The sequence below is a fragment of the Oncorhynchus masou genome, chromosome 32 (assembly GCF_036934945.1).
Source record: "Oncorhynchus masou masou isolate Uvic2021 chromosome 32, UVic_Omas_1.1, whole genome shotgun sequence".
Lineage (NCBI taxonomy): Eukaryota > Metazoa > Chordata > Actinopteri > Salmoniformes > Salmonidae > Oncorhynchus > Oncorhynchus masou.
Window position 1 is genome coordinate 33,136,565 of NC_088243.1, and position 121,423 is coordinate 33,257,987.

General features: G+C 44.5%; 1 protein-coding gene across 3 annotated transcripts; it reads left to right on the plus strand.

Annotated features, from left to right (window-relative positions):
- Window positions 1–7,943: 7,943 nt before the first annotated feature.
- LOC135525970 (runt-related transcription factor 3-like) lies at window positions 7,944–85,436 on the plus strand. Of its 3 annotated transcripts, none has more exons than XM_064953955.1 (8): window positions 7,948–8,599; window positions 9,221–9,342; window positions 45,098–45,339; window positions 46,351–46,507; window positions 47,649–47,768; window positions 64,247–64,411; window positions 74,401–74,472; window positions 81,499–85,436. In XM_064953955.1, the coding sequence occupies exons 2-8, from the start codon at window positions 9,285–9,287 to the stop codon at window positions 82,005–82,007; spliced, it is 1,323 nt and encodes a 440-aa protein (XP_064810027.1). In that variant the 5' UTR covers window positions 7,948–8,599; window positions 9,221–9,284; the 3' UTR covers window positions 82,008–85,436. The 3 variants fall into 3 exon arrangements, with proteins under 3 accessions (XP_064810029.1, XP_064810027.1, XP_064810028.1); XM_064953956.1 differs by having other exon boundaries at window positions 7,950–8,599; window positions 47,649–47,753; XM_064953957.1 differs by lacking the exon at window positions 74,401–74,472 and having other exon boundaries at window positions 7,944–8,599.
- Window positions 85,437–121,423: the final 35,987 nt, after the last annotated feature.

Sequence of the window (121,423 nt, forward strand, 5' to 3'; positions counted from 1 at the left end):
CTCACTGGAGCTGAGTACCGGCACCTCAAATGTTCTACTGCTTGAGCTCCTGTTCCTCTTATAGAATATTAGAGCAAAAGTATTGTGGAGCTCCTGCACCTACATATAAACAGTATAAATAATATAATATAAACAGAACCTATTTCAGTCCAAGTCAAGTACTGTATACATGTGAAAGAGTACAGGCAGTACGTGCACACACGCACGTACACACGTACACACACACACACACACACACACACACGTACACACACACACGCGCACGCACACAGACACAGACACAGAAAGTAAGTCACCGTGCAGCTGTCTGTGCACTAATTGAGTAGCTAGCGTGGAGCAGCATCCTGCCTCCACAGACAGACGACCGTGTGAGCAGACCAGTCTATCACATCCAAACCTCTGTCTGAACCACAGGAAACACTCACGCACGCACACACACACACACACACACACACACACACACACACACACACACACACACACACACACACACACACACACACACACACACACACACACAGGTAATAAAACACGGTCGGCCTAAATGACTTAGTAACTGTGTAAAACAAAGGCTCTGCCAAAACCTCCCTGCAAACAGACATAGTGTGCAATTGACATGAGTTACAAGCAGCTGGAAAGACAGAAACAACAATCATGTAGAAGAAGTGTTTTGATGCAAATGCACAACGTTGCAGCAATGTTTCCTCTGCGTTTCCTGGCAGCATTGTGAGGTTGGTGGAGAGCACCTGGGTTGATGGTAGACCGTATTCTGGTCTGGGTTAGGTCTGATCTGGTCTGGTCTGGGCTGGGCCCGGCCTGGTTTGGTTTAAGGGAATGTGTGCTTGGTGTTTTGGGTGTTTGAGGTCTCGGGGTTGCTGGGGATTTTTGAGAGGCTCCGGCGCTTATCGACTGTAAGAGATGGAAACCCCACAGAAGGCAGCTCCACCCACTCAGCGCCCATCAATCACTGTTGCCGCCAGTGAAGAGAAACCGATGCTGACACACACACAGCCATTTTCTGTCCCAAGTACAGCTGCAGTATCGCCGTGGCAGCCCATAGTATGGTACCCCACGGTGTCGTTACCATCGCACTGATGGTTAAACCAAAACAAATCAAAACCCTTTCCAAATACACGTGAGATAGCACAACTTTTATATTGTTAAGACACAATCCAAAGTACATGCAAACCGTGAATGCTTTGGCGGCTCGTGAGAACCAGAGAGTTTAGTGTCTCGGTTGGCACATTGTGTCTGAAAAACAGGAAGAGCTAGGGTAAAGCAAGCGAAGGGGGGGGGGGGGATGCACCACAGAACCAGAGAATAGTAAAGAGATTGTAACACAACTAATCTTCAAAACTGTTTTATAATTCCACCGTCAGTATTGTACTTTTTTATACCTATTTTCAACATGAACTATATCAGAGTGTATTAGTCTGGATCCTCCAAAGTTCCCCTCCACTAAGTCCTACTGCTCCACCACAACATAAAACCTGGCTTGTCTTTAAAGAGTTTCTCCTTCTATCCCTACAGTATGTTCCCCTGACAGTGGTCTCCCAGAGTTCCGGCCCTGCCTGCAGGGTCTGTTGTGCAGGCCTAGCTGCCACAGGGCAGAGCTCCCCTACGGTGTGTGATAGAGCGACACAACGGCCTGCTCTGCTCTCTGTGGGCTCACCACAGTCTCTATGTCTGCTCGAGCCAATAAATAAATAATGGGCAGAGTGATCACTTCCAACCACGATACTGAATTCTCAACCACTGCACTGCATCTGGGAGTACCTTGCTTTAGCAAAAACACACAAGGCCTAGCGGCGTGGGCTTCTGCTCAGTTTGTGATGGTATAACTGCAGTAACAATGCTTCACAAGGCTCTCAATGAGTTCAGGAAATGACTGACAGTTTGGCTGTGTTTTTAACCGTATGTTATTTTCAAATTTTCACACGTTATCATTCTTCTACACATGGTGGCACACCAACTTCCTCCTGGTGAGGGTTCTGGAGGTGCCACTACTGGGAAAAAGAAAAGAAAGAAAGAAAGAGAGAGAGCGAGAGAGAGAGAGAGAGAGAGAGAGAGAGAGAGAGAGAGAGAGAGAGAGAGAAAAAAAATAAAGTTTAGAATTTCCAAGAAAATGTCTGCTTTACAAAAAGTCAGAATAACTGATTCCAAGTGGTATTTTGGATTGTACATCATATGCAGTGTTAAAATGTGTCCCAGATCAATCCTTAATAACAACCTGTGTACAAAACTTTATATGCACAGAAACATATAAAAGTAACATGCACTCACATCTATTTTCTACAATTACGAAGGGGCAGTATTGGTATAGCAAGAGAAGACAAGGTGGTTGTGAACAGTAAGGATACTAAGCCTGACTACTGTCTAAATCCAATCCAAGCCCAGGACCAGTGGACAAAAGGGCGGCCCATATCCCCGCCGGCGATGGATGCAATGACAGCCACTTCATTAGAAAAGCCTCCTCAAGTCCCACGCTGCATTCCACGTTTATGGGGAACATATGGGGAAGCCTGCAATTTTTAGACCACAAAATAAGACCCTTTGCAGCTGGACGCACGACCGCACTCGGTCCTTTTTTGCCTCCCGAGCCACACCCGAAAGGCGTAGGACCACTGACAGTGATTAAACCACCACAGTTTTCTCTGCAAAACAGGAGTTATATTGAGCTTAAATACAGGGACTTGATAAACAAGGCATGGGCAGCAGAAAAAATGATCCAAAAGACCACAATGATCTTCTGACCATTTCTCTCACGGTCATGGGCAGAGCAACTGGGATGCATTTCAAAACACGGAGCAGATGTTTACCTAGGCAAAGAGCAAATACAGAGAGAAGAGAGGACAAAGACAAAGCCTTGAATCCACTCAGTTGAATTTGTGATTTAGCTAGGGCAACTCGATGGACAGAGCCAATGATATTTATTGCTCAGCAACAATAACGGTCACATGTAGTATAACTACAGTAAGAGAAAGGCTGGGGTTGTTTCCTTTTTCTATGTTCCCCATGGAAAATCTAGATGCAATTTCTTCACACACAGCAACAGCAAAGAAGGAAACTGTTGATTGTCTGAAGTGCTTTTCTTCTTGTAAACTTCCAAAATACCAATATAATTGAAAAGGAATCAATTAAATGTGAATACATAATATGTCATTGACATGCCACGAACAACAATATTTAAATTACGCATACAATCCACATACACTGTTGTTCCGATGTAAAGCTTAAACATTGTACACCACTTCTGCTACACCCAAAAGCATTGCCACAGACCTAGCCGGCAAAGCCCCTACTGTGAGACCAATGATCCTATTACGGTTCTCCACTACTGATCTCTGGTCTCCCCCTCCATAAACACATACAGATGAAACAGGCCAGGAAGCCACAGAGGCCCTCCATTCCAACAGCTCAGGAACAGAGGAGAGTAGTAAAGGAGAGTAGTAGAGGAGAGTAGTAGAGGAGAGTAGTGGAGAGTATTACAGGAGAGTAGTAAAGGAGAGTAGTAGAGGAGAGTCGTAGAGGAGAGTAGTAGAGGAGAGTAGTAAAGGAGAGTAGTAAAGGAGAGTAGTAAAGTAGAGTAGTACAGGAGAGTAGTACAGGAGAGTATTAGAGGAGAGTAGTAGAGGAGAGTATTAGAGGAGAGTAGTAGAGTAGTAGAGGAGAGTAGTAGAGGAGAGTAGAGGAGAGTAATAGAGGAGAGTAGTGGAGAGCAGTATTGGAGAGTTGTGGAGGAGAGTAGTAGTGGAGAGTAATAGAGGAGAATAGTAGAGGAAAGTAGTGGAGGAGAGTAGTAGTGGAGAGTAGTAGTGGAGGGTAATAGAGGAGAGTAGTGGAGAGTAGTAGAGGAGAGTAGTGGAGGAGATTAGTGGAGGAGAGTAGTAGAGGAGAGTAGTAGAGGAGAGTAGTGGAGGAGAGTGGTGGTTGAGAGTAGTAGAGGAGAGTAGTAGAGGAGAGTAGTGGAGGGGAGTAATAGAGGAGAGTAGTAGAAGAGAGTAATAGAGGAGAGTAGTAGAGGAGAGTAGAGGAGAGCAGTAGAGGAGAGTAGTGGAGAGTAATAGAGGAGAGTAGTGGAGAGTAGTAGAGGAGATTAATAAACGAGAGTAATAGAGGAGAGTAGAGGAGAGTAGTAGAGGAGATTAATAAACAAGAGTAATAGAGGAGAGTAGAGGAGAGTATTAGAGGAGAGTATTAGAGGAGAGTAGTGGAGAGTAATAGAGGAGAGTGGTGGAGAGTAGTAGAGGAGAGTAGTGGAGGAGAGTAGTGGAGAGTAATAGAGGAGAGTAGTGGAGAGTAGTAGAGGAGATTAGTAGAGGAGAGTAGTGGAGAGTAGTAGAGGAGAGTAGTAGAGGAGAGTAATAGGGGAAAGTAGTAGAGGAGAGTAGTAGAGGAGAGTAGTAGAGGAGATTAATAGAGGAGAGTAATAGAGGAGAGTAGTAGTGGAGAGTAGTGTAGGAGAGTAGTGGAGAGTAATATAGGAGAGTAGTGGAGAGCAGTATTGGAGAGTTGTGGAGGAGAGTAGTAGTGGAGAGTAGTAGTGTAGAGTAGTGGATGAGAGGAGAGTAATAGTGGAGAGTAATAGAGGAGAGTAGTAGAGGAGAGTAGTAGAGGAAAGTAGTGGAGGAGAGTAGTAGTGGAGAGTAGTATAGAGTAGTGGAGGAGAGTAGTAGTGGAGAGTAGTAGAGATTAGTGGAGGAGAGTAGTAGTGGAGAGTAGTAGAGAGTAGTGGAGGAGAGTAGTAGTGGAGAGTAGTAGTGGAGAGTAATAGAGGAGATTAGTGCTCTAGGGAAGACCCTTTCTGTGTTGTACACACAGCCCTCAACACAGAGTTGCTCAGTCAGGCCAGTCAGGCCTGATCGACTCTGAGGTGAGACCGACTGCATCATCATTCTTCTTCTTTTTAGAAAAAACATTAATCTATTGGAAATCCCAAATTGTTTGCATAGTCAGTTTACACACAGCTGTGACACACACACTTATCCCACCAGACATGCCACCAGGGGTCTTTTCACAGAACTTAAAACTACTTTACTACCCTCTCCACTACTGTCCCATCGATATGGATAGGGGGGTTGCTCCCTCTAATTGGTATTTTATTAGGATCCCCATTAGCTGTTGCAAAAGCAGCAGCTACTCTTCCTGGGGTCCACACAAAACATGAAACATAATACAGAATGACATAATACAGAACATCAATAGACAAGAACAGCTCAAAGACAGAACTACATACATTTTTTTTAAAGGCACATGTAGCCTTCATATCAATGCATTCACACAAACTATCTAGGTCAAATAGGGGAGGGGCGTTGTGCCGCGAGGTGTTGCTTTATCTGTTTTTTGAAACCAGGTTTGCTGTTTATTTGAGCAATATGAGATGGAAGGAAGTTCCATGCAATAAGGGCTCTATATAATACTGTAAGCTTTCTTGAATTTGTTCTGGATTTGGGGACTGTGAAAAGACCCCTGGAGGCATGTCTGGTGGGATAAGTGTGTGTGTGTAAATTGACTATGCAAACAATTTGGGATTTCCAATACATTCATGTTCCTTCTAAAAAGAAGAAGAAGTGATGCAGTCAGTCTCTCCTCAGAGTCGATCAGGCCTGACTGGCCAGACTGAACAACTCTGTGTTGAGGGCTGTGTGAACAACGCAGAAAGGGTCTTCCCTAGAGCTGGAATTCATATAGCATACAACCTCTTCACATAACATGTCAAATATGTCAAACTTCTGCCCAGGATGTCTTATCCAGGCTCTCTGGTACAGTACATAACAGTTCCACAGAGCTGTAATCCCCTGGTGGCCAGGCACAGCATGGGCTGCAGAGGTGTGAGAAGGGGAGGCTGTGCTGTGGGTGTGAGGTTGTGTCGGAGGCCTGTAGTGGCCGAGGAGAAGTACTGAATAAAGCCCTGGGACCGTGCTGTGACCTCAGCCTTCGGCCACACTCCCCAACGCCATGTCATTTTCCCATCCCCGCGTTGCCGCCTAACCAACGGCAACTGCTCATTTACAGGGCAGTGTGGGCTCTGAGGCGCACAGATACACACTAACACACAGACCAGAGCATGGAGCATACAGCCCTGTCCAGCAATTAGCACATGAGCACGTGCGGGTCACGAGTCATTCACTACACATAGACAAACATGGCTATGAGTCATAGACACGCAAAATGCTGCAAATCCTAAAATGATTTACAACAATACTCACGTATGCATACAAACTCACAAGTAGCATAAAAAGATACATGTGCAGACACACACAAACAAACACTGGTTGCCCAGGGTAACCGTGGGTCACATGACTGTCCAGACAGTGGTTGTGGGTCCTGTTGTCCAGACATGGTTAGCGTGACTGGGAGGGAGGGAGAGAGAGAGAGAGAGAGAGAGAGAGAGAGAGAGAGAGAGAGAGAGAGAGAGAGAGAGAGAGAGAGAGAACGTTTGGGCAGCTTGGCTAGCTAAGGCACACCCAATTACATGACTCGCACTTGCATTGTCTAGTACTTTAGAGGACAATGTCTGTCTGCAACTCTGTCTGTGTGTCTGTCTGGTTTGCATCTTGTATCATCTTGTAACATACACTGAGTGTACAAAACATTAAGAACACCTTCCTAATATTGAGTTGCACCCCCTTTTGCCCTCAGAACAGCCTCAATTTGTCAGGGCATGGACTCACGTTCCACAGGGATGCTGGCCCATGTTGACTCCAATGCTTCCCACAGTTGTGGCAAGACGGCTGGATGTCCTTTGGGTGGTAGACCATTCATATTACATATACACTGTTGAGAGAGAAAAACCCAGTAGCGTTGCAGTTCTTGTCACAAACTGGTGCGCCTGGCACCTACTACCATACCCCATTCAAAGACACTTCAATGTTTTGTCTTGCCCATTCACCCTCTGAATGGCACACATACACGATCCACGTCTCAATTGGCTCAAAGCTTAAAAATCCCTCTTTAACCTGTCTCCTCCCCTTCATCTGGACTGATTGAAGTGGATTTAACAAGTGACATCAATGACGGATGGTCAGTCTATGTCATGGAAAGAGCAGGTGTTCTTAATGTTTTTTATTTAAATGTTTTTTATTGAACAATTTATTTAACTAGGCAAGTCAGTTAAGAACACATTCTTATTTTCAATGACGGCCTACCAAAAGGCAAAAGGCCTCCTGTGGGGACGGGGGCTGGGATTAAAAATAAAATAAATATATAAAATATAAATATAGGACAAAACACACATCACAACAAGACAGACAGCACAACACTACATAAAGAGAGGCCTAAGACAACAAGATAACAAGGCAGCAACACATGTTTCGTACACTTGTGTAGTTATGCAATATATCAAATGTAGGGCTCTATAGGCTTCTCATTTTAGAGCCCTGACCAGATTGTGTTTTCTGAAAGTGTCAAAACCACAATCAGGTTAAATCCGGTTTAGATATTTGAGGGGGGGAAACTCTGACATACCCACAACACACTGGAAATATGCTATTCACTCTCAGGCTGTGCTTAAAGCCAAAATGCTTTTTAGTAAGTTATGTAGTAGTGGATCTATGTTTATATACTGTATTTTCTACATATTTCATCAACCTTTGTGTATTGCTCCTTTGTCCTGTATTACAGGTGTGAAATAAATATTCCCAAAAAATTGTATTGTGTGGTAGGTAAGAATAGACTTGGTGAGAAGCAGAGTGAAAGGGACAGTGTGTGAGAGAGAGGTAGTGAGAATAGAGGGGACAGCAGAGCAGAGCAGAGCAGCACTGCAGCTAAGATTACGATACTATCAAGCGGTAAGTGAGGGTGGAGGGTTGGTTTTCCAGGCCCAAAACCACCAGCTCTTACAAACACAGATGCGCAGTGAGTCAGACATACACACACAAACACATACATACACACAGTCTCTCTCTGAAAGCGCTCAGAGACAGAACCCTCTCTACTCTGCTCTGCTCCTTTCCTCTCTCTGTGCAGCGGCAAGCCCCAGTCTCCACAGTCAATGCTCTCTCTCGGTCTCTCTCTCTCCCTCACTCTCACTCTTTCTTCTCTCTTATTTCTATTTCTCTTAATGCGTGTTCAATGCTTTTCTGGTTGTTCACATTGGGTTTCGGCGCCCTCTGAAAGCCTCACAGACTTTGAATGGCGTAGGCCACTGCCTGGTTTGAACTTAAAGAAAACAGAACATTTCCAAAACTTGGCCGACCAATCAAAAGAGAGAGAGAAAAGAGAGAGGGAAGCAGAGAGCTGAAAAAGTAAAAGCAAAGAGGAAAAAATAAGCTACACCGAGTAAGAGCGAAAAGAGAGAGGGGAGGGAGGAGAGGCCCTGTGACCTCATGTGACATGTGACGTGGGCTCCTCCACTCACGGAGGGGAGTTGGAGGATGGCGAGGACGCAAAGAGAGCTGTGGCTTTAGCCGGCGCTAGCTAACACTGACGCTCCAGTCAGGTCACCACCGTGGGACACCACGTCTCCTGACAGAGAGAGAGATTACCTGGCTAACCTCAGAGCCCCTGCCCACTGACGGACCGGACCAGCACAGCACCACACCTCCCTGCCACCCCACCGTGGCCTGCTAACAAGACGTCCAGACCCGTTACAACAACGGTGAGTGCATTGGAAGGCCAGAGTCCTGGAGAGGGATGGATACCACTGCAGCTCAGTGTAGCCACACTCTCCCTCTCCCTCCCAGCCTGCCATTCTCTCTCTCTCACTCACCCTCCCAGCCTGCCATTCTCTCTCCCTCTCCCTCACCCTCCCAGCCTGCCATTCTCTCTCCCTCTCCCTCACCCTCCCAGCCTGCCAATTCTCTCTCCCTCTCCCTCACCCTCCCAGTCTACCATTCTCTCTCCCTCACCCTCCCATTCTCTCTCACTCTCCCTCTCCCTCCCATTCTCTCTCACTCTCCCTCTCCCTCACCCTCCTAGCCTGCCATTCTCTCTCCCTCTCCCTCATCCCCCCAGGCTACCATTCTCTCTCCCTCTCCCTCTCTTTCACTCCCTATCCCCCTATCATTCCCTCTTCCTCTCTTTCTGAATGTCTCATACCCCTGGTGCTGCATACTTATACTGCTCTCTTTGCAGGCTTGTGGCGAGGGATTCCTGCGGTAGTTACAAACCCCAAATTCTTGGTTGCAAATGGGCTCTGAGTTCCAGGATCTATCCTTCTCCCTCGCTCTCCTCTCTCTCACTCTTTCGTTCTCTATTTCAACCACCGTTTCTCTCCAAGGTTGGTCGTTATCGACTGTAGAGAGGGCTGACGACGGCTCTGGCACCACTTCAGCCACGAGGACATGGCTTCCAACAGCATCTTTGACTGCTTCGGGAACTACGGCCCCACTCTACTGAGAGGTAAGCACTCTCTCCTCCCCTCAATACTCTCTCTCTCTCCTCTCTCTCTCCTCTGTCATGTCTGTGGCTCGAGGCGTCAGAGAGAGAATGATATTGGCGGCTCTGGCGGTCCACCCGCTCCCAGTTGTTTAAAATGTGTGGCCTCGTCTGTTTGGCAACACGAAGGAGTGTGGGGGTGTGTGCGTTTTCCAAAACAGCAGGGACAGCAGCACTTCTAAAAGAGAGACTTTGTTTTGGTGTTTGAGTCGACCCTCTCTGAAAGGATCGTACCACACACGCTGAATGCCCTAACGTCCCTATTAAATGGGTGTAAAAGGAGGCATGGGTCCATACAGTAGCCGAGGCCGTTAGTGACAGGGCCCTTACAGCTGTGGGCCTCAGGGCTGCGTCTGATATAGTCTTGATGGAGCACACCAATAATGAGCTTCTCACCACAGCCATCAAGAGGGTTTTTTTCTAGCTCTCTGGGAGGATAGAAGGAAGGAAGGCTGCATCAGACCGGCCTTTACTGGAACACAGCGATACGATAAAACAGAAAGAGAAAAAACATTGGTCTGTCTCCTTCACTACTTACAGGAGGTACTCTTGGCCTGTGTGGTGAGGTGAGTGCATTACACTCAGGCTAAAGACTGCTGTTAATGAAGGAGCCATTTTTTCCCATGGTTACCTCAGTCCTGCAGTACTTGGATTAAAGCCTAGATTGAAGTCAAGTTTAGAGAGAATTTTCCCGCTGATATAATAAAACAATAAATCATAAGATTATTAATAACATTGTACTAAATTAGATTACATATAGTAATGGAATATTCAATTGTGTTCAAATGAGATTAATAGCAAAATGATACAAACAAATTTTCAAGCAGCTAGAAAGTGAAGAAACCATGTAAAACGTCTGTTCTGTTTGTCACAGGAGAATATCTGACTTCCACTCTAAATCTAACTGTTGAAAACTCTGAATTAACTGTATAAACTGTTGGCTAAGTTTGGAGAGAATTTTCCCGCTGATATAATGAAACAATAAATTATAAGATTATTAAATAACAATGTAATAAATTAGATTACATATAGTGATAGAAGATTCAATTGTGTTCAATTGCAAAAGGCCTCAGCCAACAGTTTATACAGTTAATTCAGAGTTTTCAACAGTTAGATTTAGAGTGGAAGTCAGATATTCTCCTGTGACAAACAGAACAGACGTTTTACATGGTTTCTTCACTTTCTCGCTGCTTGAAAATGTGTTTGCATCATTTTGCTATTAATTTAAAAAGTCCCCAACATGTCATTTTATCAAGGGCATGTTGCTGTGAGAGTATTAATCTGAGGAGGTCTGAGAGATTGGTTCCCTACTACATAAGAAAAAACAGCAACAGAAAATCTACCCTCGATTACGTCCTGGTTGCTGTGGTAATTAGAGAACCACTGGATAAGCACTACCAGCTCCTAATTGTTTGCAGAATAAATCTTAAAATCTCTGGAGCCCAGTTTCCCCCTCTATAAACATGCGCACACGCACGCGCACATGCACACACATCTGCCGCTCATATGAGAACAAGCCTCTGATATCCCTACTGGAGCAGTGAGCAGAGTGACAGAGGATGGTGTTTCAGTGTTCTCACAGCTCAGACAGATACTCAGTCATTTATAGTTTCCTCTTGACAAAGCCGCATCTCTGCACCATGTCTTTCTCTCACTCTCATTCTTCCGCATCACTAAATGTTTCTTTCCCACTATAATTCAGACTGGAGCATGAGGTCTGGCTGTTGGTTGATTATTCTCCTTTAAATCATTACGGCCTTACTTAGTGTGCAACCCTCTAATGTCTGAATAAGGACCGAGTAGGGATCAGATCTTACACTTAGCGGGCCTCTTATGTAAAGCGCTTCGGATGCTTGAATTTGTATTTTGACTGTAGCGACAGGGGAAAACCAACGTGCATGCAAAAGATAGGATGGAAAAATAGAGAGTGTTTAAAGCTGTAATCACCATTGGAAATCATTAATGAATATGCAATATCCTTTTACAATTTATTCAGTGGAGAAAATGAAAGCAAACTGTAATAGAACAAAAGCCAAAAGTCATTAAATCCTCCAGTTCAATTTGAAAGCAATTCAAATAGACTGCCTCATGTGAGAGAAATACTCTGGCGGTTAGTTTAACAACTTGCATTACACAGCCAAAGCAGTTTGGAAAGACTTTTAAAAAATTGACTGAAATTAAAGAGGATATTGTTTGTGGATATTGTATGTTTCCAAATCCTGAATTTAATACCATGGAAATGTGGATGTATACATGTTTTCAGAAGTCATAGTGTTACAGTTAAACTCTGCCGATAGATTGTGCTTCTAAAGTACTTTCTTTTAAATTTAGCTGGTAAAAAAAAAGTCAAATCCCAAACATCTCATGTTCTTCATCATTTTTGCAAGATCTATATCTAATGATTAGCAACTCAAGAGAGATAGGCTACCCATAGATGAATATGCATTCAGACACGATCATCTGAATACATAAATACAAGTAGACAGGAGCCCTGTCCATAAGCAAGTATAGAATGATATTCTTAGCTCCATCACATTAAGCAGCAGTATATCTCATGCTGAGAAGTATACACGTGAGCATGTGATGTGCAACATCTGACACGCTTTGTGTGAGAAAAGAATGTGCTTCACCTCAAAAACCTCACTCCTGTAGCACAGAGAAGAAGAGAGAGAAAAGAGAGAGAAGAGAGAAGAGAAGTGAGAGAGGGACGCTGAAGCTCTCACGCTATTTGTAATGAGAAAGAGAGCACCTCCAAAAACAGTTGCGAGGCCCTGACAGTTAGCACACTAGGGCAGGCTGTATGTGAGATGGAGGTGCTCTCTAAACGCGCTAATCTGATGCAGTCTAAGAGAGCTCCTGCCGTTCCCCGATAACCACAATGAGGTTACACCTGCTCCTCTCTCACAACAGACCAATTATCCAGACACACACATATGAGGTATGCTAAATACTCACAGAACTAACATTAGCAGCTTGGTATCCCAAATTCGTGATACGAGTGAAATACCAGGTGATACGAGTGAAAATAGCAACTATTTCACTCTGTAGAGAAAAATGTATAAACTTTTATTGGGTTACAAACCTGCCACTTTTGCTGTCTTCAGCATTTGAGTCAGGTGAGGTTCCTGGTTTACAGTGACTCTGATTGGGCGTGGGTACTGGGTCATATCCTTGGCTTGGTTCCCTGACCGCTTTTCCTCCTAGCTGGAAAGGAAGCTTTTTACCCAATAGGCCCTGTAGACAGGGGGGGGGGCATTTTAGAGTGTAACGCTCATGGGAGCCAGTTCCCTTTGTGGCAGACAAAAGGCCCCAGTTTATTAGGGTGGGAATGGTTTTATATGTTTGGCTTGTTGCACTGTATGAATGAAAGTTAGGGTTTCTGTGTGAGAAAAACGCCATGCTTCGCCACAGTAGTAGTGAGTTTATTTTTGGTGGATTCTGGGAGGTGGTCTGGTTAGTTCTACAACTCGGAAATAAAAGGCTAAATGACTCACAACTGTTAGAATTGTATGAGAAAAATCAACTTTGGGTAAAACCCTCAAATGAATTCTCTCACATTACAGATAAGCCTCAAGATGAATTTAACAAAATGATGAGATCTGTCAACACCTGTTGATGGATAACACCTTCAGGGGTCGCCAACAAGATGGCTTCCAGGTAGAGGAAGGGAGGCGGCGTCTGCTGATTATGTGGTCAACCAATTTACAAACCCCGTCTCCCTAAATTGTTTGGCTGAGCACGCTAAACTCTATATAACGTTGGTCAAGGTTAAAGTTGTGCTAAGTGTTGTAGTAAATCAAATGTTCTGGTGGTCGACCGGCAACCACAAGGGCCAGAATCTCTGGAGCTGGTCTCCAATCTGATAATGTGGATATTTCCTGTATTGGTCTCTTGGTAACAATTTAGTTTGAACAAGTAATTGTTTCGGAAGGGCGGACAACTTTCTATCAACAAACAGCACTGGACGGGTGATCAACATATGTTTCTGAAATTCATCTTGAAAACAAACTCAAGGTAGACTTTGCGTAGTATGGCATGATTGGTGTGTATAGTGAGTCAGTAGGCATTGTGCCAGACTGAAGCATTAAGAAAGCTCTGTGTGGCGTCTCAACCCCTTTAGCACAGTTCATCCAGAGTTAGACTTCACATTAAGAGCAGCTCTCTGATTGGCTATGGCAGTTCTGAGGAGACTGACCTCTGTGAATGTCTATGGCAGTTCTGAGGGGACTGAACTCTCTGATTGTCTATGGCAGTTCTGAGGGGACTGACCTCTGTGAATGTCTATGGCAGTTCTGAGGGGACTGACCTCTGTGAATGTCTATGGCAGTTCTGAGGGGACTGACCTCTGTGAATGTCTATGGCAGTTCTGAGGGGACTGACCTCTGTGAATGGCTATGGCAGTTCTGAGGGGACTGACCTCTGTGAATGTCTATGGCAGTTCTGAGGGGACTGACCTCTGTGAATGTCTATGGCAGTTCTGAGGGGACTGACCTCTGTGAATGTATGGTAAATACATTACCACACCTCCCTCAGACAAGCAAAAAGGAGAAAATACATATCATGCCCTTACTTAATAACTACGGCGTAATTGGTATGGTGAGAGACACAAATGTCCAAGTTTGTCATGATACAATGCACTGGGATGTCAGCGGAATTCATAACGTCTAGACAAGCTATTTTAACTGGGACCCTCCGATGTGGAAAATAAATATCAGAACAGGAACACTAGCATGCAGGCAGGAAAGTATTCAGACGACGAAAGTATTTGGATAACTGGACAAGGAGATGGAAATGATCACAATATCATTTTCTGGTTGTTTTTTTAAAAGTCTTATATCTACTGTTTATAGTTACAATATTCCGATGAGTCATTTCTTTACGCTTAATTACGTTCTCTTATGAGATGATCATATTTCATTAGGCCCTTACTGTGGTATTGATTAAATCCCTGCTATCATGCTTTTAATAACCTCATCCCTTTTGTCTGAGAGAATTGAATTATGAACAAACCCAGGCTTATAATGTTTTCGATCACTTATCATGCAGTTGTATAACAGCTGCCCTGAACCACAGCTAGTTTCATACACTGAGGCAGCTGACAATTAGGGACAAGCTACAGTCTAATACCACCAGTGATTATACATGGTGACCTACGTTTGGAAATAATTAAGTTACCGGAAGTGGGACAGTCTTGACTTGTAACCTTGTGTATTAGTGCTATTAAGTAATTTTGTCATGCCATTAAGTGTTAATTACCATGTGATTAATTAACTAAATGAGACTCTAGTTGTACTAATGAAGGAGATAATAGATCAGATTACAACCAACAGTGAATTTACAGGAAATTAAAGAATGAAAATGAAGATCCTTCTTGAAAATAAATGAATTATATATTATTTTTTGAACTGTCTTGTCTATCAAAAGAAGCCAACACTAGACAAACAGAGTCCATTTGAAGTGAATTTGAAGCTTCTACAGAATGTTGTTGTTTTTCATAAGGCATGACCCCTCCCTGCTGAGTAATACCGTTAAACAGATGTTTCCAACAACATCCGATCTGTAGACACAACATAAAGAAGAATCCTCCCATTTAGTATAGCGTATGAAAACTATTTCAGCATAGTTTTATATTCACATGCAGCTAATTTCAGTTGCCTATATACAGTATGGTACATCTGGTTTTCAACATGGAGACATCGAACAATTCAACAGCAAAACAGCTCAACAAGCCAGAATGTAAAACTGAACTGAAGACTGAAGCCTCTTCTTCCTTCATTACGATAAATCTCATGCTCAAAATGTCCATAGCCCATCCCTCTTCCCAAAAGCAATAAAGAAAAAAGTTAATTACGGTGGAGCAAAGATGCAGATAATGATAGGATATATAAGCTGCAGGCTATTAAATTGTTTTTGATACAATATTTTCTCAGTTTTTCCAGAAAAATCTCAAGTTGTTTGCATTCATTAATTATCTTTGGTGCAATACAACACGTTTTAGGGACGTGTCAACCTTCCCAAAAAGTAGAAAAAGTTATTTCAAGAAATCATCTTTTCAGAAATGGGAAATGACTACTTGACTTTTTTTGCAACTTTACTTTTTAGACAGGGGCAATTTTATGTGATCGTGTATTCTAAAAACATTTTTCAAATCTGCTCCAAATTATGATTCAAAGATGTCTGCAGGAAGAATAAGGTGTCAGCTATGACATGACAATCTGGGTTTACCCTGGGTTTATTATTTTGGTTATTGAACTGCAGTAAATGAAGTGGATTAATGCCTGGATTACAGTAAAGGAATTTCATCATGGGTCCCTTATCTGTGCTACTCAGAAATGCATAGTTATGAACATGAATGCCATTCTCTTCATGGTCTTTTTGTTGTATGTGTGATGTAAGTGCCTTAATGTGTTTGGAACCCAGGAAGAGTAGTTTCTGCCTTGGCAGGAACTAATGGGGATCCATAATAGATACAAATACAAATGGGGATGTATCCTAAATTGGTACACAAATGTAGAAATGTGCAATATCCTCCTCTGCATATCTGGGTATTATTCTACACACTGGCTATTATTTTAATGAGCTCTTCCCCCAAACAAGACCAAATTTGGTTGGTCCAGACCATATCTGAATGAATCATAGACATCTATGTTTCACAAATTTGGACTTAAAAGAACAGAACAGCACAGCACAGTAGAGTACATTACAGTAAAGTAGATTATAGTTCAGTACAGTACAATACAGTATATTACAGTAAAGTAGATTATAATTCAGTACACTATAATACAGTACATTACAGTAAAGTAGATTATGGTTCAGTACAGTACAATACAATACAGTATATTACAGTAAAGTAAATGCTTTTTTTCAATCTTTACTAACGACATTACACTGGCTTTGAGTAAGGCCAGTGTGTCTATGTATGCAGATGACTCAACACTATACACGTCAGCTACTACAGCGACTGAAATGACTGCAACACTTAACAAAGAGTTGCAGTTAGTTTCGGAATGGGTAAAAAGGAATAAGTTAGTCCTAAATATTTCCAAAACTAAAAGCATTGTATTTGGGACAAATCATTCACTAAACCCTAAACCTCAACTACATCTCGTAAGGAATGGTGTGTAAATTTAGCAAGTTGAGGTGACTAAACTGCTTGGAGTAACCCTGGATTGTAAACTGTCATGGTCAAAACATATTGATACAACAGTAGCTAAGATGGGGAGAAGTATGTCCATGATAATTCACTAATCTGCCTTCTTAACAACACTATCAACAAGGCAAGTCCTACAGGCCCTGGTTTTGTCGCACCTGGACTACTGTTCAGTAGTGTGGTCAGGTGCCACAAAGAGAGACTTGGGAAAATTGCAGTTGGCTCAGAACAGGGCAGCACAGCTGGCCCTTAAAAGTACCCGGAGAGCTAACATTAATGACATGCATGTCAATCTCTCATGGCTCAAAGTGGAAGAGAGATTGACTTCATCATTACTTGTTTATGTAAGAGGTGTTGACAAGCTGTATGTACCGAGCTGTCTGTTTAAAATACTACACGCAGCTCGGACACCCATGCATACCCCACAAGACATGCCACCAGAGGTCTCACCACAGTCCCCAAGTCCAGAACGGACGATGGGAGGCGCTCAGTACTACATAGAGCTATGACTAAATGGAACTCTACTCCACACCAGGTAACTAATGTAAGCAGTAGAATCAGATTTAAATAGCAGGTAAAAGTACACCTTATGGAACAACTGGGACTGTGAACAGACGCACACAAAGGTACAGACACATGCATATACACACATTGTGATATTGTTGTATGGTGGTATTGAACATTTGTGTTGTGGATATGTGGTGGTGTAGGGATGTTACAGTTGAAGTCGGAAGTTTACATACACTTAGGTTGGAGTCATTAAAACTCATTTTTCAACCACTCCACAAATGTCTTGTTAACAAACTATAGTTTTGGTAAGTCGGTTAGGACATCTACGTTGTGCATGACACAAGTCATTCTTCCAACAATTGTTTACAGACAGAATATTTCACTTATAATTCACTGTATCACAAGTCCAGTGGGTCAGAAGTTTACATACACTAAGTTGACTGTATGGCATATGGCTTATGGCTTTAGAATGGTATGGCTTTAGAAGCATCTGCTAATTGACATCATTTGAGTCAATTGGAGGTGTACCTGTGGATTTATATCAAGGCATACCTTCAAACTCAGTGCCTCTTTGCTTGACATCATAGGAAAATCAAAAGAAATCAGTCAAGACCTCAGAAAAACATTTGTAGACCTCCACAAGTCTGGTTCACCTTGGGAGCAATTTCCAAACACCTGAAGGTACCACGTTCATCTGTACAAACAATAGTACGCAAGTATAAACATCATCGGACCATACAGCCGTCATACCGCTCAGGAAGGAGACGCGTTCTGTCTCCTAGAGATGAATGTAGTTTGGTGCGGAAAGTGCAAATCAATCCCAGAACAACAGCAAAGGACCTTGTGAAGATGCTGGAGGAAACGAATGCAAAAGTATCTATATCCACAGTAAAACGAGTCATATATCGACATAACCTGAAAGGCCGCTCAGCAAGGAAGAAGCAACTGTTCAAAAACCACCATAAAAAAGCCAGACTACGGTTCGCAACGACACATGGGGACAAAGGTCAAACTTTTTGGAGAAATGTCCTCTGGTCTGATGAAACAAAAATAGAACTGTTTGGCCATAATTGTTATGTTTGGAGGAAAAAGGGGGAGGCTTGCAAGCCGAAGAACACCATCCCAACCGTGAAGCACGGGGGTGGCAGCATCATGTTGTGGGGGTGCTTTGTTGCAGGAGGGACTGGTGCATTTCACAAAATAGACAGCATCATGAGAAAGGAAAGTGATGTGGATAAATTGTGGATAAATTGAAGCAACATCTCAAGACATCAAGTTGGCAAGTTAAAGCTTGGTCACAACTGGGTCTTCCAAATGGACAATGACCCCAAGCATACTTCCAAAGTTGTGGCAAAATGGCTTAAGGACAACAAAGTCAAGGTATTGGAGTGGCCATCACAAACCCCTGACCTCAATCATATGGAAAATCTGTGGGTAGAACTGAAAAAGTGTGTGCGAGCAAGGTGGCCTACAAACCTGACTCAGTTACACCAGCTCTGTCAGGAGGAATGGGACAAAATTCACCAAAATTATTGTGGGAAGCTTGTGGAAGGCCACCCGAAACGTTTTATCCAAGTTAAACAATTTAAAGGCAATGCTACCAAATACTAATTGAGTGTATGTAAACTTCTGAAAGAAAAGAAAATAAATCATTTTCTCTACTATTATTCTGAAATGTCACATTCTTAAAATAAAGTGGTGATCCTAACTGACCAAAGACAGGGAATGTTTCCTCGGATTAAATGTCAGGAATTGTGAAAATCTAGGATAAATGTATTTGTATACTTCCGACTTCAACTGTATATGATGTACTGTTTTATCTTTAGCTCATTCAGTACAAACATAGTTCACTGTTTTATCTTTTCTTTTATATGTAATGTGGGTGCTTTGGTGTTTGGACCCCAGGAAGAGTAATGGGGATCCCTAATAAATACAAATACAAATGTCAGTCAGTTTTGGTGGTCATAATGTATTTTACAGGTGATTCAGCTCTACCAGCCACAGGATTTGAGACATTTTTACATGCATAGTATGTATACTGAACAAAAATATAAATGCAACATGTAAAGTGTTGGTCCCATGTTTAATGAGCTGAAATAAAAGATCCCAGAAATGTTCCATGCTTGAAAAGCTTACGTCCCTGTTAGTGAGAATTTATCCTTAACCAAGATAATTAATTCACCTGACAGATGTGGCATATCAAGAAGCTGATTAAACAGCATGATCATTACACAGGTGCACCTTGTGCTAGGGACATTAAAAGGCCACTCTAAAAAGTGTAGATTTGTCATACAACACAATGCCACAGATGTCTCAAGTTTTGAGGGAGCGTGCAGTTGGCATGCTGACTTCATGAATGTCAACCAGAGCTGTTGCCAGATAATTTAATGTTAATTTCTCTACCATAAGCCGCCTCCAATACGTCCAACCAGCCTCACAACCGCAAACCATGTGTAACCCGCCAGCCCAGGACCTCCACATCCGGCTTCTTCACCTGCGGGATCATCTAGGACCAGCGACAGGGACAGCTGATGAAACTGTGGGGTTGCACAACCAAAGGATTTCTGCACAAACTGTCAGAAACTGTCTCAGGGAAGCTCATCTGTGTGCTGTCGTCCTCACCAGGGTCTTGACCTGACTGCAGTTCAGCTTCGTAACTGACTTCAGTAGGCAAATGCTCACCTTCGATGGCCACTGGCATGCTAGAGAAGATTCACGGGTGAATCAGCGTGTATGGCATCGTGTGGGGGCGAGCGTGTATCAGCGTGTATGGCGTTGTGTGAGGGCAAGCGGTTTGCTGATGTCAACATTGTGAACAGATTGCCCCATGGTTGCCGTGGGGTTATGGTATGGGCAGGCATAAGCTATGGACAATGAACACAATTGCATTTTATCTATGGCAATTTGAAAACACAGAGATGTCGTGACGAAATTCTGATGCCCATTGTCATGCCATTCATCCACCGCCATCACCTCATGTTTCAGCATGTCGCAAAGATCTGTACACAATTCCTGGAAGCTGAAAATGTCCCAGTTCTTCCATGGCCTACATACTCACCAGACATGTCACTCATTGAACATGTTTGAGATGTTCTGGATTGACGTGCACAACAGCGTGTTCCAGTTCCCGCCAATATCCAGCAACTTCGCACAGCCATTGAAGAGGAGTGGGACAACATTGAACATTCCACAGGCCACAATTAATAGCCTAATCAACTCCATGCGAAGGAGATGTGTCACACTGCTTGAAGAAAATGGTCACACCAGATACTGACGGGGTTTCTGATCCACGCCCCTACTTTTAAATTATTTTTACTTTTACCTCCTTTTTTCCCCAACTTTGTGATATCCAATTGTTAGTTACGATCTTGTCTCATCGCTACAACTACCCTACAGACTCGGGAGAGGCGAAGGTGGAGAGTCATCCAAAACACGACCCTGCCAAGCCGCACAGCTTCTTGACACACTGCTTGCTTAACCCGGAAGCCAGCCGCACCAATGTGTCGGAGGAAACAGTGGCCATCTGACGACCTCAAGTCATTTGTATTGGTATTTGTAACCAACAGATGCATATCTGTGTTGCCGTTCATGTGGTATCCATAGATAAAGGCCTTATGAATTTATTTCATGTCTGATTCCCTTATATGAACTGTAACTCACTAAAATCTTTGAAATGATTTCATGTTGTGTTATATTTTTGTTCAGTGTAGTTACCATGGCAAGGCACAGTTTTTGTTAAAAGGGTAGTTAAAAATGAACAACAATGCTTGCATACTGAAACTTAATACTGAAATGCCCATTGACAGTAAACATGACAAGATTACTAAGAATGACAAGAATTCTAAAAAACAACGTAATATGAGTTGTGCAGAATGAAATATATGAATACACCCCCCCCCCCTAAAAGGCTGACCTAAGGTAACCTTAGTGTGGATCTGTTGCTGTACTTTCTCTCCAGCTGCTCAGTTCTGTAAAAACTCAGCAGAAAGCCCTACACGAGGGAATCCCCTCTCGGCTATGGAGCAGAAGTGGTCTCTCTATCCCTTCCCATTCTCTCTCCCTTCTCTGTCTGGTGCTAGGTCACTCAGTCTGGCTCCAAAACTCTTCTCACGGACACATACACACACATTTACACACAACACACATACAGACTTTGAGTCAGAGAGGAGTGATGTACAGTGTGTCAACATGATGACCATATCATTCATTCATTCTCTCTCTCTCTCTCTCTCTCTCTCTCTCTCTCTCTCTCTCTCTCTCTCTCTCTCTCTCTCTCTCTCTCTCTCTCTCTCTCTCTCTCTCTCTCTCTCTCTCTCTCTCTCTCTCTCTCTCTCTCTCTCTCTCTCTCTCTCTCTCTCTCTCTCTCTCTCTCTCTCTCTCTCTCTCTCTCTCTCTCTCTCTCGTCTGACCTCAGTGTAATAATCTGTAAGAGCTCACAGATGGCCTCCTGCTGCTTTTATCACAGTCAAAGGACAACCCACAGTTGGAGTAAATGCAGATTTGAAATGACTAATACTGGTGTAGTAAATTTACAAACAGAATTTTTGAAAACCTAAATTATAAGAGATTTATTTTGTTTTGTTTGCATTGGAAAAATACAGGTTGTATTAATGTGATGGAAGCCGTCCTACCTGAGAAATCAGGTACTATCACCTCTTACATGCTGTCATACACAAACCAGACCATCACCAGAGAGTTAAACCACTGAGATTTAAAGCCTCACAAACCAGACCATCACTAGAGAGTTAAACCACTGAGATTTAAAGCCTCACAAACCAGACTCCTCTTTTTGCGGCCACACAACCTACACTGAACCTTAATTTCACCATCAACACAAAACCTCTTATCTTCACACCATCTCATCCACCATCCCCTTGGCTTTCACGCACGATAAAGACTACTGCAGGGCTACCTCTGCTAACTTAACCAACCCAGCAGAAAGATGTGTGTTACATGTAGCTAGGGACCAACCAAGGCTCCTTTAATCAGCATAATGACACAGTGAACAGTCAGCCAGTCAGTCAGTCAGCGAGCGTTTGATCAAGCTAATCACCACACGACAAGCCAGACTCTAGCCTCCTAATTTGGTTTATAAACGCTCACTGTCGTCGTCGTTAGCCTGTCGTTAGCCTGGCCCGCCCTGGCGCTGAGGAGCCCGAGGGGCCAAACACAGCAATCAGAGGATTAGCGAGCAGTTAGGGCTCCTCAGAGGCTCTGAGTCACAGAGAGGGTGAGTACGCTACATTGCACTGCATGGGGCAGGGTGCTAACCACTCATGGGCAACATCACTAGTGATTAGTCACAAAGATTATGAGAGGAAACATTCAGCCACATGGACACATGGAACTCATAGAGAGACAGAGAGAGCTGCATGCAATGGAGAGAGATAGTGTCCGTCTGTCCGGACACAGTAAAAGTTCAGAGAAGAGACGAGAGTTCAAGTAAAATCACAGTGATGACAGCTGGTCTCTTCTCTTTTCGTGATTTCATTCAAACTCAATTGGGTTCAATTTGATGATTGACAGTAATGATTTTGTGTTCAAAGGAGTGGTTTTATTGCAGGTGATGAAAATAATGTATGTCTGTGAGACTCTTTAAACTCTCTGACTGAGAGGAGCCACACCCTTCCTGCATCGGAATGAAAGCCTTCAGGCCCAGTGCATTCGCTCGCTGCTTTCAGAGTTGTCTCAAGTCTGCAGTGGAAAGTACCATGGACAGTTGTCAGGAAACAGGCGCTGGGTCACTGTTTTATTCTAGTCTCGCTCTCCAGTGAGCGAGACAGGGCCGAGGAGATTGAACTCCAGTGAAGAGAAATACATGCGATTTCAATATCTAGAAATTCTTTGAGGCGTCTTTACACTTGAATGTGTGACAGAACCTGGGATGACCTCCGTTAAATACCCAAACAAGGATGAAGGAGTTTAACAGGGCAGGGTAGCTGCTTAGACAGCAAATGAGATAGTGAGTGAGTGAGTGAGTGAGTGAGTGAGTGAGTGATGGTGAGTGAGTGAGTGAGTGAGTGAGTGAGTGAGTGAGTGAGTGAGTGAGTGAGTGAGTGAGTGAGTGAGTGAGTGAGTGAGTGAGTGAGTGAGTGAGTGAGTGAGTGAGTAGACAGTACAGACAGTGGTGGAAAAAGTACCCAATTGTCATACTTGAGTAAAAGGAAAGATACTTGACTCAATTGAAATAGTGCAATTGTAAGTCACCCAGTAAAATACTACTTGAGTCTAAAAGTATTTGATTTTGAATATATTTAAGTATTAAAAATAAATATAATTTCTTCAAATATTTTTAAAAAATCGTTATATTAGGCAAACAAGAATGCATTTTTATTTGTTTATTTGCAGATAGCCAAGGGCACACTCCAACACTCAGACATCATTTACATTACTTAAGTTATACTTTTAAGTATTTTTACTTAAATATATTGTATTTTACAGTAGGCACCAATGTGTTAGAGTGTCCTGAAGGCAAAGGGGGTGGTGGCCAGTTTATGGTCCAAAATATGTATTTGTATATATATATATATATAATGTATTTAACAACATGAACCAAAGATTATCATATTGGCACAGTCAGGATTGTTTGGTGAATTCCTTACCAGACAGCCTTTTTCTTTTTAGCAGCCATACCACTCATACGTGACATACCTTGTCTTGTTCCTTCATATTTCCATGGGGACAGCCTATACTCTACAAAAAAATAAAAACATGTGGCTTTTGTTGCAGGAAGGAATGAACAACAGCATTCCATGAGTAACCACATGAAAGGTTCCTCTGGCCATGAAGGCAGGCTCCCCTGCCTCCTGCTGACACGACTGTGACTAATTAACTAGAGAACAGAACTGACACTCCAGTCTATACATCCTCTTTCCTCTCCACCTCTCCTCCCCTTTCTTCTGCTCTCCTCTCCCCAATCTCCATCTTTCTTCTCTTCTCCTCTCCTCTGCTCCCCTCTCCTCATCCACACTGTTTAATTGTACAGGGCTCCTCTCTGGGTTCCGGCAGAGGGGACAGCCACACACGAGGACAAAGGGCCATTGTCTGCTGGTGAAAATGTGGTTAACAGGCCCGGCTATAATGGCTTGGCGGCTGTTGGCAGCCATGCACACTTCCTAATATTCGGTTCACATGCGATTTCATTTGGGGAAAAAACTGAGTTATGGGGCTTTGCCTTTGTGCGAGAGGGACGCCTCAACTTATTTTCAGAGCCGGCGGGCTAGGGTTCACCCCTCGCTGGGTCTCTCATTGCGCTTCTATATTTGTGTGCGATGTCGAGCTACAGGATCACAGACATACTCCCATTTTGGCAGGGGGAAGGGAAAAAATGTCTCTGTTTGCCAGTCAAACGTGCTTGGCTGTCAGACTGAAAGGCTTCCAGAGCTCCGAGCTGTCTCCTCTTCTCGTCAGGGTGACATGTTTGATCTCTCAGAGACCATTTAATACACAGAGGGAAGTTCAACTGCTGGGTGGTTTGATAGGCAGTGCTGTGCAGCAGGGCACCAGGCAGCAGCTCAGAGAGGAAAGGGTTGCTCACCTCACTGTGGACAGTCTGGATGTAATCACAGTGTCTGTACACTGAATCTATAAATGTCTCATGGCATTACTTTTGTCCCTGCCCACCATAGGTGTGTGGTTACCCAGTGTGGAGTGAGGAAGTGCAGCATCAGTGAGCTAACATGTCTTGGGGCTGTGTTGAGTACAGGGGTGGTGATGCAGTGCGTAATGACTTCACAAACGTGGGCCACGTCTAGCCGCAGTTACACATCGAGAAGCTGTTTGTTGGATTGATGAAATGGTGGGCGAGGACTTCATCGACTCATGCCACAGTCTCACAGTACAGTGTGTGAGACGTGGGGCGGAGGTGGGGGGGCTTGATATGGTGACCTCATAAACATGTGCCACAATCACACATAGCAAACCAGCGTGGTGGAGTGTTAGTGGTGGAGTGTTATAGTGGTGGAGTGTTTGTAGTAGAATGTTAGTGGTGGAGTGTTAGTGTTGGAGTGTCAGAGTGGTGGAGTGTTAGAGTGGTGGAGTGTTAGTGTGGTGGAGTGTTAGTATGGTGGAGTTTTAGAGTGGTGGAGTGTTAGTGTGGTGGAGTGTTAGTGTGGTGGAGTGGTGGAGGGTTGGAGTGGTGGAGTGTTGGAGTTGTGGAGTGTTAGTGTGGTGGAGTGGTGGAGGGTTGGAGTGGTGGAGTGTTGGAGTTGTGGAGTGTTAGAGTGGTGGAGTGTTAGTGGTGGAGTGTTCAGAGTGGTGGAGTGTTAGAGTGGTGGAGTTTTAGAGTGGTGGAGTGTTAGTGTGGTGGAGTGTTAGAGTGGTGGAGTTTTAGAGTGGTGGAGTGTTAGTAGTAGAATGTTAGTGGTGGTGTGTTGGAGTGTTAGAGTGATGGAATGTCAGAGTGGTGGAGTGTCCGAGTGGTGGAGTGTCAGAGTGGTGGAGTGTTAGTGGTGGAGTGTCAGAGTGGTGGAGTGTTAGTAGTATAATGTTAGTGGTGGAGTGTTAGAGTGGTGGAGTGTTAGAGTGATGGAATGCCAGAGTGGTGGAGTGTCCGAGTTGTGGAGTGTCAGAGTGGTGGAGTGTTAGTGGTGGACTGTCAGAGTGGTGGAGTGTCAGAGTGGTGGAGTGTCAGAGTGGTGGAGTGTTAGTGGTGGAGTGTCAGAGTGGTGGAGTGTCAGAGTGGTGGAGTGTTTGTAGTAGAATGTTAGTGGTAGAATGTTAGAGTGGTGGAGTGTTAGAGTGGTGGAGTGTTAGAGTGGTGGAGTGTTAGAGTGGCGGAGTGTTAGAGTGGTGGAGTGTTAGAGTGGTGGAGTGTTAGTGTGGTGGAGTGTTAGTGTGGTGGAGTGGTGGAGGGTTGGAGTGGTGGAGTGTTGGAGTTGTGGAGTGTTAGAGTGGTGGAGTGGTGGAGGGTTGGAGTGGTGGAGTGTTGGAGTTGTGGAGTGTTAGAGTGGTGGCGTTTTAGAGTTGTGGAGTGTTAGTGGTGGAGTGTCAGCGTGGTGGAGTGTTAGTGGTGGAGTGTTCAGAGTGGTGGAGTGTTAGAGTGGTGGAGTTTTAGAGTGGTGGAGTGGTAGTGTGGTGGAGTGTTAGTGTGGTGGAGTGTTAGTGTGGTGGAGTGGAGGAGGGTTGGAGTGGTGGAGTGATGGAGTTGTGGAGTTTTAGAGTGGTGAATTGGTGGGGTGTTGGAGTTTTGGAGTGGTGGAGTGGTGGAGTTTTGTAGAAGGAGTGGTGGAGTTTAAGAGTAGTGGAGTGTTAGGATTGGAGTGTTGGTGGTGGAGTGTTAGTGGTGGAGTGTTAGAGTGGTGGAGTTTTAGAGTGGTGGAGTGTTAATAGTAGAATGTTAGTGGTGGAGTGGTGGAATGTTAGAGTGGTGAAGTGTTTGTAGTAGAATGTTAGTGGTGGAGTGTTAGAGTGATGGAATGTCAGAGTGGTGGAGTGTCAGAGTGGTGGAGTGTCAGAGTGGTGGAGTGTTATAGTGGTGGAGTGTTAGAGTGATGGAATGTTAGAGTGGTGGAGTGTTTGTAGTAGAATGTTAGTGGTGGAGTGTTAGAGTGGCGGAGTGTTAGAGTGATGGAATGTCAGTGTGGTGGAGTGTCAGAGTGGTGGAGAGTCAGAGTGGTGGAGTGTTAGAGTGGTGGAGTGTTAGTGTTAGTGGAGTGTTAGTGTTGGAGTGTCAGAGTGGTGGAGAGTGGTTAGAGTGGGGGAGTGTTAGTGTGGTGGAGTGTTAGAGTGGTAGAGTTTTAGAGTGGTGGAGTGTTAGTGTGGTGGAGTGTTAGTGTGGTGGAGTGTTGGAGTTGTGGAGTGTTAGAGTGGTGGAGTGGTGGAGTGTTGGAGTTGTGGAGTGTTGGAGTTGTGGAGTGTTAGAGTGGTGGAGTATTAGTGGTGGAGTGTCAGCGTGGTGGAGTGTTAGTGGTGGAGTGTTCAGAGTGGTGGAGTGTTAGAGTGGTGGAGTTTTAGAGTGGTGGAGTGGTAGTGTGGTGGAGTGTTAGTGTGGTGGAGTGTTAGTGTGGTGGAGTGGTGGAGGGTTGGAGTGGTGGAGTGGTGGAGTTTTGTAGAAGGAGTGGTGGAGTTTAAGAGTAGTGGAGTGTTAGGATTGGAGTGTTGGTGGTGGAGTGTTAGTGGTGGAGTGTTAGAGTGGTGGAGTTTTAGAGTGGTGGAGTGTTAATAGTAGAATGTTAGTGGTGGAGTGGTGGAGAGTTAGAGTGGTGAAGTGTTTGTAGTAGAATGTTAGTGGTGGATTGTTAGAGTGATGGAATGTCAGAGTGGTGGAGTGTCAGAGTGGTGGAGTTTTAGAGTGGTGGAGTGTTAGTGTGTTGGAGTGTTAGTGTGGTGGAGTGGTGGAGGGTTGGAGTGGTGGAGTGTTGGAGTTGTGGAGTGTTAGAGTGGTGGAGTGGTGGAGGGTTGGAGTGGTGGAGTGTTGGAGTTGTGGCGTTTTAGAGTGGTGGAGTGTTAGTGGTGGAGTGTCAGCGTGGTGGAGTGTTAGTGGTGGAGTGTTCAGAGTGGTGGAGTGTTAATAGTAGAATGTTAGTGGTGGAGTGTTAGAGTGGTGAAGTGTTTGTAGTAGAATGTTAGTGGTGGAGTGTTAGAGTGATGGAATGTCAGAGTGGTGGAGTGTCAGAGTGGTGGAGTGTTATAGTGGTGGAGTGTTAGAGTGATGGAATGTTAGAGTGGTGGAGTGTTTGTAGTAGAATGTTAGTGGAGTGTTAGAGTGGCGGAGTGTTAGAGTGATGGAATGTCAGTGTGGTGGAGTGTCAGAGTGGTGGAGAGTCAGAGTGGTGGAGTGTTAGAGTGGTGGAGTTTTAGAGTGGTGGAGTGTTAGTGTGGTGGAGTGGTGGAGGGTTGGAGTGGTGGAGTGTTATAGTGGTGGAGTGGTGGAGGGTTGGAGTGGTGGAGTATTAGTGGTGGAGTGTCAGCATGGTGGAGTGTCAGAGTGGTGGAGTGTTATAGTGGTGGAGTGTTAGAGTGATGGAATGTTAGAGTGGTGGAGTGTTTGTAGTAGAATGTTAGTGGTGGAGTGTTAGAGTGGCAGAGTGTTAGAGTGATGGAATGTCAGTGTGGTGGAGTGTCAGAGTGGTGGAGAGTCAGAGTGGTGGAGTGTTAGAGTGGGGGAGTGTTAGTTGTGTAGTGGGAGTTGTGGAGTGTTAGAGTGTTAGTGTCAGGGTGGAGTGTTAGTGGTGGAGTGGAGTGGTGGAGTGTTAGTGTGGTGGAGTTGTTAGAGTCAGAGTGGTGGAGTGTTAGAGTGAGTGGAGAGTGTTAGTGTGGTGGAGTGTTAGTGGTTAGTGGAGTGTTGAGTGGTGGAGTGTTGTGTTAGTGGTGGAGTGTTGGAGTGGTGGAGTGTTGGAGTTGTGGAGTGTTAGAGTGGTGGAGTGGTGGAGGGTTGGAGTGGTGTAGTGTTGGAGTTGTGGAGTGTTAGAGTGATGGAGTATTAGTGGTGGAGTGTCAGCGTGGTGGAGTGTTAGTGGTGGAGTGTTCAGAGTGGTGGAGTGTTAGAGTGGTGGAGTTTTAGAGTGGTGGAGTGTTAGTGTGGTGGAGTGTTAGTGTGGTGGAGTGGTGGAGGGTTGGAGTGGTGGAGTGATGGAGTTGTGGAGTTTTAGAGTGGTGAAGTGGTGGGGTGTTAGAGTGGTGGAGTTTTAGAGTGGTGGAGTGTTAGTGTGGTGGAGTGTTAGAGTGGTGGAGTTTTAGAGTGGTGGAGTGTTAGTAGTAGAATGTTAGTGGTGGTGTGTTGGAGTGTTAGAGTGATGGAATGTCAGAGTGGTGGAGTGTCCGAGTGGTGGAGTGTCAGAGTGGTGGAGTGTTAGTGGTGGAGTGTCAGAGTGGTGGAGTGTCAGAGTGGTGGAGTGTTAGTAGTATAATGTTAGTGGTGGAGTGTTAGAGTGTTGGAGTGTTAGAGTGATGGAATGTCAGAGTGGTGGAGTGTCCGAGTTGTGGAGTGTCAGAGTGGTGGAGTGTTAGTGGTGGAGTGTCAGAGTGGTGGAGTGTCCGAGTGGTGGAGTGTCAGAGTGGTGGAGTGTTAGTGGTGGAGTGTCAGGTGGTGGAGTGTTAGAGTGGCAGAGTGGTGGAGTGTTTTAGTGTGGTGGAGTGGTGGAGAATGTTAGTGGTGGAGTGTTAGAGTGGTGGAGTGTTAGAGTGGTGGAGTGTTAGAGTGGTGGAGTGTTAGTGTTAGTGGTGGAGTGTTAGAGTGGTGGAGTGTTAGAGTGGTGGAGTGGAGTGTGGAGTTTTAGAGTGGTGGAGTGTCAGAGTGGTGGAGTGTTAGAGTGGCGGAGTGGTGGAGTTTAGAGTGGTGGAGTGTGGTGGAGTGTTAGAGTGGTGGAGTGTTAGAGTGGTGGAGTTTTAGAGTGGTGGAGTGTTAGTGTGGTGGAGTGGTGGAGGGTTGGAGTGGTGGAGTGTTGGAGTTGTGGAGTGTTAGAGTGGTGGAGTGGTGGAGGGTTGGAGTTGTGGAGTGTTAGAGTGGTGGCGTTTTAGAGTGGTGGAGTGTTAGTGGTGGAGTGTTCAGAGTGGTGGAGTGTTAGAGTGGTGGAGTTTTAGAGTGGTGGAGTTGTAGTGTGGTGGAGTGTTAGTGTGGTGGAGTGTTAGTGTGGTGGAGTGGTGGAGGGTTGGAGTGGTGGAGTGATGGAGTTGTGGAGTTTTAGAGTGGTGAATTGGTGGGGTGTTGGAGTGGTGGAGTTTTGTAGAAGGAGTGGTGGAGTTTAAGAGTAGTGGAGTGTTAGGATTGGAGTGTTGGTGGTGGAGTGTTAGTGGTGGAGTGTTAGAGTGGTGGAGTTTTAGAGTGGTGGAGTGTTAATAGTAGAATGTTAGTGGTGGAGTGGTGGAGTGTTAGAGTGGTGAAGTGTTTGTAGTAGAATGTTAGTGGTGGATTGTTAGAGTGATGGAATGTCAGAGTGGTGGAGTGTCAGAGTGGTGGAGTTTTAGAGTGGTGGAGTGTTAGTGTGGTGGAGTTTAGAGTGGTGGAGTGGTAGAGGGTTGGAGTGGTGGAGTGTTGGAGTTGTGGCGTTTTAGAGTGGTGGAGTGTTAGTGGTGGAGTGTTCAGAGTGGTGGAGTGTTAAAAGTAGAATGTTAGTGGTGGAGTGGTGGAGTGTTTGTAGTAGAATGATAGTGGTGGAGTGTTAGAGTGATGGAATGTCAGAGTGGTGGCGTGTCAGAGTGGTGGAGTGTCAGAGTGGTGGAGTGTTATAGTGGTGGAGTGTTATAGTGGTGGAGTGTTTGTAGTAGAATGTTAGTGGTGGAGTGTTAGAGTGGCAGAGTGTTAGAGTGATGGAATGTCAGTGTGGTGGAGTGTCAGAGTGGTGGAGAGTCAGAGTGGTGGAGTGTTAGAGTGGTGGAGTGTTAGAGTGGTGGAGTGTTAGTGTTGGAGTGTCAGAGTGGTGGAGTGTTAGAGTGGGGGAGTGTTAGTGTGGTGGAGTGTTAGAGTGGTAGAGTTTTAGAGTGGTGGAGTTTTAGAGTGGTGGAGTGTTAGTGTGGTGGAGTGTTAGAGTGGTGGAGTTTTAGAGTGGTGGAGTGTTAGTGTGGTGGAGTGGTGGAGGGTTGGAGTGGTGGAGTGGTGGAGGGTGGAGTGTTAGAGTGGTGGAGTGGGTGGAGTGTTAGAGTGGTGGAGTGTTAGTGGTGGAGTGTTAGAGTGGTGGAGTGTTAGTGTGTGGTGGAGTGTTTAGAGTGGTGGAGTGTTAGTGTGGTGGAGTGTTAGTGGTGGAGTGTTAGAGTGGTGGAGGGTGGAGTTGGAGTGGTGGAGTGTGGAGTGGTGGAGTTTTAGTGGTGGAGTGGTGGTGAGTGTTAGAGTGGTGGAGTGTTAGTGGTGGAGTGGTGGAGTTTTGTAGAGGGTGGAGTTTAAGAGTAGTGGAGTGTTAGGAGTGGTGGAGTGTTGGTGGTGGAGTGTTTGTGGTGGAGTGTTAGAGTGTTGGAGTGTTAGAGTGGTGGAGTGTTAAGTAGTAGAATGTTAATGGTGGAGTGGAGTGTTAGAGTGGGAGTGTGAAGTGTTTGTAGTAGAATGTTAGTGGTGGAGTGGTGGAGGTGAGTGTTGAAGTGTCAGAGTGGTGGAGAGTCAGAGTGGTGGAGTGTCAGCGTGGTGGAGTGTTAGTGGTGGAGTGTTCAGAGTGGTGGAGTGTTAGAGTGGTGGAGTTTTAGAGTGGTGGAGTTGTTAGTGTGGTGGAGTGTTAGTGTGGTGGAGTGTTAGTGTGGTGGAGGGTTGGAGTGGTGGAGTGATGGAGTTGTGGAGTTTTAGAGTGGTGAATTGGTGGGGTGTTGGAGTGGTGGAGTTTTGTAGAAGGAGTGGTGGAGTTTAAGAGTAGTGGAGTGTTAGGATTGGAGTGTTGGTGGTGGAGTGTTAGTGGTGGAGTGTTAGAGTGGTGGAGTTTTAGAGTGGTGGAGTGTTAATAGTAGAATGTTAGTGGTGGAGTGTTAGAGTGGTGAAGTGTTTGTAGTAGAATGTTAGTGGTGGATTGTTAGAGTGATGGAATGTCAGAGTGGTGGAGTGTCAGAGTGGTGGAGTGTTAGAGTGGTGGAGTGTTAAAAGTAGAATGTTAGTGGTGGAGTGGTGAAGTGTTTGTAGTAGAATGTTAGTGGTGGAGTGTTAGAGTGATGGAATGTCAGAGTGGTGGAGTGTTAGAGTGGTGGAGTGTCAGAGTGGTGGTGGTGGAGTGTTGGAGTTGTGGAGTGTTAGAGTGGTGGAGTGTTAGTGGTGGAGTTCAGAGTGGTGGAGGTGGAGTGTTAGTGGTGGAGTGGTGAGTGTTTGTGGAATGTTAGTGTGGTGGAGTGTTAGAGTGGTGGAGTGTTAGAGTGGTGGAGTGTTAGAGTGGTGGAGTGTTAGAGTGGTGGAGTGTTAGAGTGGTGGAGTGTTAGAGTGGTGGAGTGTTAGAGTGGTGGAGTGTTAGAGTGGTGGAGTGTTAGTGTGGTGGAGTGGTGGAGGGTTGGTGGTGGAGTGTTAGAGTGGTGGAGTGTTAGAGTGGTGGAGTGGTGGAGAGTGGTGGAGTGTTGGAGTGGTGGAGTGTTAGAGTGGTGGAGTGTTAGAGTGGTGGAGTGTTAGTGGTGGAGTGTTAGTGTGGTGGAGTGTTAGTGGTGGAGTGTTAGAGTGGTGGAGTGTTCAGAGTGGTGGAGTGTTAGAGTGGTGGAGTTTTAGAGTGGTGGAGTGGTGGAGTGGTGGAGTTTTAGTGTTAGAGTGGTGGTGGTGGAGTGGTTTTTGTAGAGGGGTGGTGGAGTGTTAGATTGGAGTGTTGGTGGTTGGTGGTGGAGTGTTTGTGGTGGAGTGTTAGAGTGTTGGAGTTTTAGAGTGGTGGAGTGTTAATAGTAGAATGTTAGTGGTGGAGTGGTGGAGTGTTAGAGTGGTGAAGTGTTGTAGTAGAATGTTAGTGGTGGAGTGTTAGAGTGATGGAATGTCAGAGTGGTGGAGTGTCAGAGTGGTGGAGTGTCAGAGTGGTGGAGTGTTGGTGGAGTGTTCAGAGTGGGAGTGTTAGAGTGGTGGAGTTTTAGAAGTTGTAGTGGTGGAGTGTTAGTGTGGTGGAGTGTTAGTGTGGTGGGTGGAGGGTTGGAGTGGTGGAGTGTGGAGTTGTGGAGTTTTAGAGTGGTGAATTGGTGGGGTTAGAGTGGTGGAGTTTTGGAGGAGTGGTGGAGTTTAAGAGTGGTGGAGTGTTAGGATTGGAGTGTTGGTGGTGGAGTGTTAGTGGTGGAGTGTTAGAGTGGTGGAGTGTTCATAGTAGAATGTTAGTGGTGGAGTGGGGGAGTGTTAGAGTGGTGATGTGTTAGAGTGGTGGAGTGTCAGAGTGGTGGAGTGTTAGTGTGGTGGAGTTTTAGAGTGGTGGAGTTTAGTGTGGTGGAGTGTTAGAGTGGTGGAGTGTAGAGGTTAGTTGGAGTGGTGGAGTGTTGGAGTTGTGGCGTTTTAGAGTGGTGGAGTGTTAGTGGTGGAGTGTTCAGAGTGGTGGAGTGTTAAAAGTAGAATGTTAGTGGTGGAGTGGTGAAGTGTTTGTAGTAGAATGTTAGTGGTGGAGTGTTAGAGTGATGGAATGTCAGAGTGGTGGAGTGTCAGAGTGGTGGAGTGTCAGAGTGGTGGAGTGTTAGAGTGGTGGAGTGTTAGAGTGGTGGAGTTTTAGAGTGGTGGAGTGTTAGAGTGGTGGAGTGTTAGAGTGGTGGAGTGTTAGAGTGGTGGAGTGTTAGAGTGGCGGAGTGTTAGAGTGGTGGAGTGTCAGATGGTGGAGTGTTAGTGGTAGGTTAGTGGTGGAGTGTTAGAGTGGTGGAGGGTTGGAGTGGTGGAGTGTTGGAGTTGTGGAGTGTTAGAGTGGTGGAGTGGTGGAGGGTTGGAGTGGTGGAGTGTTAGTGGTGGAGTGTTAGAGTGGTGGAGTGTTAGTGGTGGAGTGTTAGAGTGGTGGAGTGTTAGTGGTGGAGTGTTAGAGTGTTAGAGTGGGGGAGTGTTAATGGTAGAATGTTAGTGGTGGAGTGTTGGAGTGGTGGAGTTTTAGAGTGGTGGAGTTTTAGAGTGGTGAAGTGTTAGAGTGGTTGAGTGTTATTAGTAGAATGTTAGTGGCTGAGTGGTGGAGTGTTAGAGTGTTAGAGTGGTGGAGTGTTATTAGTAGAATGTTAGTGGTGGAGTGTTAGAGTTGTTGAGTGTTAGTGGTAGAATGTTAGAGTGGTGGAGTGTTAGTGGTAGAATGTTAGTGGTGGAGTGTTAGAGTGGTGGAGTGTTAGTGGTAGAATGTTAGAGTGGTTGAGTGTTAGTGGTAGAATGTTAGTGGTGGAGTGTTAGAGTGGTGGAGTGTTAGTGGTAGAATGTTAGTGGTTGAGTGTTAGAGTGGTGGAGTGTTAGTGGTGAAGTTTGTTAGTTGTGGAGTGTTAGTGGTGGAGTGTTGGAGTTTTAGAGTGGTAGGGTGGTGGAGTGGTGGACGATGGCTTGATAAACATGCATCAACAGCCCAGGCATAGCCTGAAGCAGCAGAGATATCTACCTTTATCTGACCTTAGCTTGATTCACAGAATTCCTCACCAGTGGCTCAATTTCGCCTATTAACAATGATTAAGCAAAAAAAAATTTAAGGAAAGTAACTAAAGGGAATTTGGTCGCAAGAATAACTGTCATTGAAACAGAATATCGGTATGTTCATAATATCCTTTTAGCCTGTTTGTGCGATGCGCGCATTCTGAAAGCTCTACCACACAGACATAGAATTGGAGCTGCCTCCCTGTCCCAAGCGGTTCCCTGGCCCTGGCCTCAGCCTGCGTGTGGTAGCTGAGGCAAGCTGGAGCTGTGATCTGGCTCCGGCACGGCTCTGGCATTGGTGTGGAATGGCAGTTAAACTGTCACTGGGAGGAACTATAAATCTGCTGCTGAAGGTGAATGTAGCGTGATGCTGCTGCTGCCACAGGTGTGCTGCCTGCCAGTTAGTTCCTCTGTATTCTACAGCCGTCTGTCTACCGTATCTCCCCCATCCAGAGGAGGCTTGGATCACGGCTCCTGTAGCCGGACACAGTTGGCTGAGGCTAGCCAGAGTGAGTCAGCCAGTCGGGGGTGTGTGTGTGTATGTGTGTCTGTGTGTTGGGGGTGGGGGTGGGGCTGCTGTCACTTTGGCAATGCCGAGGCACATATTGCAGCGATTACCACAGCGGAAAAATGTTTTTCTGCAACATGCAATTACTACAGATTACAGATTGCCTTCCTTGCATCAGAAGAACTCACCAGAGAGGAAGAAACACTGGGATGGGTGCCTGCACAGACAGACAAACTTATAGACAGACAAAGAGACAAAGAAAGAAGAGAAATGATTACAAGTCATACTAAAAAACCTCAAACGATGGATGAGTTGGTGCATTCATGAGACACATTTAGAGACTAAGGTCATGGACAGTTAGGGCCAAGTAAGGATCACTCTAAATACAATCAGCTACTTCACCATGGAGCTAAATATTCCTATTGGAGGATAAACAAGTCTCTTCAAGTTTGCAGAGTGCAGAAGTTGAAGTGTATGATTTACCAATTACAAAATGACGTCAATGTATACAAAACATGGTTCAAAGCCTAATCAGACGTGGCAGTATAACGGAGTTGATGAGGCAACCTTCAGGTCAGGTCATCAGTCTACTGCCCTCAACAATACATCATCCTGGATCCGCTAGCTCGGCAAGAAAGGGCCCACAACTCACACGCAACCAACTGGATCAAAACTCAACCAAACGTGCTCCTATAATAACACAGCTCTTTTCGTGACTTTATCATCCAATGGTACTCTTAGTGGCTTTCCAATGAATAAACACCATGCATAACCACATCACAGCCTTCTAACTGTCATCGTGGAGCGAGTGTACCCGACAGATGATGTGTGAGGGCGGACCAATGGTGACATGAGAGTTCACAGAGAGAGTCCTCAGGGCAGGCCTGGAGGTGTCCCCTTGAACTGCTACTAAAGGACAGGGGTGACAGGGGTGGGGTCTTACCACAGAGTAAACCCTACACCCTGATCTAAACCTTCAAATCAAACACGCACCGCTTGAAACTATTTCTTACACAAGATCTTTGATCTGGTATTGATAAAGCATGTCAATGTGAGGTCACACTACCGACAAGTCAATTGATCTTTGTATACCGATAATTTTCATGTTACCAAATTGAATTATTATGCAATCGTTATGGTGTAGTACTTTTTTGTCTGGTTTAGTGCAGCCTTTAGAAGAATTGGATACATGCTAGGGTGTATCAGAGGGAGAGTATATGAGTACTACTACAACAGAACATACAGTACAGTCACCTCGCCCCTAGTCACGTCTGCAGCAGCCCCCTCTAGAGGAGAGTCTCTCTCTCTCTCTCTCTCTCTCTCTCTCTCTCTCTCTCTCTCTCTCTCTCTCTCTCTCTCTCTCTCTCTCTCTCTCTCTCTCTCTCTCTCTCTCTCTCTCTCTCTCTCTCTCTCTCTCTCTCTCTCTCTCTCTCTCTCTCTCTCTCTCTCTCTCTCTCTCTCTCTCTCTCTCTCTCTCTCTCTCTCTCTCTCTCTCTCTCTCTCTCTCTCTCTCTCTCTCTCTCTCTCTCTCTCTCTCTCTCTCTCTCAAACCTAGGCAGGCAACAGGGTAAATATATACACACAGAAATTAAAGCAAAGGAAACCAGGTGTGAAACAGAACCAAAGACAAGACAAACAGAAAAGGAAAAAGTGATCGGTGATGACTAGTAGACCACCGAGCGCTGCCCGAACAGGGAGAGGAGCTACCTTCGGTAGAAGTCGTGACAGTCATACATTTGGCAGGAGGTTGGGAAGTGCAACTCAAATTCCACCTCATTTTGTGGGCAGAGTGCACATAGCCTGTCTTCTCTTGAGAGCCATGTCTGCCTATGGTGGCCTTTCTCAATAGCAAGGCTATGCTCACTGAGTCTGTACATAGTCAAAACTTTCCTTAAGTTTGGGTCAGTCACAGTGGTCAGGTATTCTGCCACTGTGTACTCTCTGATTAGGGCCAAAAAGCATTATAGTTTGCTCTGTTTTTTGTTAATTCTTTCCAATGTGTCAAGTAATTATCTTTTTGTTGTGTTGAGCCTAATTGTGTTGCTGTCCTGGGGCTCTGTGGGGTCTTATTGTGTTTGTGAACAGAGCCCCTGGAACAGCTTGCTTAGGGGACTCTTCTCCAGGTTAATCTCTCTGTAGGTGATGGCTTTGTTATGAAAGGTTTGGGAATCGCTACCTTTTAGGTGGTTGCAGAATTTAATTCTGGATTTTGATAATTAGCGGGCATGGGCCTAATTCTGCTCTGCGTGCATTATTTGGTGTTTTACATTGTACACCGCGGATATTTTTGCAGAATTCTGCATGCAGTCTCAATTTGGTGTTTGTCCTATTTCTCTCTCAAGTGCTGAGAGTTAAATGTCAAATGTCTCGGAGTGTGTTGATAACAGTGATCTGACTGGCCTCTTCATCGCGACCAATGTCTTCACTCAGTTACTGTAGCTAGCTGTAAGGCCCAGAGACAAGACAGAGACAACCCCAGCCACCATTATTTTACTTTAATAAGCCCTTGGCTACACTCCGCACCTTTTAAAACATGTAGGCTGTGGATTAAAGATGAATGAGCTGAATGTGCTGGTTGTCTATCTCTGCGACTGCACTATTTCAGCTCGTCATGCTTACATAGTAATTAGCTGCTGGTTTTGGAAATGTTACAGGCTCATTCATCAGTTTATGGGATATATATTCTGACTGCCTAAACGGATCCCCAATGAGACCATGACTTTCTCATGAATCACATGCATATACTCAAGTGAAGACCTACAGTATTCAATTTGTGATTTACCCCAAATTAGTTTAAAGTCATTAGAAAAGAAAGATTGTGTAATCTCAATAAAGGAGTAGTGGTGCTCGTATCTGAGGCAGCTAAATGGAACATCGTATGATGAAGGAGTAATTGGCTAACACTTTAGATTTGAGAAGAAGGTATGATAAAAACTAGCAATGTGGTTCCTATTTGCTGGTCTACATCATAATGGACAACAATGACCACCAACTGCAATGTGCTGACACATTATATAATCATCATTTGAGAAAACATCAGCAAACGGAGATCAGAATCCCCATACAAAATGAAACAATCTTTACCCAGTTTCTCTGTGAAGGATTACTTCTAAAAGTCTCTCTATAGTCTGTGTATAAACATCCAAATGCTAGAATATGATTTGGCTTTGGGACGAGGGACAGAATGCTTTGATGACTTACGTCATGCTTGGAAAACTAATCACTGACACTCTTGTCATATCAAGCTGCAGAAGTCCATTTCATAGCAAACTGCATTTCAAAAACGACAGCGGGTAAACAGCTCTGGCATTTCAACTATACCACAGAATCCATCATTGGTACAAAAAAATACCCTGATCCCAAATGTAGAGCTCATTTAATCCGAGAGGAATAATACTCCATTTCATAGGAGTCGTCCATTCAGAACACTCATATTTCCACTGAGCAGAAAACCCCCGGCTGACATTCGAGCAGACACTTTTCGGAAGGAATGCGTTCGGTGGGTTGAGGGCCAGACTCGCCCTGTAATTTGTGAATGTACAGAAATGTGCGACCGCCACAGCCGCTAAAGATAGAAATCTTTGTCTTATGTCATCATTTAACCTCAAACTATTTCTAATTGCCCCATAGCCCACTTTTTCAAAAGAAAAGATCCCCTCCAATGGCACATGTGCACACGCCTGAAAATAGCTTGTGTATTTATGTGGTTATTCATATACATATTGAGAATGAACATTTCACTTTTGTATCTCCTCACATATCTGAAAGTTTCTCCCCATCAAAGCCTTTTTAAAGTGACATCAGCCATGGGAGATATGGCTGGGTGGTGGGCATGATAGCGTTGGGTATAGGTTTACACCTCAAAGGCTTGTGTGGGTTTCTCAGCTAATGGGGATGATATTCAAACTATTAGCTTTACATTCAGTCTCATTATTAGCCAAACCATATGAAAATGGAAAGGAAGAAAACTTTGCCACTCCCCTTGATCTTCCATGGTTTGGGGTGTTGGTTGGCGACTGCAGGGCAAGGCAGGCCTGAGTACGCTAATTTGAAAACATGCCTCAAGTGGGAATGAAAGGGCTGAAAGTGTGTGATGCTTTCTCCTGTGATTTCTCTTCTGAAAACCTTGATGGTAATCTGGTCCTAAGTTCTTGAAAACAGAGGGGACAGAAGGGCTGGAGGTTTATATGCCAGTGCACAGTTCACAGTAAGAGTTCATATGATTTAAAGGAGGAAACTTAAATGGGAATCTATTCATTTTGGTTGGAGCTCTCCCTAACCATTCTTACTTTAACCCCCCAAACTATTTCCAAACTGGAGGCATGTAGTGTTTTGACTGGGCCTATAGAGGCTAGTGCTGAAAACTCTGGGTTTTAAAAGTAGAGGGTAAAAACTAGTCTAGCGTCTGCGTGAGGTGGGTCTGGGGTTAGACATCCTCCTGGAGTTCTGCGTTCGGTTGAGCTGAACCCACTTGGATCATTAAAAATCGTTCAGGGGCACGACAGGCTACGGCCTCAGTGTCTGTGTGGCTGAAACTATAGAAACTGCGTGTTGCAATGTAGGAGTATAAATATGACAGGAACCCGAAGCGCGTGTTACCGCTGCGCAGGGTAGCTGGTCGTGTGGTCATATATTAATAATAAACGGAGGCAGGAGGATGACTGAAATGTCGCCAATGTCTTTGTTCCACTTTAGTTCTTTCATTGCCTCAAAATAGCGAACTATGATAGGCGATACTTTTGAAGACATGAGGTCCTGAAATATGCACCCTGCAGCTTCAGCTAATTTAGCATACATTTTAAGATCATATAGCATTTACATGTTAAGATGTTATTATTATATTCAACAGTTGGTTGAATAGTTACTTTCTAACTACTCAGATATAAACTCAGATGATATTAGGCATATGAGTTTATAATTAGAAGAATGACCTGTTTTAGACAAATGTCCCTTGTTCTCCAAAAGCCACAGGTCTTGATCTTTGAGGTCATTTGGCAATTAAGAATTTTCTCTCTTCGTAAAGAAACAGGTTTGCTGACAGCTCACCCCGTTGAGGGCTCACATCACTATGCAGTCTGCACTCTAGACAACCGCCTAGCAGAAGTGCCTTCAGAAAGTATTCAAACCCCATTTTGTTGTGTGGCATTAAAATGGATTAAATTGTCATTCTAACATTTGTAAAAAATATATATATGAAAAATAAAACACTAATATATTTTGATTAGACAAGTAGTCAACCCACTGAGTCAATACATGTTAGAATCAGTCTTGCTGGGCAAGTCTCGAAGAGATTTGAACACCTGGATAGTACAAGCTTTGCACATTATTCTTGAAAGAATTATTCAAGCTCTGTCAAGTTGATTGTTGATCATAGCTAGACAGCCATTTTCACGTCTTGCCATAGATTTTCAAGCCGATAAAAAAAAGAACTAGTCAACTCAGGAACATTCATCTTGGTAATCAATTATATTATATATTTGGTCTTGTGTTTTAGGTTATTGTCCTGCTGAAATGTGCATTTGTCTTCCAGTATCTGCTAGAAAGGAGACTGAACCAGGTTTTCCTCTAGGATTTTCCCTGTGATTAGTTCTATTCCGTACATTTTTATCCTAAAAAACTTCATAGTCCTTGCAAATAAATGACAAGCAGACCTATAACATGATGCATACACCACCATATTTGAAAACATGAACAGTGGTACTCAGTTATGTGTTGTATTTGCCACAAACATAATGCTTTGTATTCAGGACATAAAGTAAATCTATTTGACACATTTTTTTGCAGTTTTACTTTAGTGCATGTTTTTGAATATTTTTATTCTGTACGCAGCGTTTCCCAAACTCTCTCCTGGGGACTCCAAAGGGTGCACGTTTTGGTTTTTGCCCTAGTGTTACACAGCAGATTCAAATAATCAAAGCTTGATAATGAGTTCATTATTTGAATCAGCTGTGTAGTGATAGGGCAAAAAACTAAACGTGCACCCCTTGGGGTTTAGGAAAAACTGCTGTACAGGCTTCCTTCTTTTCACTGTCATGTAGGTTAGTATTGTGGAGTAACTACAATGTTGTTGATCCATCCTCAGTTTTCTCCTTTCACAGCCATTAAACTGTAACTGTTTTAAAGTCACCATTGGCCTCATGGTGAAATCCCTGAGCTATGTCCTTCCTCTCTGGCAACTGAGTTAGAAAGGACACCTGTATCTTTGTAGTGACTGGGTGTATTGATACAACAGCCAACGTGTAATTAATAACTTCACCATGCTCAAAGGGATATTCAATGTCTGCTTTATTTTTTACCCATCTATACCAATAGGTGACCTTCTTTACAAGGCATTGGAAAACCACCCTGGAATTTGTGGTTGAGTCTGTGTTTGAAATTCACTGCTTGACTGAGGGACCTTACAGATAATTGTATGTGTGGGGTACAGAGTAGCAGAGATGAGGTAGTCATTTAAAAAATCATGTTAAACACTATTATTGCACATTGAGTGAGTCCAAACAACTTACTATGTGACTTGTTAAGCACATTTTTACTCCTGAACTTATTCAGGCTTGCCATAACAAAGGGGTTGAATACTTATTGACTCAAGACATTTCAGCTTTTTTTAAATTTGTATTAATTTGTACAATTTTCGAAAAACATAATTACATTTTGACATTATGCGGTATTGTGTGTAGGCCAGTGATTTAAAAAATCTTCAGGCCGTATGTAAACACAACGAAATGTGGAAAAAGTCTAGGGGTGTGAATACTTTCTGAAGGCACTGTATAGGCAGACAATGGCTGTGTGATAATTGTTATCAATGTGTTTGGCGCCAATTCGTGTTGTTAAAATATGATTTAAAATGGCTTCCCTCCTAACGGTCTCGGCCTTGGCAGGCGTGAAGCGTGTATAATTTTCTCATCCCATCTCCTCGCCACTCTCCCCGCAAGACTTTGGCTTCGTATCTGTCTGACTGACATCAGTATAATAAAGAAAATGAAGGGTACATCTAAACCCACTCCCATCTCTTCCTTACCACAATTTCCTTACTATCTAAAATAAAAAACAACAGAAGAAACGTACACGCGCTACACGCGCGCGCATGCACGCACACAAACAAACACACACACACTTAGTATATTCAACATAAGTGGGAAAAATACATTTAAATGTACATTTAAATAGTCTAATTATGAGTAGTCTAATTATTGTCATGGATAATTATATATCAAACACTATTAACCTACATTAGTAATCGCATTGGGAATTAACTTCAGTAACGCAATAATATACAGCCTACTACCTGCAACTAAACAGTATTTTGGAAAATTGAAGGCGAATAAATTGACCTTAGATCCACACTTTGGGAGGTAAATTGACCTTAGATCCGCACGTTGGGAGATAAATTGACCTTAGATCCACACTTTGGGAGGTAAATTGTAACAGCTTGCATCAATGAATCGTTGCAAGGTATTTATTCCATCCTTGGATGTGTTTTGTGTTATTCATTTCTGACATAATTCTGATGGGAGCGGTTTTTAATATCTTTGTGGTTTGTGTGCATCTATGGATAATTTAACACCACAAAATAGCCCCAACAATCAAATGCCTCTTGATTTAAAAAACAAGTTATCCACAAATATTTGACATTTCATTTTAATTTTGGATTTGTATTAATATGTACTCTAGGCCTAAATCGAATGCGATTGTAGGTCATCTCCATCATGTTTTTTGCTTACTTTTGTATGCCTACTAAATAACTGCTATTTGATATGTGGGCTATACAGTAATATATTTGTTTATTCCATAATTTATTGTGCGTTGGACGAAATGGTAAATATCCCTCCATACACCTGCGGTGGAAAAAAGTCAAAATTCTAAAACAAAATCCACGTCCTTAATCGAAATGATCGGCTATGGGAGTAAAACAACACATTTATTCATAACTTCATTAGAAAGTAAAAGGTGACATTAAACGAATAAAGCTTGAGTGATTTTTACTTCCCCCTAGAAGCCTATACATCAATTCAGAAAATAATGTAAATGTCATTATTTGGGATCCCGAGTACAATTTCTGATGATTTTTCAACAACAAAAAAACGTTAAGTTCGACACAGGTGATAATAGGTCGTCTATGACTCACATTTTCTCGTCTTGGTGCAGATATATAGTATATATGTTGTTATTTCTAATTTCTCTGATGGTATAAATGCCGTTTCTCTATCCAGACCCCCTCTGTACTGAAGGCAGGTCCATTTGACGAAGACAAATTGCGCCAACTAGCGCCTGCGAGCCATCATTGCCTGGGAAGGAGTGAACAGGGTGTGTCGTTTCTTGTGCAGTACATAGTAACCTATTAATGGATGGAATTCCAATTAATAATTGCCTGTGGCTACTGTACTTGGCACAATTGTAGTTGTTATGTAAGCCTATTAGTTTTAATTTGGCGTGATCGAATGAAAGTGATAAGACAATTATATGTAATTATATAGGCTATATTTACAAAGATGCACCTACTATGCATATTGTGTCAAATGGAGGCCAATATTATTTATTTATAGTACTCATCATTAGCCTAATTCAGCCCATTTCCCTGGATATGGTAGTAACAAATAATATGTTAAAAGGAAAAGAAAGTGAACAAAACGTATATTGCTAATTCCACATATTATGTCAATAGGTCTCTAACCCTAGCAGCACTACGGTTCATTTAATCTAGCCCAAGCCTATTACTCTATATTACATAATACTAAACCAAACACATTCATCCATAGATGCCTTTGATGTTCTCTGAAAAAAGCAGGAGTAAATTGCAGTGACAAGAATGGGAAAATCATATCAAATTCACAACTCATATTGATTAACCATATGTCATTTGAAAGGTGCATGGACTCCAGACATGATAAATAGCACATTGCAGTTGATTGACAATTATGCATTCAGATGTAGCAGCCTATTCATTTTAGTAAAACTACATTTTGCTAATAGTGAGTATAAGCCCATAACAATATCATAAGTAGACCTACGCTACATTATATGACTGGCCTACTTATCATCAAAATTTGAATGATATATGTTTCCCTAAATGTTTCTTCTACAGTCACCAAATAAATGCGCCAGCTTGAATTATTGTTATCTTTTCACACTGTATGTAAACACACTGCGGTGATGTACTAATATAAGCAGAACGCATTATGTGATTCTATTTCTTCGAAGGTAGTAGCCTATATAATTTTGCCGGTGTCATATATAGGCATAAAGAATGAAGACTGATCAATCAAAACACGACGTTTTTTTAAATCTTCAATAAACAAATAGGCCGAACTTTTATTTAGCATTATAACTTCACTATTCAGCCGCGATGCCGGATGTCATTTCAACACTATAATGAATGCATGAGAACAGTTGCTGTAATTTTACGTATAAATGTAGCCTAACTGTGCAAAACATTAAAACAACTAAGCACATAGTGTAGAAAAGCACAAGATACGTAGTCTGTCAATAATATATCCTGTGAGTATAACAGAGTAAGCAGAGAGCGCTTCACTTAGTTTATATTCCGGAGACGTTGATTGGTCTAATGAAAGAAAGCCCAACCCAGGCGACTCATTGGTCGAAGTCATCCGCACACTCCAACCACTAAACAGTAAAATGACTTGAGTAAATAATATCACGGCAGTCTTCACTCTCGCACCACCACTCAGTCTACCGCCTATTTCAACCTAGAGAGAGAATAGTTCACAAGAAAATAGTTTTGGGATCTCGACTTTTAGTTTCGACTTTTTAGTTTCATTAAGGATAATATGTGGCAAGTGGCAGGACATTTGATACCGAGGAACAAAAATCATTGAATAAAAAGAAACTTCTTCACTTGACGTCCGCGTGTAACCATCGGAATTCTTCGTATCAAACTCTGCGTCGAGAACTGTGAATTACTGAGTACACTGTAGCCTACTTTGGCGAGACTCGATGAGCATAATTCAATTGAAGGAGCTCATTCAGTCACCGAGGGTGAAACAAGATTGAGAACATTCTGCTGTGAAGTTGAAGCACAAACAAGCAGCACTCGAATCGTCAGCTTCCGTGAATATTGCAAAAACGACTGGATTTTATAGTTTGCCTTAGACCTTTATTTTCTAATATGCGGCCAAAATTGTAGTGTGGAGGGGCGTCGTATCAAGTGCTGAATAGTGCAGAATAGAAAGTGAGCCATAGCATAGGCAACCAGAACAGAGCACAGTGAGAAAGAGGTCAGATCGGAGTTTGCGGTTTCTTGGTTTTGTTGTAGTCAGTGAGAAACAGAAACCAACTTGATGTTTGTCAGGTAGCTACATCCTGGGCAGATGATATAACACGCAACCATTAAATTGTATCGTCTCTGCAAGGTACGACATCTACTACACACACTGGACAGTCCAGGACTCATCGTGATAGATTAACCGGGGGCTGCGTGCGCTCAGCTCCATCATAGCGTAAACCACTGGACTTCGCCGAGACCAAAGGAGCAAGTGTCAGAGAACGAGAAAATATACATATTTTTTTAAAGAGCCCCGAACACTCGTCAAAACCCCTAGAGAAGTGGCCGTGACCCAAGCTGTTGTGATGCATATTCCCGTAGACCCTACCACCACCAGACGGTTCACACCGCCCTCCACGTCGTTCCCCTGCAGCAAGATTGGAGACGGCAGCGGGACCATGGGCACCCCTGGACCGCTGAGGACACGACCCGAGGCCAGGAATGTGGTGGACGTCCTGTCAGACCACGCTGGCGAACTGGTCCGGACGGACAGCCCAAACTTCCTCTGCTCCGTGCTGCCCTCACACTGGAGGTGCAACAAGACACTCCCTGTGGCTTTCAAGGTAAGGCAAATTACTAATTACAAATGGGCACTTGTAAAATAATGAACGACCTAATGACGTATTACTGCTACCGCAGAATAATTTGAACTCAAGTGTCAAATGCCATTTTTTATGTTTTCTTGAGCTTCATATAGCCAACAGGGCATAAACTGGCATTAGTATTACAAAGTTTACGCAGATCCATGTTATGTAATATAAATAATTTAATTAAATCAAGTTGTGAAAATCTTAGTGGCCTACCAAAGTGATAACTTGGCAGTAGCTTTTTTTTGTAACTTTTTTGTTGTTGCATTTGACCCAATTGAATATGACAATTACACAGCCTAGTGTTTGGATTTGCACGAACTGCAAATAGGCCTACATACAATGAAGGAACAATTAGCATACAACATAATACAAATAATTATAATTTAGTAATAATAATGATAAAAATACAATTAATTAATTATAGTTGATAAACTAGTTATTATTAAATTGCTATTTTGAAAGGCCTTTCAGTGCAGAATAAAATCTGCATATTTCGAAGCAATGAAACGATGCTTCACTGCACGTTATCAATTATATTTATACACCAGGAAGTGATAGAATTCGTGGGCTAAAAGTGTAATGTTTTGTAAAATAGCCTAAATATATTTTATTGTATCACATCCAAATGTAAAAATGCTTGTTGAGGTCGTATTCTTATTTATTAAAATGTGCTAACATTCTTTTTAAAAGCGATTTGGTTATTGGTCGATCAAATGTAAAAGTCATTTCCATAGCTTAAAATATTGTTTCAATTGCAAGCTTGCTTCAAGGAAGCACCTTACCATGTAATTTAACCCACCTATAGCACAATAGGCCTTTATATTTGGACCCAAATATTTTCTAATTAAATATAAAATGATTTTTTTAATGGATTGGAAATCAGGTGTAATATTTTAGTTTTATGGTGCGTTTTCTTTTCTTCCACCGGATGTGGTTTGGTGTAGTCTGTGTTTGTTTAGCATTGACCGCGTTGTGTTCTCACAGGTTGTCGCACTCGGTGATGTGCCCGACGGGACTTTGGTCACAGTGATGGCGGGGAACGACGAGAACTACTCAGCGGAGCTTAGGAACGCGTCTGCGGTGATGAAGAACCAGGTCGCCCGCTTCAACGACCTGCGGTTCGTGGGCAGGAGCGGACGAGGTGAGCGGAAGGAGTCACGTACTAATAATGAAGAGTTTACTTCACATACAAAACACCTTCCTGCATGCGTCATTGCACTGACTTGCAAAACTATAGCCCGAGTATACCTCATTTTGGTAATCGATTTTAAACAAAGAAAGTGATCAAATAAATTAATGGATAAAATAAAAAGGTAAGGGACGTGAGAATCAGATGAAAACCACGTCGAAATTCATCTACTGGTGTAATAGCTTTAAAGAGCGTACAACCATTACCAGTGTTCATTGGAAGACGGGAAATCCAGAGCACAATATAATTATTCCAAATTTTAAGATTTCGTTTGAAAATGCTTAATAGACATAGAGCGAAACCCAATTTCAAACTACAGCCTAATGCTGAGTGAGGCATCACCACAGTTATTTCTATAATTGACCATCACGCACGCCCCTCTCAAAAGATGATCGGGTTAGTAGCCGCAGCCTGTATATTATATGAACATTATACCATTGTCTTTACATGTCCAAATCACCAAAATGCCTGGACCAGAATATTCAGTTCAAGGCTTGGGACTTGCTTGTTTCCACACCTTTAAAAACTAGCGCTCACATAGCTCTAGTAGATCCTTTCATTTTTGTAGTCAATTATCCCACCCCAGGATTCCCTTTTCCCCAACAGTCTCTTTAACAAGATAGGCTATGCCTTGTTTTTATTAAAGCGCCGCTTCATAGCCTGAGATGAAAAACGGAGGTTTGCATGATCCAGCGCTCTCCCCACGCCTTTCATGCAGATGGAGAGCTCAAGGATGAGAGCTCAAGTTTATTGTTCATCAATCAGCCTTATTGAACAATAAACTGTTGCTGTAAGCCTTTCAGAGAATCTGGAATATATTCTCTCAATAATTCAAATCATGTCCACAGTTCAGCTCATCAAAGAGGTGGTCCCTTTAATTCACAAACTTAAAAGGGAGGCATATCAGAAGGCACTTTTAATTCAGCAAGTTGATTGTGGTGGTCATTACCAAAGTGCTTGTTCCACAGAAATCTGTTTATTTCCACAATTAATTACCCACGCCTATAAACCTTCACACATGATGTTCCTCCTGAATCTATGTCTTACTGATGCATTTCACTTACCAAGGCCCTCTCTATTCTGTCTAACCCAGGAAAGAGCTTCACTCTAACCATCACAGTCTTCACCGGTCCTCCTCAGGTGGCCACCTACCACCGTGCCATTAAAGTGACTGTGGATGGGCCCAGGGAACCCAGACGTGAGTACTTACAGGGTACATGAGAATATTTGTCTTGTCAGAAGTCTAATGTGCTGCTATATCAGGAGCTGTGTGTAGAGGGATTCACAGAGAAAGAGAGAGGCTATTCTTGGTGTAGGGGATGAGAGAACAGGGTGCCATCATTGGAGACTAAAAGAGATACATGAGTCATATGCAGATGATACAACAAAATGTAGCCGTGTGAGTGCGTGTCCATGTGTGTGTGTGTGTGTGTGTGTGTGTGTGTGGGTGGGTGGGTACGGTCAGTGTGTGGGAGTATCAACAACAGTTGACCAGCAATTGCAGTTAATGGGAGACAATGCTGTGTATTGGATGGTGCAGCAGTGTTCGTGTCCGTGTGGTATTAGGGTGTGGGGAGTGGCACTGTCAGAGGAAACGGTAAAGTGTCTTAATGCATAATCAGAGACCGCGAAGAGGAGCTGTGTGTCTCCAAGCAGCTAATACCAAACGCTTATGGCCTCACCCTGCTGCCTCTGGTCAAATGGTCACACCTGGGTGACCACATAAGTGGCTCCTTGACTTAATACTCTTAAAGAGATGGTTTATGCTAACAGATTTAGCCCAATATGCTAAAGCCGTTAGAGCCATCATTTGGGTAGTGATGCATATCAAAGTGGTTTAATGTGTGATCATGTGAAAGACTGCAGGATTGTGTTACAAGGATGAGTCAACCTCTAAAGGCTGCTGGTGTGTGTGTGACCATGCATGGCTGACACCAGTCAGATCAGATGGGTATAGGGTTTAATGATCCTTCCTGTTGAGAAATCATGTTTATTATGGTTCTACTGTACAGGTTTTTAGTGGCTGCCCCGGATGGGTGAATTGCTACGCTTACTTGGGATAGGGTGGATTCAGCCCAGTCAAAACCGACCAACTGGCCAGGCGGTTCTGTATGCCACATGGAGGGGACATGGGGATCCTAGCAAGGGGCGAGGGGGTGAAGGGCGAGGGGTGGCGCATCGCCTGCCAGGCTGGAGGCTATTTGAGGAGGCGTTGAAAATGGAGGAGAACAGTGTGGAGAAAGGGAAGGGGGAGGAATAGATAATAATATCCTTTGTGTTTGTGTGAAATGTGATAGAGTTGCTGGCTATGTCTGTATGTAGTAAATTATATGTACTGCATTTTGTTTGTGTCTGCGTGCATGCACTGCTGAAGAAAAACAGGCAGTGTGTTGGCTTCCTGTAGTTAGAAACAAGCATGCACATACGCTAAAGCAGTCTCCTCTCTGTCTACATGTCATGTCTGCACTCAAGGCATCAGAGTGGCCTTTTATTCACTATACACCCTGGTGGCCAGGCCCCATCCTGCTATACAGCGACAAGGTTTAATCTAGGGAAGGGCAATTTTGTGTTAAAACGGTTTAAAAGGATGATATGAGTGGACTCAAATAGAGAATGGCACCACCCCGTTTGTACTTTATAATGACAATCCTTACATTATTCCTTCCTAAATATTTCAGTGTAAAAAAAAAAAATACATCAAAAATTAAAAACACACAACACAGACTTTATGATATCCTCAGTTAACCAGCTGTCTGCATATACGTTTAAGTATAACATCAAAGCAGATGACCATCCCTCTATCCCATTGTGAGATGAATGAGAGCCTGTTCCCTGGTTGGCCTGCATACGTTCACCTGTCGGTTGACTGGCTGGCAGAGTAGAGCGGGTCAGGCTGCTCAGGGCTTTACTGTGTGTTTGTGTAGGGCCTGCATTTCCATGGCTGCCAGCAAAGAGGCTGGTACAGGGGGAGGGAGGCGTTTTATTAACGTTTACAAATCCAGCTAGGAAACCTGACGGACAGGAAGGAAGCTCCCCTGCGGCAATGATCTGCCAAACACACAACGCTCACCTCACACAGCATGATCCAAAAACCAATACACAGAAACACACACGAATACACACACAAATGCTTTGCAGACACACATTATTTTTTTCAACTAATGTTGAAAGTATTAGACATTTTCCTCTTCCCCTCAAATACACTATGTTGCTTTTGTGTCACTTCGTCCCAAAACACTCCACTTGCTGTCCAGTAGGCCTATGAGCAACATTTTACAAAGTGAACCCTACAGCACAGTCTCTTTGATTAGAGCCACCCCGTGCTTTCTGAGAAGCAGCTTTGTGTACGTCAATGTTCTGCTGACGATCAGAGAGAGAGAAGGAAGACGTGCGATAGGAAGCAAGATATGACTGAAGTGTTGAGACCCTCCCTGTCGCTGCTCGCATGCAGTTGCCCCCACCCCACCTTTCCCTCCCCCTTTCCTCTCTCTCTCCCCTCTCCTCCCTACCGAGTTCAGCTGAATTAATCCCCTAACCGTATTTAGCCTCCGTCTTCTCTCTCTGAGTGATGACATCACCCGTCACATATCCTCCGAGGGGAAGGGCTGTTAGTACTTTATGTATCTCACCCAGAGTTAATCAGTTCCTGAGAAAGAGGAACTCACCAGAGACGAAGGACACAGGGCTGGGCCGAGAACATACATGTCTATGAGAAAAACAGAGGAAGAGGACCACTTGTTTCGTAGCTCAGCCCTAGGTGAGAGGCAGCAGAGGCAGCCATGGTGCATGACACTGTGTGTACAGTTCATCAGCTTGCATACATGCAAACAGAGACATGTGTATGCACATGCATGCATTCAGTCATGGCAGGCCCTTTACTGCTGTCTATCCTGTTTCTATGATACTACCACACTCTTTCCCACACACATTATTGTACTCCTACAGAATTCATTTGATCATTGCAGTGTTTTGTTGCCAATATTTATTCTGTTGGGTGTGTTCACACAGCTTCAGAAGATTGGGGGGGGGGGGTATGGGGAGGGGGGGCAGGTAGATTCTATTTGCATTTGGCACGCAGACTGTACAAAGAATGCAAATAGACAATGACATTTGCGTTGCTATTTTTCTTGACAGTGCAGTCTCTCTTCATAGTAAACAAAGAGAGGCGAGTGTTAATGTGTTTATGTGCACACAGCTGTGTGTGTGTGTGTGTGTGTGTGTGTGTGTGTGTGTGTGTGTGTGTGTGTGTGTGTGTGTGTGTGTGTGTGTGTGTGTGTGTGTGTGTGTGTGGGTGCACCTGCCAGGTGTGTCCATACCCTAAGTCAGCAGCTCGGCCACGCCTATGCTCCACAAATCACATGAAAGGTTCGCCCTCGGTGCCAATTGCTATCTCAAAGGCCACTTTGATGTTGAAATGGAGATGGGTGTTTTGAAAAAGCCTACAGGTGTACCAGTGCCAGGAGATAAAAAAGTGTCACGTCTGTCTGACGTTGGGTGCTTTCCTGCCTAACCACATAGCCAGCCCAGCCATCCTCACAAAAACTCCCAGATGCACAACCTGCAGACATGGTGACATAGCAGCAGCACTTATGTCAAAGAAGAAAAACACCTCCTTTAAGAGACCCGTGATGTCATCTGATGTGGAATTGGACAGGGGCTGTTAAAGACATAAAGGACACACATTTCTAAGGCCAGTCAAGCCGGAGGTATGGAGAGAGTGTTGTTTGGAATGACGTGAGGCAATGGCGAGCGCTCTCTCTGGACTCAGTCTCTCCATCACACTTGGCCTCTGCGATTAGAAACAGAGCAAATATTGACTGACTGACTGGTAAATCCGCTGGAATGCAGAGTCTGTAAATTGAATATGTTCGATTGGTTTCAGAAGAAACCTATGTTCTGGGACAAACATTCACATCATTCACTCTGACTAGGTACAGGAGTGGGGCAAGAGGGAGCTGGCATATGCCATGTATACAGTGACTCTGCTATAATACTTCCATCTGCTAGTGTCCTCGGCCATCCAGTTAGAGGCCCGAGGTGAGGCCTGTAGAGCCATGGCATGATTAAATTCCTTCACTAGTGGAGAGGTACGGCTGAGAGGGTGGAGGTGATGCTTCTTTGACCCTGGCTGATGCGACCTATAAACCCATCCATCAGCATCGAGTACAACCCCCTAAAGGGAAACACTCGGCCTCAGCTACCCCCAAACCTCTCAGCTACCCCCAAACCCTCCATACACACAAACACACACTAAGAGAGAAAAACAGGCAGACAGAAACAGACACAACACACCACTGTAGATAATCCCACTAAAGCTCCCTTGTGAAAGCACTGCAAATGAGCCTAAATACCTCAGCCTGGTCCAGACGAAGAGAAAGAGCCCATCACAGGCTCATTTTTCCTCAGTTCTCCCCATCTGTGTCTCTCTGTTTGCTTTTCTGAAAGTCGTTGTGACATGACTGCAGACGTTTCTATCAAGGAGGAGAAAAGGACGAGCATAGCATTGTCTGCTGCTTTGTTATGCCCCCTTTCTACTCCTCAGGTTAGTTATATAGGCTCAAGTCTGCTCCTGTCTGGGTGGACACACACACCTCGCTATGTGCACACACATGCCCCGGGGGAGTTTCCTCCAACAACCTTTTCACTTTGTATTCGCTGACGTCATACGCAGCAAGTGGACACGCAAAGAATTACAGAATTATTTACAGAGGCCTCTGCCCATACTTTTAATTCTGCCTGATGGTGCAAGTGAGGCAACCTAGACGCTTTTTCTCCGAAACAGAGAGAAGTACGGCAAATTGCATACCCAAACTCAGCCCCCTTTCATTCCCAAATGTCTTTCCTGTTTACCTACCAATGGAGGGAAGTATAAGCCCACTCTGTTTACTGCTTCTTCCTTATTTACACTCACCCATACAGGAGGGAGTCATTACGACCTTTTAGACCTAATTTAATAAAAGTTCAGATCTCGATTTAGACAAATAAATAGCCCATGATTTGGAATGTTTTCTCTCTTACTGCATTATGACAAACAGTTTTTCTATGGAGAGGGGAGGGGGTGAATAGTGTGAAGGAGTAACCTGTGGCTTACTGGAAAACGCTGTGGATGACTGCGGTTGACATATTTATTTTTCTGGGACTTAATGGTAAGGAACAGTCAGCAAATAATAGGTGTTTGGAGATGTTGGTTCCAGAGCTGGAGGAGTCAGTAATCCCTTGGGTAAACATGGGGGAGAGAAGCCTTGGCTCTTCAGCCTCTGGTTCAAACATCACTTTAACAAAGGCAGCAAATACTAACCACTGGCCAGCCTGTTATAGCATATTAATGTCTGGTCTGGACTATGGGCCCAATTCAGACTTAGGAAATCTATTCCTTTTTTACCCGTTTTGATTTAAACTCTTCTCAGTAGTTGGTATTCAGACTTAACATATACAGGTGCATAATGGGCTTTGCAGGTGGGTCCCTTACGTACACTGAATAAATGTAATTCAACTGCTGAAAACCATCCAACTTGCTGGCCAAAATATTTTCTTGTGGAGTTTTCATTCAATAGTGTTTTCAGTAAGGACATTTATCTAAAGCCATCCCCTTTAAATATGGTGTACCTTTAAATATAATTTCTCGACAGACCGGTTCAGAATAGGGATCAATGACAGAAAGCCATCTAAGTACACACATATTCATCTCCTTTCAGCGCCAATCGGTAGATTAAAAAAATACTCTGATCTTGTACATTATTTAGGGTTAGGAAAATATTTATTAATCATGCATAAACAGGGTTGGAGAGCCTTTATGAACAAAATACATTGTTGAATAAAAAATACAGGGGTTTGATTCATCCTGAAATTTGCCATATTCAATTGTTCAATCCATGAAATATTGGAAGAATAGAAAAGTGTACAACAGGGGTTGAACAACAGTCTACCCTAATCCTCATTAACCACAGAAGTGTGAGACTCCAGGTGTAAACTGCTAGGTATGGTCTGTGTTCCATAATTATTCAAATAGGCTACATGCCCTTAATTATTGACAATCATGTAATACGCCATAAGGCACACGGACGTGACGGAGGAAAGAAAGGCCAATGGAATGGAATGATGCAAAAAGTAGGCTACAAATGGAAGAAAACTAACAGTCATTGCACTGTATGTGTGTATTACTGACGGTGGCTGCCGATAGTGTTTCATATTTAATATGATAGAAATGGTCATTAAAAAAAGAGGAAAGGTCTGGGCATATAATGAAAAACATTCTACAGTGCATAAATCAACTCTGTAGGTTCAACGCTACTGTCAGTGTGAACATGTTTCCATAGGCTACAGCCTGGGCTTGGGCCTCCAAATGTCACCCACCCCCCCAAAATTATGAAGCTATAGGCCTATAATTCAAATTCTGAATAAATACAGCTATTTATACTTTACTGTGGAAAAGAGGCAGAAATTCACTTTTCAGTGATCATAGGGTAAAATAGATCAAAAATCATTGTAATTTATATTTCCAATCCCCTTATCCAAATGGATTACTCATATACCCAGGTCTTATCAATAAAGTAGTTCTAATCAATGTATAAATTACAGTGCATGGAGATTGGTGTTATTTCTATCGTACATTTTTTTTTAAGTAAACGTTTTTCCGCAACCTACAGGTCGCTCGTCCTTATTCGTGGTGTCCTCGCATGTAAAGGGGGTGGAATTATGAGGGCATTAAGTCAAGGTCAGAATAAGGCATATCTGTAGACACACCTCCGCCAAACCTTCAATTCTTAGATCTTCAACCCAAACGAATAGCGGGTGAATAGCATGCTATTCTCATGCTTAAGTTCGAGGTCAGAATATGTGGAGAGAGAAAAGGGCATACAAAAAGAAATTGGAATTTCCCCTTATGAGAATGTGGACAGGGCTTTTTCCTGTGGCACTCTGCTGACCTTGATCGGAGTCAAGATTAAAGTGTAGAACAACATGATATTGCAACAATAAAACAAACTCGTGCTTGTAAACATTCACATGCACTTACACACACGCAAATACACAAGAAAATTCACACCTCCCATTTGACACATCTGGAGTCTACCTTCCTGTCATTTGTCACTTAGCAGTGTGTGCGACCCATGAGCGCATGTGTGCAGACGGACCTTGTGTGTGTGCAGACATGCCTTGTGTGTGTGCAGACGGGTCTTGCGTGTGCTCGTAGCTAAGTTCATGCGCACCGAGGTGTGAATAAGAAACCGTTTGACACATCTGCTAGCATTGTGTTGACGCATGTGAGGACGATGGTTGCTTTCCTTTCACACAGATCTGAGAGGACACCTCCCCTCCCTCCTACCAACACCTCATTGCTTAGCAAGCCCTGGCTACCCCTGCACACACATCCCTGCAACCCCTACAGCCTCGCACCTCCAGAGCTAAAACAACACTCTCAGTGCAGCTTATTTCTTTAATAGGATCTGTCACCGGGGCAAAAAAAGGGCCCTCTCTGTTCTGCAGCAGAAGTGCTGAAAAACAACCCCCCTCCTCACCCACCTTTACTGCCTCCGCCCTACTGACACACATCACCCCTCCCCAGAGGAGAGACACACACGTACAGTAGTGTAGTGGGACAAAAGAGGGCTGATTGCTCAGTGCTACAGGCCTCTCTTTATTGTTAGTGGATCCGGCTGTATGGGGCCTAGCCTACACCCCTCCACTCACACTGCCTGCCCTGACCTGCACCACTGCAGGGCTGCCCCTGTGTGGCATAGCCCCTATTCCTCACTAATCACACACACACACACACACACACACACACACACACACACACACACACACACACACACACACACACACACACACACACACACTTCTAACTACATTACCAACACACACACAGCCTTATCCCTTCATCAAGATGGGAAGACTGGATCACGGTCTCACATTCTCTCTCAGCCCTGCTGTAGACAGGAGGATTTCAGGCTGAGGATGGTCCCCAGGGGAAGCATAGCTAGCATCTGCTCAGAGATAGACAGACAGACAGCAGTAACAGGCTGGGAAGAGAGCCAGGCTTAGCTAAGCTTCCCCTGATAGATTGGTGTAGGCTGTGGAAATCCCACCAGTACACAGACCTCAGTGTGCAACATGGGCAGAGTGACAGTCGACTAGTCACAGCCATGTAAGTATCATGGAATCCCATGGTGGACTTTACTACTTGCTAAAGGCCCTCCGTCTCATGGTGATAGTTTATAGTCTGAAATAATGCATCCATTCAGTTCATGACGTGGACACCGGACGTCAATATATATAACAAGAGACATTAAAAGAGTTCATTGTGTGTGTGTGTGTGTGTGTGTTTACGTGTCTCTGTGTGTGTCTGTAAAACTCATTTAGCCAGACTAGACAGCAACAAACACCACTAAGAAATAAACCTCACATCCTTCTGGGTCAGCCTTAAACTGATCTATGATTGGACAGCCTCTAAAACCCAACTCTGTCATTGATTTGAGTTGTAGGGGCAGTGTGATCGCTAAAGCCTCAGGCGTCTCGATGGCACCAGTAGTAGAGTGAAAGGGGAAGTCAAAGGGGGTAGGGAAAGGCAGGAGGCAAAATAGTCAAGAGAGGAGGAAAAGGAAGACAGGTGCGCAATGCTTCGCTCAACAGATGTTGAAACGTCTTCGAGCGCCAACACAAAGCGGAAGTTCACTAGCGACCCGACCGACGCCACTCCAACACCCTCTCAACTGTCATTCTGAGGCAGGTTGACGTTTCTGACTGACGAAGAAACCGTTTGAGAGAGTTTATAGTTCAGGATAGAAAGTACAAGGCCTATTGCCTTGAAAGGTTCCTCCCTTAATACACGCATATTCAGACACATCACTGAACAGAGTCAACAGCAGCATGTTAGTTGTATGTGTTGTTTTTGTGACTCTATGAATCATCTCAGCAGCTGTGTCCACACACAACAGACAGGGAGAGGCTGACAACATGTCATGACAATAGAGTGACAAACACAGATCTCTGCTCTACAGCTATTGGTACAGTGCCAACATATAAGGTAGCTAACTTACTATGTACACCTATATTGTATAAAGGCAGAGCTCTGGTCCGTCTGTGGAGGCTAATATCAAGGCCAGGGTGGACTGAACAAATGTCAACGTCCATGAACGTCCGGCATCGGTCGGTGCCCAGTGGCTGAGGAAGCTGTTAATAGTAAATGGAAAGAGAGGGGGCTCATGGGTAGGTGTCAGTAAGAAAGAAAGAAAGAAAGAAAGAAAGAAAGAAAGAAAGAGAGAGAGCGAGCCAGAGAGAGAGAGAGCCAGAGAGAAAGAGCCAGAGAGAGAGATAGAGAGGTTGTCCAGACTCAGACTTTTAACACACTTGGTTTGACAGAAAGAGAAATAAAACAGTTATGAACTGAACATAACAGTATGCCAGTGGAAGGGCGGATAGTAGCAGGTGACCTAACTGTGCTTTGTGATGATTTCCCATTGTAGCCAATTCAGTTGCAGTAATTCCATTACAGAATTTTTGGTAATTCTGTTACCAATTTGGAGTTTTTTACGAGTTTTAATCACTTAATAATTCATAAACAAAATGTATATCAGTAAAACACTATAACCAATTGATAGGCCTACCTTTACTTGTTACTTCTGTGAACTTTTATTTTCCTCCCTCATGAGGGAGAGAAATTAGAAAATATGTTCGTTTTTGGTAAGACCCCTTTTAAATCTGTTTATCCAGAAATCAAAGCCTTTATCAAAGCCTTGGTTTTTTTCTAAATGTAACTATGCCTTAATTTCCCCAAAATATAGACTCTTAGCTTTCATTTGACACCCAATTTGATATGCTCCTATGAACTTGGGTCCATTTACATGGACATGCCCATAGTCCTTATAGAGGTGCGCTAGACGTTTTCAGTCTGATATAGGCACTCAACCAATTCTAGTCTGTTATCAAGTGCCTTTCAAGTCCATTTATACGACGAATACAAATATTTACACTTCAAATATATTCAGCACAGCCCTGGGTCCTGGCCAAGGCACGTATTGCCCTTTGCAGTCCAGATAGAGTTTCACTTTGCCCCTGAAAACTCGCCCAGCCCTTTACTAAAAAAAGCTTGTGTTCAATGTGTCTCTCTTTGGAAGGGAACATATGTTTCTTTCTTTCAATGTTAGAAAAAAAGCTGTATCGTGTGATCATTCAGCTGGACCCGGGCCGTGTTTATGAGCTGTCATTAACACTCTCTGAGCAAACACTGTCTATGTGTTCCACTGATATGGGTTTTAGAGGGTTAGGGCGGGACTTGCTGAGATTGGCTCGTCTGAAGGGGTTGTGAGCTCTGAGTAAGAGTTGCCCATAGGCACAGCTCTAGAATTCCCAAATACTAACCTTCATCATCCCGCTCCTTGTGGCTCAATGCAATTTGTAGGCGATCATGGTTGATCATTTTGCTCATCAGTGTTTCAATTCAAAGGGACCAGTCACAGGGTCAGTTTCCCACACTGATGTATCTTATCTGTTATACTTGAACCTATCTACATGTTCTGAAGAGCACAAAAAACATTGCGGACATCAAGGCCCTATGTCTTTAGTTAATCTGCTGATAAAATGGTATTGTATTGGGCAACAAAACAAGAAAACACAAACGCTGGGTGGGAAGGGCACAGCCATTATTTCTAAAGCGATTTTCAGTGAAATGGATTTTCAGTACATCATTAATACCAGACATTTTGTATCAACCTTTTTATGTGTTCGTCACAGTCCTCATAATGCTGTAAGATGATGCAACAGCCATCTAGAGAGGAAGCTAGTAAATCTATAGCTTCTGGCATCCATTTTACCTCTTCCATGTATTGAGGGCTGGTATTTGAACCGCATCATCCCTGCCTCCCCGTTGGCCTCCATCTCCCAGCTCTATCTTGTGGTTATGATATCATAGAGAAAAAACGGTGCATTCTCTCCTAAGTGCACCCTGACACATAAAATATTCATCCACCACACAATCCCCTCCGAAATGGGTCTGTGTTACGCAGAAACCCATGGTCAAGACCCTGCAAAGTGGGAGTCAACCTCTGGCAATCTACCAGACACACTCATGGAAAAGCTGGGGTCAGACCCGAAAGGAGGTTTTAACACTGCGTTGAACAGCAAGCAGGCCATGGGCTCTGTCAGTCTCTTAACCAAGGCCAAGACAGGGACTAGAAAAGCCAATCATCCATTCTCCCTCCATCGCACCAATCCATTTCCTCTCTCTGAGGCTTAGAGTGGTGATGATATCTAACAGAAGAAAACAGGAGGAAGGTTGTGTATACTGTATAAACTGTGTTAGCTTCCAGATGGGAAACTGCTGAAGTTTTCTCTTCTATAAAAAAAAGTAAATGAGAGGGAGGGAGGGCAAGAGAGAGAAAAGGAGAAAGAGGGGACAGACAGAGAGGAAGTCGGGAATGAAGAGGGGAAAGAGAGGAGAGCTAGAGTCGACCATGTGAGTTGATTAGTGGTGTTAACAGTAACTGTAGGGTTTGGGGTAATGAGCACCAGGCATGGTCCTAATGAAGCCTCAGCTCTGCTCCTATAGTTCTCTCTCATGGCTGGCCAAACCCTCTACTGGAAGTACAGTACAGTGTGTCGCCACACACCCCCTGCCAGCTGGACCTGAGCCACTAGATCCACTGCTGTGTGTGTGTGTGTGTGTGTGTGTGTGTGTGTGTGTGTGTGTGTGTGTGTGTGTGTGTGTGTGTGTGTGTGTGTGTGTGTGTGTGTGTGTGTGTGTGTGTGTGTGTGTGTGTGAGATCGTGCGGTACAATCACTTTCATCCCCAAAGCGCCAACCAATTCATCCCAGACCACCACAGGCCACAGAAAAAGTGACCAATTCTACATTTTTCCCCCTGGTTGTTTTTTCTTCTTCCACAGAGCTGGATGTATCATATCCCTGACCTCAGCCGTTTGAGGTGGTGTAAATCTCTTAATAACTGCACTAACTATTGGTCTATATTTGGAGGGCCGTTTCTCCTGGCCTCCCCTGCTCTGGGGTGGAGCAGACAGTAGCCACAGTGTCTGTGTGGGAGATGGAGCCAGCTAAGCTCTGTAGCTGCCTGTGTGTGTCCCACTTTCCCTCTCGATGGTGTGGGGACTGGGAGGGGGACTGGGTTCAGAAATGTGTGAATAACAAGATACTAGTTGTAAAAGTGTGTGAGTATAAGTGTGCTTAAGCGGGTGTGTCTGGAGTAGACTGTGTCCCTGTGTCATAGTGAGATGGTGGGTGTATAGGTGGGGTCACTCACTTTTACTGCATCCTACTACAAGTCTGACTTCCAACACAGGGAACACAAACAGCTGGAGATGTCCAACAGCCCTGGTCTCCGTATTCAGACACATTTCTCATCCATATGCACACAGACACACAGTTGGATAGATTACTTTTTTAATTTAATCCGTTACAGTTACCTGTCCAAAATTGTAATCAGTAATGTAACTTTTGGATTACCCAAACTCAGTAATGTAATCTGGTTACATTCCGTTACTTTTAGATTACTTTCCCCAAAATAGGCATTAGAAGACAAACATTTATATTACCAATTGAAAGACATCTATTGCAGGATAAATCAATGTTAGAGTTTACATAGCTGGCCATAAATGGGTGTTGCATTTTACTTTATGGGTTGGTTATGCAAGCTTCTTCTAACCCTTTGCTTTCTACTACATATAACAATAATAATGCAATTGTATATTTACATTAAATTCCAAAGTCTGTCAGATTTCCAGTCATTCCAATTAATGTAATACCCTTTCCAAAATAGGACTTGGAAATATCAAAATATAGATTAGCCAAATTGTTTTACATGAGCATAAGCCCAAAACTAAGGACATATTAGAAAGCCCTACTCTGTTGTTTATGATTTTTATTGTCATGGAGGACTGATTGGATTCATTGCCTCGAGTTGAAAAATAAATGCTGCTCTCATGGAATGGCTTGCTTTGACCACTACCTAAAAGTGCTATTTGAATGTGAAAAATGAATGCCATATACTGCATTTGCTATAGACCTATTGTTTACATTTTTGTTGGTTACACTTTGATTTCTTGATAATATATGCAGATATGTTAGTCTATCAAAAGTGTGCAAGTTTGAACATTAGTCCATTAGGCCTATGTTTTTTTATCAGCACACATTAGATTTAACAATAAATGCCCACTAGTCTTCTTAAATGAAACTAGTGGTTGACGGTATGGAACACAATACCTCAGAGGACTTTAGATGGAGGGACCCCATCAAACCTTTATTTCATAGGCTTGTATCCGCACTAGTTGCAAAAACAATGATTGATAGGCAGTTTAAACGTAATCAATTCAACCATTACTGGGTTAAAATACACATACACATTTGTGAACAGCCATCCACAACAACCGCAATCCGTAAGGAGCAAATACCTAAATGAGAGAGCAGCAGTGTGATTCACATCAATGTGCTATGTGGATATCAATTATAAGTGATATCCATATCGCCCATAGGCTACACCACTACTGTCATCCTTACCTCTTACCTTTATTCAAGTTGGATAATCATTGGTCGCATCATTGGAAGCCTACGAAAGCCGATTCCTGCTATTTTCCTGTGATCCATCAAACACATGTGGTGTGTCATCATAGTGGTCTCTGACTTGTGGTCAGACTCACTCAGGCGGAAACAAACTTGCGTCTTTTTCAATGCTCATTTGAATGTCACTGAGAAAACAGAAAGATGTCAAATAAACACCCTTTCTGAATTTAAAAGTAATCCTCGAAGTTTCAAAAGTATCTGTAATCGGATTACAATATTTTAGCTGGTAACGGAATGGATTACAGTTTTTTTTTTTCATCCTTTACATGTAATGGATTGCACACACACACACGCGCACACGCACACACGCGCGCACGCACGCGCACGCACACGCACACACACACGGGGGAGGGTGTTGATCCCAGTGTGAGTATGTGAGTGAACATGTGTGGGTGTTTTTTTTACTGGCAAGAGAAAATGTGTTGGTGTGTGTGATGGGGGAGGTGATTGTGCGGGTTATGGGTATTTATCTATGTTTTATTATGTGCATGCATGTGTGTGTTGATTTGAATGTGTCTGCATCTAGCCATTGGAAGCATTGTATACTGTTCAATTCTACTTGGGAGCCAAGCTCAGTCCACATCATCGGTGTGTGTACGTCTGTGTGTGTGGGAAGGGGGGCAGGGGCGAGATAGAGAATTCTATATTGTATGAAAAGAGAAGAGGGAGTGATCTCTACCAAATGGACAGGGTGGTAAACGGGAGGATACATTACCCATGGGTCAAGTCACAGGGTGGGAGGATATATTACCCTTGGGTCAAGTCGCAGGCAGGGAGGATATATTACCCATGGGTGGGGCAGGGAGGATATATTACCCATGGGTCAAGTCGCAGGGTGGGAGGATATATTACCCATGGGTCAAGTCGCAGGCAGGGAGGATATATTACCCATGGGTCAAGTCGCAGGCAGGGAGGATATATTGGGTTAAGTCCATGGGTTATTACCCATGGGTCAAGGCAGGGGGAGGATATATTACCCATGGGTTAAGTCCCAGGGTCAGGGAGGATATATTACCCATGGGTTAAGTCGCAGGCAGGGAGGATATATTACCCATGGGTCAAGTCGCAGGCAGGGAGGATATATTACCCATGGGTTAAGTCGCAGGCAGGGAGGATATATTACCCATGGGTCAAGTCGCAGGCAGGGAGGATATATTACCCTTGGGTCAAGTCGCAGGCAGGGAGGATATATTACCCATGGGTCAAGTCGCAGGCAGGGAGGATATATTACCCATGGGTCAAGTCGCAGGGTGGGAGGATATATTACCCATGGGTCAAGTCGCAGGCAGGGAGGATATATTACCCTTGGGTCAAGTCGCAGGGTGGGAGGATATATTACCCATGGGTCAAGTCTGGAGGGAGGATATATTATATATTACCCATGGGTCATATTCTGGAGAGAGGGTGGGATATATTACCCTTGGGTCAAGTCCCATGGGTCAAGTCGCAGGCAGGGAGGATATATTACCCATGGGTCAAGTCAGGGTGGGAGGATATATTACCCATGGGTCAAGTCGCAGGCAGGGAGGATATATTACCCATGGGTTAAGTCGCAGGCAGGGAGGATATATTACCCATGGGTCAAGTCGCAGGCAGGGAGGATATATTACCCATGGGTTAAGTCTGGAGAGAGGATATATTACCCTTGGGTTAAGTCTGGCAGGAGGATATATTACCCTTGGGTCAAGTCTGGGTTAGAGGCAGGGATATATTACCCATGGGTTAAGTCGCAGGCAGGGAGGATATATTACCCATGGGTTAAGTCGCAGGCAGGGAGGATATATTACCCATGGGTTAAGTCTGGAGAGAGGATGGGCAAAATCCATATCAGTCTGTCTGCTGGCCCCCTTTATATAGTGATAAAATATTCAAATCCAGCCATTACTTCACATTAGAGATGCCAGGGAGAAAACCACAATGTTTACATGCTCTTTCAGACATGTGTCTGTTGCATTGATAGTTACATATAAAGCCCTTCCTCCATTAGAGGAGTCCCTCATCCAGACTCACGTATGGCATTTAGGTGTGTGTAGAATGTACACTGGCAATATTTATGTAAACTATTTAATTTTCTATTGTGACACCACATGTTAAATACATGTCTTTTTTTATTTCACCTTTATTTAACCAGGCCAGTTTAGAACAAGTTCTCATTTACAACTGCGACCTGGCCAAGATAAAGCAAAGCTGGAGAGAGATTGCACTGGAATTAGCCTTTCAAGTATAACTTTTAAGAAAAACTATTCAAAGTGATTTGGGTTTGAGTGTAGTGATTTGTCTTTCCAAGTCTTGTTCAGATCAAATGTATTCGAGGTGCCAAATATGCTTTTTCTCGTACATTCCCACCTCTCTCGTCACACACACACATGCACATACGCGCAACCGTCCACACAGTGTGATGAGTAATATAGTCTAGGAGCAATTCCTGGGTGTTTCCCTCACTGAGTAACTGCTTGGTCAGACCTGAGTCGCTGTATGACGTATAGTCATCATTTCGACAAGCAGATCCAGTCTGGGGTTGTACTTCTGAGTGCAGAATTTTCTTATGCCGTAAAGTTAAACAATTTCATACTATTATTATCATACTATAATTATATTATTGTGCGAGTACTATTGATATACACCAGAGTATTAGTGCTATTCCTATATGAATGTTTATCTGATTTTAATGCAAAGGCAATAGCAAGTTTAGCTCAACCACAAGTCCAGTGCCTGTCAACATTCTATGAGTATTGTTATATTTCTGACTGAATCAGATTAGTTGGTGGAGGACAGTGGCCTTTATTCATGTATATAATTCTGTCACTGTACTATTTGTTTTCACACTAATTATGTCTTAGAATAGAATGGGATGCCATTGCCAATATAACCATTCCACTTCTAAACAAACCCTCACAAAACCTAATAAGCTGTAAACTCCTGGTGCCCATGGACAGACCTGAGGAAATAAAACTCAAATATTACAGCAGACCTAACATTTGGATGTGTTATTGCTTTTACTATTTTTGACCATTTGGTACTGCTGGGAAAAAATAATAAAGAGCCATGATTTCCCGGCTGTGTAGGTGGTAACTTGGCTCTCCTCTCTCTCTCTTTTTCTCTCCCTCTCTCGCTCTCTTTCAGGACACAGGGTGAAGATGGAGGACCCCCAGAAGATGCAGTTCTCTGATAGGCTGACAGAGATTGAGCGCTACCAGCGGGCCAGCCTGAGGATGGGGCCTGGTAACCCCCAGCCCCGGCCCATGCACCAGAGCCACCTGGGGCCCTCTACCCAGTCCCAGATACAAGGTAGGGCCGCTGACCAGACAGGAACAACTATCACACTGACTCACTCACACCGTCTGTCCCAAGTCAGTGTTGCTCACTCATCACAAAACACTCCACCTTCTGCTACAGCACTGTATATAGGGGTTAGCGGTACAAATGCTTCTCCCTGCCGACAGTGAGAGCTGACTTTGCTTTCAGTTTCAAGTTGTATTAGTCGTATGTGCAGGATACACATGGTATACACCAAGTAAATGGTTACTTGCAGCTTCCTTCTGGACAATGAAACAACATTAAGAAATAATAAAAGATAAGAATAGGAACATAAAGTAAATGGCTCAGTAGAATAGAATAAACCTTTTGGAATAAGTATAATACAGGAGTTTATGTGTGTGTGAATGCTTGCTAAGGTGTAGAGAGTCAGGGGTCAGTCCAGGTGGTCCAGTTGGTCAGTCCAGTTCAAGCGTTCAGCAGTCTGATGGCTTGTAGATAGAAACTGTCTCTGAGCCTGTATCAGACCTCATGCTCCAATATCATCTGCCCTGACGGTAAGGGAGTGAACAGCTCATGGCTGTGGTGTTATGAGCCAAGTTAGCCTGTATGGTCTGACTGTGACACATAATGAACTGACGGTGTTGTTCTCACTTTATGGGCTGAGTTAGCCTGTATGTGGCAGGCTGAAGCCCCGGGTTGAGTACAACCCTCCCTACTGATATGAGAGCCCAGACCCGGGGGAGGGTCCAGTACATTTACTGGCAGGGGCCGCTCACTCATGCCAGCTCTGTCCCCGGATGCCCTGCATCGGTCACAGGGTCCAGTCTGGGGCCAGGTGGCAACCTGATCACTGCCAAACAGCCTGGCCAAGGCACTGGGGCTGGAGCTGGTTCACCACACCACTCTACAGCCTCAGGAATCTCACAGCCGCCCGCTTCCTCCGCAATCACGTCAGTCTCAGACTGACTGGCACAACAGGGCAGATCTGCAATGGAGACAGGGGGAAGGAGGTGTGTGTGTCTTAGGGGAGAGGGGTTACGTGGGTGGAAGTTTGCTCTCAGACATACAGTACCAGTCAAAAGTTTGGACACACCTGCTCATTTAAGGGTTTCTTTATTTGTACTATTTTCTACATTGTAGAATAATAGTGAAGACATCAAAACTTTGAATTAACACATATGGAATCAGGTAGTAACCAAAAAATGGTAAACAAATTAAAATATATTTGATATTTTAGATTCTTCTTCTTTTAGATTCTTTTCCATTTGCCTTGATGATGGCTTTGCACACTCTTGGAATGCTTTAAACCAGCTTCACCTGGAATGCTTTTCCAACAATCTTGAAGGAGTTCCCACATATAGTGAGCACTTGTTGGCTGTTTTTCCTTCAGTCTATGGTCCAACTCATCCCAAACCATCTTAATCGGGTTGAGGTCAGGTGATTGTGGAGGCCAGGTAATCTGATGCAGCACTCCATCACTCTCCTTGGTCAAATAGCCCTTACATAGCCAGGAGGTGTGTTTTGGGTCATTGTCTTGTTGAAAAACAAATGATAGTCCCACTAAGCGCAAACCAGATGGGATGGCGTATCGCTGCAGAATGCTGTGGTAGCCATGCTGGTTGTGTGCATTGAATTCTAAATAAATCACTGACAGTGTCACCAGCAAAGCACCCCCACACTATCACACCTCCTCCTCCATGCTTCATGGTGGGAACCACACATGCGGAGATCATCCGTTCACCTACTTTGCGTCTCACCAAGACATGGCGGTTGGAACCAGAAATCTCACATTTTGACTCATCAGACCAAAGGACAGATTTCCACCAGCCTAATCTCCATTGCTTGTGTTTCTAGGCCCAAGAAAGTACCTTCTTATTGGTGTCCTTTAGTAGTGGTTTCTTTGCGGCAATTTGACCATTAAGGCCTGATTCACACAGTCTCCTCTGAACAGTTGATGTTGAGATGTGTCTGATACTTGAACTCTGTGAAGCATTTATTTGGGCTGCAATCTGAGGTGCAGTTAACTCTAATGAATTTATTATCCTCTGCAGCAGAGGTAACTCTGGGTCTTCCTTTCCTGTGGTGGTCCTCATGAGAGACAGTTTCATGATAGTGCTCAATGGTTTTTGCGACTGCACTTGAGGAAACTTTCAACGTTCTTGAAATGTTCCATATTGAATGACCTTCATGTCTTAAAGTAATGATGGACTGTCATTTCTCTTTGCTTTTTTGAGCTGTTCTTGCCATAAATAGGGCTATCTTCTGTATACCACCCCTACATTGTCACAACACAACTGATTGGCCCAAACACATTGAGGAAAGATTTCCTCAATTAATTAATTAATTGAAATGGATTCCAGGTGACTACCTCATGAAGCTGGTTGAGAGAATGCCAAGAGTGTGCAAAGCTGTCATCAAGGCAAAGTGTGGCTACTTTTATGAATCTCAAATATAAAATATATTTTGATTTGTTTATCACTTTTTGGTTACTACATGATTCCATATGTGTTATTTAATAGTTTTGATGTCTTCACTGTTATTCTACAATGTAGAAAATAGTAAAAATAAAGAACCCCTGGAATGAGTAGGTGTGTACAAACTTTTGACTGGTACTGTGTGTCAGAGCTTCTTAACGTGATAGCATGTCTGGATGTGTGCAGACAAAACACGAACAGACACACAGACACAAACACACATGAGGCACACACACATACACGCTGTCCTCTCCCACCCACTCCCTAGTTCTCATGCAGGGGGTTAAGGCTGACAGACAGAGTAAGGCTACTTCCCAGTTAATGAGTCTCTATCAGTGTGTTTAGGAGTGTTTTGCTATCTGTGGGTGGAAGTGTATCTCTCATGGGGTTTAGCCTTGTGCTCCTGACTCACCACTGTGGACCTACCTATCGTACAGCTCAGCTTACACAACTGTGGTTATCAGCACCAGCTTGGACTTAGTTTAACTGATGTTGTTGTTCCTCTATAAGTGCCATGTAATGTACTGAACATGGCCAAGGAAAATCATCTGCCAGTGTTGTGGACCAGTAGGACCAGGATTAGTTGGCATTTAGACAGAGATACAATATATATTTCATGATATTAAGTTTGGGTTCTGTACTTTACTGCGTGTTGTCTGCCAATGGAAGGGCCATGGCAGGTAAGCTTATCCAGAGGGACTTATCCATAAGGGATTTCTTAATATCTCCAAACTGTCTAGCAGGAGAGGTGTACAGACAATGCTGGGATGGCATGTGAAGAAAGGCTCTGTACTTGTCTGCATAGCTGCAGGAGGATTAGGGCAGGAATTACCTCTTCATAGGCCTGTCAGATCTCAAAGACCTGCACCAGTAGAACACACACACACACAGGGCACGCTCACAAACACGTGGGGCGTATATATATGCACAACCCCCCACACACACACACACACACACACACACACACACACACACACACACACACAAACACACATGCACACACAGCTCCAACATAGACACAACACATTAATGTGGCTCAGAGCCGCCAGGGATGAGAGGTATAGAGCTCCAAACTGATTCCACACAACACCTGCAGGTGCTAGGGGCTCTCTCTGAAGAGTGTGTGTCTGTCTGTCTCTGTGTCTCTGTGTGTGCGTGCGTGGAGGACTTAAAACCACACACCTTAATCTCTGATATTACTATCACGACTTTGTAGCTCAGGGCTAGTGCTAAAATAATTCAATAACTATGAAGATACATTCGCCCTCCTCTCAGCTACCCAGTGACATATAAACCTGGGCATCTCCATGCATAATAATTCAATAACTATGAAGATACATTCGCCCTCCTCTCAGCTACCCAGTGACATATAAACCTGGGCATCTCCATGCATAATAATTCAATAACTATGAAGATACATTCGCCCTCCTCTCAGCTACCCAGTGACATATATCACTGGGCATCTCCATGCATAATAATTCAATAACTATGAAGATACATTCGCCCTCCTCTCAGCTACCCAGTGACATATAAACCTGGGCATCTCCATGCCAGCTTAGACAACACACAACTACAAACCCAGCTCAAAGTAAAATAGTACCTTTTGTAATAAATCCATTTGGAAACAGGGATGTATTTACATATAAACCCGACACGCCTCTGCCTTTGGCAGCCGTCACAAGCAGAGTTGTATTTTGCGGAGGATCACAGGGTAATAGATGAGTGAGCCGTCAACACTTTAGAATTAAATTCATTCCCACCTTGCTGTTGCAAAAAAAAATGTTTTCCATTATCCACACATAAACCTGGACTTTCCAGCTGACGACAACGTGAGAAAATACAATATCATCTCCTAATGAAGCCCTTTGCTTCATATTGTTGTCTGAGCCATGAAACAGAGACAGAGTTTTGTTGTCAACACAACGCTTTTGAGACGTCTGCTAAACGCTGCGCGGGATTCTCAGACACACACACACACACACAGTATGTGGTAACAAACACGTACACACACAGTATGTTCTAACAAACACACACCACACACACAGTTACGTGCCAATGTTGCAAGCTCTGCTAGCGCTCTAGACAGCCAGGATAATTAAGAGCTCATTACAGCACATGCAGTGACAGGATTCAAGCCCTGGCAGACACTGCGCTTGCTCGGCTAGCCGCTTGTTTTTGTTCAGCCGTGACCACAGGTGAGGCTGCCGTGAGGAATGATCCTACGGGAGGGCGTGTGGGGAGCTGTGTGTGTGGCTCTGCCAGGGCAGTCAAGCAAATCTCACACTCAGACAATCGACTACAAAATTGTTATTCTGGTTTACTAAATGTCAGGTGTGTGGTGTGTGTATGTGTGTTTTAATGATTTTTAGAGAATGCCATCTCCTTTACACACCCTGGGTATAAAGTCTACAGCTCATTACCAGTCTTACCATCCAGACAAAGATGTTAAGATTAAATGGAAAAAATATTTGATCTCAACGGGACGCTACAGACATAATCCTGATTTCAGTTTTCCTCTTTCCCTTTTCAAAAGGAGACTAAACTAAACAAGATCGCCAGAACAAAGTTGCTCTTTTAACTTAAATGTGTTTTAAGAAAAAAAGACAGCAGCAATTGAATCATCCAAAAGAAAGTATTTTGCCTTTTGAGGTAGTATCATTTAACATGCTATTTGTTCCAACACCTGTGTTTTTCTGACTGGAGATGAATATCAGATACTAGCATACCTTTCGGCCATCTAGTCAAGTGCTCCACTGCTTTGATGAGGGCCCAATAAACTTGTGGTGTGTGTGTGTGTGTGTGTGTGTGTGTGTGTGTGTGTGTGTGTGTGTGTGTGTGTGTGTGTGTGTGTGTGTGTGTGTGTGTGTGTGTGTGTGTGTTGGCTGTGAGTGATAAAACACTCTAGTTGTATTAATTATATAATACTGTTCACAAGGTCGAATGCTAAGCCGTGGCACCTGTATGGTATAGGTTACAAAATAGCAGGGGTCAAAATAAAACAATTTACTGGTGGTTACCGTAGATACTCCACCAATAAACCAAAACTCTTCCAATGGCATACATCTGCAGCAATTCTGCTGTGGTGAAAGGTCAAACAGGTGAATCTATCCCGGATTCTCTCTGGTTGTGAAAGTCTTGCTAGCTAGAGGGAGGTCCTACCCCTCCTCTCCTGTCCACAGTGACCACACTGTTTACTCCACATAAACAAGCCGGCTGGCCCCCCAAGCGAATGCCTGCTCCAGTCTACCACTAACAGCCCTGATCAGACCCAGAGCCCCTAACCACTAGTCCAGGGTCAGATATTATTTAATCCTCCTAATGGTAAATGTTAGGATGTGGAGTTGGGTAATCTGATCCTGGATCTGTGTCTACCTCAAACCTCAAAACCACTCTAACACCCAGCAGGACATTATCAACCAATTATAACCAACAAAGAATCACTGTAAGACACAAGTATGCCAGTCCCTGGAACATGCAGCCGGGCACATAGAAGATGCTTATAGAGGGAAAGGTCAACGCATCGTGCCTCCATGTCTCTGTTTAGTACCAGATGTGCTTACTAGGTTATTGTGTTGGTTTGTGGGTCATTGACTGTCTGTCAGGACATGACCAGAGAGAGGTGGCCTTGCTGTGAGCCTGGTGGAGATGCTGTTGGCTCCAAGCTCCATTTGGGCAGCAATGCATGCTGGTCTGTGCCAAACCCATACAGGAAAGGAGCTCTCAGGCCAAATGCAACCAAAACTAGCGGGAATCCAGACCAGCGACGAGAGATTCTGTTTTACTTCTCTAGCGCTGTATTTACATAATATATCAATGGTCGCCATGGGGTTTATTTGTTATGGTGCCTAAGAGCTGCACTTGTGGTTACTATGTTTTTGTGACCTTAGTTAGATCTGAATTATTCAAACTGAAAATGTTTTTGTTCTCCAATTTAAAAAAAACTCTTTTGAAGCCATCTCTAAACAGTAAGCTGGAAAAAGAGAAAAGAGAGCTTTTTTTCCCAGACTCAACTGTTTGTGTTAGTTATAATTTAACATCAGAGCCGGGTCGAGCTTTACATTTCAGCAATTACAGAAACTACATGTGCGCAATGAACAGTCTCTATTGAGTCTGAGGAGAGGGGAAAGGGAGGCAGGGCAGGGGGCTCTCAAATAGAACATAGGATTTTTCAGTCGATGTGTTTGTTTTTACTCATGTTTAAGTGAGGGCTCAAAAGACATATCAAATGTCCCACATAGCTGAGCCAAGGCCATGTTCCTCCCCTCTCAGTCGCTCTCTAACACGCTCTCTCCCTCTCCCTTCCTCGCTGGCGTCTCTTTCTCGCTCTCGCTCGCTCTCTCTCTCTCTCACACATTCTATCTCTCCGTGGTGACGCCTAGGGCCTAAGCGAAACAGGAAGCCAGCACAAGGCCCAGCATTCACTGTGTCTCAATGACACGTTTCATTACGACAGGCGCATTACATGTCTCTGAGGCGCTGCCGAATCCGGAGTCATGAGGACAGACGCCATTTTGGCCCTTTCATCTCCAAATGCACTTCAAAAAGCAGAGCATGTGTTTATTTGTGTCTTCCCAGCCATCACTGATGCCACCCCAAAAACGTTCATATTTGTGACGCGGCTGTCGTCTTCTACCCCTAATGCACCTACCCCCTTCCCCCAATCTCTATCCCCACCCAGGGGGCTGAGACTCATATTAACAGGGGTAATCTGTGCCGTGGGTATTGACGTTGTCCACCAGCCAATCAAAATATTTGAAGGAAATGTTTATTTTCTTGAGCAGATCGCACCAGCTGCTTCGAAATCTTTCTGAATAACCCCATTTATGTGTAAGAATTTCCCATTGTGGGGCGAAGCGCGGGACCTCTCAGAGGCTAAGTGCTGATCCGGGCCTTTGGAGAGGAAGTTGAGTAGCTCCGGGGGTGAGAGAGCTTTTACACACCCCAACCCCAGCCAGCCTGGGCCCAGTGTGGGCATAGGTGAACATCCCCCTCCACCTCCTCCCCCTGTTCCTGGCCCCTCTCAAGGTCAGGATCACAACTGCTAATATAGCGGTTAGGATGTTGTTCCTCAGCTCATACTATAGCGTAGTGTTACTGTAGCCCGGCTAGGGACAGAGACATGACCAGGAACTCTCCAGGCCTTAGTTACTGTATGTTCATGTCAAAACTGCAATATAAATATACTGAACAAAAAATATAAACGCAACAGCCAACAATTTCAAAGATTTTACTGAGTTACAGTTCCAGTTCATGAGGAAATCAGTCAATTGGAATAAATGCATTAGGTCCTAATCTATGGATTTCACATGAATGCAGCGCAACACATCTCCTTCGCATATAGTTGATCAGGCTGTTGATTGTGGCCTGTGGAATGTTGTCCTACTCCTCTTCAATGGCTGTGTAAAGTTGCTGGATATTGACGGGAACTGTAACACGCTGTTGTACACATCGACCCAGAGCATCCCACACATGCTCAATGGGTGACATGTCTGGTGAATATGCAGGCCATGGAAGAGCTGGTACATTTTCAGCTCACAGGAATTGTGTAAATATCCTTGCGACATAAGGCCGTGCATTATCATGCTGAAACATGAAATTATGGCAGCAGATGAATAACGAGACAATGGGCCTCAGGATCTGATCACAGTGTCTCTGTGCATTCAAATTGCCATCGATAAAATGCAATTGTGTTCGTTGTCCATAGCTTATGCCTGCCCATACCATAACACCACTGCCACCATAGGGCACTCTGTTTACAACGTTGACATCCCCAAACCGGTCGCCCACGTGACGCCATACACGTGGTCTGGTTGGATGTACTGACAAATTCTCTAAAACGACATTGGAGGCAGCTTATGATAGAGAATTTAACATTCAGTTCTCTGGCAACAGCTCTGGAGGACATTCCTGCAGTCAGCATGACAATTGCACGCTCTCTCAAAACTTGAGACATCTGTGGCATTGTGTTGTGTGAAAAAACTGCACATTTTAGAGTTGCAGTATACTGAACAAAAATACAAACGCAACATATAAAGTGTTGGTCCCATGTTTCATGAGCTAAAATATCCCAGAAATTGTCCAGACCCACAAAAATCTTATTTCTCTTACAGTTTGTGCACAAATTTGTTTACATCCCTGTTAGTGAGCATTTCTCTTTTGCCAAGATAATCCATCCCCCTGACAGGTGTGGCATATCAAGTAGCTGATTAAACAGCATGATCCTTACACAGGTGCACCCTGTGCTGTGGACAATAAAAGGCCACTTTAAAATGTGCAGTTTTGTCACACAACGTCACAGACGTCTCAAGTTTTGAGGGAGTGGCAGTTGGCATGCTGACTGCAGGAATGTCCACCAGAGATGTTGCCAGAGAATTATGTCAATTTCTCTACCATAAGCCGCCTCCAACGTTGTTGGCAGTACGTCCAACCGGCCTCACAACTGCAGACCACGTGTCACCATGCCAGCCCCAGGACTTCCACATCAGGCTTCTTCACTTGCGGTATCGTCTGAGACCAGCCACTCGGACAGCTGATGAAACTGACAAGTATTTTTGTCTGTAATTCTGATTGGCTGAGCCTGGCTCCCCAGTGGGTGTGCCTAGCTCCCAAGTGGGTGGGCCTGCCCAGTCATGAGAAATCAATAGATTAGGACCTAATTTATTCATTTCAATTGACTGATTTCCTTATTTGAACTGTAACTCAGTAAAATCGGTGAAATTGTTGCATGTTGCGTTTATATTTTTGTTCATAACAGGAGATACAGTATATGACTGCCAACATCTAACCGTTTCTCTGCTATCAGTATGTCTGAATCTGTATATGAACTAGTGTTTTTTTGAGAATGTGTGTGCATGTGTTTGCATGTGTGTGCGTGTACAAGTAAAAGCATGTGTGTTTGAGGTCCACGGTTCATTCGTGCAGTTTGGCTTGTAACAATTGCCATATCAATGTCCGAGAGCAAACTAACACTCTTTGCATGTCAAATTGTCAGCTTCCTGCGGTGTGGCCATTGAGTGTGAACCAGGGTCTCACGCGCTGCGCTTGTAAGGATTCTTCACTCCCTGACAGGCTGACTGGACAGGCCAACAAAGACCTCACACCTCCTCCTCCCAGACCCCTGAGAAACCAAAATATCTCTGTTAGCTCCACCAGCCCCTCAGCCCTGTTTTCCCAAGCCCTCGCTCTAGTCTCACTCCAGTGAGAGCTCCCCTTCTGCCCTCCTCTCTGCTCAGTCAGCACAGGCAAGCCTGTCACAGGTAGACAGCCAAACCACCACACTCAGATAGCTTTGACATGTTGCTGGCTTTTTTTAGGGCATTGAAGAGATCTGCACTCCCCTCACTCGAACACAGTACATGCACAGAACCTACAGAATCATAACCGGAAACAATTCTCTCTAATCCTCTTGCGCTTCTACTGTGCATCAGAATTAGAAACACTCATGTAATGAGGTCGTTGTCATACCTGCCCAGACTACAGTAGTGTCAGGCTAGTGTCATGTCTAAATTCTCCTTCATTAACACATACTATCTATGTCCATTGCAGCCCTGTGGTCTGACCAGATTGACCCACCAACTCTGAAGACATGCAAGGTGGAGGACGACCTCAGATGGTCAAGTAAGAGAGATATTATATCTACTCTACCTGGGGCCCCTATCCCAAACTGCTCTACGTCGCCTTACTTCTCACTTGTGCTTTCTCTCTATTGTTGTCGCTCGTTTTTTTTGTTTTGTTGTCTTTCTTTCGGCCTCTCTCATTCACACACCCTCTCGCACAGCGGTAGGAAGTGAACAAGTATCCTGCTCTGGTTGTAGGTGCATTTCAGCGTGAGTCATATCTCTGTGCAGGACCTATATGGGAAAGAGGTTTGCTTGAAGTTGTTTGTTTGTTTCTGAGGCTTAATCATAACATGCCAGGCCCAATCACTGAGCAGTACGAGAGGCGTGGTGAGCAATAAGAGATGGCCATAATTACTAGTCTGAGAAAACAGGCATGAAATGTACAGAGAGGGGATGATTGAGGAGGCTTGGACTACATACACAACATTAGCCTCGCCAATTCACACTGTCCAACATCTTCAGGAGTAGCTGAGAACAACAATTAAGACACTCTGCTTCATATCAATAGTCAGTCAATCATCTCTTTGACAAGGTGGAATTAATATAGAGATAATGGAAGAGCTGGGACTAAGGATATGCAATGGGCGTTCCACTCGTTGTGACATTTTGGGGAATGCGTTTTGGTTTGCCTTCAGAGCTCTGGATCCCAGAACATTCCAAAACACCCCCTTCCTCCCTCCCTCCCTCCCTCCCTGGTGTTTTGGCACTCTTCTTCTCCTGCCCCACAGCCACCCACCCGTTCTCTTCCCAGAAACCACCGAAGCACACTGCACCAGACCTGCTGAGTCATCTGCTTATACACCATTCAATGTTACTCCTTGATGATCTTCATACTAAGCCCCTTCTGTATGACTCATCAATTAGGCTTGTTGTAAAATCATGGTTTTCAAAAGGTTTGATAAGAGAAAGTCCCCGTTGTAAAACACACTTTAGATGTGACTGTCAGTGATTTCCAAACACAATGCAGAAGTTTCATAATTTTTCAATGACTAGAAGATGGAATGTACGCAGAGATGGAATGTATAGATTGACGTATTTACTTTTGACACTATGCGAGCGAGACATTCCCTTGACAGATATTCACTTCAGAACAAAATACTCACAAGGGTGTGAAAAGTGGAATTGGCGTTTAATGGGGACTAACGGTAGTGGGGAGAAGTCCTAATGTCTAATCATGAACTTCATATTCAATTCCAGAGAGACAGAGATTTTTTAACTATTACGATCAATAATAATATCGAAGAGTGCACATGCCACCTGGCCAGAACTCATTGGCCAGCAGCATAACACTCTGCATTCAACTGCTGGCTTGCTTCTGAAGCTACGCAGGTTTGGTTCTGGATGGGAGACCAGATGCTGCTGGAAGTGGTGTTGGAGAGCCAGTCGGATGCACCTTTTCCTCTGGTCTAAAAAAATGCCCCAGGGCGGTGATTGGGGACATTGCCCTGTGTAGTGTGCTGTCTTTCAGATGGGATGTTAAATGGGTGTCCTGACTCTCTGTGGTCACTAAAGATCCCATGGAACTTATTGTAAGAGTAAGGGTGGTAACCCTGGTGTCCTGGCTAAATTCCCAATCTGGCCCTCATGGTCACCTAATCATCCCCAGCTTACAATTGGCTCATTCCTCTCCGCTGTAACTATTCCCCAGGTTGTTGCTGTAAATGAGAATGTGTTCTCAGTCAATTTACCTGGTCAAATAATAATAATAAGTCATAGTAGGAAACAACAGTTGATTTAGTTAACAAACTCATAAATCACATCTGGTTCATTGATGCATTAGGAAAATCTTGGTGTTGTATCATCACAAACTCCCTAATGCCTCAATCGTGTTGATAGGGAGAGCCATGCAAAACCTGCTGGGCTCACATGCTACAGTGGCTGCAATGGAGAGGGCTTTGGGGTTGTTGACCGTGTTGTTCTAGTTCAGAAGAGCCACGGTAAGAGGTGAAGGCTATTTGCATCAGATGCGAAGCTCCAACCCCAAGGCCTGAGCGCTTAAACAAACATCTAAGGATCATTTGTGTTCATTTGTGTCTCCTATTCTTTGGCTTGTGGACCAACATTATTTCCCTGGCAATGTATTTCTTGGCCAAACTTTGACTATTCTTGCAGCGTTTGATCAAGATCTCACTCAGCATTCGTAACATAACTTTTCATTCTAACAACTCATCACCAAAAAATCTAATCTACTCTTAAATCAGTGATGGTCTGGGAAGCATGGGACAGTCACTCCTCTCTGGCTGCGGTCTGAGGGAAGGAGATGAAAGGAGAAGAGATCTCTCTCTCCATCTCTCTCTCTCTCTCTGGGCCAGTCTGGCCTGAGGTTTTCTCCCTCTTTCCCACCCCTCCACTTATTTGCGTGAGACACCATTCCCTGGGCGCTGCTCGTCACAGTTTGCATTCAGCCTGAGTAAACATTTCACAGGTGAGGGCCTGGATTTGCATCCCCCCCACCCCTCCACATACACACACCTCACTGGCGAACTCAGCTCGCCCTTATGTTAACAACCAAAATCAGTTTCTCCCGTAAGCAAATGAGGCAAACCTCCCTCCATATCTGGGTTACACGCTTGACTGTGGACTAGTGGACCTCAGAGAGCAAGCGAGAGAGACAGAGAGAAAGAGATTCCCCCGCTCCTGCGGTGTGGCAGAACTCAATATGGGAACGTGCACACAAGCAAGGGAGCGAGAGAGAGAGAGGAGAGTGAAGGAAAAAAAGGAGCGCGCTAGAACAATGTGTTCTCTATTAAAAAAAAACTTGATTCCCAGCCGCCACCCCTTTTAGAGTGGGAACATCACAGACGGCGGGCCGCACCAACTAGCCCTCTGGGGTCCATCCCCTCTCCTGTCCCTGCAATTTAGTCAACACGTTTCAGCTGAGCCTAATGGAGATCATGTGTTGGGTGGGCCACTGCTACCAGCTAGGCCACATCAGGACCAAAGATCCAACACTACTCCTCCCCTGTACCCACAGCCCCGCTGTTACAACAGCCCCACAGCCCCGCTGTTACAACAGCCCCAGAGCCCCGCTGTTACAACAGCCCCACAGCCCCGCTGTTACAACAGCCCCACAGCCCCGCTGTTACAACAGCCCCACAGCCCCGCTGTTACAACAGCCCCACAGCCCCGCTGTTACAACAGCCCCACAGCCCCGCTGTTACAACAGCCCCAGAGCCCCGCTGTTACAACAGCCCCAGAGCCCCGCTGTTACAACAGCCCCAGAGCCCCGGAGCTTTAGAGCCTCAGCCTATAATTAGCTGGCAGAGAGATGAGGAGGGGGCTGTGTGTAGATCAGGGTAGCTAACAGAAGATTGCAAAACTGTGGTTCTGTGTGTGAGTAGAGAGTTGCTGATCTAGCCATCTCCTCTAGAGGGAGCAGCTGAGCTGCTGAGAGGTAAACCGTGGTGGTGACTGGCTGGCCCACCGCCAAGGTTGTGACGGGACACAACCCCATTAAGGTGTTGTGATAAGTGTCCAGTTGAGTTTCCCCTGACAAAATACAGGAGCCTCTCCCCGCCGCAATTTAGTCAACACGTTTCCACTGGCGACAATTAAATAGAGATCATGTGTGGGGTGGGCCAAAGCCGCCAGAGCCATCAAGTCCCCGTGCCACAGATACAGGCTCCACCCTGAAGCCTATATTTATCAGGGAGACAGAGATGGAGAGAGACAGAGAGAGAGAGAGAGAGAGAGAGAAAGGGAGCTTTTTGGGAGTCCGGTAGGAATTAGTGGGCCGACTCCACTTATACTGAATCAACAGCAGCTGAAGGTTTGGATTTTCTTTGCGTGAAATCAGATACGGGGCCCGACTCTGGTGCCTGGTAGACTCTGGAAAAAGAAACAACACCCCCAACCCTCCTCAGTAACCCCCCTTCATCCGAAAAGGAAGAGATTTTCAACTGCAGAAAATAAATGTGTTCTTGAGAAAAGAAAGCAGGAGCCGTGGAAATTGCAAAGGAACATATTTTTTTGTTGCTGAAAATGGACCCAATTCTCCAGACGTAGGGGAAAGACATTTCAACAAGACTATGGCACGCAAGTTCAGCATCTTCCCCCCTCGGGGCTGTGGCGTGCAAGCGCTTGCTGTTTCACAAATACAGCCTGTCTTTTCTCTGCCATCCAAATCCACATTTTATACTAGAGTCATGTGGGAACACTGAGCCCATCCAAACCAAATCCAGTGGAATTAGACAAACAAATGAGTAGGTTCAGACGGGGGTGGGGGGGGGGGGGCAGGTGCAAGGAACCATGTCACACCTGTTGACAATCACAATGTAGGTTGAGCACTCCCAAGCCACAGCAAAAGACAAGGAAGTCAATCAAATTCCAGGGCATACATGCATACCTGCATACCCACCTTACCCAATAACTAACTATTCATCAGTACACATATGCCATTCTTTCCTATGTACTAGAAAATCACCCATGCTACAGGTCACAAAAAGTTCTACTGACAAGATAAGCATCCAGCCCATTACCCTATGTACATCTAGATTAAAACATACACCGATTCTACAATACATTAGGAACACCTTTTGCCCTCAGAACAGCCTCAATTCGTCGGGGCATGGACTCTACAAGGTGTTGAAAGCGTTCCACAGGGAGGCTGGCCCATGTTGTCTCCAATGCTTCCTACAGTTGTGTCAAGTTGGCTAGATGTCCTTTGGGTGGTGGACCATTCTTGATACACACGGGAAACTGTTGACCTAGCAGCATTGCAGTTCTCGACACACTTAAACGGGTGCTTAAATCTTAAAAGGCACTTAAATCTTTTGTCTTGCCCATTCACCCTCTGAATGGCCCACACACAGAATCCATGTCTCAATTGCCTCAAGACTTAAAAGTCCTTATTTAACATCTTCATCTACACTGATTGAAGTGGATTTAACAAGTGACATCAATAAGGGATCATGGATTCACCTGGTCAGACTATGTCATGGAAAGAGTAGGTGTTCTTAATGTTTTATACATCAATACACTGTGGGCAACAGCATATAGGGAAGGAACAGGATGATTTACATTGCAGTAGGATAGCAAGAGGGGGAGACTTACCAATGATGACACAAAACCAAAATCCATAACAAAGTCTAAATGACAATGCCATAATAAGTCTCAGATATAGGCCTATGCTGCATATTTAATGTCATAAAACATGTATTTCTTATTCCAAAAACCATGGCTTCAGTTACAAGAAAACCGTGAGACGTGACCTAAGAGATGAGTGACAGTTGTCAGGTGTTCTATGGCTCCCGTTGGCCTACTTTCTCAGAGGTGATTGACTGCCGCACCCTGAGCAAACCTTCATTCCTGATTGCCTGCCAAAAAGAAGTGAAACTGATCGAGTAGAGAGTTAAGGTTTAATGTCACGTGCACAAGTACAGTGAAATGCCTATCTTGCAAACTCAATGTAGTATTGAAAATAACCTAACGTAGAACAGAAACCACACAATAAATACAAATTGAAGAACGGGGGAAAGTAAGAAGCTATATACAGGATAAAGATTAGTAGCAGCGTAAACGAAGGTTGTGTGTGACAATGTGTGACTGTGTGTGTGTGTGTGTGTGTGTGTGTGTGTGTGTGTGTGTGTGTGTGTGTGTGGAGTGTCAGTGTGCGTGAGTGGGTCAAGTCCTGAGAGTGTGCATAGAGACAGTCAAAACCCAACTAAAATACAAGGGTAGTCCGTTTAACAGAGATATTAAACGTCAGTTTATTGGTTTACAGAAGCCTACATCACACGGAATGAAGAAGAAAAATCACCGTTGTCAATATTGGTAATTGTAAGTGGAGCCTTTATGGGTTCTCTACCTGACTGATCCAACAGGTAGGCTAGCTGAAGGCCTAGGTGCATACATTCAATGCATGGTGTGTGTATCTGTCCCTGTATGTACCTATCAAACCCAGATACTACAGTACAGTAGGTGGCAGCATGCTGTAGCCAAAACAGCCAGCTACCAGATCAATGGTAGAGAGAGACACACACACACACACAAACGAACTGGCTGACCCTGTATATAGTATGCTTACTTACTTTCTCGTGTTCTTATTTGTATTTCTTGTGTGTTTTTGATCTCTTGTTATTTTTAGTATTACATTCTTATTGATTAGTGCATTGTTGGGGTCAGAGCTGGCAAGAAAGGCATTTCACTGTACGTGACATTAAAACTTGAAACACACACCTTTGGAAAGAACTGCCAAATCAGCCTAACCCTGCAGTCATGCATGTTTTTTGGGGGGGCGGTATGGTGTTGTGTTTAAGGAAATATGCTGGTGACAGGAGCTGCCCCAAATCCCAGCGAGAAAAACTGCAGAGTCAAACCCTTGAGCAAGATCAGTTGAATAAATCAGGGAATGTTTGGCTGTGAAATTTAAGTCAAAACAGCTGGCTTTTGTGTGCTGTGTTACCTATGTGACTACACTTCAGGATAGTTTAGCACTGACAAGAATGTGACATTGAGACGGCTTGCATTACTTTTACAAAATACACAAATACATAGAAATCTCTCTCCCTCCCTCCCTCTGTTTGTCTGAATGGGATGGTTACCTCTTTAGTTTCCTGTTCTCTCATCAGTTTGATGTGCGGTATGTAGAGTTACACAACAGCACACGCTGCACAACAAGCTGGCAGTGTTTACTCAAAGCACCACTCTGCTCTGACAATACCTCTTTTCATTCCTCCAAACAGAGAACGCTGTTCCTGTACATTACTCTAGTTCGGCTGGTAGGGTTCTGTATGTTAAGGCTGAGAGGGAGGACACTCATAACTTCATCTGGTTCACAGAGCTGTGTGGTGATGTGCTGTCACAGCTTGATGTCTCAGTTTATTACTTGTAGCTAGTGTTTGCAGGGTTGTGGACTGGAGGCCCCACACTGTCAGTTGGGGATGTGGTACTTCACTACAGCTTCCTGTCAAAGGAAGGAACTCTGTCCCTATCTCACTTTGACTCTGAAACATTTCCATGAGTTTGATCTATGTGCGCCAGGAGTTTCTAAACCAAATCTGTCGTGTCTCTCTCCCTCGCTCAGGTCCCACCGCTGACCTCTTCCCCCAGAGGACCACCTTCCCTTCTCTGTCCCCGCTGACCGACCCCCGTTTCTCAGACCCACGTATGCACTACCCAGGGGCCTTCACCTACTCAGCCAACCCCTCCAGCACGGGCATCGGAGGCCTCAGTGTGACAGGCATGTCCGCCTCCTCCCGCTACCACACCTACCTGCCCCCGCCCTACCCTGGAAACCAGAACCAGGGCAGCCACTTCCAGTCCAACTCCTCCCCCTACCACCTGTACTATGGCACCGGGTCCGGCTCCTACCAGTTCTCCATGGTGGGCCCGGCCGGGACCGGGGGTGAGCGTTCCCCCACCCGCCTGCTGCCTTGCTCTGGAGTCTCAGCCTCTGGAGGGGGCAACAGCCTGATGAACCAGGGCCTGAACAACCAGAGCGAGGGGGTGGAGGCAGACGGCAGCCACAGCAACTCCCCCACGGCCATGAGCGGCTCTGGACGCATGGACGAGTCTGTCTGGAGGCCTTATTGACTGTCAGACAGCTAGAGGAAATGCAGGAGAGAGAAGAGAGAAAGAGCAAAAGTAAAGAAGATGAACAAACAAAAAAAGATGAATCCTCCCCCAAAAATAAATGCTGCATGTTTGTATTTTATTTCTCGCGCACTCGCTTCGTACCCTTTTCCTAGTTGACCAAAGACATTCACTGTCTGCCAGGATGCCATGGCCAGAGATTGCCTTTATGCAAGCCATGGGTATATCCTGCACTGTGACAGGGACTACTCTCTGAGGCTCTGAAACCATACAAATCTCATGCTTTTCAATTGATGAGTAAGAAATGCAAAATAACTGTAAATAGATGTTATGGTGTTAGAACAAAAAGCCCTAGTAATATATCAGGATCTCTTGACAAACAGGTACATGCTTACCAAAGACTATGAAAGGCAAAACCTTCATAGCCATTCACTCTATGCAGCTGATGAACTGAAAGAAATGCCAGTGCTATTGTGGTTAACTAGCCAACACGACCAAAACGATCCTTTTCCCTCAGATGACAGTACCTTGCTTGGCATTACAAGCTAAGCATCCAGACCAGTGACTGTACCGCCTCAACGGCCTTTCACTGTCAGGTGATAACAGAGGTCAAATATGATGTTTGCTTCACGAGTGTCTCAGAACCTGCCCTAGATGGCTTGTGGCTGTATTGCTAATGTAACATAACAGTTGATTCTGAAGCTTTTATTTGGTGTGAGGTTTGGAGATTCACCCTTCAGTCCATGAATCATCATTAAAAACAATACATGGTCTCAAAGTAATTCTGCATTGCTTGACAATTTAATGTACTATTTGTACTGATGTCTGAGTGAAGCTCCCCTGTAAAGTTGTTAATGTATTGATAATCTATGCAGTAGAATAGCTGATATTTTGAAGACTGTACAGGACATTAGCAGATTTTTTTTTTTTTTTTTGAAGCAGGAATTTTATGGATTCCTTTTGTTTTAGTTTGTTGGACTGTTTTCTTTATTTTTACTTATGATATATACACTGAGTGTACAAAACATTAAGAACACCTGCTCTTTCCATGACAGACTGACCTGCTGAATCTATGATCCCTTATTGATGTCACTTGTTAAATCCACTTCAAATCAGTGTAGATGAAGGGGAGGAGAAGGATTTTTAGGCCTTGAGACAATTGAGACATGGATTGTGTATGTGTGCCACTCAGAGGGTGAATTGGCAAGACAAAATATGAAAGTGCCTTTGAATGGGGTATGGTAGTAGGCTCATCGGTTTGTGTCAAGAACTGCAACATTGCTGGGTTTTTCACGCTCAACAGTTTCCAGTGTGTATCAAGAATGGTCCACCACCCAAAGGACATCCAGCCAACTTCATAAAACTATGGGAAGCATTGGTGCCAACATGGGCCAGAATCCCTGGGGAACGCTCTCAACACCTTGTAGAGTCCATGGCCCGACAAATTGAGGCACAATATTAGGAAGGTGTTGTTAATGTTTTGTACACTCAGTGCTTTTTTTCATTCTGTATGCAAACTGTTTTAGTATAGTATGTTTGAACTGGATAACACAGTTTACTTTTTTATATTTATTTGAGCCAAATTTAAGGAAATGTTCACTTATGCCCAAAATCATTTAGCATTCTCTCCAACTTCTCTTTTTATATAACTATTTTGTTCATTTGTTGTTTAATATAAAAATTTGAATCTGTGTAATATATTGCTCCTAAATTATGAAAAAAATACACTTCTATTGTTATTATTTTGTATTCCAATGTAGCGTAGATGCACTAAAAACTTTCATGATATTCCACCATCAGAACCACAGATCTCAGCATTCATTTCACCAATCACATTACTTATAAAGATTAAAGATCCCCCACCCCCCCCAGCCTCCTTAAGGCCCCAAAGTCATCGCAAAAAAAACATTTTTTTTGCACTGTTCTAAACATTCAATTATCATAATAAACTTATGTACACAGATTTTCCTTTCAGAGAGAGAAAAAAATGGTTAAATACCTAAGGCACACAGTTGTCAATCCAACCCACATTATGTGGCTATGCAGATCTTGTTTCTTTGTATATCAGACAAAGATACTAACCTGCACGAAGAACGACTGAAACCTCAGACTTTAATTGGCTTCATCTCAAACCATTTTGGCATGTCTGAATAAACTGACTCACAAAACATTAGAGATGAAGTGAGCTCATTTTCAAATGCACACACACACACACGCCGCTCATACGAGAACAAGCTTCTGATATCCTTACTAGAACCACAGTAGATTGAGCAGTGACAGAGGTAAAGGTACAAGTCTGCACATTCTCACAGTCTCAAGGGCCTTTCCCAATGCTGTCGCAGCCATGATCCCTGTACCCCAGGGGGACACCTAAAGTAGGGATGAAGATAAGGGAGGTCAAAGTGGGATCCTCTTACCAACAACATGGGCAATCCTAACAAAAAAACAAGCCCCTTTGTTCTTCATGAGTTGTGAGTCCTTTGAAGCCTTTATAAACGGGATCTCTCTCCATCCTATTGTAATTTACTGCTCATTAGTGCCAGCAGCTCATGGCTCTGCCCAGGATTAAGATATTGTCAGGACAGAGCATCTTTGTATGAGCTGTGTTAAAGCCACTGAATTAAGTCATGGTGTCAGGTTCTCATGTTACAAACTGGCAGAGTTTTTTTTTGTGATAAGGAGGAGGATGAGACTTGTTGGGGCTTCTTGGGAGCCCATGTTCTACCATTTAGGGATGGTTAATCACATACAGTATCTACTTCCCTATGCCTTATTCTTGTTCAAGACCATCAATAATATCAATATTCATTCCTATCTCCTGGTGAGTGGAGGGAAAACATTGCATGTCCTAGACTGTGTTCCTACTCATCCCTTTGGGTTTGAAGGCCTAACTTTAAATTGGGCAAAATTCATGCAGCTATGAGAAACCAAAGATGTACCTGATATGATGTGGTTATATCAAAACCAAAGAAATGCCTGTAATATTGTTCCATTGCAAGTTTGGATCTGTTGTTTTACACAAATTGTTTGTGGTAACTTTTGTAAAGCCTTGGTTGGTTTCCAAGATCTGTCGAAAACATGTCCACAACTCTTATGAAAGAGGTTGTGCGTATATCATATGACATTTGCAAAACAGGGAGGCCAAATGATACAATGTAATTGTATTTTATTTTCTGTTTTTCTGTTTTATTTTCTGTTGGATCTTTTGATGTTTATTTTAAAGAAGCTCCTCTTCATTTTGTTATACCATAATGTTAATTCATTTTGCTCTCTTTCCTTTTTCTTAATGCTCAAAGCATGTATGTCTGAAGCTGATATGTTAATTTAATTTTCATCCATGTAATATCTTTAAAGACTGTATTAAGTGCTTGTAAAGTGTGCGGAAAATGTAGTTTTTAACAATTTTCATTAAAAAAAACATCAATTTCAGCTTTTTCTCGTGATCGTTGTTTTTATTCTAATTCTAATATAGCCTAGTAGCCTAGTGGTTAGAGCATTGGACTAGTAACCGGAAGGTTGCAAGTTCAAATCCCCGAGCTGACAAGGTACAAATCTGTCGCTCTGCCCCTGAACAGGCAGTTAACCCACTGTTCCTAGGCCATCATTGAAAATAAGAAATTGATCTTAACTGACTTGCCTAGTTAAATAAAGGTAAAATAAAAAAGTTATGTCAACACAAGTTATAACACAATAGCACAATAGAACCATTGAGTAATACTGGAGGGGTCTCAAATATTTACGGCCAAATTCTTCAACATGATTAGCTTCACTGCAAAGACATTCCACTGGATAATACTTCTTCAATTCTGACATACAATATTGAAAAGTCTGGATTGTAAATACCTCTATGGTTAGCAAAGGGAAGGTGTTGAAAGTGAACACGGTAATACGTAGGCAAAGGTTATAATTCAACCCCTAGAAATGCAAACAGGATCACCTCAGCAGACTAATGGGTACAAAGCAGGAAAACATCTCAAAGTTTAATCAAACTCAATGCATTCTAATTCATTACTTTCTGGCAAATTATGTTCTCATCCAATGCCCTCTTAGGCTTAGACCCAGAAATACAAAACCCTTCTCTCTGTGTTGTCATCTCATCATCTCAATGGTGGTGCATTACCCAAGCCTACCCTCTTAATTATCCCCCAGTCTACCATCAGTACGCCTCTCATTGGCAAATTACCCACACTCCTCAGTGCCTCACAAACGCCACAGCTGTCAACACGGCAGTACCCAGGGCGTACGTCCCAGGAATCCGACACCAACCTGGCAATCTCAGCACAGTGCACCTTGGCAAGTTGTCACTTGTTAAAAAAACAAAAGAGTCAAAGTTAGGAATGTCGGCGTTCTTTTCCACTGTAAGGTTGGGTGTTAATTTATGCAGTGCTGATGGCATCTATTTGGGCCATTTGATGTCTGCCCACAGGATTAAACACACTCTCTCGTAGGGTGGTCTGATATCAGTTCTGTGGTTAACCTGAAATACAATGCCCACAATCTCTAACTCTTAAACTAGTTCTACCTTTTGAGATGCCATGAAAAGGTCCGCTGCTTCCTTCACTCCCTTGTTTCTTTCTCCCTCCCTGGTATGCTGCTTTCTCCCTCTTCCTTTTTTACCTTTAAACTCTTTCTTCTCTTCCCAAGCTACTCTTTTCTCTCATCTCCTCTTTTACTCTCTCCTTTCTTTTCACCGTACTGATGTAGGATCTTAATTTCATCACCACGTTGAGGGAGAACTTTCCTGCTATGCTGGAAACTAAAAACTTGAGGTTTAAAAAGGCTTCTGAAGTTTGTAATTTCTAATTAGAAATTTCAGACTTGATTTTCCCTTACAAAAAAATTATCAAACCCTACAAAAATATCCATTACTTACTCCCCATAATAATTCATATTTCCTGTTGCTGCAGGATAATTTTCCTGCTGTAGCAAACTGACTCAAATTAAGATCCTACATCTGTATGGGTTTAGCTCTGTCAGGCCTTCTGTGGGCAACAATGCCTCAGGATGCGCACACACAGGCTCCAGACAACACTGCATTCAATTAACTCAGAACACCCCCCCCCCCACACACACACACACACACAGAATCCCCGCTGACAGATCTCACACCGGTTAGATTCTCACACAGAAAGAGTGGCGCTCCACTTCACAGTGTATGACAGATCTGTGCTGTCTTAAACACTCCCATCCACTTCCTTTAGTCTCATCACAAAGCCAGTGTCCCTCCACGCTGCTCCCCCACGGCTCAGGAAATACAAAGAGAAGATGGTAAGCTTTCAATTAGCTAGAGCTCTGGGGAATTTTACAGCTGTTTTCACACACTCTGTGAGCATGTGCTTCACATGTGAGGGCCAGAAGAACTCCCATCTGGCTTTGGCTTTGTCATAGACATACGACGAGAAGAGTTCAGTGTTTTTAATGTTCCCTCTGTTCCCTCGTTGTTGCCCTCTTCCTAAAACTGTAGCTCTCCATGAAGACGGGAAACACACTCAAAGTTGAATGGATGTGATAGAAGTCAGACGGCTTGATGAATGGTCTTACAGTATGAGGAGATTGGGAGATTTATTCTTCAGTGAGCAATCCCACAGATACATGGCAATCAAACATACTGGTACACAAACACCAAAATGCATGTGAGCAAACACACAACTCATCAGCTAGATGACAGTAATACAACATAAAACTTTGGATTACGGTATGTAACCCCGGTTCTCTGAAGGAGACATCTCACCATTGGACATGTCCTCTTTTGTGGGTCTTTGGTTGAAGCCTTTTTCAATCACGCCTAACAGACCAATCAGGCTCTGCATGTCTATATAACACCCAGCACTGCTCTAGTTTCCTCATTCTAAGAACCACCTCTTACACGATTTGTGCAAGAGGGTAAATCTTGTGAGATGTCTCCCTCATCTTCTTCACAGAACCGGGGTTAAATACCGTAACCCAAAGTTCTCTTTCAGTCGACTAAGTTCGATATCTCACTATGGGACACTTGCAAAAATTCCCGATAGCCAATAGCTCGTTTCCTGAAAAGCCTGTTGTGGTACATAATAATGTACATAATCCATCCTACTCAGCTCCAGCGCCAAGGAGTGTGTGTACCAGGGAGGGCGCAGTAACGTCCAGGCAATAGAACCTCACAAAAGTGTGAGGGGAAGTCCAACTAGCGGCAGCACATGTCTCCAAGACAGATGCCTCTGAACAGTGCCCTTGACGTGGCAATTCCTCTAGTGGAATGTGCCTGGACAACCAGGGGAGACTGCAATCCCCGACAACTGTACGCCTTGGCGATAGCCTCCAATGGGAGAGGCATTGTTTGAACCAGAGGCATTGTTTGAACCTGTTGTTTTGACAAAGCAAAACAACTGTTGGTCACAACGCCAGAATGGCCTCGTCCTGTCCATGTAGATGCGTCGCTGCTCTGGAGAAAGGAACGGTGGATGGTGGAGGAGACAGAGGTCAGTGACTTGACTACTATAAGTCATGGGAATGATCGCAGGAATGAACGCAGCGTTAGGACAAATCATAACCTTGGAGTAGTCTGGGGCAAACTGAGTGCATGAAGGATGAACTGAGAGCGCATGAAGGCCGCTAAACGCACTTGGCCGTAGCCAAGGCGAGCAACAGGGCTGTCTTATAAGACAGAGTCTTAAGAGCCACTGTCTCCAGGGGTTCAAAGTGATTGCCTGTAAGTGCATCCTGAACCAGTCCCAAGTCCCATGGTGGGGCAAGTGGCTTGGAGACTGGACGAAGACGGCACGCTCCCTTCATAAAATGCCAAACCAGAGGGTGTGCCCCAATCGTCGTCTCACCTCGTCCTACATGGAAGGCTGAAATCGCCACCAAGTAGACCTTAACGACAAAGGCCTTGCCCTTGTCACTACTTTGTGCATGAAGGCTCTCACAGTAGGGCAGAACAGCCTTATGGGTCTCTCCAGCATTGAAGTGCTGATAGACACTTTGCAGAGAGAAGCACGCGCCTGTGCCAGTGGAGAGACAGGTCCAAGCAGAGTGAGGTCACCCAATGCTCCTCATGAGGAGAAGACCAAGCAGAACTACCACAATCATGGAGGCCATGAGCCCAAGAAGACTCAGACACATCCAGTACATGACTGATGTTCCCAGGCAAACTCAGAGGCAGTGACGAAAAGCCGTCGCTCTCGCCACGTCGAAGGCATACCTTAGATATCTCCTGTGTGCAGGATAAACTCTGATTTGGAAATAAGCATCCTTGAGGTCTGTGGTGAACCACTCATTTGGCAGAATTTAATCTAACAGCATGTGATGTGTTAGCATCAAAGCCCTGGGAGCTTCCTCTCTCAGAACCATTCAAACGGCTCTCTGAGGACGCAACCCGCTTACCCTTGTGGACTGCACTATTCCCATGAAACATGGGGGGCCCCTGCGAATTGTAGTCTGTACTCCTGGTCTACGGTGAGTAGGACTGCACACTCATGCCACTGCTCTCTGTGAGGAGCAAGGGAACCGGCCTGTCCTCTGGGGGGGACAGGGGAGCAAAACAATCATCCTCGGCCGTGGGCCTGGATGTGATGGAAACTCTTTATTTGAGAACTGAACTTGGGGAACAGTGGTGCTGACCCGCCCCAACGAGGGTTTATGGATCTTGAGGTGGGGGGCGTCCATGCTACACCGCTGCCGTGTGTGACCTGTCGCAGGACTCCCGAGGAGACTGGCCTTTCTTTTCCTAGCCACCGTGCTTCTACACCTACATTGCTTGCTGTTTGGGGTTTTAGGCTGGGTTTCTGTACAATACTTTGAGATATCAGCTGATGTAAGAAGGGCTATATAAATGAATGTGATTTGATTTGGTCGGAAGGTCAGAGGAGGAGCCGCCGCACCTTGTGCTCGGTGTGCCGCTTCTTCCCCTTCCCTTTAGATAGAAGGGATCTCCGCTGCTCGTTGCTTGGAGTGAGGCCTGTGTCCTGAGGCACCATGTTTCTGGTGAGCGGACTGAGTCTGTCCCTGGGTCGGAGCTGCCAGAGAAGGCTGCTGAGGCTTCTTAGGGATCCTCCAGTTCTGTGAGGGAGGCCTCATTGTGACAAACTGGGAGAACGTGGGCTTCTAGGGCTTTGTTTCTGTAGTATCAGGAAGCCCCAAGCCTCAATCTCCTTTTTCTTAGACTCAAACCTGGTGGGATCAATCTGTCCATTCAGGATCTTCCCCTTCTCAGACACCCTTGCGTTGTTCAACCAGAGGGCTCTCTGGCCGACGTTTGTGTGCGCCATGACCCTCCCAGAAGCCTCAGCGGTACACTTGAGGGTCCAGGTGGTATGGTCGGCAAGGTGATTTTGCTGCATTAGCTTCTCAAATCAAATCAAATTTTATTTGTCACATACACATGGTTAGCAGATGTTAATGCGAGTGTAGCGAAATGCTTGTGCTTCCAGTTCCGACAATGCAGTAATAACCAACAAGTAATCTAACTAACAATTCCAAAACTAATTTCTTATACACAGTGTAATGGGATAAAGAATATGTACATAAAGATATGAATGAGTGATGGTGCAGAGCAGCATAGGCAAGATACAGTAGATGGTATCGAGTAGAGTATATACATATGAGATGAGTATGTAAACAAAGTGGCATAGATAAAGTGGCTAGTGATACATGTATTACATAAGGATGCAGTAGATGATAGAGTACAGTATATACGTATACATATGAGATGAATAATGTAGGGTATGTAAACATTATATTAGGTAGCATTGTTTAAAGTGGCTAGTGATATATTTTACATCCTTTCCCATCAATTCCCATTATTGAAGTGGCTGGAGTTGAGTCAGTGTGTTGGCAGCAGCCACTCAATGTTAGTGGTTGCTGTCCTCTTAGAGATCGGGCTACTTTTTTCAACATTCTGTTAAAAATCGCGCAACATTTCAACGTCCTGCTACTCATGCCAGGAATATAGTATATGCATATGATTAGTATGTGTGCATAGAAAACACTCTGAAGTTTCTAGAACTGGTTCAATGGTGTCTGTGACTATAACAGAACGAGTTCCGTGGTCAAAATCGCCAGAAAACCTGGTCACTAAATCGACGGAGAAAAAATCAATCCGCCAGTCCATGTATTGTCTATTGGAAGGAAAAATACTTAAGGCTGAGGATACAGTTCCTATAGCTTCCACACGATGTCGCCAGTGTTGTGATTTCGATTCAACTAAATCGTTGGTCATCTGAGTAATAGCCACATCCGGTTGTCAAGTCCACAGCTGTAAACAATGGAGCCGGAAAAGTTGACTACGTTTCCCAAACTTGTGCCTATTGAATACAGATCGCTCCGTGATCAATTTGATCGTTTATTAACGTTTAGTAATACCTAAAGTTGGATTACAGAAGTAGTTTGAAGTGTTTTGTCAAAGTTTATAGGCAACTTTTTTAATTTTAAAAAATAACGTCGCATTTAAAAAATGTTTTTACTGGATATGACGGTCTTCATAAATGGACATTTTGGGTACACAAGGACCGATTTAATAAAAAAAAAGACCCAATTGTGATGTTTATGGGACATATAGGAGTGCCAACAAAGAATCTCGTCAAAGGTAATGAATGTTTTATATTTTATTTCTACGTTTTGTGTAGCGCCGGCTACGCTAATTCCTTTGTTTACGTCCCCTTCTGGTATTTCGGGGTGTTGCCTGCTATCAGACAATAGCTACTCATGCTTTCGCCGAAAAGTATTTTACAAATCTGACTCGTTGGCTAGATTCACAACGAGTGTAGCTTGAATTGACTACCCTGCATGTGAATTTTAATGAACGTTTGAGTTTTAACGAGTGCTATTAGCATTTGGCGTAGCGCATTTGCATTTATTGTTGGCAGGGGGTGCGGTTGCATCCCGGGTGGGCCAGACAGGTTAACAGTCTGATGGCCTTGAGATAGAAGCTGTTTTTCAGTCTCTCGGTCCCAGCTTTGATGCACCTGTACTGATCTCGCCTTCTGGATGATAGCGGGGTGAACAGGCAGTGGCTCGGGTGGGTGTTGTCCTTAATGATCTTTGTGGCCTTCCTGTAACATCGGGTGGTGTAGGTGTCCTGGAGGGCAGGTAGATTGCCCCCGGTGATACGTTGTGCAGACCTCACTACCCTCTGGAGAGCCTTACGGTTGTGGGCGGAGCAGTTGCCGTACCAGGCGGTGATACAGCCCGCCAGGATGCTCTCGATTGTGCATCTGTAGAAGTTTGTGAGTGCTTTTGGTGACAAGACAAATTTCTTCAGCCTCCTGAGGTTGAAGAGGCGCTGCTGCGCCTTCTTCACGATGCTGCCTGTGTGAGTGGACCAATTCAGTTTGTCTGTGATGTGTATGCCGAGGAACTTAAAACTTACTACCCTCTCCACTACTGTTCCATTGATGTGGATAGGGGAGTGTTCCCTCTGCTGTTTCCTGAAGTCCACAATCATCTCCTTAGTTTTGTTGACATTAAGTGTGAGGTTATTGCCCTGACACCACACTCCGAGGGCCCTCACCTCCTCCCTGTAGGCCGTCTCGTCGTTGTTGGTAATCAAGCCTACCACTGTTGTGTCTTCCGCAAACTTGATGATTGAGTTGGAGGCGTGCGTTGCCGCGCAGTCGTGGGTGAACAGGGAGTACAGGAGAGGGCTCAGAACGCACCCTTGTGGGGCCCCAGTGTTGAGGATCAGCGGGGTGGAGATGTTGTTGCCTACCCTCACCACCTGGGGGCGGCCCGTCAGGAAGTCCAGTACCCAGTTGCACAGGGCGGGGTCGAGACCCAGGGTCTCGAGCTTGATGACGAGCTTGGAGGGTACTATGGTGTTAAATGCCGAGCTGTAGTCGATGAACAGCATTCTCACATAGGTATTCCTCTTGTCCAGATGGGTTAGGGCAGTGTGCAGTGTGGTTGAGATTGCGTCGTCTGTGGACCAATTTGGGCGGTAAGCAAATTGGAGTGGGTCTAGGGTGTCAGGTAGGGTGGAGGTGATATGGTCCTTGACTAGTCTCTCAAAGCACTTCATGATGACGGAAGTGAGTGCTATGAGGCGGTAGTCGTTTAGCTCAGTTACCTTAGCTTTCTTGGGAACAGGAACAATGGTGGCCCTCTTGAAGCATGTGGGAACAGCAGATTGGTATAGGGATTGATTGAATATGTCCGTAAACACACCAGCCAGCTGGTCTGCGCATGCTCTGAGGGCGCGGCTGGGGATGCCGTCTGGGCCTGCGGCCTTGCGAGGGTTAACACGTTTAAATGTTTTACTCACCTCGGCTGCAGTGAAGGAGAGACCGCATGTTTCCGTTGCAGGCCGTGTCAGTGGCACTGTATTGTCCTCAAAGCGGGCAAAAAAGTTATTTAGTCTGCCTGGGAGCAAGACATCCTGGTCCGTGACTGAGCTGGATTTATTCTTATAGTCCGTGATTGACTGTAGACCCTGCCACATACCTCTTGTGTCTGAGCCGTTGAAATGAGATTCTACATTGTCTCTATACTGACGCTTAGCTTGTTTGATAGCCTTATGGAGGGAATAGCTGCACTGTTTGTATTCGGTCATATTACCAGTCACCTTGCCCTGATTAAAAGCAGTGGTTCGCGCTTTCAGTTTCACGCGAATGCTGCCATCAATCGACGGTTTCTGGTTAGGGAATGTTTTAATCGTTGCTATGGGAACGACATATTCAACGCACGTTCTAATGAACTCGCACACCGAATCAGCGTATTCGTCAATGTTGTTGCCTGACGCAATACAAAACATGTCCCAGTCCACGTGATGGACGCAGTCTTGGAGTGTGGAATCAGCTTGGTCGGACCAGCATTGGACAGACCTCAGCGTGGGAGCTTCTTGTTTCAGTTTCTGTCTGTAGGCAGGGATCAGCAAAATGGAGTCGTGGTCAGCTTTTCCGAAAGGGGGGCGGGGCAGGGCCTTATATGCGTCGCGGGAGTGAGAATAACAGTGATCCAAGGTTTTGCCAGCCCTGGTGGCGCAATCGATATGCTGATACATTTTAGGGAGTCTTGTTTTCAGATTAGCCTTGTTAAAATCCCCAGCTACAATGAATGCAGCCTCAGGATGTATGGATTCCAGTTTGCAAAGAGTCAAATAAAGTTTGTTCAGAGCCATCGATGTGTCTGCTTGGGGGGGAATATATACGGCTGTGATTATAATTGAAGAGAATTCTCTTGGTAGATAATGCGGTCTGCATTTGATTGTGAGGAATTCTAAATCAGGTGAACAGAAGGATTTGAGTTCCTGTATGTTTCTGTGATCACACCACGTCTCGTTAGCCATAAGGCATACGCCCCCGCCCCTCTTCTTACCAGAAAGGTGTTTGTTACTGTCGGCGCGATGCGAGGAGAAACCCGCTGGCTGCACCGCCACCGAGAGCGTCTCTCCAGTGAGCCATGTTTCCGTGAAGCAAAGAACGTTACAGTCTCTGATGTCCCTCTGGAATGCTACCCTTGCTCGGATTTCATCAACCTTGTTGTCAAGAGACTGGACATTGGCGAGAAGAATGCTAGGAAGTGGGGCACGATGTGCCCGTCTACGTAGTCTGACCAGAAGACCGCCTCGTTTCCCTCTTTTACGAAGTCGTTTTTTTGGGTCATTGGCTGGGACCCATTCCGTTGTCCTGGTTGAAAGGCAGAACACAGGATCCGCTTCGCGAAAGTCATATTCTTGGTCGTACTGATGGTGAGTTGACGCTGATCTTATATTCAGTAGTTCTTCTCGACTGTAAGTAATGAAACCTAAGATGACCTGGGGTACTAATGTAAGAAATAACACTTTGCTGCATTAGCTTCTCCTGAGTGATGGTGCGACCATTCGCCAGGGAGTTGCACAGCACCTTAGCCTGCACCGCAATGTAGATGGACAGGAGGGCAGCTGCGTTCACGGAACACCCTGCCTGAGCTGCAGATCGGTAGATCCTCTCATACATAGACACGGTGAAGCAGTCATTGGGATGAGTGAGCTTGGGGGCAGGGGAAGTAGAGCTCAAAGCCTTCGGGTCGAAGTGCTCAGCCAGGGAAGGCCTCACAGAAGGCGGGCTGAGCCACCCCGATGATTCCATGCCATGCCTTGAGTGGCTCCACCCAGGAAGACTGGTACACGTTGTCAGACGGATGTAGAATTTCTCTGAGAGGAGATTAGGATAGATACAGTCTTCTTAGAAGTTGGGGAGGCGTGAGATTCTCAAAATCAAGTTGGGTGGCAGCATCTGATTGCCTCGAATAAGGGGAGGTCAGTTTTGACTCCTGCCCTACCTCTTCAGTCTGGCTGGGTAGCACAAACTGAGCAGAGAGGATAAATTATTCAAGGGCGTACTCCATCTCCTGGTCAGAGAGGGCACTGCCTGATGCGGCAAGAGACATGCCGTCGTCCTCACTTCCGGATTCGTTGGAATTAAGGTCCGCCCCCTGGGAAAGGTGAGGGTTCTCCAAAACAGCCTGAAGCACAGACAGAGGGGATGCCGGAGTAGCTTCTCCCTCCTCTAGGACTTCATTGTCAGCAAAGTCGTCCTCGAGCAAGGATGAGGCCTGGGCAATACTTTCTGTGTACTTCGCTCTTAGGACACTGGAGCCCATACGAGCACAATGCACACACTTTGTGTGGTAGACGAGAGCCTCCATAGTGTGTTCAACGCCAAGGCAAGTAGTACAGAGCAGATGGGAATCCGTACCGGACATGTGATGCACACAATTGCCAGAGCAAGCTTTGCTAGGCTTGTGCTGCTTTTTCTCCCCCTTCCCTGACAACTTGGCCGGTAAGCCTGTCGACATCTCGTTTCGCCCGGACAGACTAAAGCCAATCGAGTTACCGGGGGGCTAGCTAGCCACTCCATGCACTGCTACTACAACGGAAAGTCAGAAGAAACACAGGTTAATGTGCGCTTGAGCAAGGTAAGTAGAAACAGAAAACTTTATTTAACAGGGTGGTGGGAAACAAAATGCCATATTTATACTTTCAGTGTAGTGAAAGTAGAGCCAACAGCGACGCTATCTTCACCTGAGTGATGATAGCCAGCTAGCCGAGCCACCGCTTGAGATACCAAGTGTCGACTCTGTGTGTAAACCAAGTATCTCGAGGTAGAACCGACGGCTGGGTTATCTTTCACAGGGAAATGTAAAAGGTTTCACTGGTGTGGTAACACACTGAAGAAACAATACCGCTCGTGCTAGCCAAACACACCGAATGGGGGTTTCGCCCAGAGATTGCTAGCTAAAACACCAGTGGTGCTCAAGACACTCAAAAGTTCAGATAGCTAACTCTGAATGATGGGAACCGACAGAGAGCTAGAGACCCCGGGTAGAAGTAGCTAAAATGTGTGGGAACCTGATATTAGCAGGATGATAAAGCAGTGGAGCTAGCTAGCTAACAATGCCAATTGTGAGTTGGCCAGGCAAAAGGTGAACTGTAGCTGGCTAACGACAAAAAGCTCTGCTAACAAGCTAACCCAGGTAACTTCACTCTGTAAAGTGAAGCTGAATTGCTGAAAATATAAAAATTTGCCACTCAACGCTCCGTGGTGGGGTAGTAACCCACCCCGAAAGGAACAGTTAAGTTGAGAGCTAGTTTTCTGAAGAAAGCTGCTTAACGGGCTAGTAACCAAAGACACGTGAAGAAACATAAAATTAGGAAACCAGAGCAGTGCGTGGTGTTATATAAACATATGGGGCGTACATCCACAAAGCTCTGATTGGACTGTTAGGTGTGATTGAATAAGGCTTCAACCAATAACCCGCAAAAGAAGGTGTGTCCGATATTGAGATGTCAAACCGAGTCAATTGAAAGAGAAAATACTATTTTTCAGTTGGAGAAGAAGAAAAGATGAGAAACGCTATTTATAAATACAAACTGGGAAGAAGTAAGTAAAAGTTTTTTTTTGGAAAGAGTGCATGATCGTAAAGCCATAATTTCTCATGACCACAGCGGCCCAGCGGTACCTGCATACGAAACCCATTAGAGCTTATTCTGGAGCTGCTGATCTCTCCTCCCAGAACTCGTGAGAAGAGGCAAGCGGGCTAAAACTGGTTTGATTTGGGTGCTTAGTATGACTGGGTCTATTTTCTAACTGGATTGGTGGTGGGAAAAGCGGCTGCTGTCCAAAATCACGGTTCCCACACATTGACCGAGAACGGGAAGAGCCAAGGGCTCTTGGTCTATCAGAGTAGTGATACAAGCCCTCTCACACTGAGGAACATGATATATGAGAGAGAGAGAGAGAGAGGGGGGAGAGAGAGAGAGCGAGAGAGATGCAGAAGAAGAATGGGTGAGAATCTCCCAGTTAAAGTAGTTTCCCATACAATGTAACTCTACAGAGACAGTTCTCGGTTTCTCCAAACACCATGCAGTTCCCACAGCGGAAGAACTCTCCATGGAGCTAAACCTCTGTTACCACGGAGACCCATGAGGATCATTGACGAAGGACCAGCTCAGGAAATAATCTGACGAAATCACACTATCAGATGTAGATAAACGTAATGTCCCTGTGTGGAGAGACACAGTATCAGAGCTTAGTTTGAAACAAAATGGTTGGAAAAGCTTAGAAACTCTGCTCTCATCTTTGATCAGACTGTCCAGTTCTCATTGTATATGGTGCAGGTGAAGTGCTGTTGAATAATTATGTTACAGTTGCATGCACTTCTCAATTTGCTACTTTTATATTATCATCAACTGCCTACATGAATTTGAGTTGAGGATTAAAAAAATGTTATTTATAATAACTTAATGAGAAGCAGCGCTATTTTATAGACAAAAAGAGCTTCCTCCTTACTCCCCTGCAAGACCACTACAGCAGGACAGACAATCAGACCGCAAGTTCCTTAACTAAGACCATGCCTACTGGGCACACATGGTTGAATCAACATTGTTTCCACATTATTTCAATGAAATGATGTTGAACCAACGTGGAATAGATGTTGAATTGACGTCTGTGTCCAGTGGGTGGTCATGGGGTTTACTGACCAAGACCACAACATATACATTCTTAATTATGACCACTTAATGGGTTTGAGTTGTTCTTTGTGGGTTCCTTCATTACATAATGTCCACATAGCTTCATATTTTCGTACCAAATTACCCTTCATTTGATTAGGCCACATTCATAGAGTAAGAATGACAGAAAACAGAACATTTGAAATAGAGTGCAAAGCAAATCTCTTTCAGACCATTTCAGAACAACACTGATGCACTGTATTAGGTTCTTGCATGAGTTAGATTCCTTATTTTGGATTCAACTTTATACAGTGCCTTGCGAAAGTATTCGGCCCCCTTGAACTTTGCGACCTTTTGCCACATTTCAGGCTTCAAACATAAAGATATAAAACTGTATTTTTTTGTGAAGAATCAACAACAAGTGGGACACAATCATGAAGTGGAACGACATTTATTTGATATTTCAAACTTTTTTAACAAATCAAAAACTGAAAAATTGGGCGTGCAAAATTATTCAGCCCCCTTAAGTTAATACTTTGTAGCGCCACCTTTTGCTGCGATTACAGCTGTAAGTCGCTTGGGGTATGTCTCTATCAGTTTTGCACATCGAGAGACTGACATTTTTGTTGATTCTTCACAAAAAAATACAATTTTATTTCTTTATGTTTGAAGCCTGAAATGTGGCAAAAGGTCGCAAAGTTCAAGGGGGCCAAATACTTTTGCAAGGCACTGTATATCTGTGCATCATCAGTGACCTACAGTAGGACAACTAATTAGAGGGAGAAAAAAAAGGTTTCCCAGAAATGTCTTTAAAAAAAAACATCCACACAGTTGAACTGCTTCCAATACAGTTCCCTGATAATCGATACACATTGTCCTCTTTCTCACACAGTAAACTCTGAATAACAATCGCATGTTCATGTGAAGAGCTAGTGCTTCCTTCATACTATATTAAATTACACACGCACACGCACACACACACACACTTCTAGCCTTTGCCAGGCTCTTCTCGGGCCTCCCTCCATTACCGTGGAATCTAGAGTTGAGTGGGGGGGGGGGCAAAAAGGGGAAACGGGGATCCCTGTGGACCAGGTCTCTGTTCACTTCCTGCATGAGAAGTGAACATGCTCACTCTCTAGTTCACATACACAATCTCTCGCTCTCTTTCTTTATCTCTATCGCTTTTTACATCTGTGTGCACAGGCAGTGAGTAAAATGATGATTGTTTTAGTCTGTTTTCAGTCACATGGGAAAACAAAGGCTTGTTAAAACTGGATATGCGAGTCCTTTCACTTTATGCTTCCCAGTGGAAGCTGCTATGGAGAGGCAATAACGACAGTGCCGTTTTCAATATAAAATGTCATACTGTACTCATGTTTTCTGTTTAGTGTGCGTAACCTCATGTTTTTCTCTGTAGATAATCTGCGGTCACACTTTATTTGGATAGTCCATCTGTAGATGCTCTACAGACTATTAGTAACATTTCAACTAACTATCTACTAACCCTAACCTTAAACCTTACCCTACACCTAACCTTATTCTAAACCTAACCATAACCTTAGCAAGTAGTTGCTAATCAACAGATATTTTGTTTATAGTATCTGTAGAGCATCTACAGATGGACTATCTGGTCTATCCAAATAAAGTGGGACCTTATCCGCTCCTTTGTAGATGTAGATAGATGCCACACAAGGGTGGTCTGCAGATCTATTGACCCGTGTCTTCTAATAACTGAGGACTGACACAGAGGGATCATTCCAAGCCAATCCACAGCCTCTAATAAATCATCATCACTCTGCTCTTCTTCATCGTCACCACTGTGATCATCACCATCTAGCACGAGCACAATTAACATAATCGTCATCATCCTCATGAGCAGCAGTATCACACAAACATCCAGACAACTTTGAGCCTGAATCTGCGAATATCAGACACTGCTGTGTGGCCCTCCTATCCACAACAGTGTTTCTGCATTATAGAGTCCTATCTCATCATGTGGCCAGCACGTGACTGTGTTCCACTCCCTCTCGTCTGGCAGTTAAATCAAATCAAATTACATTTTATTTGTCACAAGCGCTGAATACAACAGGCCTTACCATGAAATATGCTTACTTACAAGCCCTTAACCAACAATGCAGTTCAAAATTACATAAAAATAACGAGGCTATATACAGAGGATACCGGTACTGAGTCAATGTGCTGGGGTACAGATTAGTCGAGGTAATTTGTAAGGTGACTATGCTTAGATAATAAACAGCGAGTAGCAGCAGTGTAAAAACAAATGGGGGGGGGGGGGTCAATGTAAATAATCCGGGTGGACATTTGATTAAGATTAGTTGTTCAGCAGTCTTATCGCTTGGAAGCTGTTAAGGAGCCTTTTGGTCCTAGACTTGTCGCTCCGGTACCGCTTGCCATGCGGTTAGCAGGGAGAACAGTCTATGACTAGGGTGACTGGAGTCTTTATCGCTGGGCTCAGTTCCCATGGTTCCTCTGCAGTGACGTGGCGCATCCCCATTGTTTTGATCTCATCCTTAACGTAAGATCACATTACAACAACTCTTTTTTTGCAGCCAGGGAGTGAGATCTTCAGACACCAGACACCTTGACTGTCCTCCCTTTGATTTAGCCCATAAGGCAAAATGGAGACAGATGAAGGGAGGAAAAAATACTTTTGAATAGCAACGTCTGTTCGAAACTATTCATATTTAGGGTATAATTGCTTTTAAGTGCTGAGATAAAAAAAAAAAAAAAAAAAAAAAAAAAAAAGCAAAATGGGAGAGGCAACAAAGCCTGCTTGTGGGGGGGGGGGGGTAAAATTGCGCATTTACATTCTGGGCTCAGTCATGAGGGGATTTTCCTGAGAGATGACAGTATGGAGGAAGATCAGAGAGAGAGAGCGCTAGAAAAGTGCTAATGTCCCCGACCAAGGTGGGCAATTATTGCTGATCCCAGACAAGCTTTCTGGCTCTAAAGATCCCCTCAGATCAACTCACACATATTACACTCCTTCAGACACACTCATACTGACAGCCCACTGGATCAGGCACCACTATCACACTCCATAGACACACTCCACACTCCTCCTCACTGTTCAGCTCCAGGGGGCTCTGTGCTTTCACAGAGGCCCCTCTCTTCCAACCAGGGGCTTAGACAGAAGAGCCAGAGTGGATTTGGCCCCTGTAGTGTCCTGGCTATGCTCCATACACACATTATGAAGTGCTGCTTTCTGTCTATACTCTACACTGGGCCAGATCTCACAGCAGGCATGGACAAGAGGAGAGGAAAAGCAGCCATGCATCCTGGTCAGAGTCATTATTGAGCATCCATCTCTCCCTGATCCTCTGTTCAAATAAGAAACACCATTGCCAAGACCAGATTCACATGATTAATGGGTTATATTTAATCTCCAATTTGCCACAGCTAGAATTATACAGAGGATACATTTCCAGACAGACTTTTGGCACAGAGAACACTGTATTGGTAAAGAGTAAGAGACAAAGTATCACAGTATCAAAAGGGAATATCTAAAAATATTTTCAACACCATCAACCCCCAAAAGTGCCATTCCATTTTTGTCCTGCAGCCATTCCATATTTTGCCTATGAGTGGCCCTGGACTTTTCCTTTTGTGGTTTTTGGAAAAGCCCCAACTTATCCGACCTTGCTCCAATTTTCTTTAAATACCACCTTAATTGGGTTCATTTCGAGGGGGGGTTCTGGTGGCAGGCAAAGGTGGGGTGGGTGAAGGAGAACCAGCCCACTGCCGGCGATCTGCACACTTGGGTGGCTTTACAGTCTGGGCCTCCATGGCAGCACTACCAGTCCTGTGTTTAAAGGCTGTTTTGGGCAGACCTTGGAACTATGAGGTCTTCACGGATCCACCTGCACCAGAATACTCGAGAACTGATCCGGGACCCGAATTCTAGATAATGTCACAGGTCTGGGTCTGATTTGATTGGGTATGTGTAATCGGGTATGTGTAATTTTAACCGACTTGTCCGGAAGGGCCCATACAGATCCGAATGCGACAGCTGTAGACGAGAGAGAGAGAAATGTGATAACTTATGCTGCTGCTCTTGCTTTTCACGAGAGTAGAGAATGGCGCGTGTAGCTTGTTGTTGGCCAATCACAAGTCATCAAAGCGGCAATAGGCTACATTCATACAGCCTCCGTGTGGGGCACAAGTTAGGAGATATCTAATCAATGGGAGATGACAGAATTAAAAGTTCAAAGAGAAGGATAGGCTATACCGACCAAGAGCCAACTAGGCTGCCACTTAATATTCTGAATGGAGTTGTTATTTGTAACTGTAGGATGAGAAAGTGCATGCACTGCAGTCTCAATTACACTATTTATATTTAACACCATAGTACCCTCCAAACTCGTCATCAAGCTAGAGACCCTGGGTTTCGACCCTGCCCTGAGCAACTGGGTACTGAACTTCCTGACAGGCCGCCCCCAGGTGGTGAGGGTAGGTAACAACATCTCCACCCTGCTGATCCTCAACACTGGGGCCCCACAAGGGTGCGTTCTGAGCCCTCTCCTGTACTCCCTGTTCACCCACGACTGCGTGGCCATGCACGCCTCCAACTCAATCATCAAGTTTGCGGACGACACTACAGTGGTAGGCTTGATTACCAACAACGACGAGACGGCCTACAGGAAGGAGGTGAGGGCCCTGGGAGTGTGGTGTCAGGAAAATAACCTCACACTCAACGTCAACAAAACAAAGGAGATGATTGTGGACTTCAGGAAACAGCAGAGGGAGCACCCCCCAATCCACATCGACGGGACAGTAGTGGAGAGGGTAGTAAGTTTTAAGTTCCTCGGCGTACACATCACGGATAAACTGAATTGGACCACCCACACAGACAGCATTGTGAAGAAGGCGCATCAGTGCCTCTTCAACCTCAGGAGGCTGAAGAAATTTGGCTTGTCACCAAAAGCACTCACAAACTTCTACAGATGCACAATCGAGAGCATCCTGTCAGGCTGTATCACCGCCTGGTACGGCAACTGCTCCGCCCACAACCGTAAGGTTCTCCAGAGGGTAGTGAGGTCTGCACAACGCATCACCGGGGGCAAACTACCTGCCCTCCAGGACACCTACACCACCCGATGTCACATCAAGGACAACAACCACCTGAGCCACTGCCTGTTCACCCCGCTATCATCCAGAAGGCGAGGTCAGTACAGGTGCATCAAAGCAGGGACCGAGAGACTGAAAAACAGCTTCTATCTCAAGGCCATCAGACTGTTAAACAGACATCACTAACATTGAGTGGCTGCTGCCAACATACTGAATCAACTCCAGCCACTTTAATAATGGAAACTGATGGAAATTGATGGAAAAAATGTATCACTAGCCACTTTAAACAATGCCACTTAATATAATGTTTACATATCCATATGAGATGAGTAATGTAGGGTATGTATATACTGTACTCTATATCATCTACTGCATCTTTATGTAATAGATGTATCACTAGCCACTTTAAACTATGCCACTTTGTTTACATACCCTACATTACTCATCTCATATGTATATACTGTACTCGATACCATCTACTGCATCTTGCCTATGCCGTTCTGTACCATCACTCATTCATATATCTTTATATACATATTCTTTATCCCTTTACACTTGTGTGTATAAGGTAGTAGTTGTGGAATTGTTAGGTTAGATTACTCGTTGGTTATTACTGCATTGTCGGAACAAGAAGCACAAGCATTTTGCTACACTCGCATTAACATCTGCTAACCATGTGTATGACAAATAAAATTTGACTTGATGTACATTTCTCATTCACCCCTTTAGATGTGTGTATTAGGTAGTTGTTGGGAAATTGTTAGATTACTTGTTAGATATTACTGCACTGTCAGAACTAGAAGCACAAGCATTTCGCTACACTCGCATTAACATCTGCTAACCATGTGTACGTGACCAATCAAATTTGATTTGATGAACTAGTTGCCCAATCCAATACTGCTCTCCCTCAACTCTCTGGCCCCCCTCCAAACTAAACCAGTCTCCTTTTCCTCCCCCTGGTTTACCCCTGAACTCCGCGCCCTGAAGCAAGCTAGCCGCTGCCTGGAGCACCTTAGCAGGTAGTCTGGGCTCAAAATGTCCACACTGAGGCCTATAAACTCTCCACCTACAGAGATGCCTTCAGTGCTGCAAGGTCCACCTACTTCTCCAACATCACCAACAGCTCCAAAATGAACTTCCAGACTACTTCAGTCCAGTGACAACAGCTTCTCTACTACCTCCAAGATCACCAAAATAAACTCATCACTGATCATCATCTCCCTCAGCTGCCCCTCCCAGTCAGCCTCCCAGTCAGCTTCCCAGTCAGCCTCCCAGTCAGCCTCCCAGCCTCCCAGTCAGCCTCCCAGTCCCAGTCAGCCTCCCAGTCAGCCTCCCAGTCATCACACCTAAGACCCGGCTGTCCGAATTTGCTCCCATTGACTCTCCCTATATCTCAAAACTCATCATGTCATCCAAGAGTACAACTTGCTTCCTGGACCTTCTCCCCGCTGTTCTCATCAAAGCCTGCCTGCTCCCTGTTTATATATCCCACACATCGTCAACCTCTCCCTCGCCCATGGAACCGTCCCCGCCAACTACAAAACAGCTGCAGTTACTTCTTTCTTATAAAAGCCAGGCCTGGACACCACCATCCTCAATAACTTCCACCCCATGTCCAACCTCTCCTTCCTTGCTAAGACTCTGGAACGTACTGTTGCCTCCCAATTACAAACCCACCTGCTAATCAACAACCTGTTCGAGCCCCTCCAGTCTGGTTTCCGCCCCTCCACATTACTGAACCTGCACTCCTCAAAGTTGTCAATGACCTCCTCACCTCTGCTGACGCTGGTGCCCTCAACATCGTGATTTTCCTGGACCTGAATGCCGCTTTTGACGCAGTGAGACATCAGATCCTCCTTGTCAGGCTTGAGGGTCTAGGTGTTGAGGGATCTGCACTGTGCTGACGACAATCATACCTCACAAATCGGACTACTACATCTCCCTCAATGGCCACACCTCAGACTCAGCTGCAATTACATAGGGTGACCCCCAGGCCCTGTGCTGGGTCCCTTACTCCTCATTATCTACATTCTCATTCTTGGTCAGATCCTCCGTCACGTCAACTTTGACTTCCACTGCTATACCGATGACACCCAGATCTACCTCAGCACCAAATCCTTCCTCAAACCACCTCTGGCCCACATTGAATCCTGCCTCTCTGCAATAAAAATATGGATGCAACAAAAGTTCCTTAAGCTCAACTGTGACAAAATGGATTTCCTCCTCATAGACAGGAAATCCACCCTCACCAAAGGTGGCAACCTCACCATTGACGACAACATGGTCTCTCCCTCCCTCCATGCACACAACCTTGGTGCCATCCTGGACTTCAACCTCTCATTTGACCACCACATAAGACACACAGTCAAATCCTCATTCTTCCACCTCCGCAACATTGCCAAAGTCATGTCCTCCCTCTCCCGTCCTGCCGCTGAAATCCTCATACATGCATTCATGTCCTCCAGTCTTGACAACTGCAACTCACTATTCTCCGGCATCAACTCGAGCTCCCTCCATAAACTCCAAATGGTTCAAAACTCTGTTGACCTCAGGTCTCCCCACAGGAAGCCCGAGGTAGGGGGAGCGGGAGAATCTATCAAATAGCGCACCTCTAGCTTTGTACAATACTAATGCAATTATTAAAATCAGTCACACTACGAAATGCCATCAAATAAAGAACAATTCATTCATATATAGTTTCACAGACATATTGTTGCATTTTTTCTGGTTTGTGCGAAATCGTTAAGAGTAATGTAAAACCAGTCTGCACACCACCAAGGTGAATTGGTTCAGTCTTGACTCTTAGTTGACAGTGTTGGGGGATGGATAATGTATTGATGCTCGAGTGACAAATCAGCACAAATGGATAAGAAAAGGTCTAAGCCATCAGGTATCCAGTTGAGTAAAAAGAGGAAAGAAGAGGAGAAACGCACTAAAGATAAAAGGTATGCAGCTATGTCATCTCTTTATGAGTATAATATTATGCATGTAATGATGTAGGCTAGTATAATACTTATGTTTGTTAGCCTATGTTGCTATGTTGCTTGCTATGCTATTACACATAGGGCAACAATATTCAGTTTTCTGTCCAACTAGCTTACATAACATTGGATATAATTTCACAGTTTCATCATGATAATGTGTGTAGCCTGCAGCAAAACGATTACAACCTAACTAGAACATTATTGATTTGGTTAACTTTCATTGAGGTGACATCATAAAGGTTTTCTGTGATTGTATTGACTAGGTCCTGAGCTCAGTAAGGGGAATTTCCAATGTTGTAGGCTAACTTAAAAGACATCTATATTATGCATATTGTGTGATATATTGAGTCTTCTGGGGTGTCTTATGCCTAGAATTAGTCAATTGTATGGTTCATTTGGTTCCTATTCTGAAAGTTTGATAAATTATGCATAATGACAGGTATATTTAATTGTGCAACAAATGTATTTAGGGTGTCAGACTCATATATGGTATTTCAATGGAAATTCAGAGGCACACCTGAAATATTTTGAAGCACACTCTGGCACTGGCCAGGATGAGGAGCCATCCACCACCTCAGCCACACAGGCCTCTTCAGAAATCATCTCAGAGCTTCAGCATGAGGAGCCATCTACCTCCTCAGCCACACAGGCCTCTTCAGAAATCATCTCAGAGCTTCAGCATGAGGAGCCTTCCACCTCCTCAGCCACACAGGCCTCTTCAGAAATCATCTCAGAGCCTCAGCATGAGGAGCCTCAGCCCCACAGGTCTTCACAAATGTTGTCTGAGCCTGAGGATGAAGACCCATTTGCTTCCACTTCTCCCCAGCAGGATTCTTCAGGTGTGTTTGTGCGCACGTGTGTGTATGTGTGGGTACACGCACGTGTCTGTGTATGAATCCCTGCATAACATAAAATAAAGAATTTCCCTTTTGCAAAGTTTCAAGTTTCGATATTGTAGGTAACAATGATGATTTTATGATTACTGTGTATGTATGTGGGAGGTTCCACCACTATAAATGCTATGAATAATGTGTGTAAACTAATGCCCATGTGCTCTCCATTAGAAATGCCTGTAGCAGAATCCCCACCAAATGAACCAATGTCTACAGGCCCTGCTGCTGAGGATGAACCACTGTCTACAGACCCTGCTGCTGATGATAATATTACCTTTACTTAACCAGGCAAGTCAGTTAAGAACAAATTCTTATTTTCAATGACGGACTAGGAACAGTGGGTTAACTGCCTGTTCAGGGGCAGAACGACAGATTTGTACCGTGTCAGCTCGGGAGTTTGAACTTGCAACCTTCTGGTTACTAATTCAATGCTCTAACCACTAGGCTACCCTGCCGCCCCAGGATGAAACACTGTCTATAGACCCTGCTGCTGAGGATGAACCACTGTCTACAGACCCTGCTGCTGAGGATGAACCACTGTCTACAGACCCTGCTGCTGAGGATGAACCACTGTCTACAGACCCTGCTGCTGAGGATGAACCACTGTCTATAGACCCTGCTGCTGAGGATGAACCACTGTCTACTGAATTCAGACACAACTAGTTTTCAGAGGAGGTACCACCTAACTTTGTCTTCCCAAGGAATGAGAGTGATGGAAGAAGTTGCCACCACCAGTATTTCGGGAAGACCTTGGTGAGTGGTGAAAAAATCCCTAGAAGTTGGTTGGTGTATTCTGAAAGAAATAACAGCCTCTTCTGCTGCAAACACTTTTCTAAGAAGAACAATAATTTAGCAAACTCAGGTCTGACGACGGCAGCCCAGACCACCAAAACTGCATGAAAATATGAAAATAACTGGCAATCTGGCACTAAGACGACACACAGAAACACTGTGCTCTCCATCAAATGGAAATGTCCTCAAAGAGGTTGAACTGATGGCACAATTTGATCCAGTCATGAAAGAGCACCTTAACCATGTCCAAAAAGGGACCTCGTGTCACACCATCAGCTACCTTGGCCACCAAATACAGAATTAACTCATTGATTCGTTGAGCAGCAATGTCATTTCAATAATGGTGACTGACATCAAGCTGGCTAAATTCTTCTCTATCATTCTAGATTCCACCTCAGATGTCAGCCACACTAAACAGTTGTCAGTTGTGATTAGAATTGTGTCACTGAAGTAGCCCCACATAAAGGAACATTTTATGGGGGTTTTGGAGGCAGAGAAGTCCACATTTGGCGTCCCTGATTCTCAAAAGATGAAAGGAGCTATAAAATTCCTTTTGAGGACTGCAGAGGACAGTCTTGTGATAATGGGGCCAACATGAGAGAAAAAAACAAAGGTGTCCAAGCCAGACTCCTGGAAATGAATCCAAGAGCTCTATTTGTGCCACGTGGGGCTCACACGTTGAACCTGGTTGTGCCTGATGCTGCTCAAAGTTCTGTTGATGTCACAGGTTACTTTGGCATCTTACACAAACTGTACTCCTTGTTCTCAGCCTTCACACAGCGATGGGCCATCCTGAAAAAACATGTGGCCATCGTACCGCTTCAGCATCTGTACAGTGGTGTTGTATGACATCTTGAGCCAGATCCAACATGTGAGCAAGCTGATGCAGTCTCCCAGCATGCATGTGGATGTTGCAGTCAGTCTTCTCAGAAAGACAGAGAGAGGTCTCAGCAACTACAGGGCAACAGGCTTTATGGCTGCACAAACGTCAGGCAAGGATATTTGCGAGGGTATGAATATAGAGGCTGAGGTCCACAAAGTGGCACTTTTCATACAAATCATTTGATGAGCCTTTGAGTGATGCCCTGAAGAAGCTGGTGGTGACATTTCTCAATGTCGTTGTTGATGCTGCAACCTCAGCCCTTCAGGAAAGATTTCACACATTGGAAAATGTGGGAGAGAAGTTTAGAGTGCTGTCATCCTTCCAAAGTCTCTGAAATGAGGAGCTGACAGAACAATGTGAGGCCCTTAGTATGGCACTGCACTATAAAGAACACTCAGACTTGGATGGCAGAGAGCTTGCACAGAAACTGAAGAACTTGCCTGACTTGTCGTCGAAGACCATGACCCTGCTTGAGCAGCTGATATTTATACACGAAAGGTAGCTCTCAGAAAAGTATCCAAATTTGTGGACTGCTCTCAGAATTTGTCTTACTCTTCCAGTGACCATAGCTGAAGCAGAGAGGAGCCTTTCAAAGCTGAAGCTCATCAAATCCTACCTGAGCTCCACCGTGTCCCCGGAACGCCTTAGTGGCCTTGCTGTCATCAGTACCATCCATGCAATTGCTGGGCAGATGTCTTATGATGATGTAATTGATGACTTTGCATCAAGGAAGGCAAGAAAAGTCAAGTTTAGATGACAGTTGTGCAATTTAGTTTGTGTGTTTCTTGTTTGAAGTGCAGTAGTGTAATAATCAGGTTCTCTTCTTTATAAGTGTTTTATTCTATTTGTATAATATAGGATTTGTCACGTACGTGTGGAGAGACGGACCAAGGCGCAGTGGATGTAGAGTTCCACATAATTTATTAATAAAGTGAAACTTAGCAAAAACAATACATCAATAAACTAACAACGAAACGTGACTACGTGGTGCACAAAACCTAAAATAATATCCCACAAACACAGGTGGGAAAAATGCGACCTAAATATGATCCCCAATTAGAGACAACGATTATCAGCTGCCTCTAACTGGGATTCATACAAATCACCAACATAGAAAAATAAACTAGAACCCCACATAGAAATAATAAACTAGAATACCCCCCAGGCACACCCTGACCTACTACACCATAGAGAAGCAAGGGCTCTCTATGGTCAGGGCGTTACAGGATTTGTGCAATTTAGTTTTATTTGTGTGTTTTTTGTTAGCAATAGGGTAATAGTGTAATAATTAGTTTCTCTTTAATTGTATTTATAAACTACAATTTGTTTCTATTTGTCTTTGTTATTTCTTGACATTTATGAGTCTTATTTTTGTATATATTTTTCTATTTATATAGTTTTAAATCTTATGATTATTTATTTGTGTTGTTCCAAATATCTGAATAAAAATTACAGTTAGTGCAGAACAGTGCTTTTTTTCTGCTTTCCAACAGACATTCAAGAGACAAATTCACCTTTCAGCAGGAAAAAAATAAAAAAACACAAAGCCAAATATTCACCGGAGTTGCTAAACCAAGAAGACATTGAATGTTCCTGAATGGCTTAGTTACAGTTGTGACTTAAATCTGCTTGAAAATCTATGGCAAGAGCTTGTAGACGTTTTTAAAGAATGTGTAAATATTGTACAATCCAGGTGTGCAAAGTTGTTAGAGACTTACCCAGAAAGACTCACACCTGTAATCGCAGCCAAAGGTATTTCTAACATTGACTCAGGGATGTGTATATTTATGTAAGTGAGATGTTCCTGTATTTCATTTTCAATCCATTTGAAAACAATTCAAAAAACATGTTTTCACTTTGACATTATAGGGTATCGTGTGTAGATAGGAGAAAAAAGTATAAACGTAATCAATTATGAAATCAGGTTGTAAATGTGGAATAAGTCAAGGGGTATGCAACATGATCACAAAAGGGTTCCAGCCTCAAAAATCTAAACCAGTCACTGACAAAAAGCCTTTTCTTTGTAATTTCTCTCACAGACAAACAGACAAGCCTGTGAGTGTGCCTACTGCTCGTGAGGCAGGCAAGAGTAATCAAAGAGGAAATAAGACGTAGCGTCTGGGCGAGGCCAAGCACAGTTCTACAGCTCTGGAACCAGCCCATTGTTCTGGCCTGCTATTGTTTCCTCCACTGCCTTCAGAGTGGATACCTGCCCACCAAATATTATACAATACTGTACAGGTCTCAGACAGGCTAGAGTGGGCAGGCGCTACCTGGCTGGGTGAATGACAGGGGAGAGGAGGACATTATGTCACATCAGGTGTATCACAGGTAGAGTAGCGGGGAGAAGAGGGAGGGTACTGGCACATCAAAATGATAGCAGAAAGACAAGAAATACTATAAAAAGGAAAAACAGGAAATAAAAATATTGAAAATGGAAAAGAAAGTGGTTACATGAGGCATCTCAACATTAAACAACATCAGTACAGTATATCACGGACGCCACTTTATGAGGGGTGCACAGCACAGTCTGTAATACCTACAGGTTTCATGCAGACCACCATAGTCCCTGTGCCCAAGAACTATCACCCGTAGCACTCACATCTGTAGCCATGAAATGCTTTGAAAGGCTGGTCATGGCTCACATCAACACCATCATTCCAGACACCCTGGACCCTCTCCAATTCACATACCACCCCAACAGATCCACAGTTGATGCAATCTCTACTGCACTCCACACTGCCCTTTGCCACTTGGTAAAAAAGAACACCTACGTGAGAATGCTGTTCATTGACTACAGCTCAGTGTTCAACACCATTGTGCCCTACAAGCTCACCACTAAGCTAAAGACCCTAGGACTGAACACCTCCCTCTGCAACTGGATACTGGACTTCCCCCAGGTGGTAAAGGTAGGCAACAACACATCCGCCACGTTGACCTTCAACACAGTGGCCCCTCAGTGGTGCGTGCTTAGTCCACTCCTGTACTCCCTGTTCACCCACGACTGCGTGGTCGCGCACAACTCCAAAACCATCATTAAGTTTGCAGGCGACACGTTGGTGGCCTGATCACTGACAACAATGAGATAGCCTATAGGGAGGAGGTCAGTGACCTGGCAGTGTGGTGCCAAGACAACCTCTTCCTCAATGTCAGCAAGACAAAGAAGCTGATTATGAACTACAGGAAACGGCCGAGCACGACCCCATTCACATCGCCGGGGCTGAAGTGGAGCAGGTCAAGAGCTTTAAGTTCCTCAGTGTCCACATCCCTAAGGATCTATCATGGTCCAAACACACCAACACAGTCGTGAAGAGGGCACTACAACACCTCTTCTCCCTCAGGAGGCTGAAAAGATTTGGCATGGGCTGTCAGATCAAAAAGTTCTATAGCGGCACCATTGAGAGCATCTTGATTGGCTGCATCACCGCTTGGTATGGCAACTGCATGGCATCCAACCACAAGGCGCTACTGCGTACAGCCCAGCTGAGCTCCCTGCCATCCAAGACCTCTATACCAGGCGGTGTCAGAATGCCCTAAAAATTGTCCAGTCACCCATCATAGACTTGCCTGCTACCGCACGGCAAGCAATACCGATGCACCAAGTCTTGAACCAACGGGACCCTGAACAGCTTTTTTTCATCAGCTGTCCGGGTGGCTGGTCTCAGACGATCCCGCAGGTGAAGAAGCCGGATGTGGATGTCCTGGAGCTGGCATGGTGACACGTGGTCTGCAGTTGTGAGGCCGGTTGGACGTAGTGCCAAATTATCTAAAATGACATTGGAGGCAGCCTATGGTAGATAAATTAACATTAAATTATCTGGCAAAAGCTCTGGTGGACATTCCTGCAGTCGGCATGCCAATTGGACGCTCCCTCAAAACTTGAGACATCTGTGGCATTGTGTTGTGTGACAAAACTGCACATTTTAGAATGGCATTTCATTATACCCAGCACAAGGTGCACCTGTGTAATGATCATGCTGTTTAATCAGCTTCTTGATATGCCTGTCAGGGGAATGTTTATCTTGGCAAATGAGAAATGCTCACTAACAGGGATGTAAACACATTTTTGCTCAATTTTTTTGAAAAATAAGCTTTTTGTGCAAATGGAACATTTCTGGGACCTTTCATTTCAGCTCATTAAACATGGGACCAACACTTTACATGTTGCATTTATATTTTTGTTCAGTATAGTTAACCAAATAGATACTCGTTCTGCATTGTCCCTTTTTGCAGTAACTTTGACTCATCACATACACTGCTGCTACTGTTAACCATCTGTCATTTTATTCCTAGTTATATGTACATGTCTACCTCAATTATCTTGTAGCCCTGCACATCGACTCTGTACTGGTACCACTTGTATATAAGCCAAGTTATTGTTACTCATTGTGTATCTATTATTACTATTTTACTTTTCTATTATTTCTCTATTTTCTTTCTCTCTGCATTGTTGGGAAGGACCTGTAAGTAAGCATTTCACTGTTAGTCCACACCTGTTCTTTACGAAGCATGTGACGAATAAATGTCATTTGATTTGACAGCAGACAGTGACTTTCATTGGGTCATCATCCATCAAATGCAGATAATTGTAAATGAGTATGATGCAATGGCTGACACTGTGGTCTACTACTGATGAGATGATTCCAAGTCAGACACATGCTCATCAGCCTCACCCTCAGAAGCTGCAGTGACAGAGCTTCAGAGGTAGAGGAGAGTTTTGGCCAAGGCACTGGAGTGGCACACACACACACTGATGATTGAGCAGAGATGGACACACACACACACACACACACTGAAATGCCTCAGTCTGGGGCAGACGAGGTGTTGATTTTTTACTGTAACCAGCGGCAACCAGGCCAATGGAGCTGTTTAATATGGGCTGGAGAGAACGGGGGAGGCTCTCCGTTTTATGATCTGTGGAAAAAAAGACACATTTCCAACCGATGCTCCGTCCCAGGTTATGCGGTTGAGCCACAGGAGAAATGGACCTGCTGGGCTTCCGTAGCTCAATGAGTCTACTGAGCATTGGGGCAGAGAGAAAACAGGGACTCTTCCAAAAATGGCACAGACACAAGCACGCACACACAGACAAACGTCCCTTTCCAGGCACACATCTCAGTGGAAAAATGTGGTCACAAAGTGAAGGCCCAGGAGCATGAGGGAGAGCAGGACAGAGTAAGAGAAGGAGCAGGGACACGGTGGCTCTCTTATGGACAGGCCTGGGTAGAAGGCACCACACCCACCATGGACAGAACCGAGAGGGGCAAGCTTGGGCAGGATATCCCGTCACAGGTCTCTGAACTCTCTATAGAGGATTTACTGGGATAGTGAGAGAAGATCAAACCAATACACTGATTTTCTGAGGCTGTCTTTCAGTTCAATGTATAGGCAATACAACAAGGAAGTATCATGAAATACAGGTGGACTGGTGTGTTTGTGTGTGTGTGTGGGGGGGGGGCATGCATGCGTCAAATGTGTGTTTCTCTGTGAGTCTGTGTGTCTAAGGCCTAACCCATGGCTGTTGTACCATCAAAGCCAGACTTACCCAAAAATCGGCATGATTTGAAACAGTGAGGCTACAGCGCATTTCACTACAACCGAGCGGGACCTCACTCCTAATAAATAGCTTTTATAAAAACAAGATGACCGCCTCCACGTCCTGGGAAACAGAACCAGACACAAGTGAACAACAAAACCGACCGGGCTCCTCCAACCAACGCTGCCTTTCAAGCCGCGCCAGCCCTGCGGCCCAGCTCAGGGTTCTGGTACCATATAACACTGATCCACTTCAGACCCTGTTCCAGATTAGCCCAACCTCTCCTCCATCGTTAAAGGTACTGAACCACACCATTGTTCAACCTCCTATTCTTTCTGTGCCGAGCCAGAGCCTTTACTGCAACATGTCCTGTGAGATTATCAGCAGACAGGGTTGAGTCTGGCCACAGAGATCACAGCTCCCTGCAACAAAGGAGCAGACTAATCTGGGCTTTGTGGAGGTCTTATGTTCAGAGCAGGCCTCCTGGTGAACTGACATCCTTCAGGAGTAACACTTTCCATCTTATCAATGGTTAAAGCATTTTGTCTAGCCGTCTGTTACTTACGTAAAGCCTGCACTGGGCCTAATTGAGAGCTAAAAGCCATTAGGAGAGACAACCTGCCTCAGACACTCACGGAGGCCCTGTGTATTGTCTACTGTGGTAAAGCAGCAGGGCAATTGGATATAGGCCGGGTTTTCCTTCCTTCTCCCCCTCCAGTGTTCATTTTAAATGCGATGGCATCCATTATGGCTCCTGGCGAGTAAAGTAGACACCTTGCTTTGGAGATCAGAGGACTGAGAAGCTGGGGGCGGAGGAGCACCTGCGGTAAGAGATCAGAGGTTCACTTTGGAGAGTGTCACACGGATCTCATGCGCCTGCTGTGATCTACTCCAGGGTTTCCCAAACATGGTCCTGGGTGCACGTGTTGGTTTCTGCCCTCGCACTCCACAGCCGATTCCAATAACCAACTCATCATCAAGTTTTGATTGTTTGAAATCAGCTGTGTAGTGCGAGGGTAAAAAAAAACAAACGTGCACTTAGAGGGACAGCCAGACTGAGTTTGGGAAACGCTGTTGTACTCTACTAACTGTGCTATGTTTGACTGTACTCTTTTCCACTGAACAATGAGTCTTCTCTACTCTACTAACTGTGCTATGTTTGACTGTACTCTATTCCACTGAACAATGAGTCTTCTCTACTCTACTAACTGTGATATGTTTGACTGTACTCTTTTCCACTGAACAATGAGTCTTCTCTACTCTACTCTTTTCTATTGAACACAATACTGTGCTCCAACACTCTACTCCACTGTAGTTCTCTATATTGTGTTCTGCCCTACACTAAAGCATTCTGACAGTATAATCATCTCCTCACCATATCTTTAAGTTGTGCTCCGAGTAAGTGGCCTAGTACTCTAGCTGTAGTTTCACCATGGAGCCTTGGTAGGCAGGGGTGGGAGCCGAGTGAGCGTTTCTCTTTAATAGCCCTGGCCTCTGCAGTAGCTGGCGTGAAATGAAAGCCAGCAATTTGGAGATGGATGGCAGACCCAGCACTTCAAAGACCTCTTTCCCCTGTATACTGTATGCCACAGGTCTAAAAAGGGAACCTGCTCGTTCACTTTAGTACAAAGACACACACAAACACGCACTCCCAGATACACACACGCCTCGGATGATCTGTTTGCTAAACATACTGGTTCTTTTCCAGGGAATCACATTGATACTTTTAGGTTCTATATGCTTAACACACACATACAGGCTTCAATAAACGCACAAGCATGCACGCACAGGCGCACACAGCAATAGTTTGCCACATACCAGACAGATATGCCCTGAGGGCAACTCTGACACACTAGCATAGCATATAAATTGCAAGGTAAATCTTCTCGTGGGGGCGGATAGAGGGGTGCTGACGGAGCGAGTCTTTTATGTCCAATAGTTTGTCACAGACAAAACAAAACAGAACGCTATTGTAATCTCATAAAGCCACCCACACAAATGACCAGACATACCAATCAAGAAGAAGATACTAAACTCATGTAGAAGGCATGCAACTTATACACAAACTTCCTACGAAAGTGCTGACCGTAGAGGAGATAAGAACAATGGCAGGTTTCCCAGTGGTAGTTTCTTAAGTATGGGTAACTGCTAGCCGACTAAACTCAACTCCACAATTTACAATGGAGTTGAGCGGCGACTAGTGTAGGCGGACTCGAGTCCGACTTCACATAAAATTAAGTTTTAATCAAACACTACTGATTTCAGCACCCAAAGAATAGCCCACAATAACATAGAACGTCAGCGCTCCAGGCCGCACACATTAGTCGCCACTCAACTTCATCGTAAATCGTGGAGTTGAGTTTAATCGGCTGGTAACTGTGTGTCTGAAAGCGGGTGTTACGAAAGAAGTGGGTAGATTAACAGCGATTGGTGTAACGTCAGTGGGTGGATTAACAGCGATGGGTGTAACGTCAGTGGGTGGATTAACAGCGATGGGTGTAACATCGGTGGGTGGATTAACAGCGATGGGTGTAACATCAGTGGGTGGATTAACAGCGATGGGTGTAACATCAGTGGGTGGATTAACAGCGATGGGTGTAACATCAGTGGGTGGATTAACAGTGATGGGTGTAACATCAGTGGGTGGATTAACAGCGATGGTTGTAACATCAGTGGGAGGATTAACAGCGATGGGTGTAACATCAGTGGGTGGATTAACAGCGATGGGTGTAACATCAGTGGGTGGATTAACAGCGATGGGTGTAACATCAGTGGGTGGATTACAGCGACATCAGTGGGAGGATTAACAGCGATGGGTGTAACATCAGTGGGTGGATTAACAGCGATGGGTGTAACATCAGTGGGCGGATTAACAGCGATGGATGTAACATCAGTGGGTGGATTAACAGCGATGGGTGTAACATCAGTGGGCGGAGGATTAACAGCGATTAACAGGGTGTAAAGTGGGTGGATTAACAGCGATGGGTGTAAAGTCAGTGGGTGGATTAACAGCAAAGTCAGTGGGTGGATTAACAGCGATGGGTGTAAAGTCAGTGGGTGGATTAACAGCGATGGGTGTAACATCAGTGGGTGGATTAACAGTGATGGGTGTAACATCGGTGGGTGGATTAACAGCGATGGGTATAACATCAGTGGGTGGATCAACAGCGATGGGTGTAACATCAGTGGGTGGATTAACAGCGATGAGTGTAAAGTCAGTGGGTGGATTAACAGCGATGAGTGTAAAGTCAGTGGGTGGATTAACAGCGATGGGTGTAAAGTCAGTGGGTGGATTAACAGCGATGGGTGTAACATCAGTGGGTGGATTAACAGCGATGGGTGTAACATCAGTGGGTGGATTAACAGTGATGGGTGTAACATCGGTGGGTGGATTAACAGCGATGGGTATAACATCAGTGGGTGGATCAACAGCGATGGGTGTAACATCAGTGGGTGGCTTAACAGTGATGGGTGTAACATCAGCTCTCCATTATTGGTTAGACCAGCCATAGCCCGGAGCACCGCGGTTCATCTTAAATGTTTACTTAGCAGCTCAGGAAAACTAACATAGCAGGTGAGGAGACTCGTCGTGCAGCCCAATCAGCCACGAAAAACCGCCTTGAGCAGCAACAAATCTGCCCAATTAGCTTATTCACTTTCCATACACCCACTTCTGTTGATCCACCCACTTATTTACCACATCCACTTTCACACACACTCCATGTATGCAGTTATCCATCGGTGAATCGCAACCCCCCCCCCCCCCATACACACACACACTCCTACCAACTCGCTCAGAGAGCCCTCTGTTTTCACATGTTGCTGATGAAACTCAGAGGGTGACTTCCAGGGAGTGGCGATGGGGCCACTAAACTCCTGACTTGAAGGATGCAATTCATGTTCCACTTTCAAATAATAAAACAAGCATGAAATTCTTATAAGCAAATCACCACTGTTGTTTTTACAATACATTAACCTCAGTAACGTGTGTCAAGTCTCACAATCAGAGATAAATAAATGCACGCGGCATAATTAGGCACGCCTATCCATTATTTTGTATGAAATTACACAAACTCCAAACATATCGCAGTGCATGTCGGTATAGCAGTTCGCTCTGCAGCCTCGGTTGAAGTCGCTGAGTGTCTAATTAGCCCCTACACCCTCAATCATTTTCACTCCCTCAGCTTTGGGACACTTGTGCAAATGGCGGAGGCGTACATGAATGCGCAAATGGGGGGCGAGGGGCAACGGGAAGTGGGTGAGTTGTGATTCAGGCCATGACTCCAGTTTCTGCCAGGTCAGGAAAACTGTTCCCTCCAGACTTGGTGTGGTACAGTGTCCTCTAGTGGGGCCTGAGGGGCTGTCTCACAGACCACCCTCCACAGACTGTAGTAGGTCCCTCACTGCCAGGCCAGCACAGAGCCACATTCACCACAATGTGTGAGTGAAGGGGCCAGGGGGGTGACACCAGACCAGCTCACTGGGCAGCCCAAAGAGACCACCACAACTCCCTATCTCCCACAAGAGTCCCCCATGCCCTGCTGAGAAACCTACCCTCTCTCCCACATCTTAATGAACCCTCAAACAAACAGTGTGCACACAAACCCGCTATGGTTAACTGCAGGCAACACGGAGAACGGCTCCTCTGAATAGAATAGAAGTCTTTCCATTCGTAGACCGCCCTGTTAAGAGGATGGAGGGGTGACACGGCGCCACAATGCCATAAGCTGTGTGGTAACTGGCACAGACCTTGTATGTACATGCTCTTTAATGCTGTTGGTAGCCTGCTGTACCCCAGTCACATCTACAGTGCTATGTGTTGCTGAGCCACTGGCACATTGTCCTCAATGGGAGACTGCAGGCCTGTAAAGTAACTCATTCACTGACACTATCACATTGCCAGAAACTGTCAACCATCCGAAGAAACATGGAACCAGTCAGTCAGCTGCAGCGAACATCTGATAGCCCAATAATAAAACATTGACTTCTGATATAAACCAAAACACATGCAAATTAAAACTTAAAACACTTCATATGAGGATCTTAGCAGCACAGCAGAGAGACATACAGTAAATAGCCTACCCGCAACCCCCCAGGGGAAAGGATTACACCTCTGCTATTTAAGGTGATTGTGGCTGTATTTCTTGTAGAGCAGTAGGCCTGTGCAAATAATAACAGACAAGGCGTCTAACACAGCCAAAAACGAACACGTAAGTCATAGGAGCACGATACATGGTGCTTATGACTTTCATAAAGCCAGATAGAAAAACACACCTTGCTGGAGGATCAACATGTCCAACTCCCGGCGCTTTTCTTTCGCTAACAAGTCACAGACACAGTGTTTTTCTATAGGGACGTGTCGGATGCCAAAATATTTTCTCCATAAAGCCAACGCTGCCGAAGATGTAAGGCGCAGATAAAGTGCATGGAAAGCATTATGGGGCTGTGAGATTTACAGAACTGGAGTCCGGGAGGAATGTTTCTGCCCCGTCGCCTTCCAAGAACAACAACACACCGCGTGCCCGCCTTGCCAGAAGCGGGCGCTTTTCGCGTCTCGGGTGGGTAGGTGCGTGTGAGGGGTACGTTAACATTTTTCAACAGGACAGCCTGGGCCTATACAGTGAAAGCTAAACACTGTGCTTTGTATTGCGGCCCGTGGCACAAATCAACAGTGAACAGCTCTTGGCAGTCAAAGTGGCAGCGCAAAAACGATCATGAAAATAATATTTGTCCATAAAATTTAATTTAACACCAGTCTCTGTGCCTCTAATATAAACATGTTCTTCATCAGGAGCCATGGGATGCGAAAGGCCAGATAATGACTATGAATGGCATTTTGTTTCTTCAAGACGACAGCATAAATCCACTTTAGACTGTCTGGCTCTATCAAATTAAATTGGACTCGACATAATTCAACTCTATTCAGTATAGAAAAGTGTGTAGGTTTTTAAGATGGCCTGCTATCCCCTAATGTTGCCTTCCCATCAGTAAACCGATGTCCCATTCTAGGGCTAAGGGAACCAGGTTTAAAGCCCAGTTGGGACATCACTATGTACTTTTGAGTGAGATACTTTGCTAGGGTAAATATTTATCTAGCTGTATAAATGGGTGTTGTGTGGAACGTGTAAACCTCTGGCGCTGCCCAGGACAAGGTCTAATGCCAGGTAGATATAATAATACCTTACTGTGCTCTGAGATACCAGTCAGTCACTATGCTAACAGACATGAATTGTGAAATATGGGAAATTATATTTTTTCTATTGGATTCTTGTGACAACAGATAAACACATAAACAAGACATTCAGGGTATTGGCTGAACAATTGTCTTAAGTGCATTTAACATTGTTTGGTAAAAAAAAAAAAAAGGTTTCAACCACTTGCTCAAAAACATAATTTAACACTATTCATATGGCCATATAGTAACCAGACACATGTCATCTTCTCTCAGGAGACAAGGCCATTGCAGATCATGGTGACTGGCTCCCCCTGTTGGTCTTCTGGTTCCTGCCTCCCTGTCCTCACCCGGAGCAGAGCAGGGACTGGAACACAGCACGGGCTTAACATTTCGGACACACAACAACCCCTCCCTCACACAAATGACACAATTACCCTAATACACTATACCAACCTCCCCCCTAATGAATGTGTGGTCTGACTCTAAATGATAGCCAGCCTTGTTTTAGTCAGACAGAGACACAGGCAGACAGACACACACACAGCTCCAGTCCATCCATCTGTTTACGTCTGGGTGGATTTCCTCTGTGTGAGTTATGAGGAGAGACTGTGTGGCAATGCTATTCAGTTAAAAAAGAGAATGTCTGGGAGTGAAACACAATACTTTAATGATCTGGAGGGCACCCAATTGTACGCCCCCACACGTCTTCCTGCTTGCACAACTTTGGGAATTATCTGCGAGTAGAATTGACTTGTTTGTGCAGTGGAACAGAAGAGAATAAGAAGCAGACAGGCTCCAAAACTTGAAGCTGGAGGCTGATTTTGAAGGCGTCTTCGGGGGGGGGGGGTTGGACATTCATTCCACTATAGTGAAAACTACGAAGAGGTCAATTAGTTAAACAAGAAACTGGTCTTAGTCCAGCTCCTCTGTCTACCATCAATAACACATACTGTAACCAGTGGTGGAAACAGTAGACATACCTTAAAACCTCTTAAGGATACAACCCTTTTTTTTCCATTTTAGCCTAAAATGACATACCCAAATCTAACAGGCCCTAAAGCAAGGATATGCATATTCTTGGTACCATTTGAAAGGAAACACTGAACTTTGTGGAAATGTGAAAGGAATGGAGGAGAATAACACACAATAGACCTGGTAAAA

Excerpts from the sequence above, each read along its gene's own strand:
- LOC135525970 (XM_064953955.1), top strand. The coding sequence starts at position 9,285 with ATGGCTTCCAACAGCATCTTTGACTGCTTCGGGAACTACGGCCCCACT. Across the intron at positions 9,343-45,097 it reads CGGCCCCACTCTACTGAGAG|ACCCTACCACCACCAGACGG; the intron begins GTAAGCACTCTC and ends ATATTCCCGTAG. Across the intron at positions 64,412-74,400 it reads TACCCAGTCCCAGATACAAG|CCCTGTGGTCTGACCAGATT; the intron begins GTAGGGCCGCTG and ends TGTCCATTGCAG.